The following is a 144,179-nucleotide window of genomic DNA, read 5'->3' as shown; positions in this document are numbered from 1 at the left end:
TGTTGGTTCTCACATAAGCAAGAGTGTTTGTAAACATTGACAGAATTTATTCCTACTGCATGTGTTGGTAGCTCAGTGAAGAACAGCAGTAATAAAGATATCTGTAGGTCAAATCATTTTATGTACAGTTTGAAAAGCAGGGGTTGTACCTGGTCTTTAATAGCATCAGTGCAGCAGGATGACAAATGTAAAGTGGCATTGGCAGAGCTGGCATCTTATCACATTTGCTTCAGAAATAGCATTGCTCTGTAGAGGAACTGCTCAGGAGTGCTCTGTAGAAGAAGGGGGCTAGTAGGGTGACTCTCCTTTCAAAATCTGCAATGTTAAAAGAGCTTCCTTGACCACATCTGCACTGCTGTGACTGCAGAGCTGTTCGAGTGTTTCTTTAATCTTGTTGTCTTCTATTTCTTGTCTCAGATGGCCTGAATGGGAGAGTAAATGCTAACTTAGTGATGTGCCATGGCACAGCCATTCCCAACAACTGTTGCAATATATGTGTTTGGAGTATTTGCTTTTTAAAATGAGCTGCTTTAGCATAGAATTGTTCACTTGGACAGGACATTAAAAAATGATCGAGTCCAAAGGTTAAGGTATGCTATGACTTAGGGCGCATTGTCAAAATGTCTGTTGGACACAGGCTTGGGCCATCAGCCGCCTTGCTAGGAAGTTGTTTGACCACCTTCAGAGGAAGCAGTTTTTTCTTATTAAATATGTTCCTCTCAATGGGTATTTTGTAACCCTTTGAAAGTATTTATTCTTATTTTTAAGAGTTTCACTTCAGTTTCTCTCTTTCAAAGCCTGGTTAAACAGCAGAAAAGTATTTTGAAAATATAGTACAAGCTTCACTTCAGTGTTTTTTTTTTTTTTTTTTTTTTTTTGCCTCTGTACTTTGCTAGCCTATCTATATTGTTAAGACTAGATTCTTACTGTTACAGATAAGTCTGCAGAATGTTAATGGAATGCATCTTTTCAGTTCAGATCTTTTGTGTGAAGGATGCATAGTCACACTGAAAGATGTGGGTACTTAGCCCTGAGCCAATACACGTATGACTACAGGGAAATATGCGTGCATTGCAAAATCCAGCTTGTCTGCCAAATATAGGGCAATGCCAGGACTTCAGAAGCAGCTCATCTTGTGGCAGATCTTTGGCAAAGCACAGCAATTGCTTTCAGTTTCCATAATTTATGCATAAAGACATAGTGAATTGTGGCATGAGATTTTTAGACTCCTGGTTTCAGAATGATTGTTTTAAGCTGACACCATGCTTCCAGGATCAGTCTCATCTTGCTTGGAAGCTTTTTCAGTCTTCCCTGACCAGAGATAGAGAGAAACTGAAATCATATCCTTCATTTGTTTTACTGAAACTTCCTATACATTTAACTGAGTGCTGATATAAAGGTGCTGTTTTATTTCAGCCTCTGGTTTCCCTGCAGTGTTGACAGAATAAAGGTATGTTGAACTGTGGAAGTGATGTGCAGACTCCATCATTCTTTGAAGACCTAAATGTTATGGTATAGGCAGGGGCTGAGACTGCTAGATGCCAGATTGGTGCATGATGAATTTATTCTAAGGCTCTGGTTTTGCTTATTCAGGAATTGATTCTGCCACAAACAGTGGAATAAAGCTTTTCTTATTTTTTTTTTTTAGCTTAACTAATAGCTTAATCAATTTATCATGAAATAAAACCATGAGTGAGATTTTTAGAGATCAATGAAGAATGAGCCTCTTTATCCTTTACTGTTCACTGATTGCAGTATCACAAGAACGGTACGTTTCAGAAACAGCAAATACTTCAATCACAAACATCCATCTTTGCATCACAAGAGTACTTAAAATGAAGTTACCTGAATTAAGAAGACTGCACAGAAGACTCATTGAATTATATTTCACCTCGGCACTCGTATTATCATCTTGTAGAAGTTTGTGTAAGCTTTGTACTAGCTGCGATTCCTTGAAAGATTCTTCAAGGGTTTCTGAAAAATAAGCAATCAGACACCTCAGCTGAAAAGATGATAGAATGTGAAGATGCTAGCATTTTCATAAAAATAAGATTTCTAACTGGCTTTGTTTAAAAGCAGTTACATAAACAAACATGTCTTGAGGACATTCTCAGTAATGGGGAATTAGCGTCTGATCGGTAGAATTTTTTTCCTCTGGCATCATTCTGGAAGATGTTATCCTACAGATGCTATAAGACAACATTAGATATTAAATTGATTCTGAGATACTTGGCGATACACTACGCATTAAGATGGGTTGTCTTGCTTTCCTTGTTGGTATAGAAAATTCTAAATTTAGTTGGCCTTCAGTTTCTTCTCATATATGTAGGTTTGTGGTGGTTGTTTTTGTTGTCACAAACTGAGCCCAATTTTTCAAATATGATCAATCATGCAGGATAAACCTGAGAAGTTACTGTACAATCTCTCTTAAAATTCAGCTTGCTAATAGTTACAGCATTTATAGTTTCGTAATTTTTCATTTTCAGATTATGCAGAGCCTTTTTGTCGGTGCTTTTCCTGTACTCCTACATTCAGATAACTGTCTTGTGAAAACTTTCATCCTTTTATAGATTTCAGTGATCATTCAAGTTCATAACCAGCCCCTGTGTAACTGTCTGCATTTACACCTTTTTTCATCGCTTTCTATATTTTTTTTTTGTAGGGTTTTTAACATGGCATGATACTGAATAAATTGTGCCTGTCCATACAACCTGATTATTTGACTATTTAACTCTACCTTAAACAAAAAAACAGACAAAAAAACCCCAAACATCCAACATCTAAACAATTCCTGAATTCTGTTCTTTGTCATTTTCTAGGTGGATAACCTCCTTTGTCTGAGGAGTTCTATCTAGACAGTCATGCTTTTACTTACAAGTAGAATTTGCAGCTTGGCTGTTGCTTAATAATATGAGGATTCTGCACAGATTAATACTTTCAGGAGAATAATACCTAAATCAATAGCAGATGCTATTGCCAGGGCGTTCAGAGCCTCGTTCTGCATGGCTTCGTGTTTGCTCATGGTCATGGAAACCAGGTGCTTCACTCCTTGTGCTTCCTGCACTGCTTTGACCACTTCCTGTTAGACGAAAGATGAAAGGACATAGATGGAAATGAGAGCTGTGAGTAGAATGGAAAGGGAAGAGATTGCATTCTTCAGTCTCCAGATAGATGGAAATGATTGGCCTGCTGCAGTATGAGCTGATGGTATGAAAATCAATGTATCGTAGGACTGGAGAAGTCTTTGGAACAAGTCGTGCACGTGTGCTTAAGGCTGTTCTAATTTACTTGAAATGTTGGTACATAGAAGTATGTAGAGAAGATGTGTGCATAGGTACCTTTGCATGGTCTCTAAGAGTTTCAGCTTGAATCTATTACAGTTTTTCTTTCAAGCCTTCAGACTAGCAGTGGTTTAGTTTTACACTCAAAGCCTACGCAGATAGTCTCTGCTTTTAATTCCACAGCTTCAGAGTAAAGCATAGTTGGATGTCTGTACATAATACCATGATTTACAAGAAAGAGAAGCTTGTTCTAATTCGCTAGCAGGTACAGCTCACACTGGATTCATCGTTTTCAACAGACAGACAAGTAAGCTGTTTGGAGCTTGTGAAAGATGTGCAGGATACAGCTGGCTTATATTTACCATTTAAAATAGGTATTTGAAACTAATTTATTTATGGAAATAGAAAAGCGTCACTTAACATTGGTCAAGCCTTAATTTGAGCAGGGTAGAAGTTAACAAGTGACAGTCATTACCATGTTGCTTGTTTTTGTGATTTCTATCTGTGCAGTGAATTGCATTTTTTGCTTCTGTCTCTCCAGTTGCTACTGATGCTGGCTAGAGATACTTTTAACAAAATATATATGTATATGTTTTTAAATTATATAATCGTACACACCATTTAACATTTTACCCCTAGCTTATATGGACAAGCTTTAAAAAAAATTTAAGGAGGACGGGTTTAAAACATATGCTCTCATACTTGGGATCTGTTGTGACGCAAGATTGATGCTAGGAGCCGATTTGCTTCTCCACAAACGTCGGTGTCGTCACTGACATCGCACCACTGCACCAGTCTGTTCAGCAGCATGGGGTCTTGGCCCAAAATTTCAGCCGCGTCAGCTGAAGAGAAAAACATCAGCAGCAGACATTTACAATCTCAGTCTTTGTCCCAGAAATATGAATGTAAAATTAGCAAAGGATACTGAGCTCCATCTTGTGGTCTAAGCTGTAAATAAAGCATTGGGCTTGAATGATCTTGGATATCTTTGCCTGTGGAATGTCAGTTGTTTCAGGACACGTCTTGGAGGTAAAAACATAAATCAAGCTGTTCTTGTAAAGCTAAACTTTTCATAGGCTGCTGAAGGCTTAAAATAAACAATTCGGATCTTTGAAAGCAAATCTTACGTTACTGTATTGAAAACTTCATATGTGGCCTATCCCTTTCCCTTTATTTCTTGCATATTTGCCCTTTGAGCCCTGTATGAATGTCGTCATAAGCTCTTTGGAACCTTGCCATTTCTTTGTTCTCAGTAATGGGCATAATTATGGTTGGTATAATGTGAAAAGTCTAAGGCTTAGTACAGATTTGCAGCATGCCTGTAGTTACACTCTTGAGTTGTTAAACTGTCTATTAGATGTAACTAATATTTGTCATAAGTTTGGAGGAACTTGTTTCTTTGCTTTTCCCTGTGCTTCAGCAACCGCATCTCAGGACTTCCCAGAAGCATTAATCGATATTATTGACACTTGGAAAAAACCTACTGGATAAATTCTTGAAATTGATGAAATACTGTGATTTAAGACTTGTGCCAGTAAAGGAAACTAAACCCTAAACTCTTAAAATTCAGTAGCAGAAGAAGCTAGAGTGCTGCAGATGCCATTGCAGTATTGCGTCAGTCTAGTACCGTAGCACTTGAGTCTTGTGTACTTTAATGCACATACTAGTCACAGGACTGATGCTCGCTTTGATTGTGTTCTATTTTCAAGAATACATTGTGGTAATAAATTTTAGCTGAAATTTAAGAGTCTGGTTTTATTCCTTGTGATTGAGGAATTTTATATTTGACTTCATGCTGGTCATTCTGAGCTTTTCCCCATTCCCCATGTGTTTGTTTTGAGTGGCATGTTGTATGATAAACTCCGGTAATGAAAAGGCTTTATTTCTAGGTCAGATGTTACATGTTAGTCTGAGGAGATCATGGTAATCCAGTTTAGTTGAGAAAGCTGACAAAGGTAAGAGGGTGGCAAATGAAACTGGTGTAAGAGGTTTGTTCAAAGAAGGGGTCTTGACCCAGTTTGTCAGGGATTTCCTGATGTCTACCAGTGATAGATCTCTGAGACAAAAACCAATTAGTCAATGTTAACAGGAACAGAAGGACCTCTTGGCTTACAAAATGCCAAGCTTCAATAAATTGTGCATATTACTGACCTTGAATTTGAGCTGCATGTCCTTTGACCATGTAGCGAGGTGCACAAATTCTTTTGCAGCTCTAAAGCAAAGATTATTGCTGTGTTCTTTTTAGTGTAACAAAGCTGACACGTTTCAGTGTGTTTTTCTATAGTTGGAGAGAAACCTGCCTTTTCTAGTCTATTTTATAAGCCTCAGCATGCCCAGTGATTGTCAGTACTTAATTTACCCTAGATAAGGCAATTAACTAATTTAGTGTGGACTTGCTAGTAGATGCGTATTCATAAGAGTCTCAGACTGAGTTAATTAAGGGCAATGTTAGCTCTTGGGTAAACAAAATAGAAAGTAATTAAAGGTGGGAGAAGTGTGTGCTCATAGATGTAAATGGGTAAACACTGAATAATCTTCTATATCTTTTTTTTTCTACTCAACATTATTGTATTGGTACTGTTTCATATTCAGAAGCTTTGTGCCAAATTTTAGTTTCTTATTAGGGCTTGCAAACAACATTAAGTTAAAAACAGTAATAATAAGTAATACAGTATTTAATATTGTAGATCTGCACTATTATTGTGACTCAATTAAAAAAAAATTAAGTCTCCCCTCTCACAGTCAAGATATAACTTCAGAGAAATGACATTTCACTGACTTGCTTCAAAACCTAAGAGGCTGAACTCCTGTATATCTTGCTATGTTGAAATTTAAGTGGAAGCAGGTTTCTAAAAGGGTTGGAATCAGTGCAAACTAATGAGTGCTAGATCTTACCTTGATAACTAAATTGATCAGTGTTCCAGAGCAGCTGCTCAGGTGACTTCAGACCACTGTTGTACTGTTACTATAAAAAGCTGCAGCAACTTGTTTTTATGTATATGTTCTGCTAAGAAACTGAATACATTTAAAAGTTAGGATGTTGTCATAATGTTAACGTAATTGTGAGGTTTTGTGCCTTAATTGTGCACTTTGCATATAGCTAGATTGTGCATAGATTGAAGCATTCAGTGAAGGCTGTTGCCTTTGCAAGCTCATCTCAGTGTAAAGCAAAATGATGTGAAGAGCAAGCAGATAATCCCTTAATTTCAACATTTGAGCCTTACCAAAACTAACCTGTGAAAATATATATGAGAGAGACTACGTTACTGGACTGGTGGTAGCAACTCATTTTTCATAAACCTCAACTCCTTTGTATTGTTTAATTCTTCTGTTTGTTTATTTTTTAGCTATCTGGCATTACAAATCCTTTCCATCATACTCATGCTTTGTTGATGTATTTTCTGTAGAAAACATTTTCCTTTTGGCATTTGGCATTTCTCACTGACTACTACAGGTTGTTTATTTGGTGTGTTCCTCATCTATTGAGGTTGACTGAGAGTGATGTGGGAAGGCTTTTGCAGCCCTGAGCAATGGTCTCTGTGGGAACCTCGCCTGAGGGAGTGGAATTAGGTTAGCGGGATGCTTAGCCTGTCCTCTCCCTGTACGTGCCCTATGGGACACAGGAAGGAGAAGAATTTGTAGTTGACATCAGTAAACGTCAGCAATTCCCTACCTTGGCCATCTGCTAACATTCGTAGTGTTCCAAGAAGTTTAAACTGCGCAGGAGGCATCTCTGACCGTAGAAGTGCCTGAATCCGTTCTGCCACGCCTTCCTCCAGCATTTGAACCTTGTTAACAACTAGAGAATGGAATTGGTGAATAGAAAGGAATTAATGGGAAGTTAAGTCATTACACAAACATCTGAAATTACAGTTATGACTTAATATAATCATTGTTCTGAATCTAGTGTTCTATTATGCTTTTAGCAGAAAGGTCCAACTTAGTAGAAAAGTTGGAGATAAGGTCAGGACAGGCCAACTATTTAGGTCTGTGTTTTGAGCTAAAAGCTTTCAAGAAATTGCTGTTAGAAGACTTCTGGGTCTTTTGATCTCAAGCCTCCCCAGAACACAGTAAAAAACAGGATAAACACAACACTCTTGTTTCTCTTTGTATATCTTGTAATAGATTTCTATTCACTTGCCCACTTGCTTGATCAAGGCTTTTTCTGTTCTTGCTTATCTTAACTGAGCTGAGTGGCAGAAATGACTTGCATAACCGTACTGGTTGCATATGATGTTTCTTTTATTTGAGCTCGCTGGTCCTCTGTTGTTCATGCCTTTGTTTCTTTGCTTTCCTCTCTCAAATCTTGCCTTTGCTCCTTGTTAGTGTAGTAATCCCTGGTAATAATCAGAAGCTTGTCTGGAAACAGTCCTAATGCTGCTTAACTGTGCTACCTAAGCTGCTTCCTCCAGAGCAATTTTCCTCCAATCTTACATGTGCCTTGCAGGATATGTAGGCGACAGTGAAAGGAGTAAGATGTGCCACAGAAATCTTCCTGACTGGGAAGAAACAAAGGTATATCTCAATACAAATGGAAGCCAACTAGCAAGTAGTATGTTGTGGGGCTCTTGTTTATTCAAAGCAGTGACTATATATAGAAATGTTTACTCAACTAAGCATGCTGGCTAGTTGACGTAATAACTCTATGCTTTAATTTTCAGAAAATAATGTTGGTGCCTTGTTCTTATTTGAAGTGCTCTGCAGCAGTGTGAGGACTGTGGTGTGGGGTGCTGTTCTGTTAGGTCTGTAGTAAAATCTTCTTGGTCTGAGTTGTACTTTCACGTGGAAGCTGTAGTTTAGAGATTAGAGGTAACAGAGTTTTCTGGTACATATTAAAGATCGTGAGAGTGGAGTTTTAAAACTCTTACACACGCAACATTTCCAGTAGATATGGGCTTTATAGAAGAATGAATTTATAATGTCTACCGAGTGTGGTGAGATAGCTTATAGTACAAAACATGGGGTGAAGTTATAAGCGTTACGTGTTTTTGTCTTTAACCTCTGTGTGCTTTTAATGTGAAATCACTTCAGCAGCTGACAACGAGATCAGGCTGTATTATATTTAGGTCCCTTGTATATATGGTAAGTCCAGATGGGTTACATAAAGTGCTTCTGTAGGGTGGAAAAAACTCAGTTGTCCTCCAGAATACGGAGGACTGGAATTGGTGACGTGGACATAACTGCACAGATCTCTATTAAATGACCCAGCTTTACAAAGAATCACAGTAAATCTGTCATGTTCAAACTGTACCTGGGACAGCAAGGTTTCGAAGTGCACTGAGTGCTGCATGTTGAACAGAGATGTCTTCACTCTCCACGTGTTTTTCCAAAAGATCCAGAAGCTGATGTATGACTCCCACCTGTACCATTCGTACACAGTTGCCATCTAAGGAAATAGGAGAAACCAAGCAGGTGGGGGAGGTGAGATGAGAATCGCTGGTAGAATTTAAGTAATATGAATTGAGAATTCAGAGAGTCTTTGCTTGGTCTCTTATAACGTTTTGAAAAGATTGAGATGGAAGCTTTTGGCAGTAGTTTTTAGAAGCTTCAAATCTTTAGAGAGAAAAGTGAACATAAGCTGCCTGTGAACTGATGCTGAGATGCATCCTTGAGTAAGACATGGCTTGACAACTCTTTCTAGAGCCATTCACTGTCAGATTAAAAGCCATATCTTTACCAATAAATTTCTTTCTCCAGTACTGCTTTAATTTCCCTTGTATATATGTGATGGAATTCTAGTGGTGTTTCACATTTCTCTGCAGGATAGCTTTAATACTCCAATTTTGCTATTCTACTTGTTTAAGAGACTATTGTGATACTATCTACCTTATCCAGCAGTTGTTAGTCTGATTACTTGTTTTGTACGATGACTCCTCCTTTTATATAGTAAGATTGTTAGATTTTTTTCTTAACTGTTCTGAGAAACGCACTTTGTGAAATAAGTCTTTGTTGCACTCATGAAACTAGAAAAAACTCTAGATTTAGAGAGTTTATATGTGTTCAAACCTGGAGAAAGAGTGGATTTGTGCTTTCCAAAGAACAATGATTTTGGGCAGTATGTGCTCCACGATTCTTTTTGAGTATCTGTATGTCTGTATTGTCTCCCTTTCTTTGAGAACACTCTGCAGGGATGACAACCCTTTCATTATCAGAAGTTCTTTAGCTCCCTTTGATAGGAAATGTGATTGTGTTCTCTTAAAGAGTTGAAGGAAACTGCTACCCTCCAAATCTTTCCTGAACGAAGTGTTTTGAAGATGCCATTTGGCAAATATTTTTCTGTATTTGATTATTCTGTTTAGTTAATCACATTGCAAGCAAAGCATCTTCTTGACACCAGTCAACATTATTTCATTGCTGTGTTCTTACTGTATGAATACTTGTTGATTAAAAGATGGCAAAAAATTGTCAGTGCTACTCAGGAAGATCACATCCTCACGTGGGATAATGAATTACTTATTTAGCTAATACAGTCTTAGTACATATTTGACCAAAAGTAGGTTTAGTTGATTCTTATGCTGCTAGCTGCATGCCTAAAATATACCAAGTTCTAGTTTTTTGTGTATACTGCTTAACTGGCCATATGTAGTAGTTTTTAAGGTTTGTGCTGGTCTGAATGCTATTTCTACTCCAAAGCAGTAGAAACTATTCCCTTTTGAATGTTCCCTTTTGAACCAACAGCACTGCTCTTTTAGTGTTTTTTCTGCTGTTGCATTTCAGTTGGTGGCATGTTTTTCTTCCTAAATTTTTGTGTGTACAATAAGAATGTAAAAGTATTTGAGTGTAAGTAGATATTTTCATGAGTAAACTGTTAGTCAGAGAAGTACTTCAAATTTCATTCGTGCAAAATTTTTTAAATTACAGTTTCGTGTCTGCATTCTGTAAAGAGGATGATTGAAGAACCACAAGTAAAAACATGTTCTCTTGCCTGGCCCTAATCTTTGGACATTAGAGTATAAGAGGAAAGTTGCCTAGCTCTATTAAGGAATAAGTTCTCAGAAAATAGACTGTTTTAGGCTGACAGAATTCTACGGGCAAAAAATGCTTTAACTTCCATACAGGCTAATCTTCACTGAACTTAATTTTTCTACACCCCCAACCTTTCAAACCAAAGAATGGCTAAGCATCTTTTTCCTCTTGTAGTAAAGTACAGGTAGTGGAACCCAGTAGCGACTGCCTTGCTTTGATTGTTCCAGAGTTCCAAATTGGTTCCCTCTCTTATGGATTTTTGCTTGGCTGGTAGCAGAATTTAGCGGCTCATAGTTAAGTTGCTAGGAACAACCACCTCGATGGCTGCAAAAGGTGCCATTTTTCACTGCCTTAGAAGTCAGTTGATGCTGACATGGGGTTTCCATGGGATTTCTTTTCATAGATTAAAGCTATGCATACAGCAGTGGCACAAACTGGGATGTGAAAAGGATTATTCAATTTTTCCCCAAGAAATATCTAATGGGGTTGTGGGAGAGATGGAGGAGGAAGAGGGAGTGACAAAGCAAGCCATTCAGCTGAGTAAATGGAAGATAGCGAGTTGAAAAGCACAGAGGGCTTCATAGTCAGTGACACACAATGGCTGATTAAGAGCTAAGTCAGAGACCACGAATAAAGGAAGTATAAGGAGGATGTAGGGGAGAGGTAGGGAGAAACACATATGGTAGTCACAGCTTTTTTTCTGAAGCTTACTATATTGCTGACCATTCAGAGAGATCTGAGGGAGTCCTTTCTGATAATTAAATTAATGGAGAAAGTCGAGCAGTGTTGAAAAAGCTCTTTTTTGTTTGAACCCAGTTTGATCCCAGTACAACAGCTGTCAGTGGCAGAGGAATGGACAGAAAACGTAGGTTTTCCTCTGACTGATTCAGCACAGTAAGGCTTCCCAGGAATCTCTTCATAAGAGTTTCTCTGTTTCTCTCTGCATCGTATTAAAGCTCAAAGATCTCTAAAATAGGAAAGCATGAAAGATAAAAATGACTTAACTTGAGCTTTTTTGTCTGTGTATTTTGAACAAATGAATTTGCTATGAAACTGTTCCAGAGTCTCATCTCTATTAATATGCGTTTTATGTAAAACAAAGTATGAATGCTTGCATCCCTGATCACCCTATTTTTGACCATTGTTCCTTAGATTATTTCAACATTAGTTTTTGTTACTAAAAAGTATTCAAGTCTTCAGCCTGCAGAAAAGCAAGTTATTAAGAGACGTGCAGCAAATGAAATCTAATAGTGTTGCTTTTCCCTCTACTTATAAACAGTGGCTTTTTAGGTATGATGGGTAGAGAACAATCAACCTTACCATTATTTTTGTAAAGCTGACAATAACCGATCCTCCTGACTCTATATCTGCATGTTTGGATATGAGGCAGGTTCCAGCATTCTGGGAGAGAATGCCACATCCCTTAGACAAAATTTAGCATGTACTTATCTGAGGCATAATAAATGGAAAATGTCAAGTACATCTTACGTCTGTTTGTAGATAGCCACACAGTGAGTTGTTCTATCTGTCTTTGGAGGGATCCAGGGGAAAATCTGAATCGATGACAACTTCAATTATTAACAATGACAACAACCTTTAAAACCTTTGACTGATGTTTCCTTTGGGATTTGGGAGTGGGGTGCAGTGTAAGCATGCAGTTCTTGAAACTTATTTTTTCATTTGCCCAAAATGACAACAGGGATAACAGGGACACCTAAACTTAGGTGCCATTAGAAGTCTTCAGACTTTTTGCAGTGTGTCTCAAATCAGCTTAAAGACTTAGAGAAAACTCTAGGTCAGCTATGTGTATGGTCTGGAATGATGTTTTTTTTCTGCTTCACAGATACACAATCTATATTACAAATAAATTTTTAAGTTTATTGGTTAATCCGAATATTTGAAGTATATACATGGGCTTGAAGCAGTGAATGAGAAAGAAATAAATGGCTCAAGGCCATGTAAATGTTTTAATCTGACAACTGGCTTTAAATTCAAAGCAATCTGTTAGGCCAGTTTTGAAAGTGAAGTGTTAGAAGCTGTATGTGGACTGACCAGCCTTGGGTACAGCTGCAATGGCCTGAAATTCTACCTGCACAGAGGTATTATCTTCTGCCAAGAGGCAGTCATAGTAACATTAGATGGCTTGAACCAGCATACAGGTGACACTTGAATGGAAACATGGGAACGTGAGCATACAACTGCTATAAATAAGGAAAGGATGATGTCTGAGTAATCCATTGGGTTATGAAACAGGTTGCAGATGTGTCTGTCAAGGAAATGGAAGACAATAAGCAAATGGCAACTCCTATTCCAATGGGATTTTGTGATGTTCTTTGTATCTGGAATGTGTGGGTTGTTGGTTTGTTTTACCTCCAAGAAGCAGAGAGACGATGAGATCGGATGTGGCCTTCACAACGCATGTGTCTTCAGCTTGTGAACTGCCCTGGAGCCTCAGCAGGATGTCGGACAGGACCTCTTGCACACCTGCCTCCACCAGCTGAACTTTCAGAGCATCTGCAGGCATCAGAAAAGCACACTAAGAGTTGGGTCATTGGGTTATTTGTGAAGTGTCTGAAGCAAGGAAGCCTTTACTTCAAGCTAGTCTCTCTTCCAGATGTGCTCTTTTTTGTTGATTGTTTTTTGTTTTGTTTTTAACAGACGTCTTGGTGCTTGGATGATACCACAGGCCGAATGAGCAAAGCTTCAGAGCTGATCCTTAAAGTTTGCTGTATTGCCAGTTAAGAGTTTTCAATTTTAAAGTCTTCATCAAGTATCTAGATACCTTTGAATGCTTACCATCATAGAATCACTGAATATTTGGGGGTGGAAGGGTCTTAAAAGCCCACCAAGTTCCAACCTCTCGCTGTGGGCTGGTTGCCATCTGTTAAGGCTGCCCAGCGTCCCATCCAACCAGGCCTTGAACGCCTCCAGGGATGGGGCACCCACAGCTTTTCTGTTCCATTGCCTCACCAACTCTGAGTGGATAATCTCGTAATATCTAATCTAAATCTCTCTTTTAGTCACAAACTGTTCCTCCTTGTCCTATCACTATCAGACTGCGTTAAAGTTTGTCAGTGAAAAGAATTTAGTCTGTTTTTCAGTTGTAAAGTCATGTTCTCCCTCAGTTCGTGCTTTACTGAAATAGAGCGGAAATGACTACTCTCACCTTCCTTTTTTTTTTTTTTTTTTTTTTTAACTTCCAAGTTTTAATCTTGTGGTTTATTTCCACTGAAGGGGTTACTGATTTCCACTAGTAGGATCCCATAGCAAACTCAGGTCTAAAGCTAAGCACCAGTATAATTTTCTCTCCTCCTTCCAAGCCTATAGAAGCCTTACCATTTTCTGCAAGCGCTTGGAGGACCTCAAAGATGATTTCTAACCTCTCATGGTTCTCTGCTCTTCTCAGTTGTTTCACCAGCTGTTCAGCAACCTTTGTCTTGCTCAGAGCTTCCTTAGCTGTATCTGTACATGTGAAAAAGCCACCATTAGAAATTTTTCTATGTTCAATAAAATGTTAAAATTGTCTTCATGTAATCAGAAATGATAGAAGTTAAATGGGTTTTGAAAGGTTTTATTTGTAGATTATGTCACTTCGGACAGCATGGAGAGAGCAAAACTCTGTTATCACTTCTTTACACTTTCTTTTACTTAATGTTGTTTTTGTTTACTTTCTGTAGCTATGTTTTATAATAGCTGTAAAATTAACCCTAACTGTAGCTCTGCTTACCCTTATACATCCATCTATAGTATGATTATTTCATTTATCAAATTGGCTTTTCACACATGCCAGTTTGCTTTAGCAGTGTATTTTCTTCATTGATTAGGTTAAATGGCTTTAATCTTGCTAAGATCTTGAACTTATGCAAGATACGTGTGAACCCCGTTCTTTGCATCTCCCACTGTAGGTAGGAAGCAACAGTTTAAACTGTAGAGTCAGACCATGTAGAAGGTGAGGTAACTTCTGTTTGGTCTTCCTCTTCCATCACTACTTTGTGTAAGGTAGCACAGATTAAGTTGATGTAGATGCCTTTTTCTTGAAAATTGTGTCAATTCAAAGCTAAGCTGTTTCATTAAGGTTTTTATACACTAATTATTAAAAAGTAGTAATTTTTAGAATTTCATATTCCATATATGAATAGTTGAAACGATGTCAATTTACAGTAGGTAAAGTTATGCTATCTATACTTCTTTATGGAGCAAAAAAATATTATTTTGAGATGATCCAGCAGTTGCTGATACTCCAGGACAGAGTAGCTACTTTACTAACATGGATGTTGTGACCAATTCCTGATTATGTACCAGTAGGGGATAACAAAAAAAAAAAAAAAAAAGGCAAACAAAATGCCCAGCAAAAAAAACCCCGGATGTGTGGGCGTTCTGCACATAAAGGGAGAGGTGTGAAGATGGCATTTTCCTGCAAGATATGAAGGCATTTACTTACCAAGGTCTGCAAGATTGCATAAGGCCAATAGGTCAACGTGGACAAGTGGTTCACTCTCTGCGTGATCAGTCAATATTCGGACCAGTGATGGGATGACTCCTACCTTTACCAGCTCTTCCTGAAGATCACCTGGTAATAGCAAGTACAGAAGTTAAGGGTGGTTAAATAGAGACCAATTAATGAAGTAAAGAGGATCCAACTGAGTTGCTCTGTAGCAAGACAATGCAGTTCATTCTTGCAGTGCTAGATTTCACGCAGCTTTGATATCGTGAGTTCAGGCTGGTATGTGTACGTGAAAAATGCTGATTCAGGACAGTTCTGCTAGGCCTCCTGGTTTTACTTGGGCCTGAGTAGTTTAAAAAAAAAAAAAACAAAAAAAAAAAAACCACAAAACAGATTAAGGCAGTTGAATGAGTATACTGATTTGTACAACAGCTTCTAGTATGAGTTCTGATGGACTAGATAGCAACGTGTCTCTTGGTAACTGTCCTAAAATGGAGAGAGGAACATACATTGGCTTATTTCTTTCAGGGAGTAGCAACCTGTGCTGTATTATCCATTGGCTTCCGTCATCCTGAGGGGCAGGGACATACGTGCTCTTTGTTAGTAACAATTATTTTTTGAGGAAGAAAAAGGTTACATTAAAGTATTCTAGGAGAATAATCCTCTTCACTATTTTTTTTTTCCAGTTTTAATTGCTCTGAATCTTGAGATTCAGGAAATGCTTGAGTTCTATCCATCTTCTGTGTTTTCATAGGCTGAGAAAGGTCCTCAGACCAATGCAGATCAGTGTAGCTCGAGGGAAGTCAGTAAAGTACAGTGGATTGAAATTAATTTGTTCCTAGTTCTTGTATACTAATAACAGTTGTTTCTGCTTTGCAGAACTGTTGAGAAAACAGTTTACTGGTTTTGTAGTTTTAATTATGTAGTTATGTAATTATGTAGTTTTATGTAGTTTTAGTTAGAATGAAAAACTAGTCTTTACAGTACTTTTGAGAATGGCATGAACTGAAATACAAAGCTGATCAGGGATTGTTGCTTAACACTGCAATAACATTGCTGTCATGAAAGTGTCTTGCTGAGACCTAGACTGCACTTCAGTTGGCAGCGTGTACGACCAGCACCAGGAAAAGCAGCTGAGTGCTATTGTACAACTTATAATCAGGGAATCACTGGACCAATTTTCAGGAGGGTAGTAGAGTCTGTACCAGATATGTATATGCATATGTATGTGCTTGTATTTCATAGCAGTAGGACAGGATGGTTTTCTAGATAAAGCTACGTGGTTCCCCACTAGAAAGATAAGGGAAATTAGATGGAGAGAAACTGATAATACGTACTGGTTGAGAATCTCCATTATTAGCTCCACTAAGCACTAAGTATTTTGATCGGGGTAGGAATTAAAGATGAAAGAAAAAAATCTAGAGAAATCTATTGGGGCAATTAAGTGAAAATAGTATCAATTTGTAGGTCAGCAGGCTAGCTGGTATTCTGACTGTATGGAAGCCTTTACATCACAGATGTTTTCTGTATTCAAAGAATGTTCTTTAATGAAGAAGCAGTTATGTCATTATTAGTTCTTTTTAGTGTGTTTCTTTTTTTTTTTCTTCTGACACACTTTTAAAGAAATGCTTTGCCTTCTAAACACTTACTGTGTTGGGTGAAGTCAATGACCTTCAGGATTTGGCTTCAAGGCACTTCTACGCAGCTAATTAAGATTCATATGAAGCTCTGCTACTCTTTGAAGATCAGGAGCATTCAGTCTCTGGTCTGACAAATATGTATCACCACACAATCAAAATATATGGGGAAACTTAGAGTTTGAGTTGTTTGGAGTGCATTCAGCCTGGCAATATATGAGCTGTGTGAACTGTATCACAGGAGGTTGAAGAACATTGCATGCTCAGGTCTCAAAGTGTAGCTTGTCATTCAAAATAATTTCTTGCAGATAGCAAAAAATAGGGTTCTCTGAAATAGATACTTACGATTATCATAACAGATGCGACCAATAGCCCTCCCAGCATGAAGCAACATGTCTTGGTCTGTGCTTTCCAGAAAAGGTATCAAGGTCAGAACCAAATCTGCTTCAATACACGGTTTCTTCATTTCATCTGCATTGTTAAAGGAGAGGGACTGTAGTCTTTGCCAATAGAACAATTGCAATTGCAAGACCAGTAACTGGTGAGCATTAAAAGGTGGAAAAACACAGCTAACATGCTATAACGTGCCCTGTAGTAACGTTGTATGTGCTAAAATACAACCTACCATTCTTAGCTATCTCTGAAAGCACCTGGGCTGCTTTTACTGCACATCGTGGATTGCTTTTCAGGATTTTTGCCAAAGATAGGAAGATCCCACTCTCTTGGATTAGGCGGAAGGTTCTCTGCTCTGTAACAATAAGAGTGTTTACAACACTTGCTATAGATTGGGAACTACTTAGGCTTTGCTTGGTTTCCTAGAGTTATGAGAGTGTATCTTTGGATCCAAGGTTTTGGTTTAACAAGGTACTTAGTCTGTCCCAGTCTAAATATATGGGAAAACTCATCTGCTTAAATTGTAGCAAGTGTCTATCCATCTGATTATTCTACTTAGTGCTGAATTGAAGCACAGGTGGCAAAGCAAAGAGGAAAACATTTTCATCTTCTCTGACTATAAAAAGATGCTTATGTAAGACATGGGAAGTCATGGATTAAGATTCTATTCCTGATGCGTGGCCTAGCCATTAATTTTGTAGGTATGCACAATATCTTTTATTAGACCAGCAATTAGAACAGTCAACTCCCTCAGACTTTTTGCATCAAAAGCATGACTAATTGTCCTTAAAGTAGTAAATCACCATTCACCAAGGTATTCAGATAAATTCAGGTTTGTCATCTCTGGAAAGTGTGCAGAGTCCTTAAGATGTTATCCTAAGGAGAGAAAGAACTATTTATTTAATTCTTGTCTGACTGGTGGAGGTCTTAGACCAGACCCTAGACAACAAAAATGAAATGAATGCTGTCCGATGAATGAAACAGTTGATGAACTTTCTTGATATAAGAATTAGAATCTTTCTGATGCTGTAGTTAGCAACCTATCAAAGGATCCCATCTAACATGCTTCTCTTTCAAAGCAGATATTTATTTATTTCCTAGGTCAAACAGACTTTGATTGCTTTAGATATGGGAGAAGTTGTATCATTGTAGAAGGTCTACAGGAAGCAGTAATTAGTTGTATAAAACTGCAGTGCCAGCCATTTCTGTACATCTCATTATTTTGCTTTGACTGCTACACATACACTGTGACTATTATGCAACCCAGACACACTGTTGTAGTTTTGAGATGTAGATCAGTCAATTAATTTGCTTTCAACCAGCTATCCCTGGGAGACAGTTGAATAATGCACCTATTGATTGTCCTGTTTATAAAAGGTAAAGGGTGGTTGAATGAGTTTTTTAGACACATTTTCTTCTTAAGTTGTTACATAAAGGAGTACTATAATATGGAAATGTCTTTGCAATGTCATTCCTTAATAATTTAGTTAAAAGTTAATAAGCTTTCTTAGCAGAGCTAAGTCGTCTTAGGACTTCACACAAATACAGAAAAGGAGGTTGAGGTCTGACTTAGTGTGTGGAAGTTGGCATAACTGTAAATGTCGAGCCATGTTATAGCCATGGTATCTTATTTATTTGTTTGCTAGTAAATCGAGTACTATTCGGTACATGAAGATTTTCTTAACATTTCTAATCTGTTTGTTTGCTGAATTTGGATGCTGTGCTTTTCTTGGCCTGGAACACTGAAGCACATCTGTCTGCGTTAAAAATATGCTGAATAATATTGCAAGCATATGTCATAACTACAAATGTGGTTTCGTACTAATATACAAATAGTTCACGTTTTGGAATAAATCCTCTCTAGTACATAGCAGCCTGTGGATATTGCTGAAGACCTTATAATCTGGACGCAAATAAAAGCATTTAGGAAGTCTGGTTAATGAGGAAAGACCATGACAACCTGTGACAGCCTGTGAGAATTCAGATCTCATCATCCAAAATGCCTCTGAAATATTTAGAGATGCTATTGCTGTATTTATTCTTCAGATTTTTGTAACTTGTTTTCTGTGAGCTGAGAGGTGTTTAGGTGCGCTGTATGAAGCGTGCCGTTGTACCAGTGCGGCCACTGGCGAAATCCCTGTGCTTGGAAAGAGGAAGGACTGCTGCCACGTGAATGCTGACAGGTAAAGCAACCTTCTTCAGGAAGGGGTATAATAAATAGATCTTGGTTAACAAGTCATTACCCCCTTGGCTGTCCTGATTCCTTTCCTCTCAAGTGCTGAATTTGCCTCTGCAAATAAGATGTCTGAAACACTGAAGAGGCTTTTTGGGCTGAGCAGGTTTGTCGCATCTTTTTGTGTAGTTCTGTGCAACAGCATTAGTGAGCTGATGATGTGTATGAATGGAAGGCACGATGAGATCAGAGAAGCATAAAAAGTGGTTGCTACCACTGGTTTTTCATATTGGGGTTCTTAATAAGTGATTGTGAGCGGATTCTTCGGTAAGAATTACAGGACAAAGTTTCCCTGTTGCCTTTGCTGGAGGAAAAAAAAAAAAAAAAAAAGAGAGAGAGAACTCAAATGTAATGTCTGTCCTGCCTATTTTATCTGCAGTGTTTTTTAGTTCTGATTTTCTGGAGCCTTTCTTCTACTTAGAAGTCTGATGTAGAAAAAATGAGACTGGTGTTATTAGGAGGGTGATCAAATAAATAGAATCAAATCTGTTTTATTCTAATTTATGGTATTTTTTGACTGCGTATTTGATTAAATAATCTGTATAATGGTTCGGGAACATCAACCTTTGTGCTTATTCATATGAAAATTACTTCCACAAGTCATTTTTTTGGTCATATACATAATGATTACTGTGCAGCATAACTAGCTATAAAATGAAATATGTTCAGTAACAAATTCACTGCATTTTAAGTCTGTTACATTTTTTTTTTTTTTAATATTACACAGGTTATGGATTTTCTTCTCCAAGATCCATGTTGTAATTTAGAGATAAAATAATTCAAGCAGTTGGAGCAATTTAATATTTTTCTTCCGGATCTGTTACTTATAAATTCATATTGATTACTATATACTCTTTGAAACATGTTCTGGGGGTCAGTATGTTCTGTACCTACATCTGAGCTAAATGTTTCTATTAGGCATATATTCTGATAGGATATCAGTTTTCGTTCTAGGAGAGCTTGTTTTGTATGAAGTTGAACCCTAAATTTGGCATTTCTTTGCATCTTAAAGTATTTTCATGACTTTATTACGTCACAATTCAGAGAGTAGGCTGACAGAAAGGAAAACAACAAAACACGCTGGTGAGATCTATAGTGACAATGTTAATTGCTTGTAATACAGATTATCATTAAGATGAAAAGCTTTAATGAATGCTTTCATATTGAGTAAACAGTTAAAGTGATCTAGAGTGATACTTAGCTATCTTCAGTCAGAGCCTGGAGAATCCCATTTAAACTTTCAGTGATCTGTTCTTCAGCTTTGGTGTCATCTCCACAGAGTTCAAGGTAGTCCAGATGATGACTCAGGGTTTCTAAACAGAGCAGGATAGAAAAGTGCTGAGCCAGCATAAAAAGATATTTTGAGATCATTTCTTTTCAGTTATTATGGATGAGTATAAGCTCCTAAAATAACTCATTTCACCCAAAAGCATGGGGGCAAAGTTCTGGTTCCACTTCTCAGACAACACATAGTTCTCCTGCAGGCATGAGCATGCAGAGATTACATCTGGAAAAATCAATTTATCTATAATAAATGGCACAGTTTGAGGCAGGGGGAGACAGAGACAGAAAACTTAAATCTGTCACTTCAAAATATCTTGTTATAATAGTGATAGCACTTGCAGTTCATCTAGCTAAATATATTTTGGTGGTCAGCAGCAGACATATAAAACAATGCAAGAACTCCATTTGTTACTGGCAACCTTGAGCTTTAAAAAGGATACCTACTATTAATATCAGTGTATTTCACACATTTATGGACTTCCATATAATTATGGAATTTTCTTCTATTAATTATGGCTTTCTATTGTGAAAACAGTCTTCATTCTACCTTTGGGGCTTCACCAGATTGCATCTCACATCCAAAAATGGAAAAGCATTGTTAACAGTATCACCTCTGCTCACCTTCATGCCACCTCCTTAAAAATGTTTAGAGAGGGAAGTTGTTCAACTGTCATACAGTCTGTTTTACTGTATTTGAGTAGTTTTTGTGCTTTACTGTAATTCTACTGTCTCCTTGTGCAGAGATCAGACTTCTGTACTTTGAGTTCCCTCATTCCTTGTGCTTTTCTTTGTGTATTCTTGCTGCTTTCCAGATTCATAATTCTGAAGTTGATTTAAATGGCATTCTGCACATCACAGTTAATGATCTGACAATTCATTTCTTAGTTTCTTATAAATTTCAGGGCACAACATCCAGTCCTAAAAACCTGCTGCTGTTTATTTTATTGATTTGTTCTAGATCAGTCTTCTGCCCTTCTAGACTGAAGTTTTCTCTAAATACTCCCTGGAAATAAAAGGATCTTGATATGTTAAAACTAATATAAGAAAATTACACTGTGAAACTAGCAGCTGCAGCAGTTAACTTATTGTAGAATATAATGTAAAATATTATCAAAACTGTAGTATGTTGGATGCTCCAGAAGTAATGCTTCCTGTATTTTTTTTCCTGTGCAAATTAATATACAAAGAGTGCAGTAACACTATTTGATAAAGCAAATTCTACAAAACACTACTTTGTTTCAACAGACACCACTCTTAACTATGCATTTTCACCAGCTGTGGGCAAGAGCCCTCATCCTGTGCTCATTAAAAAGAGAAGTCTGCACCAGCAGAGGTGACTCTGTGCCACCACTGCTGAAATGCACTACTCCCCTTGCCTCACTGTGCTCACATCCACTGTTTGGTCTCCAGAAATGTTCAGCAAGGGTCTAAATGTTCATAGATGTTATCTTTTCCATGTGGATGAATTTAGTGCCACACCTTTTGCTTCATATAACCCTCCATGTCAGAAGTTGTTTTGTCAGACTACTTTTCTGCTGTCATCTATCACATGGCAACAACATGTAACGTAATTCTGGGAAGAAGATTCAACACCTACTGCCATCCCACCAACATCTACCTTTGGTGTTGTGGGCCAACGTCATAAAATAGGAGACATTGTTTTTAAAGCAGCTTTAATAAAATAGTGATTTGCAAACCATTTCACTGAAAAAGATGAAATGTGAGTCTTGGCTTGGAGGTCCTTCGGTGCATGCATAAGGGGAATAATTCATCTTTTTTTTTTTTTTTAATAGTTCCCTATTTCCTATCTCCTCAAAGTGCCTATTAATTAATGCAAGATTTTTGTTTTGTTTCTAATTAAAATATATGAATTTAAGACAGGCAGGAACTGAACTTATTCTGAGGAACCAGTAGTGTCTTGAGCTGTTGAAAAAATGAGGAATGAAAGGGAAGGAAATTGGAACATGATTAAATGTTGTTGCTATCCTTTGAGAAGTAAAATTTTTTTGGCTTACTTAAAAGTAATTGTTTCTGAACAACAGTTTTAGTTTGCTGTGCTTTGAAGATGCCATCTCCAGAAAAATGACTGCATTCATCAGGTTAAAAATCTGTGTAGGGAAGATATCTCATAATTGTTTTTCTGAGTAAGAAACTGAGGCTGTAGGTATTGATGTCTCTTGGAGAGGTGCTGTATTTGAAAGTAACTATTTGTGTCCTTTCTTGGCTTTTTCAAAGTTGTGTGCAAAAGGGAATATGCCATAAAATTGATAGATCAGTGTTGTAAAGAAAATTAAGTCTTTGGGTTTGTTGCCTTTTTATTGATGAAATGGACTTAAAAACCTAGAATTCATGTCTGTACAACAAGGATAGTTTCTTTTGACCTGCTTGAAAAATTAACATTAATTACAGGTTTTGCTTTTAGTCGGGTTCTGCTACTACAATTTGTTGAATAAAGGCTTTTGTGTGGATCAAGTATGTATAGAAAGCCATTTTCTTACAAAATCAAGTAATACCACCTGGGCAACCTGACAGTTGAGTCAGCTTTCATGTTAAAGTGGGTCTGTTGAGTAGGAGGCTACAACTTGTGGTAGTGCAGCACGAAATAAATTTGGAGCAAATGTGACAGTAAACGATCTACTGAACTGTATGAGTTGCTCCTTATGGTGACACAGAATGTGTTAGCAAGAGGTAAGTAACTTTGAGCACTCATCCAATGAGAGCAATAATGATATTTTCAACTAAATTTTGAGTGGAGTTACGATATTTAGAAATGTGAAAAGTCAACCAAATCTCCTAAGTGAGAGGTTTTTTTACAAATAGCAGGGGATCATCTACGTTACTGGTGGCTCATTAGGTTGGAATAATGGTAATTAGAAATGCAGGTGCTTTGTTATTCCTTCAGAGAACAGATCAATAGAGCAACACCACGCGCATGATGACAGATGAAGTCCTTGAAAAATAACCCATCTGCTTTGTCTCTTGTGTTGTAAAATCAGTACTGTAAGCAGCAGAACCAGCTTGCCTATTAGAAAGCTATTTTTATAGAAGTCTTGCAGGAGGCCATATTGAACCGTTAACAGTCTTAAAGAATAAGCCCTCTCCTCACACGCTCAGAATTTTCTCATGTTACTTATCAAAGCTTGTTTAACCAACACGCTTTTCTCATTGCCTTGAAGGTCATGCTTCTGATTGTGGAATTAGGAGGCAGGTGCTGTAAAACACAGATGTTCTGTGAAGAGGCAATAATAGCAGCATACATGAAGACTGTAACTAGAATTGGCCAGAAAAGGGCATTTCTGTACTGTGGAAAATTTTGGCTTGATGACATTTCATTTCATCCCTTGCTGGAGCAGAATGTTGACACTGTGGAACTTGAGGCAGAAGAGAACAATTTGTTTCAGTTTTACAAATCCTCTTCCCCAGCTGGCAGTGGGCTGGAGGAGGCTGGCTGGGCTGGCGGGCCCTGGGAGCCTGCCCACACTCTATGGGGGGGGGGGGGGGGGTTCAGTAAAATAAACGTATTCTTGAGAAATCACTTCATTCTCTTGAATCAACTTTTTTCATTAAAATGCTGCTGATCAGCCTTAACAGCAGTTGGGTGTATTGGGGGGAAATGCACTTGAGCTCTGATCTGGAAAACACTGATCTTGCTTTATTGCTGATGACCTGTAGGATCTGAATGTTTCTGGAGGCTGAAATACAGAAAGTGTGATTTTTTTTTTTTTTTTTTTATTTTGTTTATTTTTTTCCTCTGAGTTGATGAGCTAGGTAAATTCATGCAGATCAGTGCACAAGCTACTGAGTAGAGGCATAGCATCACACTTTTGCTGTGGGAATTGGCTTTTTGGTCACAGAGCAGAAACAATAATGCAGAAAGCCTACTGCATCCAAGGGTTTTTATCTGGCCTCTGCTGTGGGGTTAGAGCCGTGAGATGTGGTGTGAGCTCTATAGATCCCCAGATAATACTGCAAAGTCAGTCCCAACAAAAGTTCGATTTAGAAAGTCCTTAAGTAGTGAGGTAGTAGTAGGAAGAGGAATCTCTAGGTGGAGATGGATGATTAATGATGTCCTGAAGAGTCTGTCTTGGGGCTGGTGCTCTTCAGCATCTTTGTGTGGGTGATTGTGTGACTGTGGCGGACAGTGGGATTGAGTGCACTGTGAGCAAGTTTGCTGAAGACATCAAGCTTGGTAGCACAGTTGATATGAGGGAAGGGATGCCATCCAGAAGGACTTGGACAGGCTTGAGAATTGGGCCCCTGTGAATCTTAGGAAACTGAGGCCTGTAACTAGCGGTGTTCCCCAGGGGTCAGTGCTGGGTCTGATCTTGTTCAGCATCTTCATCAACGATCTGGGTGAAGCGTTAGAGTCCATCCTCAGCAAGTTTGCCAGTGATATCAAGCTGGGAGGATTGGCTGGTACACCTGAAGGCTGTGCTACCATTCAACAAGGCCTGGATGAATGGGAGAGTTAGGCAGAGAGGAACCTGATGAAGTTTAACAAGAGCAATTGTGAAGTCTTGAATCTGGGGAGGAATAACTGCATGCATCAGTACAGGTTTGAGGATGACCTGCTGGAGAGGAGCTCTTCAGAGAAGGACCTGGGGTCCTGATGGACAACAGGTTTGCTTAAACCAGCGGTGTGCCCTTGTGGCCAAGAATGCCAGTCGTATCCTTGAGTGCATTAAAAAGAGTGTGGCCAGCAGGTCGAGGGAGGTGATCCTCCCCCTCTACTCTGCCCAGGTGAGGCCACATTTAGGCCACTGTATCCAGCTGTGGGCTCCCCAGTTCAAAAAAGACAGGGATCTCCTAGAAGGAGTCCAGCAGAGGGCCACAAAGGTGATGGAGGGCCTGGAGCATCTTCTCCGTGAGGAAAGGCTGAGTAACCTGGGTCTGTTCAGCCTATGGAAAAAAAAGCTGAGAGGGGATCTGGTGACAGAATGGTGTCAGATATGGAAGTACGCATGAAACAAAAGCGTGTCTCTGAATTCCTCCATGTGGAAAAAATGGCACCTACTGGTGTTCATCAACACTTGTTGAACATGTATGGAGACCGAACAAGGCAAGCGAGCACAGTGAGGTGGCGGGTTGTCCATTTCAGTAGTGATGACAATGGGTCACTTTTGCTGATGAAGGTTCAGTATGAGCACAGCATGCAGGCTTTTGTTTGTTGCTGTCAAAAATGCCTAGCTAATGGCAGTGACTGTGTTGAAAAACTGTATTTTCTAGCTGAGAATTTGCTCTATCAAACAGCTTTAATTGTACTTTTCCCATCAGTTGTTTCCATGGAAATAAAGAGGAGGAATTACTTTTGGAGCAACCTATTCATTACAGAAGATTTTTCCACTGAGTTTGATTATTATTCAATGCTGTGAAGTAAGTTACTGGTTTTTTCTGTAACATGAAGGCATTGTAATTTTGTACAGCAGAAGTCCTTTTAACTCAATGTAGTATATCTCTGGTAGTAGATGATTGAAAAAATTCATTAGTGTCTTTACTTTAAACTTACTCGTACTTCTGCTGCTAGAATATAGACCGGTGACGAATTCTACAAAGTAAGTCTGGTTTGAGAGAGATGGAGCTTAACTTTTTTACTCCTGTTTAGATCATCATTTGACCTCTTTTGGTTTTTCTGAAAGTATACTTTATCATTGGTGCAGAGAACACAAGTCTCTATGATTAACTAAAATGATATCTTGTGCAAGAGATAAGAGCTAGGACTACATGTTGATAAACTGCTGGAGTGCTGCAGTGCTGCAGGTCAAGAGCAGCTGAAAGGCACAGGAGAGAAGTCCTGAAGAAATGGAGATTTCAAGTCATAAAGCTAGTAAATAGTAGATGGGTCTTTCTAGCAGTTGAATAATTAAAAATGAAAACATACCTGCTTTCCTAGTTGCCTGCTAAATTATGTAGCTTTAAACCTCCATTTTCTCACAGTGACTTTTTAATATTCTTTCCTGTAACAATTGGACTAATGCCTGGTCTGTAGGAGATGCAGAATCTCCCGTAAATGTGACTGCGTGCCACACAGAGGAAGTAGTAGGCACTGCCATTAACTGGAAATTTAAATCTATCCTTCTGACCACTTCCAATAGCAAGAAGCCCAAATCCTCCTTTGCAGCCTAGATTGAAATCCCTAAAGATACAGTTTTTCTTCATTAAATATGGCTATTTGGGTTAGGCACATGCCTTGATTGTCTGAAAGAAGCTGAATATTTTTCTTAAGTTGACCTTATTTACATGAACATGAATTACATGAACATCTAGCAGTAAAGTGGAAAAAACAAGATAATGAACACAAGTGGGTCGGCATCTTGTTGCAATGTTTGGAGTGTTGGATTTTTAACACCTAAGCACCAATCTCTTAGGCAGGAGAGCATTGAACGGGGCTGAGGGGCAGAGGGAGTTTACTGCGCTGCTGGTGTGTCTACAATATGTGCATCGTCTGGCCTTGAACTATTCCTCACTCTCTCTGAGAGCTGTTGATTACAACCACTCAGCCTTTATTCTGTGGGGTTTGGTTTTGTTTATCTGCTGTTGGGCCTGCAGTCTGTCTGCAGAAAGTGTAGTTCTTGAGGAAAACGTGAGTGTTGAACTTGAAAATGTGTATAGTTAGAGATGTAGGAATGTTGCATGATTTATGTGGCAATGGTCAAAGCACAGAATTTTACAGTGCAGTGTCTGAAGCACAAAGCTGCAAGTGCATGGTAACAAACATGTTGTTGAGGGAAATGACAGCTGATTTTGAAATAGAGATTAACAGGAAAAAATCCAACCCTTCTTTCTGGAGAAAAAAAGGGGATTTTGGATAATTGAATTTGACTGAGGAGGGAATACAGGATGGGTGGGAGGATGGCTCTGAGGCTGGCAAGGGGCAGGTAACCAATGCTAAAGGCTTATGGTTGATGTTGTGCACTGTGGAGCCTTCAGGAAGAATGGCTTCAGAACCCTATCTGAAAACAGCTAAGAGGAAGAGTATGTTTGTTTATCCTAGGATAACCTGAAACAGATCAGTGAGATAAGTCAGAAGAAAGCCAGCCAAGTGCAGTCAGGGAGAACATATGTGCTGGAGGGATGACCCACAGTATGAAAAGCTTCTTAGTTGAAGTCTGCTAAACTTATTCCCGTTTTGAGGGCTGGAAAACAGGAAGAAAATTCACTTTGAATATGAAAGAATAAAAATGTTTGAAGTTTGTGCACAAGGATGGACATTTCTACATTCTTGATAATTTAAGTATGATACAGTGCTGAAGGAGTAGGTCTGTTTGTTACGCTAGCTTTATATGCTGATCTTGAGCCTGAGCTTCCAGGTATCCTGACCCCTTACACAAAGTAGGTATGCAATGCTAGCATGCAGGTTTACTAGTCAGACTTGAAGGAACAGGAGCAAATATGCTATGCTCAAAAGTAAAGAGCAGTACACCTAAAAAGTAGCGTGTGATGCATCTAAAAATATTTCACCTGCATGAACAGCAGTTCGTGTTTGGGTCACATTCTCTGATTTTTCTTTGTAAACAAGGTCAGAAAGCTTGCTGGTTGAAATCAAAATGTGGCTTTTTCCTTAGGGGCTCAGTTCCAGCCGGGGCTGATTTCACCAAATACTGTCAAATGTGAGGTGAGTTGTCAGAGCTGAGAAACGTGCATTTTGACTCCACAGCAGTATGAGCTGAGAAGTAATAGGACAAATGGTGACAGCTGAATATAAATTGACTGATTTCATTTATGGAAATGAATGTAGTTTCGTCTCTATCTCGCTAGCCCCCTGAAACCTCGCTCTCTGAATTGGTTATGAGTGATGTTGGTCTCTAAAGGTACTGTTGGTCACAGTTTCTATAAATCTTAACTGGCTTAACTTTACATTATGGTCTTGCTGTTTGCTTGCATCTGTAGTCTTGCAGCACAAAGTGAATTAAAGGAGCCGTTTCTGTTGGTCACAACGTGTATGGGAAGTAGGCCATAATCTCAGCCAAATAGCATTCAGTCTAATTTCCCTGGCTCACTAAATTTAGCTTGAAGAGCTGTCAGTAGAGGAAAAACCAATTAGACTTCACAGCAGAGAAAACACTAATTTCCTTTGGCTGACAACTCCTGCAAGTTTTTTTTTTTTTTTTTTTTTTTTTTTTTTTCCAGCTGGGTAAAAGAACAGCTGTGAATAAACAAGCCTTTGCACTGATATCAAAGCATCAGCTCAGCCCACAACTATTCCTGCTGAACAGTTTTTCGGGAGTGTAGGTGGAATTAGAGACCACAGATGCGCAACAGTGATGAACATAGTCATTACTGTGCAGACCCCATCATGTGCTGTCATGAGAAAAGATGCTGGCCAGTGCTGGAGGTGACTTTGGAGTGGTAGGCTGAGCATCTCAAAAGGTTTGCTATTCCTGCTATCTGGCTGCCTGCCTGCCTAACTAGTAGAAGAATTTCTTCCTTGGCTTGGCAGTGCACACAGGCCAGGTGTCCACAAGGATGGGTCTCAAAGCCACTTGTTTGGCTGTGGATGTTTTGGTTGGCATATGAGCATTGCTGGATCATGTTGATGTGCAGTGAATACAGCATGGTTACATAGGGTCTGGAAAAGAGATGTTAGCGGGAGCACTGGGGAGCCAGTCGGGAAACTGAATAGCCTGAGAGCTATCTGAGCATATGCTGGGGAACATAGCAAAGGCACGAACCGGGCTTCTCTGCGTGGACTCTACCTAAACAGGCATGGGACAAAAAGATCCCACACTCCATTGCCTGGACCTCATCCTTTATTTGCATCTGGTATGTCTGATTGCCTATGGGCCTCCACCAAGACCTGCAAAATCAAATTGCGAGAGGAGAGGTGTCGGAGTTCCACCTAACATGGCCTACAGTGCAGTTACCATAGTTTCTTATTAGTCTCAGAGGTTCCCAGAATAAAAAAGACTCCAGTGGCAACTTGTGTAAATTCTGGCAGTTTTTTTTCTATGGGCATTATCTGAAGCTTTTGGAGTACTCAGTATTACAGTGTGAACCTGACCCCACTGTACTCTCCATAGGGATGTAAAGGAGACCCTTGGAAGATACACTTGAGGTAGATCATGTGATGGATATGCTAAGAATATTCTTTTTCCAAGTTAGTAGCAGAAGATGGCTTTTTTTTTTTTATGCAGTGTAAGATACCACATAATGAAAAAGGAGCATTCTGAGCTCTAATACATTTTTAAAAATATGGCCTTAGAAGATCTATTTGTGCTTAGTGCAAGTAAGGCATTGCTATAATGCATGCCCTGTATTTTAAGCCTCTCCTCCAAACCCTGAGTTGCTCAGCAGTATCTGCTTATTGATACATCACTTGATTGGTTCCTATCAAGTATTAATTTTGTGCTTGTTACCAGTGCTAGAAGAAGGGTCAGATTTTAAAGGCATGTAGGTAGACATGGCTGTCCTAACTTTTGGAAATTTGATTTGGGTAATTTTTCTTGTTTTAAACTAAAATACGTTTGCCTGCAGTTAACTCTGCTGTATGAATGGTTTGAGCTCTGCTGCACAGAGGGTTGGCATTGCCTGGGCATACAGGATGCTGGCATGTAGCTCCCAAGCTCTGCAGGGAACTTGCTAGCAGGAGCTGCTAGTAGCTGTTCTGGGAGTAATAGAGTGATTATATCAAACAGTGCTGTTTGAAAGGGAGCACGCTCAGGCGTGTTGGCACCTTGAGAAAAAAATGGATGAACTAATGAAAGAAATATAACAGTGTACGCATTTAGTTGTGATGCAGCTTTAGACTTCATGTCTACAACAGCTGCAGCCTATGCTAGGTAACTTGAATCTCTTCTGAGTGCTTATGGCCCTTTAATATTATGCTGTGCTCTATCGGTGTCCCAGAACTACTGAGATTTTGACTTCACTTGAGCAATTACTTAATTGCCTAGGAAGATAGTTCTTATCGAAAGCTGCTCAGTTGTCATACTCCACTTAGAGGCAGATTATTTCACCTTTAAACATGTTGAGTAATACTAAGATTAGTTCCGCTGATGTCATGGGATCTAATTGTGGAGTAAGTTACCATCATGTGAGTGAAGGTGGAAGGCTTTGAACCCTTTGATCCAGTTACCTGAAACTTTTTGATTATCTGGAGAGTAACAAAAACTAAAATCTCAGAGTTGTATTTTAAATCCAGCCTGCATGTCATTAATTTCTTATGGAATGATCATCTTTAAAGGCTTACACTCAGTCTGTATCTAGGTTAAGAGTTGAGTCATAGCAAAGCATTCATAGGCCTGCCTATATAAACGCATCTTCTGTGTTGTCAGTACTGCTTGACAGAGCGGAATAAGAGGCATGTGAGCAGCTTTGCTTTGGTGCACATTGTACTGTCAATAGAGAATGACAAATTTTAATTCCCCTCAAAATACTTACATTCATAAGAAGTCATCATTTTCCAGTGCCTTCTTCAGTTTTCATTACCCTCCTGATTTTCTGGTGTAATTTAAACAAACCTTAGTTTTCATGTGACTTCAAGTGTAAAGCATTGTTTGAAATAGAACACAAGATTTCAGGTCACCTACAGCGCTGCATTTATTGTCGAGCTGCACTTCTATATTTAAATGACCCTAAATTTGTTTCCTATTTCTAGCACATATATTTGCAGTTCCTGTATGAGAGAGAAAATTAATCGTGTCTTAGAGATCGTATCTATCTATAGTTAACAAGAGTTTTACTTACCCATAAAAGCTGCAGCTCTCCAGGGTGGGGACAATAGAGAATAGTTGGTCTGTGCTGTGAGTCTTTGTCCTTTACAACCAGCAAGCTGTGAATAAGGGTGATATTTTATAGCTTTCCTGCTGATGAGCAGCCCGCAGCACGCTTCACTCTTTTCTCCTTCTCTTTTCTGTGACCCTGCTTTTCAAATGCATCTAATACTCCATAATTACTTAATCCTCCACCACCGCTTGTGTTTCCAGTTCTTAGATGTCATTAACAGAAATGGAAACACAGCAATTATCATGCTGGGAAAGAACCTTTCAGGTTTTCAGTGTAATTTATAGTGAATTTCTCTTTGCTGTCATTCAGTAAAAGTGATTTTTTAATCTAGTAAGGGACAGATTTTCAAGACAGTCCAGATGCCTTATTGGCATCTAAGTACACTGGCCATTTTAAGAAGTGTTTGGTTCCCTGAAGCACTTTCTGAAGTCCAGCCAAGTTGTATCGACACATGAAACTCACCTGGTGGGAGCCGAGCACTTGAAAAAGTCTGATCCAAACTTGTTTTGTTATAACTTCTGCTTTGCACTCTCCTTTCAAGCTTGTGTGACAGAAGCATATGGAAGTATTCTTTTATCTTTCGTAACGATAACGTTAGAACCTGAAGTTGCCATTTCTGGCTCACTGTTTTTGATCAAGTGGGATGTGTTTAAAATGTTTTGCATTTGGGGGGGAGTAGTTGTTATGGAAAGAGAACATAATATATTTTAAGCAATAGTTAAAAAAAAATACGTTGTTTCTGTTGCCTTTTTTCAGCCCTCTTTATTCTATTTGAGAGTTGGGCTTCTAACATACAAGCCAGTTACAGGATGGCTCTCCTCAGGATCCTGTACAACCCCTGGCGTTGCTGTAGCATGGGTTTGAAGAAATGCTGTCTGCCTGCTAATGCTATTTAAAGATTGCTCCAACAAGCAGATTGAGCTTCCCAGTGTGGCACGATGTATTGCGGCGGGTTTAGCATTGGTCTCTCAGTCTTTAGTGCTGTAAAACTTAACTGCACTGTGGTGCTGTGATGACTGTGGTGGTTATAACGCTGGAGTTGAAATCGCTGGCTGCTACAGATGGAAGGCAATCTGATAATGAATTTGGAGCCTGAGGATCCTGTTAAGGAGGTTGGGACTTTTTCCTGACTCTCTTCCTAGGTAATTAAAAAGCTGGTTTGTTTGGCTGTGAGGGGGAGGGTAAACAGAATGCATTTTTTGCCCCCCCAGGCATAATGGGGTATCTTGCAAAGCTGCAAATGGAAAATTAAAATCCTAAGGTAAAGATATCTACGTTAAATTTAACAGGGGAAACTGGTTGTGTACGTATCAGTTGTTTGCATTGTCACAGTTGGGAAAAGTGTGTTCCACAGAGAATGGAGAAATACAGCACAGAATCACTGAATTGTAGGGGTTGGAAGGAACTTTCAGAAATCATTGAGTCCAACTCCCCTGCTGAGGCAGGCTCCCTTCAGCAGGTCACATGAGTGAGCATCCACACGGGTTTCCAATATCTGCGGAGAAGGAGACTCCACCACCTCTATGGGCAGCCTGTTCCAATGCTCCGTCACTCTAACAGTAAAGAATTTCTCTAAGCACATGTGTTTGGTGATTGTTTTAGAAGGACCAAGATCACTCATGGAGTAAGCTGTTTGTTCCAACCCAGTGAGACTTTCTGCCTGCTCAGGGATTTACAAGATGAACTGGTTCATGACCAGTTTTGGCTATCTTTCAGGTACTGCTGTTGTGTTTGGGGTCACAAGCTATCAGTGTGGGCAGAGACTATGATCTTTCTGAAAGGCAAGGGAGGAGGGTAACTGCTTGCGTTGTGTGGGCAGGCATGTTAAAGGGGGAAGCCCTTAAGGAAGTAAAATACAAAGCACTACAGGGAGAAGTAGGTGGTGATGCTGCTGTGGCATTACATATGCCAGAAGCATTCAGCCTGCATAGCGGCCGGTTCCAGTGCCTTCTGAAGTTAATGGGAAACTTTAAAACATTTCAGGTAACGTATCACACTCATGGATAGATATAAAACAGTCGTAATAGGGGGAAAAATAACACCTGTCCTTTGTAAAAACTGAAGGAAACAAAATGAGGTGCACAGTAAGTTGATGAAAACAAGAAATCACATCAGATAAACTCATCTACAGTGTTATTCATCAACTTGTTGCAGAGAATGCTAATGGGAAAACAGGTTCATAATACTGCACAAAGCACTGACAAGCAGCCAGATATGGAAATCCTGTCCAAACGAACTATGATTTTTATATGCAAAATAATCAGTTACATAGATTACAGCAAAATAAGACAGGTGGTAATCTAGATTTGTGGAACAGCACTCTGAAAGTTAAAATATTCACAAAGGTAAAAGGAATGATCTAGAATAAATATGAGTGTTCTTCTTGATGAATGGATTGTATCTTCAGGAGAGAGTCAGCAACATATACCTGTGTTGGTCATTACACCAGGATGCCAGCAGACTTGCTGAGAAGGTCTCTTTACGCAGGGAATACCGTGTTTTCAGGTATGATATCATTTTTCTTCTCTGCCTTTGAATACAAATGAAAGGATATTTTAGTCTGGTTCACAGGTCTAGTAGATGCAGTTATTTTGGGAAAATCAAGACTTTTAGTAGAGGAGTTGTCATTGGCTTACTCACTTAACACGATGTTATTTCTGTAACTATGATGAAAATAAACCAAAGGAAACAGAAGGGAAAGCAGAGGAGTTAGAGTGGAGGATGAGAACATCAGAGGACAGAGCTGGAGCCTGTGGTCATGCTTCAGCAAACTATGTGGAAAGGATTGGAAATAAGGTGATCTAGAACTTCCCTTTGAGACCCCTCCCCAGCAAACCTCTCATTCTCTGTGGGTGGGGCCAGATCCTGACCTTACAGGGCACAGGAGTAGTGGAGGTGCATATTGTCAGGCTGCTCAAGTGGCACATTCAGGGCTGTTCTTGATGTTGCTTGTGTGGAAAAATGCTTTTCTTCTCAGCCTTTAGTGTGCCCATCCTTATAACAAGGATAAGACTTTTCCTCGCGCCCTGAAACACTGAGGCTGAACTGACTAGGCAGAAAATTAACTGGCTCATAGTGAATTAGAAATCTAATTGTGAATCACAGGAAGGGAGTTAAAACCTATGCAATCTTAATGTGCTCTGCTCACTGGCACACGAGCTGTGCATCTGTGTGACCAAAGAAAGTGCAGTTAATAACTTGAGCAGCCTCCTTTGCCTGGGAATCCCTTACTGTTGTGAATGTGATACTGATTTCCATTCCTTGATTCTACGACTATAATATACTGCATAGATGAAATTCTGTGTTGTCACTGACTGAGCGTGATATAGTTTCTTCAAACAAACAAACAAGAAATAAGTGTGCATTCAATTTTCCCTGCGTTTCCTAGCTATTTCTGAAACTGGGAAATGTCATATTGGCAATGATCTGGGGGCTTATTGAGCAAATCTCTTATCTACTCTGCATTCGCAAGATGTTTTATGTGTTTTGTGTACCTAGCAAATTTTAAATTAGCTATAGATTTTTTCATTCATCTTGCCTGGTTCAGGAAGAAAATTATTTGCCTCATAACATGAGTTACAGTAGCAGCTGCCAACACACCACCACTTTGGTTTCAGATATTTTGTTGAGGTTTTGACATCTCTTTTTCTTATCTACTGGGAAGATTTTGGTGTATTTTGGTTTCCACGAAAATAATCTTTCACTGTGGTGACATCTCTGGAATGGAAACCCTGGGATTTCAATTAGAAGACCATGTACACGTATACAGCTATGCGGGTAAAGCTGGTGTGGAAATGGGCAGATTCTATTCAGATTGATATCCGTTGAGAGTAGGGATTGAATGAAAATTCATCCAGGTACCTCAAAGACTTAAATAATATGGCCAGTGCAATGAATGTCTGACGTATGTATTTAGACCTGTACTAGAAATGCTAAATCATGGCCTGAAGCAGTGATGGAGCACCTGCTGAGAAGGCAGGGCCAGCCCAGGTGCACACAATGCAGCTGAGAGACTGGAAGGGCTGGAGCCAGGATCCACCCCTTCCCAGAAGGGTTGGCAGGGGGAGGGGAGCGTATCTCTTGCTGGAGATCCTTGCTTACCTGAGGCCTTCCAAACGTAAGCAGCTCTTTTTTCTTCATTTCTGAATATCTGGCTGCTGCATTAGGGTTCCTTCTTATTTGCTGTAGCCAAAGACTTTGCTGCCTTGCTATTACTGTGGTACTTTGCATCCCATTGTAGCATTACAGACCTAACCCCAATTATCTTTTCTTTATGATACCTGTTGATAAATCCGAAATATTTAGGTTTTCGTAGGACTTGATTTAGGAAAAATTGTTCTGATCAGCTGTAATTATGTCCATCTAAGCAGCAGCATATGCAGCACAAAAGGAAAGACTGATTATACTTTCTACATAAGTACATTTCTCACTCAGGTTATTTCACCTGTTATGCTCAGTGAAACCGCATCTTTGATTTCATAACTTGAGCCAGATAGCAGAAATTAATGCTAGTGAGATATTCAACGCCTTATACGTCACTTTTCAACTACCTAAAATTATATAAATTCTATTGTTCATTTTATGATGGAGATCAGAGGGATTTCTTCTCTGCTAAGACTAATTTTTAGCATCACTTGTTTTCTTCAGTCCTCAGAGAATAAAGTTTCACTTCCTTTAATATTCACTAATAGCTGCTTATTTAGACCAGTTCTCCCTCAGTTTCGAGAGCTAAGGCTCAAGAGGCAGATTCAGTGCCAGCTGAGCAATTCTGACTAGAGGTGCTCCCAGATCCTTGCTTCATGAGAGTGTGAATATTCTAACATTAAGGGAAGGAAGCAAACCATACAGCTCAACCATGTAAGAACTGACTGTAGTTCTTGCTAGGGATGTTGGAGGATTGAGCTGCTGGATTTAGCAGAAATCTAGAAGTTAAAGTGAACCCAGCCTTGGTTGTTTTTTTTTTGTGGTGTTTCATGGATTCCTGATGAAATACTCTTCTGAATAGTTTCACGTATGGATTGCCTGTTCTTGAACAGATATCTGATTAGTAATAAAGCTATTTGGTAGCTGCTTTCTTTGGAGGAAAGGGCTTGCATATTATGCTGATGGTACTGAAAACCTCCTTGAAAACTAAGAATTTGCATTAGGAGTCAGTGCAGTTTTTTAAAAGAGGGCATGTGGCATGACTGAAACTGCAGGAATGTCTGACTTTGTAAGATACAGGGTAGCCTGTAAGATGCATTGTAAATCCACAAGAAAGATTTATTCCTTTATTCCTGGTGCACATGAACTCAGGAAAAGAAATGTCAAGAAGAGAATATGTGCAAGTGTTTATGTTACTCAGAACTGCCTGTGTTCTTCTGAGGTTGCTGTGGACTTTCTTCATCTCGTTCCACTTCAGTGATGACAACATATTTTTAGATATAAAAAGTTTGTGATGATAAGTTTTCTTTTTTTATAGTGGAGTTGCTTGTATGTATATATATTGATTTACAATGCTTATATGATAAAGGAGTATATAAAGATGGAAACATACTCTAGTATATGGCGCTTTATTAAACGTTAACCAAAGACCATGAAATGTCTGCTTACAAGATCAGGTGCCATTAATGGTGTGAGCTACTTCGACATAAATCTGGAAATTTCATCAATTTCTGGAAGGCCCTCATCATTAAATCTGCCCATGGTTTCAACTCCAGTTTCAGAGTTTCTACCTTACCAGCACGTCATCCTTTAGCCACAAATGAATCCCTTTAGCAGAAGATTTTCTATGTTGCTTTTCCAGACTATTGTTTGTATATGGTAAAACATGAGATTTCACCTTACTAATCCAGGATACCTTATTTTTCCTTAATTTTATTTTCAGTTATTAATACTGTTAGCTCTTCCTTTCTCCCTCTGTTTTTAATGCAGCTCTGACTTTAAAATGACTTCCTGTATCAAACATCTGCATCATCCTGCATACATATGCTGGATGTTGTGTTGAGGGACATGGTTTAGTGGGAGCTATTGGGAATAGGTGAACGGTTGGACTGGATGATCTTTTAGGTCTTTTCCAACCTTGGTGATTCTATGATTCTATCCTGCAGCTTGTTTTCTCCTGAATAGCCTGTTAAGTTCTGTTCCATGTGATGAATGTTTGTAGTATCGCTTGTAAAGAATGCAAATATTGTCCATGTTTCTCCATGATGTATTTTATTTTCTGAAAATTAAAAGTTCTAATGCAGCATTTTGGTAACAATGATAAAAGCTAAAGAAATACAGCCTCAGAACATGTTTGGAATCAAAACGAGAGGAAGTTGAAGTAAATAAAGTAAAATAAATAAAGGATATTTGACAATATCTAGGTCTTCAAGTCTTCAGCTCCTTGTGTAGAGTTTTGTAGGAAAGGTCTGAAGCGAAGTTGGGACAGTTCAAGTAGCTGTGTAACATAGGGAAGCCTCAAGTTTGCTTTAGTGCTCTACTTGCTAATCGTGGCCTCAAGAGACCTGGATATATGAATATCTTTGCCTAAGAAGCCACCTGTTTACAGCATCCTGTTGATGTCTTGGATCTCAGCCTTGAGCCGATCTGTTTATTGATTATTTTTTTTTATATACTTATGAAGATTTTATAGAGACTATGGAGTGACACAGCTTGTGGGACAGAGAGCCTCCTGGAAGTTTGCTATGCTGGCTATACGCTCCCTGCGGCTTCTGACAACATATATGCTTATTTTTCCTAAGCTTTTCATCAAAGAGTAGTGTCTGATGGCAATTCTTCAGTGACCTACAAAGCTGGTTAATATTGCACACTTTAGCTAATTCCATTGATTTTAGTAGTGTTGCCTTTACTGTATCAAGTTAAGTGCTTGCTTCTGTCTGTATTTTCATTAACAGCTGGGCCAACAAAGGAAGGACTCTGCTGGTGACAAAGCTGCCAGCAAATCCAATAAATCCTGGAGAGGGATAGAAGGCTGCTTTGTTTTCATTTCTCTAATGGTTATTATGATTATAAGGATTATTACTTTATATGATCAAAGTAAAGACTGAATAGAATTATCAGTCCATGTACTGCATTACTCTGGTGCCTTCTGGCAGCTATCATGTTTAAGTCGTTCTTTGTGCTATTCGGTGACAACTCCATTTGGGAACAGTCCGTCTGACTCCTGGGTGAGTATATAGATTCATAGCAAATAAGTCAGAAGGCACTGTTAGATCATCTTGATCGTCACAGACCATTAAAAAAATCACCCAGTTATCCGTGCAACATTTGTTCCCAAGGCTAGAAATAACAGTTCTATGACTTCTTTGAATTCCATAGGAGAAAATGGACTGACTACTGGAACTACTGGAGCACTCTAGCACTCAGGTATCGTGCTTAATTTGGTTTGCAAAGAGCTGGTTGTGGAGTCAGTGGAGAAAAATGAAAAACTGGCTGATAAGTTGGGCTTTAGCTTTATGAGTAATCTCACTAGGAGACTGATAATCATCAGGATAATGTATTCAAAGTTGCTGCTTGTATCAGTAAGATATAACTTATTGGATGGCTCAGTTCAAACTCAACAGTATTAATGTTAAAATCACATGGCATCAAATGGGAGGGACCAGATCTACCTTGATATTTCAGACTGGGAGCCAGATGGCTGTTTATGCTAACGATTTTGAGACTTTGGGAATGACTGAGTACTCTGATGCCTCCCCTTCCATCAACTAATTTGATCTACTTGTGTGCTCTCATGAGGAGCAAATGAGCTCTTCTGCCTCATAGTTTTAGCTGAAAGGTAGAAGTGCTCTCAAGGGTGGTGTAAGACCATTTTCTATGGGAGGGCCAGCATTGTGAATACACAGTGAGCTACAGAGAAAATGGTCATAAGATTGTGTGCCATCCTGACCAGGATTTTGGAGATATTAGAATAAATTGAAAGAAAGGTAAGGGTAAAAAGATAAGTTTCTTTGTAGTTTAGAACAGAAGAGTTAGTTAGTGAAGGTGTCGTGGATGGAGGAGATCTCTGAGCAATTCAGTTGTGCAGCTCTGGTAAGAGGCCTTTGGAAGAGAAGACAGGATTGAGTAGGATGGCAACTACTGATAGTGTGTAAAATTTGTTATGAGCCATTGGGTTCCTGAAAACAGGAGCCAAACCAGTCGTGCTAAAAGGCATCATGGAGTTCCACTCATTCCATCTGTAGTGGGATTGTGCCTGCAGGCAGCTGTGTGCGACTGGGAGCTGGAGGCTGTAGCCATTACAGCCAGAAGAGAGCTCTGAAGAACAGAATATGCTAACGATAGCAGCAAATTCTTATAACTGAAGTGCGGCAGCTAACCTGCTAACTGTCCTGCAGATCTCTGAGGTTGGCTGACAGCAGCTTCTGTCAGTCTGTACTTGACAGAAAATGAAAGAGATTTGAACTGCTGAGGAGCCATATAGGTAGCAGAGAGAGAGGAGAGAAATGTGGAACAGTAATAGTGTATTATCTCCTTCCTGGGTGGCATACTTACTGCCCAACGATAAGCTACATAGGTACTTAAAGAATTTTAAGATGAACACACGGAAATAATCTTGTTTGGCAATTGGATATAATCTTATTTTGGGGAATCCCAGGATATCCTCTTCAGATGTGTAGGTGGCTTAATATGGCTTAGTGAAAGGAGAGAAGGGACCTGGACCACTAGGCATCGCCTGTTTGAATCCATTCTCACTCAAGAATGGCTAGAGAATTTGGACAGCATTGTCCCTTCATGGGAACTAACTTGTGTAGAACAGCGACAGTTTTTTCCAGGCAAGAATTTCTGTAGCAAAAACTTCCTCAGTCATGTGAGTAGGTTAGTCATTTTGCACTTGTGCTGTACAATATATGTTATGTAACACAGTGTATAACCTATGCATCTCTGAGTCACAGGGAATGTAGACGAAGCTCACCCCTCTGTTGAGTTAGAGTCAAAGTGAGATGCCAGAGGGATAGCACAAACCTCTTCTGCAGTGAGAAGTTCTGGGGGAATTTCCATGAGCTGGTCCTCTTTCTCTGAAGGAAGCTGTCAAAAGTGGCTGGAGGCTTAGCACAGAAAGCAGCAGTGGGGAACCCAGTGCAGAAGTTTGGAAGAAAGGAAAAAATAAGAGTGTGAAGAACCGCGTTGAGTGACACTGCTGGAAAAAGCTGAGGAGTTAACTGTTGTTACTGAGAGTATGCTGAGGGAAAAGAGGATGAGGAGAAATGTATATATATGTATATATATATTTTTTTACCTTACATGTATATCATAAGAGACTGATGGGGCACACCCCCATTGTGAAACTTGGATCTGTCTTAATTTTGCTAAGAGCTTTGAAGCGTGTGTTTTCTCAGCCAAGCGAATGGAATACAGGCAGGAATGCCAGAGCTGCTCAATCTTGTATTGTGAAAATGATTCAGCAGGCTTAATCCAGGTTTTGTAGCTTGAAACTGCGGAGATGATTGAAGTCCAAAAAAAAAAAAAAAAAAAGGAAGAAAGGTCCCAACAATGTTGAGCTGTTCTTTGTCCTACAGTCCATGACAAGAATGGAGAAGGTTTTAAAAAGGATACAAAGTAAAAGAGAGCAATGTTCAGTTAAATTTGGTTCTGGTCTTTTAAACCTTTTGCCCTTTTGCCCAGCACCCAAGTGTCAAAACATGGAAAAGGCTGAATATGACCTGCAGCAGAAAGCTAGGGATCTTGTAGCAGAGGATTTTCTTTCTTATGGGATGGGCAGCAAGTGAAGCTGAAAATCACACAGCCTTTTAAAGAATAATACAATGAAAAAGTGCTTGTGGCTATATTTGACATCTGAAAACAAGAAGTAGACTGACTTTTTATGTTGAAATATGTATTAAAAAAAAATTACAAAAGCAACAAACAGAAATAATCACAAATGGCAGCTAGCTTGTGCTATCAGAAATATTGATCAAGTCCTGCAAGCAAAAGTCCCGTGGTTATAAGAAATCCTGTCCAGATTGCCCTTGTGTAAGTCTGTAGGATCTTATTGCCTGCAAAGATGACAAGAATAAGAAGTGGCTTAAATTATCAAAATGCCACGTCCTGCAGGAAAATCACTCGCATGATGCCACTAAGGCAAGAAAATACATATGTAAAGCTGATGAGTCATTTAAATGATTAAAAATTCTCCTACCAGTGGCCTTCAATTATACCGGTAATCAATTTAGCTGCCATAATGCAGTGTCTAATATGATGAGAAGTTGATATGATATGACTGCTGCATTATACATAATGCGGATAAATTGTACCAGGGAGTATATTAAAGAAAATTAGGCCTCACATGATACATTTTGATGCATTTACAGTTAGATAGAAAAAGGTGAATTTAGCAAACATCTTCAAAAGTTAATATATATCTGAGAGAAGAAACTCACATCATTTAGAATGTGGTATCTCTTGGGTAGCTTATTGTAATGGATTTCATTGAAAATGTACCAAACTCTGGAATAATTTAATATTGTAATTGGGTCATGGTATTCAAAGGTCTCTTGGGCTTTGCAGATACACAAAGTGAATAATTCATGTGAAGGAGAATACCAAATTCTTTCTTAAAGAAATGTATCCTGTTGTTGTGCAGCCAGGTGTGTGCCGAGGGGTAGGGAAGAGAAGAGCTGACAAAACCAGTATTTTTAGGAGGCTGTCTGTACTTAAAGTCCCACCTTGGTTTAACAGTTCATTACAAAGACTGTAGAGAGGTGATTAAGTAACAAGAGAAAAAGAAAAGATGTGCAGGGTCTTGGGAAAAGCCTATCAATCCTGAGTTGAAAGGCAACCTATTCTGCTTTGAAGAGCCACGGATGGCCTCCCTCAGCTACAGAGACTTCTGCTGAGAAACAGATGGACTGACGCATTTTGTACTTAAGTAGCACGAAGCTGAACTGCATCATGCAGGGGAAGCACATGCTGCATCTAATACAGTGTGGTGTGACATCGGAGTCTGACATAAGCAAGAAAGTGTAAAGAGGAGAGCAAGGGGCATCGTGTTCTGCATATATTTTTAACTAAGATGTTCCTTGGAGACAGTTGCCCTTGGGCCTTTTAGTCTACTTAAGGCCAGAGCAGATCCCCGCAGACACTTACCGAGCTCTAATTGCTTCCTGAGCAGGACCTGCTGTCTGCCAACCAAGTACACCCTGCTCAGAGCTGAGGGGCTGACCTGAAAAACTTAGTTACTGTTTTGTAAATGAGATATAACTGCAACTGAATTAGACAGCACAGTGCAAGTGAGAGGACAGTGGTGCACTGAGAGCTCTGATTGGGTTCACTGCAGTGCAAGTGTTTTCCCTTCCTCTTTAGCCCCTACCCTGTGAGTTAAATTTTTCCACTGCTAGGCTTATGGGATGGGAGCTTTGTTGCTGCAAGCCAGCAGACCTTAGGGTGACTCTCTCAAAGAACCTTGACTTTTTTCTGTTTGGTATACCTTATTAACTTTCACTCAGAATAACTTTGGTGGGAATTTTTCATTCTCCAGTTGGAAAACTGTGATGGGACTTAACAGGTCTTTCATACATCTTGCTGTTGTGAGTGTATTAATAGCATAAACACGCCATGTTCTATATTGGGTTATAGTTAAAACAAGTCTAAGCTTAAGAAAGTTGACAAACTCGTGTTAACCTCTGACATTGGTGACATAGGTCAGAATTTCATATATCAACTATCAATTTGAAAAAAAAAATTGGAGTGCTGCCCTTTCTACCCAGCTTCTCAAATCTGATAAATTGTGCTGAACCACGGAGGCATTTTGGGCTCCAGTGTAATTGTGCATACAACAGCTATAGCACAGAACACAAAAGGATAGGCCTGAGGTAATCTTGCTTGGTAGAATTGCTATGCTGCTAGGCAAAAATCACTGATGTGATGACTTCTGAAGGCCAAGTGGTGTCGCAGAGTGCAGAATTAACCCTAGGGAAGTGGTACAATGACAGATCACTTTATAGACTGTATCTATGGACTGCTTTCTCTGGATTAGTTTCCGTCCCTCTTCTTTCCCTATTGGCAGTGCTATCTATCTTTGGGATTGTCTATTTTTTGTGCAGAAGATGGAGTTTTAGGGGGGCTGTGGCATTGCTCCATAGAAATACCAGTCTTGAACCAGTGAAGAGGTGGTAAGCATACAGAGTAAGTTCATAGTCTAAAAAAACCATTGCTAGCTCAATCTGGAGAAGGAAGGCCTGGAAAACATTCACTCATCCTTATTCTATGTGATGCTTTGTAATGGAATAGCAGCTTCGGGGAATGATCTGCTGAACATTCTGATCCCGCTGCAGATTGTGCTGTAGGCTTCCAGCCGGCTTTATGAGTTTGTCCTGAGTCCCAGCTTGTTTTAGCCCTTAGAGGGAGCCACAGACTTGAATATGGAACTGGAGAAGAAAGGCACGTTTTGTTACATCCTATCTCTGATGGAGGAGGTGGGGAAGGGATAATTCTCAATTGCTTATTTCTAGTTTTTAATTGGCAGCAATGTGCATACCAAATGCAAGACCTGTTTGTTGTGGTGAGTGCTCTAATGTACTTAATTTCCTAGTGGCAGGTTTGTTCGTGTTTAGAAGGCCTCAGAAAAATATTAATTTTACCTTTCCTGTGTCACAGTCAGCTCCTTCCTGCACTATTCAGTTCCAGCTTCTTTTCTTCTCATTTTGATGCTGGCACAGTGGGACTTGAAAAGTACAGATACTGTGCACTGCTTCGTCTTGGACAGGGAGGAGGGGGGGAAGAAAAATGTGTTAAAGGTACAAAACACACATGAAGATTAAGACTACAGAGTTCAGCACATTTTCATTGCCACATTTTTTTTCTTTATGCTTTCTTTCACAATTTCATTCCTTTCTTTATGGGTAGAGGTGTATTACTCCTGCATCTCTCCTCGTAGTATGTAGGTTATAGCTGAATATTTTTATGTAAATGACATGGCTAAAGTAGGTTAGGTAGCTGTGTTATAAAATCTGAAAGAAAATGCTCTTCTGCTGGTTCAGCATTCATCAGCATTGCAGTGAGCTGTTCAGCCCAGGGAATAGAGGATGCATGTGCTTAGAAGAAAATGGAGGAAGAGATGAAAAAGCCTTGGCCAATTAAATACCTTTTTCTTCAAAATAGGGCTAAAACATCTTTCTGTGCTTCCTCTTCTTCCTTACTTCCCCAGCAGGTGAGTTCTAGTGACAGTGCTGAGCATTGTTTAGCCAGAAAGATGTTATACCAGAGGCTGTGTGTCTAGTCCCACAAGATGCTGTTAAAGATTAAAGGAATCTCCAGTCTTAAATTTTAAACAGCTCTGAGCTCCTTTCTGGGCTAGTACTAATTAGAGCATCAAGGTATATGGAAGTTATAGTAGGGTAAGAACTGCCAGCAAGGAACTGCACTGATAGTTATCTTCTATTTTGTTCATAGGTTCTTGAGATATAATCCTTGTGTAATTATTTTAGCTTAGTTTGTAGTGTTGTGGTAGGGGTGACCAAGGTGAAAGGGTAATGGAGAAATCATTGTCCATATAAACTTCTCAGAAAGGCTGGGGCGATGAAGAATGCCCACAGTCAGTCATTCTTTCTTCAGTTCTCCCTGCTCTTGCCAGTCATTAATTCATCTATATCGTAATCAGGTCTGAGAAAGGACGGAAAGAAAAATTTTGTTTGTCAGTAGGAAGTTTAATTTCATGTTTTCTCTCAATAGCTGTCTTCTTCCTTTGAATTGTCTGAATCTGCTGAGTCAAGCTATTTCTAACTGTGAACTAATCCTGGAAAAAGGAAAAGTTTTTAATATCAGATTTGGTGTCTCCTCAAGGTTGCCTTTTGAGTTTCAGACCTTGTAAGGTTTCTACATTTTCTCAGAAATCAGAAGAAAAGGTTGAGGGGACTGGGCTTGTTTAGTTTGGAGGAGAGATGCCTCTGGGGAGACCTCATTGTGGCCTTCCAATACTCAAAGGGAGCGTATAAACAGGAGGGGGAATGGCTGTTTACGAGGGTGGATAGGGATAGGACAAGGGGGAATGGTTTTAAACTGAGACGGGGGAGGTTTAGGTTGGATCTTAGGAGGAAGTTTTTCACCCAGAGGGTGGTGAGGCACTGGAACAGGTTGCCCAAGAAGGCTGTGGATGCCCCATCCCTGGAGGCATTCAAGGCCAGGCTGGATGTGGCTCTGGGCAGCCTGGTCTGCTGGTTGGCGACCCTGCACATAACAGGAGGTTGGAATCAGGTGGTCATTGTGGTCCTTTTCAACCCAGGCCATTCTATGATAAGAATACATGGTGATTTCTTAATGACAATTGAGACTTAGTTTACCAATTTGGATTATTTAAGGTCTGTTAAACTATATAACAAGATCAGTATGTAGTAGGTTAAAAATTCAATTTTAGGTTTCCTAGATGAATGTCTCGTATACTGCCAACAGGTTCACTGAGGTAGTCAAGAGAGAAGCAGCCCTTGCATCACTTGAATAGAGTCAGACATCTCTTTTAGATGTTGTTGTTGAGTAGTCTGTGAAAAAGTCTACTTTTAATGATCATTAAAGGCTTAATGTGAGGAGAACATTAATGTCTAAAATGATTCCAATGGAGGAAGAGAATTTCTGGAAAGATTATTGCTTAAAAATGTTCTCTACAGGACATTCTACTAAGAATGTCAGGATGATCAGCAAGACACAGGCAACAAGGCAGCTTTGCATCATCTTCACCCTCTTACCTAGGGCAATAGAAGTCAGATTAAACTAGAGGAAGTCTAGTGGTTTAATTTCTGTACTTATATCACTTGCACATGTGAACTTAAAAAAAAAAATTAAAAAGAAAACAAAACAACACAATAAACTAATTCTACTCTTATTTGATTAGTGTGTTAGTGTTCTCATATGTTTTGAGTTAGTAATTTTCAGATAGTGGGTTATTCATGAAGTAGTTATTTCATCTCCTTGTTTTTGCTGTTTTTGTTGTGTGATTGATCATTAAACATTACCAGTAGCTGCAGAAAATTTGTTTGTATGCTGTTTTGCATCTCGAAATCTCCATCCTGAGCTACTTCTGTAGCTGAATGCTGTTCAGAAACAGCTCTTGCTTCTTATCATGTACGTAGTCCTTGATGAAGAGTTTGTTCTTTGCACTGTGATAGCTTGTGATCACAATTTGATTTTTGTTCTGCAAAGTCAAGTAAAATAAAATTGGAAAGATGACAAATGGTTAGAACAGCAAAACTGCTTGCCCTGAAGCCTTTACAAAGGCGAGTCTTTTTCAATTAGTGCCAAAATGTGAAGCCACAGTTTCAGTATAATTGAATAAAAGCAGAGAAAGGAAGGCCAAATCCCTCAGGCTCTCCTCTTTCTATACCTGACCAAGAAAAATAGAACAAATAGAAGCAAAGTGTTTCTTTCTCTAGGTATTTTCTTGCCAAATTCTATTTCTTTAAGGAAAACAAAAATGTACGAACAAACAAAAGCCAAATAAAATTGAAGCATTTTGTTTTACGAGACTAAACCTGCACATAAGAGAGAACCTGAAGTGCAGAGTGAACTGGACTCTGTACAGAGCAAACAGCTGAAGGTGTTGTTCAAGGAGAATCTTTAGATTTGTGCTTCCACACAATACAGTCTCTTTACTTGAAATTTAATTTAAATCAGAAGTATTTTCTGCTTAAATTGTGATACTTTGTTTACTTCAAAAGAGCTTAACATGAGTAAACACAATAACAGTGTAAGTTTTTGAATACAAGGACCATGAAAGCCATGTAAGAGCTCAAGACATCTATAAAGTTATTTTCTTCGTGAGGAAGAATGTAACGTATCTTGCAGTTAAAGGACAATGTTGTTAAAGGCAAATGGAGCTGGTACACAGTTTTTTTCTAAGTGAACTCAGAATTTTTTGAGTGTTTGTTTTGACTTTGTGTGACTGCATATGAATGTCACTGAAATAAGTGATGCTCCACTCAGCAGCATAAACAGCTGCCCCTGTAATTGGGAATTACCTGCATTAACAGGGGAAGAGAGGTCAGTGACTGAATACAGGTGGTTAGTAAGTTGTGTTGAGACTGATGAGTTTGTGTCCTTGCCTTCTAATACTTCCACGTATTTCCTGGAGCGAGGAAAACAGGGAAGAACTCTGAGGAGTAGGGGAAGGAGGAAACAGACTCCAATTTTGCGTCCTCTCTGCTCAGGAATCGGTGCCAGGGGCCAGAGGCAACTCTCCAGGGAGGCACCTGCATGTGAATTTCCCTGGTTTGTTTCTCTGTGCAGGAGGAAAGCATCATTCTGTGGTGTCTCTGCCCTGAGTCTTTGTACCATCATTGTGAGAAGATCTTAATCTTTAGAACTTTTCATTTCTGGTTTGACTGAGGGCAAGCACCAGAAATAATTAGTAACTCAATACTCATTCATTAAGTGAGCAGGCATCTTCTTGTCACTTGTTGTGCATGCCAGTAAGGAACCATTGCAGGTGAGGGATGGGGTTAAGCATATTAGCAATAAGTGATAGTATCTAATTTGAAAAACGATACAGGTGAATGGTGGATGGATCATCTGTGTTCCTCTTCCCTTGCTATCTAGTACTACTGCAAATTGGATATCTTGCTTCTGAAAATTGTTAATGACAAGGAGTGGAAAAGTGCGATGACTGCTCTGCAGTTCTGCTCCATGGCAGTTCCACTGCCCTGTTCTGAATGCCACGGGAGTGGCTCTCCTATCCCTCTGGCAGTAGTGTGGGTCTTCCCTGTACAGTCTACCTTCTAGTGGTAGACCCTAAAAGAGAGATGTTGTGCAAGTATCACGAAATGGGATGCTACAGCCTGAGGTGTGTTCTTCATTTTGTTAAAACTCAGGATGGCCCCATCTTTTCTCTTCTTGGACAGTTTCCCCTCCTCATGGCGTGCTGCTGCTCCTTGGAGGAGTACCCAGGGAAAGCTGGATGTGGAATTCAGCATTTACTTTTCTCGTCTAATTTAGTGGCTCTTGGCCCTGCTGCTGAAACATTATTTTCCAGACTGTGGTAAAAACTCTGTTGAATAGCATAAGGTCACAATTTGCTTGAAGAGCAGCATTATATCTTTCTGCAGTCACAAAGCAGAAAGTGAATTGCCAGCAGGATGTGCGTGTTCTACATGAACTGCTGAGAACTACCTCTTGTTTAATTAATATTAATTTACTATTTATAAAGTGATAACAAGATTCTTGCGGCTTTTATTACATCTGCTTTTAATTTTAAAGACATTTTAATCACTTTGCATGACCATATTTGTCAGCACCAGGTAAATATGAGATGATGTGACCTACCCTATTGAGACCAGTTAACAGGTTACACTGGGAAATAATATGCAAACTCATTTCTCCTCTCTTATCAGAAGAGATCAGTTCCCGAAGTGACATAGATATTGTTGGTGTAGGTGATACGTTAAACCATGACATCACTTTAAACCCCCAGGGCAACATTAACACCCTTGGGAGTGCATTATCGCTTCAGCCGAAAGTCTCAGACTTTCATTATATTGAATTTCCTTCTACTCAAGGGAGCAAAAATGATGGGTGCAGTCAAGAATCCCTTATTTTTACCTGTTTGCAGTCAGGAACACTGAAGGGTCTTATTTCTTTTGGTCTTTTCATTTATTTCATCATCATTCTCCTTTCCTCCCCCCTCATTTCACTCGACACCTGTCACTACCTTTGTGGATGAGATAAGCAGAGAACTCTGTCAGTGTAAGAGAAGAGGAGCAGAATATGCCTGCAAGAAGAGGGACAGAGGAAGAAGAATCGAGCCTGTGCTGGGCTGGCAGATGAGGGAGAATTCCTTTGCTGCAGGTTGCTTTCTGGAGTGCTGTAGGTGGGATCTCCTCGTTGTACTGAAGGTAGTTGGGAGCAAGTTTCTCTCTTTGCTTTTGGAGTAGTCATGCTGCAGCAAATTTTGCGTGATATGTATATCGACCCTGAGCTCCTGGCAGAGCTGAATGAAGAGCAAAAGCAAATCTTGTTCTACAAGATGAGAGAAGAGCAGCTGAGGCGCTGGAAGGAGAGGGAAGAGAAAGCACGAATGGAGGAGGCTATGCTGACAAAAACAGCAAGGCGCAAACAAAGTAAGCTTGTAACCTCCTCCTATGCTTGTTCTGGAGCTGGGGAGATGGGCATGCAACTGGCTGTGATACAGCATTTCTGAAACAGATTACAAGGAAGCTTGCCAGCTGTCCCCATAGGCAAAACAGGCTTGGGCAGCAAAAACACAGTTTCTGCTCTTTGTCTCTCAAGGCTAATTCTTTCTCCAGGGAGTAGTTTAGTGTGGGAGCAAGGGGAATTGTTTCAAAGTGACTCTTTCAGACAGAAATCACCTCTCCCATTTTTTCAGTGGTAACTGGAGATTACCAGGTCTCCCACTACTGAGGCTTTTTTCTTTGCCTGCTATCCCTTTACTTGCTCCTCAGTCAAGCGGAAGGCAGGCTTACCTGTACTGTTGAGGTTTCTTAACTTGGCGCTAATTGTTTACGTGTGACTGGGTCAGAAGATAGGTTTGTGAATTGGAGCTGCTTGGGAAGGGTTGACTATGAATAAGATGTAATGTAAGAACAGCCACACCATGTGAGTTTAGATGTCCAGCTATACAGTTTTGAATAGATGATTGAAAATAGCACAAAAAAAGAGAAATTGTGGGAAAAAAGCCATGAAGATGTGTTTTCATGGGATATTTAGTGAAGCTGCAGAGCTCCATCCTCAGTCTGTTATGTGTGCTGAATGTGTTGGCTGAGAAAGCAAGTGAAACTGTGGGGAATAAAAGAAAAAAAATTTTCCACTTGGTCATTACCGAGTGTTTGATCTTGGGTTCAACTGGTTTAGAATAAATAGAAATATTTCCTTGTTTCTTTTGTGTAAGTGGCTTCCAACTCTTTCCTCATCTAGAGGATGCATGATAGAAAACTATTTTCTCATGAAAATGTGGTTGCAGCCATTCCTCACTCAGCAAGGAGGTGTCACAGAGATGTGTCAAACACTCCCTGTGAAATGCTAAAGATCTCATCCAATCTTTAAATCGATTTAAGTCTGAACATTCGAAATCACTAATAATCCTGGGTAGCTGATTACAGCTGCAGTCACTATGTAAAGTGTTGCTCCTGTTAACTCTTTGCCATAGCAGAAGGCTTTGCTTTGAGCACCTCAATGCAGATACATTATTGGATTCAGTTGTCAGACTTCTTAAGAAGTTTAGAGCAGCTGAACCTTACAAAGTACTGGGTATATCCAGTCAGATACTTGGCAATTCAAACACTATGACTAAAGAAATTTCAAAGCAAAATTAGTTTTCAAGACTCACTTGAAGCTAGGGCCTTTGTAAAATGACTCCAGGGTAGGTAACAACGGTAGCCTAGAAATGAGGGGGGGAACATTAAGAACAGTCTATTTAGTAGTGAGTTTGAAGTGTCCCCTGACAGATGACAAGGTAGAAGTTGGGAAACCAAGTTGTGTCTAATTTCTGTTTTCTTCATCTTAGTGTTCTTACAGTGAATATCTCTCCTCTAAGAAAGATGGCATCAGGATCTCTTCTCTCATACAGCACAATAACTTTGTTCATCTCGATTGATTTGTAGCTGGAAAAAAATATTAAAAATGTCTTTCAGATCCTTAAACCAAAACAGCTGTTTATCATCCAGATAATCTGCATTATGCTCATTCTTTGGGAAAGATGGATGCAGCAAACTCTAGCTGCAAAAATATTTATGTGATGATTTGTCACAGTGTTGACATCTAAATTTCCATATATAAACTATGCATTAAACCTGTTCAGCTTCCTACTACAGGAGACTATTTTCTGGGTAATTAATTTTCTGATTTATAAAGAATTAGAGGAGGAGGAGAGGAGCAACACAGTAACTTTTAGACTGCGTTTGTACTGACAAAAATGTTCACATTTGCCTAGAGTAAAATGTCACATCAACTTTCTATTTTACGTATTACCAAGACTGCTCTGAAAGTAGTGCCTTGTATTTTACTATGTTGTCCCACAATGTCAGAGGCAGATGCTCATAATATGGCATTAGGGCCACCGATACCCATTACATGTTGTTGCCATGAGACAGATGGCAGCAGAGGGGCAGTCTGACAGAATGGTGTCTGACATGGAAGGGCACACGTAGCAAAGATGTGTCATTGAATTCCTCTGTGTGGAAAAAAATTCCAGTTTTGACATCAGTTGTCACCTGTTGAACACTTATGGAGACCAAACAATGGATGTGAGCACAGCGAGGCAGTGGGTTGTGCTTTTCAGCAGTGATGTGAAAGACGAGCCACATATCATACACAGCTGTCACACCACTAAATGAAGAGCATCTTGATCAGCTCATCCATGTGAATTGATAGATTATGACAAGGGAACAATGGATGGAGCAGAATCTTGGCTTCAAAGCATTGGAAACCATGGTGGCAATACACAGGACGAGAAAGAGCACCATATGGTATCTGTGAGGACCTCTTGAACTAATAGGAAGTTGCAGATGATAGCTGCCTGAATTATGTCATAAGAAATGATTAAATGTGGTGTTGCTACTATAAGCCACTGTCAAAACTGCAGTACGTGGGGTGGCTACATGGGTTCCCTGCTGAAGAAGTTCAAGACACAGCCCTCAGTGAGTAAAGTTATGTGTACAGTTTGGGATAGAAAAGGGGTGATTCCTCTGGATTCCCTGAAACCCACACAAACCACCAACTCTGACTGCTACACTGTGACCCTGACTAAGCTGAAGGCTTCAACTTCCAGAATGTGGCAAGAATAGAGGATGACCTTTCTCTTGCAACGTGATAATGCCAGGCCCTATACTGCTTTGAAGACTGTGGAGCACACTGCCAATCATGGCTGAACTGTACTACCATGCCTGCCATGTTGTCAGGATTTGGTGCCTTCGTGAGTTCAATCTGTCTGGGCTGATGAAAGATGGACTGCATGGGCAATGTTTTCTGAGCAACAATGCCATAAAAACAGCTGTGAAACAGAGGGTCATTTTGCTGGTGTGGATTTTTACAAGTGTGACATATGGGCTCTTGTTAATTGCTGGTGAAAATGCGTAACTAGTGATGGTGACTGTTGAAAAATAGTGCTGTGTAGCTGGGAATGTGCTCTCTCAAACACTGTTATTCTGCTCTGTGTATCTGTTGTAGTTTCCATGGAAATGAATAGGAGGCATTACTTTTGGAGTGACCTACGTACCTTCTTAAATTAACAATATGAATTATCCTTTCGGTTTGACTGAAGATAAAAGCATACCACATCCAAAAGAACTGTACTGGAGAGCTGATCTTACAGAAGCTTTTGAGAGAGAACTATTGAAATTAAAAGTTGAGGAAGTCAGGCATTTGGTTCCACTGAAAATATATCTTAACTTTCATGATCTAATGTTTCTAATCAAATGGCTCTTCCATTTTTCTCATAGATAAAATATTTACTTACGAAACCCATACCCTGCCTCTTTGGGAGGGAGTAGGGTGAGGCAGTGCAAAAGGAATTGGTAATAATAAACATTTCTTCAGAAGTGTTCCAGAAGGTGCATGGGCTTGAGCTGCAGTCCTATGCAACAACTGGTACAATTCTCCTCCGGTTCAAGAGCTCACCTTTTATTACTCTGCAAAACAAACAGCAAATCAAAAGGGGTGCATTTCTCAAAATTTTGCAATGACGGTGAATGCAATTTTGATTATTTGGCATTACCTTAATGTCTCTGCCAGGAAGGTCAGCTCCATAATCTTCTCAGGCATGGAGCTGAGGCTCACCAGCCTGTAGTTCCTCGGTTCTTCCTTTCTCTCTTTTTTTAAAATGGAAGTGATGGTACCAGGGACTGCGCTCAGCAGCCACAACTTTTCAAATAGGACAAGATATCAGTGAAAATGAGAGTGCTGATGTGAGGTGAAGAGTGGTTACACAAAGAAGGTAAAACACTAAGAAGGTTTCTGGTCTCTAAGAGCAGGACTCTAAACTTGCTGGAGAAGGGCTTAGAGGAGATGCCTTGTCTGCTGCAGGCTGCTGTAGCCATTCCACTCTGATCTTCTTGAGTGTCATCCACGTCAGCTCTTTCCTGGAAGTCCTGGTTTGAAGTACAGCAAGCTGCACTGTGTAACTGACTTGCCATACAAGGCAAGATATGTTGTCTTGCAGAAACCACGAGCCCAGAGTAGGGGAAGAAAAGGGTGGCACTCATAGGTCAAATAAAAAGATTATTTATGTTCTTGAGTTAAAACCACCCACAGGTTTAGGGGATGTTGCTCAGTGTGATAACTTTTCAATTGTTGTGGAAACTAACTAGCCAAGTCCCAAGGCCTACAGTGATTTTTTATTTTTTTTTATGGGGACACCAAAGAACAGAGATTGTCTTAGTTGTCCTGTTAAATGCTATGAAGCTTGATGTAAATTGTTGAGAGAGTTTAGCAATAAAAACAGTATAGCATTCTACATGAAATCAGCCTCAGTCTTTGTGTCTGAAGAAAATAATATTAGCCTTCATCAGTAACAGCTAAATCATACCTGCTTTTACGTTTGAGTTGGTTGGTTTGTGTGTCTTGAGGAAAAGGTCACAATTGAGATTTATATCAGACTGAGCCAATGTTAAAGATAGTATTTTATTTTGAGCGTGAATGAAATGTTTTCATGGTCTTCAACAGCTTAAAATTCCTCCCTTTCTAAAATATAAATCAAGGTGTTAGAGGAATACTATAAAGGAGTCATTTCTCTGGGATGAAGTATTTCCTTTAGCTGACAGTGAATTGCTCTCATGCTTTTACTGTTTCTACCAAGCCTGTGTTTGTACTTTCCCTAGAATGTATTGGTAGAATTTGAGCATTGCTTCGGGATCCTCCCAAAACAACATTATTTAATGAATTTATTCTAAGTTCAAGCAGGTATTTTGAAGCTTTTATTATGACTGATGGCTTTTTCTGAAAGAGCTTGAAAAAGGAATAGTTAGTGGAATTTAGAGGTTGTCCTCTATTTATAAATAATTCCTTTGCTGATCTTTCAGGGATATTTCTTCATTGTAAGAAAAACAGGTTGCCTTTTCTCGTTGTGCTAATACCTCTAAGGGAAGCCTCTTCAAAAATTCAGGATTCCTTTGGGATTTTCTCAGCGGACTGACAGGCAGCTTTGCAATTTGCAATGAAGTGCATTTATGTCATTACGTAGAAGCCCTTTAACTATTATAGTGGAGTTGGGACTAAGCGAAGAACTCTGCCAGTTTGGATTTTGACTCTTGTGCTATCCAAAGCTGTCAGAATACCTAAAATGAGATTTCAAAGCCTATTGAGCTCTAGGAAGCTGAAGAGCAGCCATGTGGGAGGTAAGACAATGTGGGACTGCTGCTACTTATGCTGACATTTACTCATTGTGAACTGCAGCTCAGGATGTTCAGACAGGAGCTATTTGTAAACTCTGTTATTTACCTGTCTTTAACAAGCATAGCTGGGAGAAAATTAGGTAGGTTTATCACAGCATGGCTAGAAAATAATTTCTCCGTCTAAATGACATTTGTGTTGGAAAATCATTGGAGAATAGATGAAGCAATTTGAAAGCAAGTATTTCAAATGTCACAAATGGATAGTTGGAGGATAGATCACTGTTGCAGGTGAAGACCAGCGAGTACATGTTTCACTGTTTGCATTTAAGGGTGCGTGGATGTACACAGTGACATTCCTCTACATTTCTGAACTCAGGAATGTATTCCTCATTTGTAGTAAATCTCCTCTACATCCTGGTAATGCTTAGCTAAGGCTTGGCTAACACTACAGAGGCATGCTCCTGGCAGCATTCATTGTCTTGTTCCCTGTATCACTGGATCTAACCAAAACTATCAGACTTGAGTATTTCCAAAGTTTCTGGCTGTATGTGGTCTTGAATTCTGTCAAGTCTCATATTTGTTTTGAATTCAGAGAGGACTGAAAATGTAATGAAAACATTCGAATAATTTTTATTAGGGATTTGAGCCAACTAATTTGAAATTGTTGGAAAAGCTTTGATGTAGCATTCACAACATATATATAGTAGCCTGTGATGCGATGCATTGTTGTTAGTACTAGATACCTTGGGGCTCAGATACCTCAGCTGCTCAGGGTTCATGCCGAATGTGGCTCTGTACTGAGCTGTGCTTAAACAGTGGCTTCTAAATGTTTCTAGCCCCAGCTTGAGAAAAGTAAACATCTCTGACCCAGATATGTACCAGATGGAACAAATCCAGAGGGACTTCTCTGCCCTCTTTGGATTAGCCCTTAAGTCTGTGCTTTTTAGTCTCATCCTCTGCCCTGCAGCTGACTTCGCTGTTTTGCAGAAACGTAAGAGCAGAATATTGCTAGCTACGTAGGTCTTATTTCAGCCAAGGTTTCTTTTGCATCTGTGTTCTGAGAGGCTACTGGGTTAATCGAGTCACTGGCAGGGAGACAATTGCTGTGTTCCTTTGCTGATGGTTCTGCTGAGCCCGCCAGGACACAGAGGTGGTAGACAGGCTTTCTTGTACATAGTTGTGCTCTGGTAATGATATGAGGTTGTGACTGGTTGCAAGCTCATGAATACTTCATATGGAAATACAGCAGCACTGCAACCAAGGGGAGAGTGAGGTTTCCCCAAGCTAATTCCGTATATTCTTGCAATTTGTCCCTGTTTTCAATAGAAGCACTGGGTTTTGAAGGAAGGATTTGGAAAAGATAGGAAAACTTGATGAGTTCAAGTGAGTGATGGGTTTATTCAGACACTGATGATGGTTCGTTAACCTCCCACAGAATAACTTCTGTGCTGTGACGATGGAAAATCTCGCTGTGGTGGGATACCAATGATTTTCCATCAGCCCTTGAAGTAGCCATGCAGACTTGCTTTAATTTATTCTGTAGTAGCAGGTAAACTTGGATGCTTTGTGATAGCTCTTAGTGAGAAATAAGCTTTGCATATAACTTTTACTGTGTATAAAAAATAATTGGGATTGGGAATCAGAAATTATAGTGCTTTTTCCTTTCTTTTTTTCAATGAACGGAAAATAAATGAATGCTATTGATGTAAATGAGTTCATAAGCTTCCTCTCTGATCTCATATGCATCTGCACTCTTACACCATTTCCAATGAAAGGGACATAAAAATGGAGTGACTTGAGCTTGCTGCTAAACTGTAATTCATAGAGTTACAGCAACGTCTTTAAGCTCTGAATGTTAATTCCCAGTTGAAAGTGGGCAAAGCATAAAATTAATAGGCATTAGCGTGCTTTGCCCAAGGAGCCAAGAAAATATTTGGGGCATACTGGAAAGAGATCAATTAAGTGCTATTTTATTTTTCATTTGTTCACAGTATTCAAACCTCTGATATTTCAAACCCATTTTACCTTTGAGTGTTATGCATGGATATTTTTGCCACATTTGTTAATTACCGGAGTCTGATTTGGGTAACTGTCTCCTCGCTTTATGTTTGCTCTCTTGCAGTCACTCTTCCTTTATTTAATCCTGCAGGAGTATATTGCAGCATAATTATTTCCATGGCAACAGGCTGTAATTCCATAAACATAAGATTGGGTTTGTTATATGATCAGAAAGCAGCTGGAGAGCCATGAAGACTCATTTTTCAGTGGTGCTGAGATCCTGCAACCCTTGCTGATAAATTAATGTAAACCAGCTGAATTCTCTTGCTCCCCATGCAAATCCTCCTTCAAATAGGAAGGCACACAACTCAGTGTTGGAATTGGACAGCATATAAAATAAAATGCTGGGGGGCTACTTGAGCAGTTTAGAGTTTTTCCCCATTTTCTTACTGTCTCAAAGATTAGTTTGAAGCAACGGAGCTCTCAGAATGTATTCTTGGAAGAGATGGGTTCGTGGCCCTATGACTACTAGCAGGGGTGGACTACATAATTAACTGTAGTATACCTGCAGTTTATTGTGGGATTATGTTACTTTCATTGCTTTCATCATTAACACCTGTAGTGGAAATGCTAAATCATGGCCTGAAGCAGTGATGGAGCACCTGGTGGGAAGGCAGGGCCAAGCCAGGGGAGCTCAGGTGCACGCAATGCAGCTGAGTAACAGGAAGGGCTGGAGCCAGGATCCACCCCTTACAAGACCTCATTTGGCAGTGGAGGTGAGGGTTTTTTTGTTGGAGATCTCTGCCTACCCGAGATCTTCTGAAAGTAAGCATTTCTTTCTGACAGCCTGTAGTTGTTGTGTTTGAACAAATTTTTGCTTGCTGCAGCCTGGGACCTTGCTTTCTTGCTGTGCTTTTCATTGTGTTATGCCACTTAGTTATTCCGTGTGTATTTTTATGGATCTACAGATGTTAGTATTCAGGAAAGTGCATTCTGTCATTTTATGTCTTTCAGAAGCATTCACAGAAACATGGATTGTCTTTTCTCCTTAAAAAGAAGGGAAATGGTGAGTGGCTAAGCTCAGGAAACTGATAGCTTAATATCCTCACCATCATCTTTATCAATGTGTTTCTACTATATGTCTGGTACCTTATAAAACTGAGCACAACCTCATGTACTCTGCTGACTATGAAAATGCAAGCCTCTACCTTAAAGATGTAACAGTTGTTTTTTCAGAAAGCTAAGACTAAAATCTTATATGAAACACATAGTGCTCAGACTAGAGTATGCCACGTATCTGTGTTCCCAAAGAACAATAACAGCGTAAGTAACCCCACAAACTGCATTTATCTCTGACCAACAAAGGCAGATCAGACCGATCAGTTTGATGTCAGCAGTGAATGCTCATGCAGCCTATTTCAAATGCAGAATAAAGTTCAGGAGCATTTTTCTAGTGCAGAGCAAGAGAAGGAATGCTTTTAAAGAGTGGGTCAAAAGATATTTATCTGACTACAAAGCTTTTCAGCTAGTGAGGAAATCAAATAATTTGCTATTGCAGAGATCTGTAGCTTCCAAGTGGGAGAGCTGTGGTGGGAAACCAAACCTCAGAGAAACAAGGCTGTTCATTGAAATAGCAGGCTGTTTTGACAAAGTGACTTTTTAGCAGACTTTGAAAGCCCTTCTGTGCTTCTCAAATTGCACTTGACAGAGCTTGTAATATTCCTTGTGCTACAAAGGCAAGGGGGATTACTGGTGCTCCTCCCTGTTTGGCAGGGCTGAGTGGGCAGGTGCAGGAAAGTAACAGCACAGCTGGGACGCCTGACACCATGGGCCTTCGAACTCCTCCCCTGAAAACCAGGGAGGTGGATCACAAGTAGGAATTGTCAAGGGTGTTGTAGCTGTTAAAACAATAATGAGTGAGCTCAGAGGATGGAACCGATTCCAACGATATCCTGTTTGCTCTGATTATTGCTATTTTTAAAGCCCTTTAATTGCAAGCGTATTTGAAAATGAAGCTAGATAAAACCGAACTCATTAAAAAACCAACTGTGATTCTCCTCCTCCATCCTGATCAGCAGAAGCGATGAAAGATGGGGAGACTTGTGCAGTTCCATTTACTTTAAGCCTCAATCTCAGCATGGAAGCCTGAACTAATGCAAGCTGATCCCTCGTTTAGTATAAGTGTTGCCTGCAGCGGGATCCTCCTCACAGGCCCCTTCCCCTGATGGCTTTCACTCTTGTCTAATGTTGCTAATGTTCACGTTCTCTGGCAGTGCTCGGCCGTGGCAGTAACGATATCCTGCATACACTGAGGATTTCTTAAGGCAAGCTCAAAGGGCATCCTGTTGTGATGTACAGCCCAGCCCATGGTTGAGCTCCAGCTCAGTGTGTGAGGTTGGCATTATTGCTGGTAGAGAGAGACTAGCAGTGCTTGCAGGTGAGACACTTGGCTTGCTCTCTAGGGTGTTGTTTTATACTTACATAGCTTCTATGCCGTTTACTGAATAAACACAAATAAATAGAAAGATGACTTGGTCATCTTTGATCAGTTTTGATTGTGTGTATGCATTTGTGTTTATAAGTGCAATTTTATGTTGCTGTTGCTTCAGGTTGTAGGTCTCAAAGTTTGCACTGTTATCTCTTTGTGCTGCAAATTTAGCACGCTTGATTTTGCATTTGCCTAGTGTAAGTGGTAATATGGAAAAACCTATTTACTGGTCTTATAGCAATATAGCTATAGCTTCGGGAGACCTCAGTAAGAGGTGCTCCTCCATTGACAGGTTAAGAGAATTGCAAGAAGTAAAGTTGATTTGTTGAGTTACTACAGAGTTGATGTAGCCAAAAAACATGATAATATTCTGTACCTTTATAAATTGTTGGTCTGAGCAGTAGAGCTAGAAAAAAATCTTGGTGAATTATTCAGTACATTTTCCTGATAAGGTAATTCTTGCTTCTGAAATGCTTGTTTGTTTTTTTTCTGGCTTTCTCTTCTGGACTAATCTTGATGTCCAGTACTTCCTAATGCTAACTATTCACAGCCTGCCACAATCTGCAGGAAAAGAGAAGTATTTCTGTAATCCAGCACCAGGCTGGGACTCAAGAGATGATTTTATTTCCTGATTTTGTATTAGGTTTTGTTCCTGGGCTCAGATGTCTCTGTTTCTGAAGAAGAGAAATGAGATTCCCTTGTTGCTTTCTCACTTAGACTTCTAATTTATTTAGTTAGGACCTGTCTTTTCTTTTTAGACTTATTTGAGTTTCTCTATTTCAAATTTGTTGCATTTAGAAATAAATTATATGAATAGGATATGTATATTCTGAAAAATGTAACACTTTAGAAGTGTCTCAAAGTATAAATTATTTTAGTATAATCAGCCCTCAAAGGTAGTAATTCTGCACTAGTAAGGCAGACAATGCTAGTTTCCTGAAAATATTGAGGAAAAGAGTTTTCTGTGCTCTCAGCTCATATCTTGGAGTTGGTACTACAGTTTGAAAATGCAAGCTCAGTATTGTTGGCCCAAAAGGCCTGACAATGACCACTGTGAACTTGATCTTGAGACTGCAAATGCCTCTTATATGGCAGGAATTCCATTTTCACAATGTCAGATCTTCTCCCTGAGTTATTTCTTTTCCTGACCACTCATATTTTTTGGTTGTTATTTTGTGCTAAGAAAGTGCAAGGTTTTATGATCAGATTGTGCAGTAAAGCCAATCTCCAATTTTATAGGGAATAAAGCTCGAGTAGATTTAAGGTATGATTCGCATGGGAGTCATTTCTTGATGTAAAATGGAGAATAGTTGAATTTGAAAGTTTTTCTCATGCTCTAAAGAAAAAGGTGAATATAAGTTTATGTGCTGAAGTTCAAACATAATAAATTTGTATGTGTAGAAATCTACCTGTTTAACACTGGAACTTCAAATTGCCGGATTTTTGATAGCTCTTATCTTCCAACTTGAACTATGTCTGTTAATATAGCAGTATACAGTACTGCAGTATAGTACTTAACCTACAGTATATTGCACCCATGTTTTTCAAAATGCTTTGTGTATCTATTGTCTGTAGACTTACAAGACAGATCTATTGTTTTAAAAGGAAGAGAGAGAACAATATCTCAGTATGGGTCTACAAATCAATTACTTGTTTTAAGTGGCTCGGTAATTATGGTTAAATTGTGTGTCTGAGAAACATATTAGAATCACAGAATAATTTGGGTTTGAAGGGACCATAAAATCATGAGCCACCTTTTACTAGATGTGGTTGTTTGAAGCCCCCCACACTAGCCTTGAGCACCTCCAGGAATGGCGCATCCACAACTTCTCTGCACAACCTGTTCCAGTGTCTTGCCTCTCTCATAGTGAAGATATTTTTTTCCTATTTCTAATCTGAATCTTCCTTCTTTTATTTTAAAGCCCTTAACCCTTTTCCTATCACAGCATGCTCCTTTAAAAGTCCTTCTTCAGCTCTCTTGTAAGCCCCCTTTAGGTACTGGGAGTCAGCCATCTCTTCTCCTGAGAGAAAAGGTTCCCTGAGCCTTTCTTCACAGGAGAGAGGTCCTCCTGCCCTCTGAGCATCCTCATGACTCTCCTCTGGACTTGCTCCAACAACTCCATATTTTTTTGGGCGGGGGTAGAGGGGGGAGGAGCACAGTAGTGCAGGTGAGGCCTCATGAAGGTGGGGCAGAGGGGGATTATCACCTTCCTGATTAGCTGGCCATGCTGTTTTTCATGCCCAGGACTCAAATGGCCTTCTGGACTGCAAGCGTTGCTTTCTCATGCTGAGAAAGTACCTGACACAAGTGCAGGATCTTGCACTTAGGCCTTGTTGAACTTCAGGAGATTTCCGTGACCCTACTTCTTGAGTTTGTCGTGGTCTGTCTGAATGGCATCTTTCCCTTCAGCATGTTGACCGCACAGTTCAATTTGGTGTTGTCACAAACTTGCTGAAAGTACTCAATCCCACTGTCTGATGACAACAAAGATAAAATTAGTGCTTGTCCCAGTCCTGATCACTGATGTCCACCTGGATGCTGAGCCATTGACTGCAAACACTGTGAATGCTACCATCCAGCCAATTCCTTACCCATCAAGTGGACCAGCTGTAAAATCCACATCTTCCAGATGTAGAGCCAATATTCCTAGGAAATCATTCTGTACTTCTCAGGATGTAAAATGCGTGAAATGCAGTAGATGACAGCCTTAGGGACGCATACTGATATGACCAATCTGTTCTTGGTAGATGGTTTTCAAATGTTGTGTAGAAAAAAATACAGTGCTAACAGAACACAATAGAACCACAGTAGAATACATTCACATTTGTATCCTGAGACATAATCTGATAGACTGTGAAAGGACAAAGCATTTGGGGGTTATTGAAGGGAAACGTTACTTGCTTAAATTTTTCTACTCAATGAAGTTAGCACCATTACACCAACAGAGGGAATTCTTACAAATCACTTTTCAAATTTGATGTAGAATATCAGCTTTCATTGAGAGATTTGATATGTTTGTTGCCTTCAGTTTGCATTGTAAACATTTATGAGAGAGGCTTGGCACTGGCGTGACCTGCTGCTTACAGCCCTGCTTCCTTCTCTTCTGCAGTTTTCTCTCTTCAGTTTTTGAGATCTCAAAAATACTTTTGATTATACATTGGGAAACCTTAATCTGGTTAAGTGGATATTTGCCTTCTTGTAGAACAGCAGGTAGTTAAAGATGGTAGGAGTAGCAAAGCTAATGAAGTGGAGAAAGTTGTAAAACAAACAAACAAACAAAAAAGGTAAAACAAAAAACTGCAAGTGAAGGTTCAGATAGGACCAAATTTATTTTAACTCCTACAAGATTGATCAGAAAAAAACTAGCTAGGAAAATGTGGGCTGTCCAATTCTTCATGTCTTGAAATGAGGCAGAAGACTTCTGGAGGGTAATAAGTGGCCACCGAGAATTTACTGGTCTCGATATGAAGGCAAGAGGATAAAATCTAGTGGAATGTATGAGGTCTGCTCTGAAAATAATGCCTTTTATTTTATTACATTGGCCCACAATCTCAGAAGTGGGTGTTGGTGGTACAGCAGTAGAGGCTGAACCTTCACACCAGTATTCCATTACGTTTTCTTGCTGTGTCACAGATGATAGCAGAGGGGCACTCTGACAGAATGTCATGGGAGTGTATATGAAGTTAACATGTGTCATAGAATTCTTCTGTGTGGAAAAATCCATTAACAGTCATTGATGTTTGCTGAATGTTTACAGAGGCCAAACAATGGATGTGAGCACAGTGAGGCAGTGGGTGGTGTGTTTGGTTACTTCTGTTGATGCATATTTGTACAAGCATGGCATGCAGGAGGCTCTTGTTCATCACTGGTGAAAATGCATAGGTAATGGTGGTGACTATGTTGAGAAATAGTGTTTGTTAGCTGAGATTTGCTCTAGAAAACAGTATTATTGTTCTTTTTATCCATTGTCCTTTCCATGGAAATAAATAGGAGGCATTACTTGTGGAACAACCTGCTTAGTGTAGAGCAAATGAGATTAATTGCTAATCCCTTGTGGCCTTTTAGTCTGTATTTTTTTTTAAATGATTTTCATTATCTATCTTGGCTGTAGTGTTTGTGATGGAATGTCCTTTTGTGAAGGACAATTTCAATAAATCAGCAAGAAGTAAAAAATGGATGCAAAGGGTGTTTCCACTTATTCCTTCTTATGAATTTCTAAAATGTATGAATTAAATGTACAAGAGTGAGGTGGTGTATATGACTTAAAGTTTAGTCACATCGCATCTAATCAAGTACCCTTTGTACTCAGCAGGAAGCCTTTCACAGATGTTTTGGAAATGAATGCTTGCCAAACATTTGTATTGTCAAGAGTGCACAAGCTGTGTTGGTGAAATCTCTCTGCCAACACAGCAGCCGTAGATTTTTGCATAGTATCTTTCGTGAAAACTGATCCCTGTGAATTGCCTACTGGAACAGAAACGCTTCTACTGTTGAGTGGTGTGCTCTAATGTATAGGCTTTCTGTAACTTCTTCATACAGTGGAAGCAGGGAATTCCTCAAATTCTGTGAAGGTTCAGCTTGGGTCTCTGCATGCCTGACGCTCAGAATTCTCTGTGGGCTAAAGCATTTCTAGTTGTATAATGCTACTTGTTGTTTCTATCTCTCCATCTCTTTTTCTCTTCCCTTTGTTCATCCTTTGCTGAATTAAGCAAGACAATATAGTTTTGCAATTAATAAAGGGATCGTAGTCCCTAAGTTCTGGAGAATACAACAGATTTTTTTTTTAATTATTATTTTTGGTAGAGCAATGAGTCTTTGAAGATTATATGCTTTGAATTGTACAAACACCGTCTTCCCCACTTGTAGCATGGTGGATGGGTCAAATCTGTAGATTTCATCAAGCCTGATGTATCTTATTCTGAGTAGTAAATTGCTTCCCAATTATGGTTTTCTGGTCTTTTCTTCGATATTAATGTAAGAATTTGAGCCTGCACTTACGTGTTTGCTTTTTCCTTTTTTTTCTTTATTTCTGCTGTTGGCTGTTGCAGGTAATGGCAAACATGTGCAGTGGCTGCGTGGGAAGGATGGTGAGGTCTGGGTCTGGGTTATGGGAGAAGCCCCAGGTGACAAGCCGTATGAACAGATATCAGAGGAGCTAATAGCTGAACGCGCCAGGCAACAAGCACAGAAGGAGGCAGAAGAGCTATGGTGAGGATTTAAGAATCTGAATTCAGGGTCCACTTGGCATTATGGGACACATGGCCTTGTAGAAAGGTGTGAGGTAATGGTGGGTAAAAAATGGTAAGTATGTTTTGTCAACATTTGCTTTCATTTGTTTTTGGTGATTTTTCAATCTATGAAAAAATAAATTTTATTTTAATATTTAAAAAACAGAAATCTTCTTGCACAAAAAACTGTAGTGAATATTTTTCTTTTTGGGAATTTTGCTAAACTGTTGTCCAGTTTGTAAGTAAATAAAAAATAGGGAACTGGCAGAGGAGATTGCCAAGTTGCTCTCTGCTGACTTCGAAAGGTGATGGAGAATGGGAGAGATGCCTGAGAACTGGAGGAAAGCCAATGTATATCACTTTTCAGAAAGGAAAGGAGGGAGGACTCACCTGCATCCCTGGGAATGTGATTTTTTTTTAATGTCATCTCCAAGCAATGTCATTTCCAAGCAGGTGAATGAGAAGCAGGTTATCTGGTGCGTAAACATGGATTCACCAGGGGAAAGTCGTGTTTGATGAGTCTGGTAGTCTTCTATGATGTCATGATTTGCTGAGTAGATGTGGGAAGAGCAGCAGATGTTGCGAACCTTGACTTAAGCAAGGCTTTTTACACTGTCTTCCATAATATCATCGTAAGTAAGCATAGGAAGTGTGGGATAGATGAGCAGACAGTGAGGTGGATTGAGAACTGGCTGACTGTCAGAGCTGAGGGTTGTGATCAGTGGCACAGAATCTATCTGGAGGCCTGTAGCTAGCAGTGTTCCGCAGGGGCCAGTGCTGGATCCCATCTTCAACATCTGCATTGGTGATGTGGATGAAGGGATAGAGTCCACCCTCAGCATGTTTGCCAATGATACAAAGCTGGGAGGAGTAACAGACACACCAGAAGGATGTGCTACTTTTCAGTGAGACCTGGTCAGACTGGAGAGGAGGATGGAGAGGAACCTTCAACAAGGGCAATTGTATAGTACTAAAATGAAAGAGGAATAACCATGCACATTGGTATGGGATAGAAGCTAACCTGCTGGAGAGGAGCTCTGCAGAGAAGTACCTGGGTGTCCTGGTGGACAACAGGTTGGCCATGAGATAGCAGCATAGATAGCCCTTGTCGCTGAGAAGGCCAACAGTAGCCTGAAGTACATAAAAAGAGTGCGACCAGCAGGTTGAGGGGATTTATTCTCCCACCCTAATCTGCGCTGTTGAGGCCACACTTGGAGTACTGTGTCCAGTTCTGTGCTCCCCGGTTGAAGAAAGACAGGGGACTACCGGAGGCAATCCAGTGGAGGGCCCCAGAATGACTGGGGAACTGGAGCATCTCCCCAGCAATGAAGGGCTGAGTGACCTGGGGCTGTTCAGTCTGGAGAAGATAAGACTGAGGGTGGGTCTTACCAATGCTTATAAATATTTAAAGTGTAGTAGTCAAGTGGATGGGGCAGGTTCTTTACACTGGTGCCCAGTGACAGAACAAGGGACAGTGGATGCAGGCTGGAACACAGAAAGTTTTACCTGAACACAGGGAAGCACTTCTTTACTGTGACAGAACACTGGAAACAAAGTTTGCCCTGGCTCAGTTTTCACTGCAGCCCCTGCCTGTCCCGTGATTCTGTGTTTTGAGATGGTGAAATCAGAAAATATTTGTTGCATCTATGCCCACAACAGAGATTTTGTATGTGTAATGCTTTTTTTTATTATTATTATTTTCCAATTGGCTTAATGTGCATGCTGCTTGTGTTAGTTCTTAACCCAGCAGTTCAGAAGCTGATTACTACAAGTGCTGGTGTTTCCAGTAGGGCTGATTCCAGCTTTCGTAAAGATTGAAAAGTCTTTTGATGCTTGATGTTGTGATGTTGTTGGGACGTAGGCCACCTGCTTCCTGCACTTAGTTTTGCAGTTCAGTGCACAGAAGTAACACATTAAATATTGGATTATTCTGTATTATTGCTTTTCATATCAGATTCTTCTTGCTTATAATGATTGCAGATTTAAGCAGGGATTAAAACTTCACTGTGTGCTCTGTGCTCTTTTTAGGCTGTCACAATTAATAAATGCTCTACTGTTAAAGTTTTGCAGACATTTTCGCTGGTTTCACTATTTGAGAGAAAATAAATTCCCATGGTTTGCTAGATGGATAGGAAAAATCTGTTTTCAGCCAAGGAAAATAGGACATGACTGGAAAATAATAATAAAAAAAAAAATTGATCTCATTTAGAAGATGTTATATTAATGGGACATTTACTGGAAATTGAAAAAGTTTCTTGTCCAGATGGTTATCTGAAATCCATTCCTCAGAGGTTTCTTGTTAAGTGTGTTTTCTTTTGTATTTCCATGACGTTTAATTCTAATTATTTGTTGCAAACAAGGATCTACTACTGACTAGAATTTGATCTTCAATTTAAAAAAACCCTCAAGAACCATGCCTTGAATTATCTTCAATCATTTTTATTTTCAAATTCTTTTCTGAAGGAGACAAAAAGAAGCTGAAATTACAAAGAAATTCCGGGATGCTATGGCTCAAGAAAAAGCCAGAATAGTAGCAGAAAAGTGGAAAATAGAAATGGAAGATCGAAAAGCAGCAAAATTGGAGGAGGAAAAGATTCAGGAGGATCTGAAGGTTTGCACAATTGTATTTAGGCTTTAAGTGTTCTTACAGAGATTCAAAATTCTTCTCAGCTTTGGTGCATGTTTATTAATAAGTTTTAAGAACCAAAGTTGTGTTTTTTCATCCTGGAATATGCAAATAGCTACATGGTGCTCACCGGCACAGCTGGGTGAGTGATGGGGGAAAAAATTACATATCTCATTCGAAAGTGTCAGGACAATCATATGGGTTATTCAGCTCACACACTGATGGAATTGTTTAGTCAGCTCTACTGAGTGAATCATACTGGGGGAAAAATGTTCAATTGTGGAACGTATCTTTTTAAGCTAGTCTTTTTGAACATATTTGATGCATTTTGTGTGCATTGCTCATACATTTGACTTAAAAATTCTCTCTCCACATTCATTAAGGTAATGAACAGTGGATCTTTCTCCTACTCAACGTATGGGAAAAAGCTTTGTTTCATGAGGTTCATTTACCTGATTTTTATTGACACCATTGTGAATTATCCATAAACTCGGTTACAGTGTTTTAATGTTGGTTTGAAATACTTTTTTAAGATTCTCTTGTCAAAGATAATTTGAAGACAAGACAGGAAATGCAGATCTCTGTTTCTTTCAATTTATTTTGTAATGATAAAAACAGGAAAATACAATTGTCTCAGTATGCAGAGAAATTATCATGACTTCTGAGCCTGAGATGTGTGCTGTGGGACTGCACAAGATTGATGCAGCTGGGTTTCCATGGAGAAAACCTGTAGCAAAGCATGACTCCTAGGAGATCTACATGCAGCCATTTCCATCTACACCCTGCTCACTTTACCCAGTTGACAGTTGACTACTTGTCATTTTTCTCTTCTTGGGATGGTGATTAAATGCATGGAAACTGTGGATGGAATCCTCACCTTGTCCCTCTGTAACAGGACAAATTTTGAAAATCTCAGTGTTTATTTATATGGTTTGATTCCCAACTACAGTCAGCAAGTTACTTGTCTATCTATAAACAGTGGGGTTGGGATTTGAGGATGGCTATATAGCAAAAAGCCTCTGCAGCACAAAGTTGCTGATTTACCTTTGCACAATTAATTTGAACTCATAGGGGAGAACAAGGCTTTTGAAAATTGATGTCAATGAGTAATGAAACTATACCTTTCAAGTAGCTTTATTAATGTGTGAATAATGAGCAGAGCAACTAATTAAATTGCTTTCCTTCCTCTACTTTCCAGAAAGCAAAGCGCTATTGATCTAAGACTGCTGCAGGCCTGTTCACTTGTGGCTCTGTGTTTGTTTCACAATGCATTTGATGGTCTAAATGTCCACAAGCTCACTGTTCTTTTGTTTCAAAGAGATTTTTTCAAAAATCTGAATGAGCAATTTATGAAAATTCAGTGGCCACCAGTCGCATTTTTTTTCTTTTAAGGAAAACTAGCCTTCCACAATTTGAAAAGAGTGGCACCAAATTCTGCTCATTGTACTTAGCTTGATGAGAAGGTCATGGGTCATGTCCTAGCAGCAGCAGCTTCTCTGTCCACCAATTTATTTAATCTCTCTTGGTTCCTTGTTGGGAAAAAGATGAATTAATCAGTTTCATTATGTATGACTGCAATCATTGAAATCAGAAAAAAATGCACCTTTCATGAATGATTCAGAGAGTGGAATCAAATGCAGATCAGCTAGCCCACTTTAGCAGGTTTAAGATATTTAATGTGTTGGTACTCATCCTTCTGTGATAACAACCAGTATGTAGTTAAAGAAGTCCCCAAACTAGGGTATGAAAACATCAGTGTCTATTAAGGCTTTGTCCTCTTGAAGAATTTTGACTTGAGAGATTGGAGCTCTGTCTGTTCTGATATGCTGATATGTTTAATTTCTGACCACGCTGTATCACAAACTCTCCTTTTTAAAACACTTTTATATTCTTGACTTATCATGGGACTTTAAGGCTGCCTGCGCTAGATAAATGATATCTCACATATCAAACTGATGATTCCTGTCTTATTTTTTAACACTATTGAAAAAATATTGCATTCCTTGGTGTTTCTTAAACAGAAATGCCTTTAATTTATGATGCTAGAATATAAATGTTCAATGCTCTATTTTTGCAGTTCAAGAACTGCTATTCTTTTATGCATCTATTGCAAAGGACAAATAAGAGAGCCAATTACTATCATTAATCTTTTTCCAAATTCACAAAGGCTATGAGATCATAGACATCATTTCCTGCTTTTATCTGTCATTAAGAGTCTTGAACAATGTACAGAGCTAAGATAAATTAAAGATGTGATCTTCAGTGAGCCAGAAGAGGGTAATATCCTTTAGCTACGTTTAGGAATGAGAGATACTGTCTCAGTTCTTTGTGGTCTCTGTAAAGCAAGAAAATATTAATAGTAAAGTGCTATCTGTATGACAACAACAGATACCTGTCAAATGTAATTATATAAGCAGAACTGACAATAAAGCTAGATTGTCTCTTGCAAAAATCCATAGGTATTAATCAAAAATTATGTATTGGGTTTAATTGACACTGTGTGTCTTCATGTATAAAAAGATATTTAGTGGGACTTATAATGACATTGGCACTTTGGGAGAAATAATGCTTATTTTTATCATAGGCAATAAGAGAGGAATAGCATTACAATTTCCTGCCATTATTTTGATTTTTATTGTTATTCAAGTGTTTATGACTAATTCCCATTGGGACTGTGTTGAGTGAAGGGGGAGTTTCTGTGTCCTGGCTGTTTTCATTGCCATGAAAGAAGGCAGGTTTATAAACAACCTTCTGAGAAGAAAAAGAGTAACTAGTGCTCTAGTTCAGGAAAGTAATAAGGACGACTTGTGCTTAGTAGACAGAGTACACTTCTGTCCCGCTGGCTTGGATGGGCTTTCAACACGTGCTTTGTGAGTGCTTTCCTGTGCTAGGAATGCTGTGGACCTGTTTTTTTTCCAGTGGTTGCTGCCAGATATACAGATTAGGAATGCAGTAAAATGTCACAGTTACCACTTAGAGTACTTTTGCACTTCTTACAATCTAGCAATGAGCATTCTGTCCTACTTTAAAAAAAAAAAAAAAAAAAAAAAAAAAAAAGTTGTTTCCAAGTGAATATCAGGTAATTAAGTGGGCCTGTTGTTATGTTTAAGTGCAAATAAGCTGTAATTTCAGCTATGTGCTCTATGCCAAGAAAACACTGAACTCTTTCCCAAGGATAGTGTATTCAGAATACAAGAATAAGACAACAGCTTCTTGACCAGATTGTGCATCTAACTCATTCTGAAAATCCTTTCAGTACATTCAATACCAACTACAATATTTTGGTAATGCTTCATTTCTGTACTTTTTTGACACCACAGTTAAGATTTTATTTTTTATTTTTCTATGCAGATGTTTCTTTAGTGATACTGTAATGAGGCTGGTTTTCGTCTTCAGCTGGGAAACAGATCTTCAAAGTTTTCCTATCCTATGTGCAATGAATTGTGACATGAACTTTAAAGAAAAACCCTTTCCCTACTAATGTGGGTACTGATTATGCTGCTGAAGCTGATGTCCTTATTCTAGACGCAGCATAAATATGACCTTTCCCATGGGTAAATGAGAACATATGAACCACTGATGGGGATAGTTGATATACCAGGGATTTGAATTGTGAAAAAGAAACAAGCCATTAGGAGATTGTGCTCAAGAATGGTCTGCTCCAGCTCATGTAATAAATCTCAGATCCTTCCTAATTGGAATGAGTCCTCACCTTTGTTTTGTACTTCATCTAAAACATGGTCTTTGCAAAGCAGATGTGATGTTGGCACGTGCCTGTATGAGATGTATGTGAATAGCATGTCCTGGGGCTCATCTGTTAGTGAAATGTGAATTTTACAGAAAGCGTAACTGCACTGATGGTATTTGTCTTCATGCAAATGCGTGCATGGACTAGTGAAATGATGCAAACCTGTTCCTCTTGAGACACTGATAGTAGAGAAAATATGTTTCTGCAAATGTTTTTCTTTCTGAGGCAAGTGGGAGGATTTTCTCAGAAAAACGTTGGGAAGTGGTTGGATGTATTTCTGCTGATGCATGCACACAGCTCTTCTGGAAACTGCCAGGTGGATTTGTGGAGAATGCTGGTCTCTGAAGTCAGTCCTGGTGTAACAGTGCTGCTGACAGCACACTGTGCTGGAGCCGAGGACCCTGTTTTTTTCAGAATCTCTTACTGAGGGCTGGGAGACCTAAGGCCTCAGATGTGAAGATGAGCTGTGCTCGCAGTACTCTGGCAGGTGGCCTGGACATCTGCCCTAGCACAAGGCTTTGACTGCAGGGAGTCCAAGTAAATGCATAGCAGCTGTGCTGCAGCAGGCTGCCTTCGGCTCTCAAGGCTGCCAGGAATGTTTCCTGACAGCCTTATGTGTGGAGGGAATCCAAGTACCCTTCGTCTCAGAGAGGGCTGCTGTAACAAACCCTCTGTGTGGGTTTTGCCCCAAGCAGAACGGCAGTCGTTCAGCTGCCCTGCATCCTTCCTCCGGAGAGAAGCCCCAAGAGCCTCAGCAGCCAGAAACTCCATTTTCCATTGGAAAACAATGAGGTGATGTTTGTCTTGTCTCAGGGCATTTTAAAAATCATTCTGCAGCAGAAACTGAATACTGACCTAATCTTCTCTCATTCGTGTTGGACTGAAATACCTCAAGCTAACCCTGGCTAGGATTAAATATTATTTAGAGCTGTCTGAGGTAGCACTATCAAACACTGTGTGATGCACATTTACAGTAACAAGTTTGTGGTAAATGCTCAAATGCCAGGGGCTAGATAAGATCATTTAGCATGTTCACATTCTTCAGTGGAGTTTAAGCTGTAGAGGATTACTCCTGCCTATTGAATTGCCAGCATGATTTGTTGCAGCAGGTTGGTATTTGTTGGCAACTTGCAACCATGCACAGAATTGTCACCTTCCTAATTATTCTGGAAGACATGAAAGAATCACTGCACACAGTGCAGTCTCTCCCAGCTGTGAGGCAGGAGGTGATGGTTGGAGATTATTACAGCTCTTTTCTTTCAGCTCTATGTGAAGGATTGGGTTCGCAGGGAGAAGAAGATAAACGTGCTGTTCTTTTTCCATTGGTGTAAGTGTGAAAAGTCCAATTGTTCATTTTCAATAAAAATTCACACTTTTTATTCATACTTATCCAAATGCTTATTCATCTGTCCTGTGTTGTGCTATGAATTGTCATTTCTCCTCACAGGCAGTTGTTCCCAAATATACTTACACATTAGTGCATTCAGGCACTAATTTGAGTAAATGCTATTTAAAATCAAACTTGCTCAAAAATATAAAATGGTGCAAAACAAGTTTTGTCAATTCAGAGTCAAGTGCTAGTGTTGAATGTTTTTGTTATTATTTCTTCTTTGACCTAAAGATCCTTATTCCCACTAAAGAAAAAAAGCTACGCTTTTCTTAATAGCCACTGCTGCTTTCCATAGAGAACTGAATTGGGTTCTTTTTTTGTTAGGGATTTTCATCTTTATACTACAAATTCTTGAACAACAGCTGTATTGAAACCAAACTTCTGACAAATCCCTTGTGTGATTCAGGGAAATTGCTGAGGTGGATTCTTGTGGGGTTTGTTCTGGTAGTTTTTGTTTCATTTGTTGGTTGGTTTTGTATTTAAGATGTTGAATAGAAACATTTTGATAATTGAGGATTACCTCTATGATGATCTGCCTTCCTGAAAGGATAGCCTCCATGTGGTGGAATTTTTTTCGAAGCAGTGCAATTGGGTGGATAACATTCACCTCGTAAGAATAAAGCACAGCTCATGGGATGCTTTTTCCAAGAAGGAATTAAAAATGTTTGCTAGCGACTGAAATAAGAAAAGTCTTGTTCTGCAGGAGATGTAAAAGGGATTTTTTTTCTTCTGAAGAAGCTTCTGGGCTTTGAAATCAGTGCTTCATAAAAGCATTGACATTTCAGAAATAATGAAGTGTCCACTCAACTAATCTTCTTAAGACTCGGGAGATAACAGTGCGAGGACAATGTTAGAAATAATCAGAGAGTCTGGCATTAATATATGAAAAACTGAGTGAAGAACAAAACCGGGCTTTTCTTTCTCAGAAACAGTAAGATCAGCCTAATTTATTGTTCATCATGTATGCTATAAAACCCCTATTCACTACCAATAAGTTTTTCAGGTCTTTTGATTTAGTTTAGTAGAATCAAAGGGACCTCCTCTGCTTACTAGCGGTGCTCAGCTGAGCTAAATGGAGAAATGTTGTTTTCATTTACTTGAGGAAATGGAAAAATTGCGGAATTCTAGCAAGGGCATAGATTTGCATTTGTTCCATTTTCCCATTTAAAATGTTGATTGTTGCTGCTAAATTGCTTACTACTTCTCAGTCTTTTTTAATTGTCAATGGACAAAAGCATTACAGAGCTGTGTCAGCTGTCTGACTGTTCAAAAATCAAAGCACCCTGGTGAAACTCAAGGCATCTGTCCTTGTTTATGCACTGTTATTTCCACATTCATACAACTACAAGATGTTATTTTTCTTAAACATGGCATTGTGTCATTCCTAACTGGAACAACCAAACAGTATTGATTCTTTTTGGGTCTTCATTAAGCTTCTATGAGTCACAAATGGTGAATAACAATATTATTTGCTTTGAAAAGCTGTCTTCAGAAAAGAAGTTGAATCATGCTCCTTTAATTCCGGTTTTCAGTTAACAAAAAATTACGTATGCAGTGCTGGAGAGAATTAAAAAAGCAAACACGCAAACAAACAACAACCCTTGCCATGGTGGATAAAATTTTTCTTGATTCTCAGATGAGTATTCCAGATGTATTTCATCACTGGAAAAACACAGATGATGGTTACTCTTAAATGTGTTAAAAAGCAATGTTGTTTGGTAACATCTTCCAACAGGAAGAACCAAAATGTGGAAAATTAGATGACTTTTTGCAGGAATAACAGCTTGGTTATGCTTTTCCTGATGCAGCCTGTGAGTTTAGAGTGTATTCAAAGTCAGGTGTTTCATCCATCTCACCACTCAAATTTGTAATTCTTATTGAGATAGACCACATATTGTGTTGGTCGTGCTGTGAATCCTGCTGTGCTGAAAATTATGAAGATACCTGTTTTCAGACTGTAAAGTATGGCCTTCAAAAAAGTTCACAGTGCACAAACAGGGTGTGAAGGAAGCAAAATATATCTGATTCCCCTTTGAAAGAAGGAGCAGTCTCATCTGAACTTAATTTCAGACTGTGTCTTAAAGAAGAAAAAGAAATAACTCATGCAAAGCCCCATAGTTAAGACCTGCTTGCTGAAATATATGAGCTCTGAAAATTGATCAGTCATGTTGTTGCATTTGAGAAAGTTGTTTTCTGGTTTAATCCTATTTTTTTCTTTCTCTGTGCTGATCTACTGCCTGTCTCATTGTAATTAAACATTAAAATCCCACCCAAAAGAAGTTAGTAAACTTCTGGCCTTTCACAAACCAAAAAAATCCCACACACAACTGTTTAAGGAAGACAGAAGTATCTCTCCCAAGTCCCTAATGTAAAAGCAGTTTCACCACAGTTTATTCAGCTGGATCAGTTGCTTCATGCTAGACATTTGATAACAATTTACAATAACTGACAATCTACCTGGGCTTCATTTCTAGTTTGGGTTGAGTTTAGCTGAGTTTTTAATTGGGGGTGGATGAATACTCAGAGACTACTAATGAAACTATTCTGCATAAGTTTCTTATTGTTGTGGTTATAATGGTTTTTCCATTATTCATTCAAGACCTCTGTTCTTAATGAGGTAATTATTTACACAGCACAAACTTCTTAGTTTGTAGTAGCAGTCTTCTTAGTTCAACAAAATAAATTCACTTCTCTTCCTAAGGTAATAGTGAAAAATACAGAAAAACAGATGTGGATCCCTATTCCTGCACTAATTAGGTACCTTGGTTATTGATAGTATGTAGAAGGGCATCCATAACATTACTCTATGAGGTTTCCATCTCTTTGATAGTCTTCTTGCACAGGATATTTTTGTGTGTTTAAGTTACATCTTGCAAAGTGTTTAGCATATGCTGGAGGATCTGACTTTCCTCCTGGAACATAATGGTCTTGATATTTGAAGAACATTGTTCTCTGTATTGGTTATGAAGACACATGGTGACAGTTGCTCAAGTAAGAACGCTAGTAAATCTGATTCAGAGTAGTACAGATCTTAGAAAAGATGTTATAGCAGAAATGGTAAGTCAGGGGTTGAACCAGTGACTGAGCACCTAGTGGGAAGGCAGGCCAAGCCAGGGAAGCTCAAGTGCATGCCATACAGTTGAGATTGGAAGGGCTGGAGCCAGGATCCACCCCTTCTTAGCTCTCACTGAAGTGTTAGCAGTAGATGTGAGGCTACCTCTCTGGAGATCCCTGCCTAGCTGAGATCTTCCAAAGCTCTTTTCCTTCATTTCTGTTTCTGTGGTTCCTGCATTTGTATTTGTTCTTATTTGCTGTAGCTGAAGACTCTGCCACCTTGCTATTATCATCCCATTATATCATTACAGATGTATATAAAGCTAGAGTGGGAGCGATGCCTCCAGTATAAGTCCATGTATACTGAAAACAAGAGTGCTACTTCTGAATTATAGAATAGCGCAAGTTCAGGTGCCATGTGATGAGGTGTTTTCCTTATATATTTTAGATCTTTGGTCCTTTGAAGTTCCTTATTGCTGTGTTTTCTATTGTATTATATGGGATAAAACTCTTAAGTTAAAAGAAAACTTTTTTCAAGATACCATAGTTACTTTGGTCAGAAACAACTGAAGCAGTATCTGTACAATCAATGAGTATACAGATTATATAGTATGTCCAGGAGTTTGGCTAATGTAGCTATTATATTAGAGTAGGAAAGAAGAACAATCACCCTATCTTGGGCTTCTGTGGTAAACTCCAGTGGAGCAAATCTCCAGAAGAGATCCATCCCCACTGGCGGTCAGCTCTTAAATGGGTCTACGAGAGGTGGAGTCAGGATCCACCCCTTCCTGCAGCACAGGTGAATTGCCTTCACCTGTGCTCCCGTGGCTGACTTACTGCTCACCTCAGGTGATCAATCAGAGGTTCAGGCTGTGATTTAGCAGCCCCGTAAAAGTGTCCTAACTTGGCATATTCTTCTGCTTCAGTCGTTTCTGTTTTGCTTCGTTTTGCCTAGAAAAGAGAAGAAGAGGAAAGACAAAAGGGTGAAGAACAAATAAGGCAGCAGGAAGAAATCCGAGCAAAAGAGCTGTATTTGAGTCTCAAGCAAGCTCAGCAGCACAGTCAGCACAGCGATGATGACCAGGAGTGGGAAGAACAGTGTGAGTAAAACCATCTTCCCAAGATTTATGTGTTTCTGGAAGACTCCTATGTGCTTCTAGAATGAAAAGAAGTGTTGCAAAAAAATCTCTTGTGCCTAGAGCAATGCAAAATGCTGTATTATTTTTCAGGAAATCACAAACTTATTTTAGAAGTGAATGCTTCCATGAGTTTACCGAATATGTTTCTGAATAACAGTCTATGTCAATGACTTAAAAAAATGTATCAACTGGAATGGATGGACACACTTATTCAGATGCCTTGTTCTCTGCTATCTCTGAAGAGGTAGAATCTGTCTTTATCTGTGTTTTAATTCCCTCTATATGTTAATGGGATTGAGATATGATTTCAGCTCTTCAGTTTGAGGGATTACAGTAAATAATACTTACATTGTTTCCCCGAAAAAAAAGCTCATGGAGATGCTCTCCCTGTATGAAGACAATTTCTTTTTAGCCACTCTGAAATCATTTACTGTCATATTTGTGGTTAATTCATAAATACAATTTTCTTTTTTTTTTTTTTAAAGACAGTAAAGAACAGGGCAAGCGTGTGACTCAATGTATAGACATATATTGTAGATATAACCTTAATAGGTTGTTGTGAACAAAATGTAGGTCTACTTGATCTAGAGTCTACTGTAAAACTAACTGTAGAAGTGGGAAATATGCATTTTCTTGGAGGAAGAATATTATTATTTCTTGCAGCAATACTTGTTTGATTACTTTTCAGAAAATGTGATGTTTGTAATGTTACAGCTCACATGGGTGTATTCTATTAATTATGTGCAGTGCAAAGTTTAATCCACTAATACTGAGAATAGAGCTTTATGGAAATGACAAATAGCATGTGCATTATGTGAAATACCTCATGAAGTAGGAGAAAATATTGCTTTACTGTTTCAGAATATGCTAAGAGGTTTTTTTTGTAGCGTTGGTAATCACTTCAGCAGTTCCTGAAGACTAGTTACTGAAGTCCTATTACTTGAGATTGATGTGACAGAGAATTGTGCTAACAAAGTGAATTAAGATTATATAAGATACACTGGTGCCATTTTCCAAGGTGGTAGCAGGCTAGGCTTATTTTTGATCAATAAAACCTCTGCATGTTACACTGTCAATAAAGAAAAGGTAATGATTCCTAAATCACCTAAATCTAGGTGTATGTGTTTATTCTGAAAGGAAAACTGTAGCTTTCTGTGTTTGGACTAAATTAGGTCAGAAATGGTCTTTAGTTTTGTCGAAAATTAGATGTTGTCAATTACTACCAGCTACCAACATAGCATAGAGGATGGGATTATGTACTTCCATGGTAGATAAGGAAAGAAAATACTCCTGTAACCATGTTACAAAGAAAAGTGCAGCATATTTTTATACTGAGAGTGGCAACAAAAAATATTCTAAAAATTACTAATAAAAGATATAATTTTTTTATTACTGCAATTATTTTACTTTGATGCATTGAAGAGAGAAGTGAAGGTTTTGAAATCGTTTCAGTTTTCTCAAGGAATCCTAGTTGTACAGGGACAGATATCAGAAATGCAACAAAGGAATTATGAGAAGAGGCAGAGGGAAAAGAAACAAGCTGTGAGAGACTTGGACCATTTCTTTAATAGCATTCGGTGTCAGTCCAAAGAAGATTTCAAGTACATCATATGTTGACTGACATAATGGTTATTTTTTCTTATGTAACCTTTGGTTGGAGTGTTTTATGTGTTTATGTGAACTCTAAATTACTGGTCCATCCCTTGTCACCCTCACTCTATATACTTTGCTACCTGTATGGATGTATCTTTGTGCTCAGAAGAGTGACTGACTGCAGCTCAGATAATTTGAGATACCAAGTGTTATCACCAGTAACAGTGCTGCTGTGGCAAAACAAAAGGTCAGCAAGGTCTGGTTGGCTGCACCATAGTTAATGTTTGAAGCCTGCTCTAAATTCTGTGCTCTCAGAGTTTATGCTGTTATCAGGAATTGATTTAGCATTAAACTAACTGCAGGGTAATGACTGGAGTGTATCATATCTTTGTTTATCCTCTTATGCTTATCTCATTGTCTCAATTTATCCCAGTTGATTTGAGGGCTTAGAACTGTGTTCCATTAGCAAATAGCTGTGACAGTTTAAGATATGAAGAGGTAGTGTTTAGTGCCTTGGTTGAAACCAGTTCCTGGGCTGGTTTAAACTCTGCCATCCGACCGCAGTTTCCTGAGGAATGTTCATATCTTTCATTCCCTTAACTTTGCCAAAACATAAGAACCTTCAGCAAACAGACAGCAACAAATATTTGGAAGAGGAAACGTGTTAAACTGCTAGGGAATGAGCTAGTGTTCAGGTTCACCAGACTTCTCAGCTTTAAGTTCAAATGACATCGTTTTTCCCCCTTTTCATGGCAATCCTTTCATTGTATCTTCATGTATTTCTTCAGCACACTGAGAGGAGATTTAGTCAAGGTGGGCAAAGTTGTCCATTTGTCATCTTTCCTAAGCAAGAAATAAATGCATGAATGTGTGAGAAAGGACTAAGCAGACATAATATTAACATGTTTTGTCTCCTGCCCACCTGCAATGGAGACCTTATTGCCCAGTAGGAGCAAGGTTAAGCTCCTTTGTGTCTTGTGTCCTTGTAGTTAGTCCTTCATATTCAACAGTACTGGGGTCAGTACCGAAGAGGAACAGAAGTGCCTAGTGCAGCTATTGTGGAGAGCAAATGTAGCAATGATATTGATGACAGTAGTAATTTATTTAGCAGATGAAATTTAGAATGTGATGAGAATTCATCTCTCCTCGTCGCATTATCCCCTCGGTTTACTGCCAACGTGATAAGCAAAGTGCTGCTAATATTAGTTTCTGTTGTTCTGTTCAGTTTGCTTCTGTGGTTTGCTTGAATGTGCCAAATAACAAAAAAAAAAATCCCATAGAACTGCTTTGTTAATTGAAATAGCTAATTTCAGTGCTTTTTAATATAATAAATGACAAATGTGGAAAAGCCTGAAAAAGCTCCACTTTATGTGCATAATTGCTACTAAATCATTTTTTCCTTCGTATGTGTTGGGGTACTATAGAGGGCAGTTGCAAGTTAATATGTGGAGTATTTAGGTTGGCAGATGGGAAGATGAATAGTATAAAGGAATTATTCAGATAGTCCACTTTCCCAAGCTCTTATTCTCAGAAGTGAGAACTGAAGCTAAGCTTGGATGGAAGAGAATGTATTCTGATTGGTTTTGAATTTTTCTACAGGCTGGTCTATTTTGTATGTTTCTAGAGTTTTCAGGAAACGATACTCTATGCTATGCTCTCTTAGTGTGACTCTGTTGTGTGAGACCAGAAATGAGGGTTTTACATAGCATAATATGAAAACTTGTAGCTTAAACATTCCTCTGCTTGAATAGTGCAAAAGGCATTCCGTCAGTACATTGCCAACTTCCTGCAAACTGCACCAAGGAAAGAAATGCCTGGATACTGTCTGACCAACCGTACCCCTCTCCAGACAGTTAATAAGCCTGAAAAGATGCAAATAGATTTGACTGACTTGCTCTGTTCATATTTTTACATCTTTTCTGAAGCACCCACCTTTGGTCTCTGTTGGAAATGGGATATCAGGCTGATCTGGTAGAACCTCTTCTATAATTTTGTGTTTTACCACAAGGTATGCCTATGAACTTGTTGAGGTTCAAAGGATTTTATGTTCTTCTGGTACTTCCACAGAAATTCAAGTGGAGGAATTTACTGGCAGGAACATTTGATAAAACGCTGATTTTAAAGGCAAACAGCTCCCATTTCAGCTATGCATTAAATAAGCAAATGCTCAACCTTAAGTATGTGCTCATAGAACTTCAATAGATCTCAGAGCACATTGCTGAATAGGGATGGAATTATTGACATACTTTCAGATCAAAAGATTGCTGAAGTCAAGCCCTGTTGCAGAATATTTGTGGGAAGTTATTTCCCAATTGTGGAAGAGAAAACGCCATGTGATTTTTGGGTTTGCACTCAGAAAATCTGCGAGTTGAATTTTATTTATCAAGCACTCATTTTGAATTACTCATGAACAAGCTTTCAAGAATAATTAACAAGGGTAAAACTTAAGAAAAATCTCTTAAAAACAAACAAACAAACAAACACGTCTGTTGCTTTTTTTTTATTTCCACATATCTCCATTTATAACTCACAGCTCTTCAAAATCATAACATGTATTGTAGAAAATGGAGAGTTCCTAATCTTACAATTGACGTGCTTCACTGACCACGCATAGCACAAATTAATCCTAATCTGAGTTAAAAGATTTGTTAATACAACTTTTCCAGGGCTAGATAAGCTTATATAATATAAATAAGGATTCCCCAGCCCGAACTCAAAATATGAAAGATGATGCTGCATTTTGACTCAGAAGATTGTTTAGACTGGCAGAGAGAAATTATAGATTCTCAAAAAGCGTCCAAGATGGAGCAAACTCAAGTTAGGACCACATAGAAACAGGTCTGCATTTCTACACAAGGTACAGTGTAGAGCACAAGGTACATCAGGGGAAAAGTATGCTTAATTTCACCCGAGCTGGAGGAGGATGTAACTGTTCTTGTTCTTTGTTCTTAACCAACATCTGAAGAAGAAACCTGATGGTGGAGGTGGACGTATGGGCTTGGCTGAATGGTAAATTTTGTGCGTAAACTTGAAAAATCAATCAAAATCCTCCTTTTCCAGTATTGAAATTATTCTGAAGTTATTCTGGGATATAAATTTGTAGTAATTCTTGATGCTAGATAGATACCTACAGTGATGATTCAGATATTTTTGAGGACAGGAGATATTTAAATATCTAGTCTTTTTACAGAAAATACCGATTATTAAATGTTGTGCTTTGCATAGGGGTCATGCCAAATGTACACTTACTGTAAAAGCGTCTTCTGTCAGCAAGTCAATAATTTAAATAATCAATTAAGAGACCTTGTACACCCCCATGTTCAGTGATGCAGTTCTTGAGACACTTTATCTGGAGAATTTTAATGAAAATTCTTCATCATGGGAAAGAGATGATTGTATATATGTGTGTTTATGTATATATATACTTTTACATATATATATATACACACAGATATGTAGACTTGCATATGAATAACTATACGTAGATATCTGACTACAGTTTTCTCTATTCCTACACATTTATAAATGTATATGCATATGTATATGCGTTTACATACATGAACACAAGCATGTGTATCCATATGTATAGGGATGGGCAAGGCTGCACGTCAGATATCCATTCTGAAATTTTTTGGAATGTTAATGATTGCCAGTTGAAAAATATGTTCTTTCTTCCCATTATTTTGCCATAAGAAACATTTGTATTTGATACTGCTTGGGAAAACATAGTTCAGGTCTCAGGCATCTGATGATATAGATTTATTAGCTAGCAAAAAGACAGTAGGAATGTCTGTTGAAAAATCTATTGCTGAGGAAACTTGAGCATGAATACACCTTGTTGTTTTTCCTTTGCCAGTCAGTCTGTACATCAGTAGAAAGGAATTCTGAAAAGCTCCATGCAATCTGCCCTCAATCTGTTTGTAAGGAACAATGACTGGTTTCTAAATGTCCTACCCAGATGCACTGTACTCATCTTCCTTGCTCTCTCTCATATTGCTGCTAACACAAAGTCCACATTTAAAGCAATCGCTGCTCGCTGGCTTTGCAAAGGATAAATCATAGAAATTTTGTATCTAGTACACTTGACGTACTGAAGTAGCATATTTAGATAAGATTATCTACCCTTAAAAAGAAGGACCTGTAAGATAAATAGTGGAACACAGTACTCAATTTTTTGTACTGTATGGCTGTTACTGCATTTAGCTAAAATGACAATGTGTGTATTTAAGTGAAAATACATTGAATTTGTGCGCACAGGAAGTAATGATGACTCATTTATTATTCTGTCTTGATTAGTTTTAAGTCGTATATATCTTTCTACCTATAATAATACTTCATAACTAAACTTAGAGGTCTTCTCTCATTCCTTCATTTGCCTAGAGTGTCTTATTTTGTTTTCTGTTAAGCACTTTTATTTTTTTATTCCATTAAACCTTTTCATAATTCAGATAAATCTATTATAGCCCGTGCTTGCTGTAAATCAGGAGCATAAACCAGAGGCATGCAGCCTAATGAAATGCAGCTGTCTGGTATTATATCATGCATTCCAAGTCACAGGTACAATCACAGCAGAGTAGGAAATAGCATGTGCACTTCATGAATTGGGTATGATCTGACCCAGGATAGTCATGGCAGGATTGATAATTGCTGCTGGAGGCAATAGCGTGCTGCTTTAATATTTGCTTCACTGAATGTTAAAGGTTTGTTTTGCACTGGAATAATTTTCCTGCCTGAAGTTATTTATGTCTGAAAAAATCATCAAAATGGAGCTTGAAGCACCGGGAAAGAGCAGATAGATGACAAATATTTGCATATTCTTAGTGCATTTAAGTCACACCAGTTTGACAAGGAGATTGTTTATACACTGTTTTTAAAGTAAAGAAGCTTTAGTGAAAGATGTGTGATCTGCGATGGCCAGAGCTGCAGGTCCATCATTTCAGGCTATGGAAATTAGTTTGCTTTACTTAGGTATTCCTGGTCAGTGCCACTGATACATGTGTATTAGAATGATAAAATATCCTGAGATGGGATATTCCCATAAGGATCATCGTGTCAATCGAATGTGCCAGACCAGACTCTGGGTCTTTATATATAATTTCAGAGACTGAAATAGGAAACGATAACACCATCTGTAGCATCAGAATACCCTTTACACTGACTATTCATTTTCTCTGCTGTTCCTGAAACAATTTTTTGACTGGAGTTTTTAAGATGGAGATGTTTATGATTTTAAATATCGTAATGATGATAGCATCCACTTTTAGAAAGAGAGCCACGTTAACAAATACAGCAATCTAAATACCAACACAATTGTATGTTTTGGGAAAACCTCCTGCAGTTCTAGTTATGTGCATAGCTGCTCAAGCAATAATTAATATTCTCTCTTGAAATGTATAACTTGATCAACCACTAGTGGAAAAGATGTCCTGCAGCAGAATTTCTCTTATTACATCCAGTGCAAGCATCAGATGTAATCACAGTCTGTGGAGGCTCAGTTTTTGCCTGTAGTGATCAAGCCATTGATAGCACAAATTTGGCACACTTCCTCTGCTGTTGGGCCTGTATTTGAAGCATCAGGGAGGTTATCTGCTTAGTTTTCTCACTGATAGCTCATTGTAATTGGTGTGTTCTTAAAATCAGGTAACGTGAGTAATAATGACATAAATAAGGGCAAATGTTAGTATTTCATGTATTTCAAAAGCTTCTCCTCCTGACCCCTCTCCTTTGTTGACTCAGTGCGCCGCTCCAAAGCTGCGGATGAGGAAAGGAGCCACAAAGCACGCAGAGCACGGGACGAGTACCGGCGGCAATCCTTGCGGGCCATCCAGAAGGGCAGAGTGGCTGATCTGAGTAATTTGTTCCAGGGAACCAGACTGAATAACGATCAGGAGGCAAAACTGAACAGCAACAGTGCGAGTCCTTTGCTGTCTCGTGTTGTGACATCCAGGTTAGTTTGTGCAAGCGTAACTTGAAAATGCATATTCTGTTGAACTGTTCCCTTTCCAATTACTACCTGTCTCAACAAGTTCAGTGTTTTTTTTTATGTTCTCACTGTCTTGTTCTTTCACTACGACCAGAGCAAGAGTGTTTTTAGGGTGGAAACAACTGAATACTTAATGCCAACTAAATTATTTTTCAGGCAGATTTGTGAGAGCCCATACTGAGAGATGGGCCCATCAGAAATCATGATCAGGTTAGTATGCAAGGCTCTGATGTAGAGAAAATCAAATGGACAAATTCTTAGGTGAGTCTTAACCCTCAAGCCTGAAACTCTCTACTTCTCAATGGATCATAGAATCACAGAATGGCTTGGGTTGAAATAATGATCATCTAGTTTCAACACCCCTGCTATGTGCAGGGTTGCCAACCACCAGACCAGGCTGCCCAGATCTTTGAAAACACGTTATGGATAGTTGTCATACTCCTAAATTTCAAAGAGTTTTCTCTTGGCAAACTCAAATGTTTTTGGTGTTTTCTGTTTATTAATCTTTCATCCAACCATTCAGGGAGTACTGTGTAAAGAATTCAGCATATAAGTGCTAGAATGTTTATTAGTCACTGTTTTCCTGAATACATCTTCTGTCATTAATTTGGCTTCCTGCAATGATAATGACAATGTGAATTCTGTCAGAACAGTAGCATTAAATGCTGAAAGTGACAGTAGATCAAACTTTGCTTTACCAATTTCTGTTGCACCAGTGAGGAGTCCCCTCTTGTGTGGAAATCTGTTCTGCTCTGACAAATAAGTTCTTTTCTGTGTTATGTTGAATCAGAAGACCTCTGACAGTAATAGCAAAAGCAGCTTGAGATGGAATCAAAATATCATTGGCTGAGAGATAGCAGAATATTTAAAATTGCCATCAAATCAACTTGTCAGAGGTGTTATATTTTTCTGAGCTACTTAAATAAAAGTCTTCTTTGAACTGGAGTACTATAAACACTAATGAAAATGATGTATTTTAAAACAGATGATCTGTAACTTGTAAGAAGTTCTGTTCTTCTGAAGCGAGGATACTGTCATTAAAATTTGCCCAGGGAGGTTGTGGATGCCTTGTCCTTAGATGCGTTCAAGGCCAGGCTGGATGTGGCTCTGGGTAGCCTGGTCTGGTGGTTGGTGACCCTGCACACAGCAGGGGGGTTGAAATTAGATGATCCCCAAGGTCCTTTTCAACCTAGGCCATTCTGTGAATTTGGTAGTACCAGACATGAATGTTTTGAAAAAGGGGTTGAAAAAATACTGAGGTATGTTCTGATGGTTATACAGCTAATGTTCAATACTGCTTATCTATTATAAGCTATGCTTTAAACATGTATTGTGATTCAGCATATATGTAAATGTATATAGGTCAACTTCCTACACTTAATACAAGTACGGTGAAGAAAGAATGTAGGTATCTAAAATTTTCCTTCTCTTGTGAGGTGGGAATTCAAGGGGGAGATGTACAGTATGTGGTTATTTATAGCTGGTCTGAGGCAGACCTTCAGCCTTAGGGAATGCAGGTTTAGTGTCATATCTCTGGTTTTTTCTATGTGACGCACAACCCCTGTAGTTTTACCTTCTCCTGTCTGTTTATTCAGCTTTTTCCTTTTGTTCCTTTTGCATACTGTGCTTACATTTTACTTGTACTTTTGTGGAGGTATTTTTCTCTTCTGTCATGTATGAACATGTTTGACAACACTAATGCTATAGAAAATGATAGTGATTTTGAGATTTGTCTTTGGGCAAAAATAAATAAATTTCACAAGCCTTTCGCGGTTAAATAGTAGAAGTAGAGCAAAATAAGTTAAAAAATGGAAATGGGTTGAAGGGCTTTGGAACTCAAATGGCTTCCTGTTTCTTTATCGAGGAAAGCTATTAAAAAAAACAGAAATAAGAAACATACATAGGATTTTTGTTTATTTCATTAAGTGCATATCTGCGTCTGAATCTTCACTTTCTCCACTCACTCGTATGTTTACATCTTAAAATTTGGTTATGAATATTGGTCAGATCTACCCACGTGTTGGTGAAATTTAGCAGTTACTGTTACTTTGGGCTTCATCACTCAATATTAACAAACTCAATCACTATTTTTATTAACTTTCATATCATCAAACAGACATCATCTATCTTTTTTCTCTTATTCATTTCTAAAGATAAATTTACTGACATGAGTTACTGAACATCACATGTCAGTTTCATGTTTGGTGCCTTCTGAGTTGACGTTTTATTACTAGTTCTTCCATTACGTTGTCTGGAAATACCTGATGTTAAATAGCAGCTTCGTGGCAGGTGGGCTCAGAAAGCAAGAAATAGGTAGCTGGCCACTGTACTGCTCCCTGTGAAGAGTATGTCTGTCTTGCCAAATGAAAGTGACGTTATACTACAAGTGGACATACCTGCACCAGCTTGAAGATTTGATAACTTTCGTTAACAATTTGAGCACACAGAATTCCACGGGATTTCAAACAGAAATCCATAGTAAAACCTCCCTTCTATTTGTGTTACCAGGGTAAATGAGACTGTGTGCTTGACTGGAACACAATCACGCTTCGTTTTGATACTATAGAGCTACCTTCAGTCCTTATGTAGGATTGCTGGATGTGTTTCCCATATATTTGACCTGACTTGCCTTTTACTAGCTAATATAATCTAAAATACTTATAACGTTGTAAGGGAAGCTGGCAAATCGAGAGTGCCAAGGCAACATAAGGGCTTAAACCAAACATTTCCTCTCTCATGCTCGGTGATTTAGGTAAAGGAAATATTATAGGTGATTCTGGATTAGAATTTCTTGCCAGGGCAAAGGAGTATATTCTAAGCAGGAAAAAAAACTACTTGTGAAAGTTAGGTGGAATACAAAGGCTGCCTGAAATGCCCCTTGCATCTTTCGTGATAAATTGTTTTTTCAGTTGTAGTTCTTTGCTTAAGAAATTACTTAGAATTCTGTTAAATTCTGAAAATGTTTTTGTTTTAAATAAGAACCCAAAAGAATTTGAACAAATAAAAAAGAACATAAAAATTGTTCAGTGATCTATGCTGAACAGCAATTACACTGAATGTGCTGTACTTTTAGGTGTGTGTTGTAAAATACATACAAAAGAGATTTTGAATTGTACTGACCCTTGCTTTCTTACACTGCTGATTCCCTATGTGACCACCTTCTTGCCTTTTGACATAGTAAAATCTGGGAACGTCCTTCTAGACCCTTTTCAAGAGAAGTCATCATTCGCTGGTTCAAAGAAGAGCAGGTCCCTCGACGTGCTGGGTTTGAGAGGAACACCAACAGGATTGCTCAGTGGTTTCATGGTAATATCCTGATCTTTACTTTCCCATCTTGTAGAGCTGTAAGCGTACCTTCAGGAAGTAAATCTTACCGACCTTTCCTTTCAGAAAGGAATGTTTACTGACAATGTGGCACCTGGTGCATGTTTCGTATTTTTTTTGCATCATTCCTTTTTCTTAGCATGTGCTTTTCCTATTTTCTTTTTCTGATTAAGTAGATTTGTGACTCAAATCACTGATGTTTTTCATGAGTATTTTGATTAAAAAAAATAATAAAAAATGCTTTCTGTAATATGGCAAGCCAAGCAGGAAGAACACTAAGATGGGATGAGGGGGATTTAAAATGAAGTGGCAAATACTATAGTGGTATGTTATGTGAATGTCTCACATTAAATCTTTTCTTTCCCTGATTGGCAAACAAGATTTGAACTTATGTGTCTAACACCTGTTGCGCTTTGCATACCATGGTATCTTTTATTTTCTCTTTGTTTTGCAAAGAAGAAATATTAAGATGTCTTAATTTTTTTCTGAATGTCCTGGAGAATACAGGAGAATGTGTCTGTCTTGCATAAGGATATGGCAATACAAATGAAAGTCATTCTGCAAAGCCAGAATTATGGCTAACTACTTGAGCCAAATAAACAATAATGTAATAATCATTTGGATAGGTGGGTGTTTCTATGGAAAGGACTACCACCTAGTATTTAATATGGTTAATATTGTGATTAACAATGGCTTTTCAAAACCTCTATAAAAACATCATTGAAGAACTTCTGTATTTTCTTCTATCCCAGTTTTGGACCGTAAAATGGGAGGATACTGTTCTGCTCACATTAAGATCTTTTTGAATGCAGTGCATTAAGATATCTATTACAGCATTATTAAAGAAGTGCATTAGTTAGGTACAGAATTACATGGTTTTGCTGAGGTCAGCAGGCCCTTGCTTATCAGATTCGACTGGCAAGTCCTTCAGCTTTTTTTTTTTTTTTTTTTTTTTTCAAGATTAAGCACTAGCTTATTTGCTGTCTTCAAATTGTACTATAAATGTCTGGTATTTTCTACTCATATAGAGATGAAGGCTTTGGGTTGTTGTTAGGCTATATTTAAAAAAGACAAGTAATAAAAGAAAATGTAGTTGCTGTTATATCTTTATCTTGGGTTATATTAATATGATAAGGTGCTGATCTCTTCTCTCTATTGACCAGTGATAGGATCCGAGGGAATGGTATTCAGCTGCATCAGGAGAGGATCAGGTTGGGTGTTAGGAAAAAGTTATTCATGGAGAGGGTGGTCAGGCCCTGGAACAAGCTCTGAGGGAAGAACTCCAAGCTGCTGGAGTACAAGGGGAATGCTCTCTGACATAGGGTTTGATCTCTGTGTGGAGCCAGGGGTTGGATTCAGTGATCCTTGTGGGTTTCTTCCAACTCAGGATATTCTGTGATACTATAATTTGCTTCCTCTGTTTTCCCTTGTCCTTTAGCCTTTCTCTTCTGCTTGAAATCTGCTTAATCGTGTTATTTTTTTTTTTTCCTTTTCCAATTGGTTTGCCAGCCGTTATGTTCAGAAGAAACTTCAAAAATGTAGGACATTGAGCCATCACATATTCTGTTCAGCATTTGGTTATTTTTCATTCAGAACATACAAGAGAGTTAGTTCCCTTCTTGTCTGGGGAGTGGTTGATTTCTAAATATTTCCCCAGCTGTAGTTGATTCTAATGTCTTACTACTGTTGATTTTATTTATCCACTTTTTCCACATTATTTATCCATTTTATTTATCTGAGAGAGTGGGATCTCTCAGAAGTATGCTGAGTGTAACGTGAGATGACTAAATGAGGAATTTGCGAATTGCCTGTCTGTTATGTGGCTTCATGTATGTTTGCTAAGCGCTTTATGCAGCATTGTGTCAACTCTGCTTGCCTTGAGGTTGAAAGAATAGTTCAAAGGCTGCAGTTCAGAATATCAGAGAATCACAGAATGGCCAGGGTTGGAAGGGACCTCAAGGATCATGAATCACCAACCCCCCTGCCACAGGCAGGGCCACCAACCTCCCCATTTAATATCAGACCAGGCTGCCCAGGACCCCATCCAGCCTGGCCTTCAACAGTTCCAGGGATGGACAGGGCATCCACAACCTCTCTGGGCAGCCTGTTCCAGCACCTCACCACTCTCATAGTAAAGAACTTCCCCCTGACATCCAACCTAAATCTTCCCTCCCTCTTAAACTTAAAACTGTTTCCCCTTGTCCTGATGTTATCTACTCTTTCAAAGAGTTGATTCCCCTCTGTTTGTAGGCTGCCTTTAGGTACTGAAAGGCTGCAATGAGGTCACCTCACAGCCTTCTTTTCTTCAGGAAAAGAATATCTGTAAATTTCATGGCTTGTGAGTGCTGGGGGAAGGTACCAGGTGAACACAAGCTGATGGTTATTGCCGTCTGGTAGAAGGAATGCACAGGTTGCCTTTAGTCATCGTTCCTATTCCACATAGATATTACCACAAATGTTTTTAGGACTTGCTGTCACCTTTTCTGGAAGTCTTACCAAGAGCAGATCTGGAACAAGTTTGGTCACCAAATTATGTTCTCACTGTATAACTTTACATCAGAGAATAGATAGAGGCATACTGTTAGGCATGAGTAGAAAGGTATACATTTCTGTCATCCATACTGACCCTATTCTGTGCGTACACAGAGCACATTAGTCTCCAAGGCTGTTAGTCTCATGCTTTTCATCACTGCTGAATTCACGCACAGAGATGAAAGATGTTCATATGCCAGCTGTTATGCAGGATGAAGAAGAGCCCTCTGTTGGATAATATGGAGCTCATTACACGCTGAATGAGGCAAGTCAGGCTGGAAAATCTGTCTAGCATTTGAAGGTCTGATGACAGGGTCACTCCGGTTTTGCACCATAGCCTGTAGATAATAGCCATACTGTAGTTTTAATTTATTTTAAATAATTATTAAGTAGTACTGTTTATAACCTCCATGTATAGGTTTTATGTTTTGGAATGCTATGCAAGAAGAAGATTGTCCTTGCAGGGCTCTACATATTCTCTATATGGGTGGATTTAAACATAGCTATTAGAATCATGTTTACGTATTCATTTTTTGGGAGATGGAATGATGTTTTTTATATTCCCAGAATGGTTCACTATCAAACATTTACTGCATTTCTAATAGTGCTTTTCTGAGACAGAATTTGGAGTTGTGTTTAGATCCTGCAATAGGTTCCTGCATGTGATTATGGATGTTATGAGTAAAGTCAGATACATAAATTGTGATCCAAATCCTTCATCAGCTCTAGTTCAGTTCTCAGCTTCTTCCTTAGGAAATAATAGATGTTTTGCTGTTTCTGAGAACTAAGATGATCCTTCATATACCACGTCACTCTACTTAGTTCATAATGATTGTTTTAGTGTGTTGATTCTTTTGAAGGTTTTGGAGTTGTATTTCTAGTGCCATTATAGTTCCAAAGTGTCTACACAGGCAGGTTATTAGCAAACAAAATAAATGTTTTAGACTTGTGGCTCCGCTTGGAAGGGAGCAAAGTATCACGGTGAGGTAATGTGAGCTGTAGCGTGTGGCAAGGAGAAAGGAAGCTCAAAAGAGCAGCAGGGAAATTGTAGAATGAGGTAAATGAATAATTAATGTGAATAGGCTAATTGCTGGTGTGGAATTGTTTTCTTATTCTTCTACAATACATTGTCCTTCTTGACTGCTTGTTAACTGGAAGCTATGTTCTAAAGATGTAGATGAGATAGAGAAAGGCAATTTCACTAAGGAGATACTGTAGGCACTAAAAATGTGAGACTATAAATAACAGGTGACTACAGGAGTAGAAACAAGTTTATAGTGTTAACGGTTTCATTAATACAAAATGATCAGGAGCCATGCCTGATCAAAGATTAAAAAATATGGTGGTTTTTTTTCCAATTATGTGCTTTCGAGTTTAAGCTAGTGCCAGAAAGTTCTTTGAATCTTTTTCATAGAGCTTACTTCTGTGTGAGCTTATTAATCGCTTAATGGAAAAATATTTTGCTATTAAAAATGAAATTGATTTACATTCTGGAGACTTGTTGCCTCCTCTATTTAAAACACTTTTAAAGATTTTCATCTCTGTGTGCTTCTATTACAACATGAGCACTTATGATTTCATTTAGTAGGCCACAGTGATGGCTTAGTGTATTTGCCTGTAATTTTAAATTAGTGCTCTGTGTTGTGTCGCCTTAGTGAATTGGGCTGTAGATGGTTAGTTTTTCTCAATTACTATAGCTATTTCATTCAGACTGTATGTAACATCACATTACATAAAGTAAAAAGGAGAGATAGTATAATCATAGAACCGTAGAGTTAGAAGAGACCTTTAAAGGTCATCTAGTCCAAATTCCCTGCAATGAACAGGAACATGCACAGCTAGATCAGGTTGTCCAGGGCTTGATCCAGCCTTGCCTTGTAAGTCTTCAGGGATGGGGCATCAACCACATCTCTGAGCAACCTGTTCTTCCGTCTTCCCACCCTCAGTGTAAAAGACCTTTTCCTTGAACCCAATCTAAATCTACCTTCTTTGAGCTTGTATCCATTTCCCCTTGTTTTGTCACAACAGATCCTGCTAAAGAGTCTATCTGCTTCTTTCCTGTAGCTTCCCTTTAGATATTGAAAGGCCACTATCAGGTCACCTCGCAGCCTTCTCTTCTCCAGGCTGAACAGCCCCAGCTCTGTCAGCCTGTCCTCGTAGGAGAGGTGTTCCATCATTTTTGTGGCTCTCCTCTAGACGCACTCCATGAGGTCCATGTCTCTTTTGTACTGAGGACTCCACATTTGGATGCAGTACTCCAGGTAAGCCCTCACCTGCACAGAATAGAGGAGCAGGATCGCCTCCATCAACCTGCTGGTCACGCATCTTTTGATGCAGCCCACTATACATTTGGCTTTCTGTGCTGCAAGGTCACGCTGCTCTCTCATGTTCAGCTTCCCATCTGCCAGTATCCCCAGGTCTTTTTTGACTGGGCTGTACTCAATCCTTTCATCCCTCAGCTTGTATTGGTAATGAGGGTTGCCTCAACCCATGTGCCATGTCTTGCATTTGGATTTGTTGAACATCATGAGGTTCATCTGGGCCCACTGTTCAAGCCTGTCATGTCCCTCTGAAAGCATTCTGTCCCTCTGCTGTGTCAACTACACACCACAGTTTGGTGTTATCAGTGAACTTGCTGAGGGTGCCCTCGACCCTGCTGTCAGTGTCACTGATGAAGATATTGAAGAGTATCATTCACAGCACTGACCCTTGAGGGACGCCACTCACCACTGATCTCCATTCGGACATGGATCCATTGACCACCACTCTCTGGAATTGATCCTGCAGCCAGTTCTTTGTCCATTGAACATTCCACCAGTCAAATCCGTACCTTTCCAGTTGGGAGGGAAGGATGTTGTGGGGTACTGTCAAAGGCCTTGCTAAGTCTAGATAGATGATATCAGTGGCTCTTCCCCTGTCCATTGATGCAGGATGTTCCTGAGCTGAAAGCTCTGCTGTTCATCTATGGAAATGAAAGAAATATCTATGTAAAAAAACTCAAACAAGTGAGAGCATAGATTATTTGGAAAAAAAAAAATAATAAAAAAACATATATAAGGACCTAAAACTTATGCATTTTAAAGAAAATAAGGCGAATATGTTCAAGTACCATGTCCTTCTACCTACAAAGGTTGTGTATTCTATGACTGGGGGAAAATGATGCTGATCACGTATTATGATAAAAGTGAATGCAGAAAGCCTTGTTTGCCTGACCAACTCCATGAATCTGAGCTGTGCTTCCCTTTTACATATACTGTAGTGTGTTCCCTAGACAATGGATCATGTTTTTTCCTTTCCGTGTCAGTCATGTGTTTTCATTAGTTATTTCATCTGCACACAAAGTGCACTTAGATGTCAGCCATTGCCAGCATAAGGTATTCAGCTCATACTACATATCTTTAAATACTGGATCTGGATATTTCTCCTTTTCTAGCGTAGCACGTGTGTTCTGGATAGAACCTTGTTAGTGTTGGACAAACTACTGATATCCTACCTATTACTAATCCATATCTGATTGTCATGTGTGCCTGCAGCCCTTCTTTCTTTGCCTGCAGCGTTATGCTAACATACATTCTAATTTACAGGCATCCACTTGGCCGCTTCAGCTTACGCTAGAGTAAGTCACATTTATTATTTTACCTGCAGTATTTTCTCTGTGAAGTACAACAAATATCTTTAGGCTCAAGGTCAGAAAATTTTCCTGGTCGCTCAGCAGATGGCCGCCTTTCTGATCCTTCTGTCTTACTACTCAAAGTACCGAAACCATGACGCTATTGATCCAGCCTGTAGGCAAAGGATGACAAGTTATCAGTTGGATAGTTCTTTTGAAACCATGCTGTTTTCCTGCTAAGCAAACCTACCTCTCTCAAACAGGGTATCAGCAGGTATGTTGTGTAGTCATGTGGGGGGGAAAGCATGCACCTGCACAAAATTACGTTGCTGGTTAGTCTTAAGTATAGATCAGCCAGTTAGAAACAGATTGTGACACTTAAAGTGCTCTCACCACGGGAGATAAACAGTAGGAGATAATATGAAACAAAGCGAAGAGATTTCTGTGAGTCTGTTGGCAGCTAAACCTTTATGAGCAGCTTCTCAATATGATTCTGGATGAAGGCAGAATGAGTTGCAGAGTGGGAAACACAAATTCACTCTTTTCCTGCAAGGGAATGACAACTCCTTCTCTCTTGAATTTCAGAAAAGTCAGTTCTTCTTTCTACTTCCTTGTCTTTCAGTGAATGGGACTGTCACATCACCATCTTGTGAAACTTTCTGAGGTAAAATTCCAAAAGAGCTTGACAGAATAACACACTGTATTGTAACTTACTTCCGCATCCAGGATGAGTACCTGTAGTATAACACATAATAGACCTTAATCCATTATATGAAAGATTAAATTATATAGAATTCCACAGAACATTCTGCCATTGCTATTAATGCTGTCACTGTTGTATTTCTGGGGAGCACGTGGATTTTTGTAAATCCATTCCACTGTGCTTGATGGAAAAAATGTTTTGGATTTGTAGTGAGATGCAAATATTTACAGATGTTTCTGTGCAAGGTATCAGAGAATTAATTAACCATGGGACAGAACTTCTGTTTTCATTCTTAACCATGCTGTTGTTTTTGGAGTAAGCTTTGAGATCATAGGGTGCCAGTTGCAGTAAGGGATTCTGCATACTCTCAACCTGTGTCCAGATCCTCTTATGTAAGTAAAATTATTTGATTGATGAAAATCAGATAAAGCAGAAGGTTCAAGTTCAGACTTGAGATAAGAAATTAAGAAAACATTTATGTTTTCATCTTGTGAGTGTGAGTCTAGCTGCTAGCTCATTTACCTTAATTCTAGTTTTAGGGAATGGTTACCGTTTTTAATGGCTTAACAGAGAACTGGGGTGGACTCCAAAGGATGTCCAGATCTGGATCATTGCAAGAGCTGCATATGGTTATTATCATGCCATTCTTTGGGCATTAAGTTTTTCCTATCCAAATATTATTCTCATTTTACTTCCAGCTGTTTTTCAATGTTTGATTGACTAAATCAAAACATGAGAATGTTGCAAGCAGCTAGAAAGGACTGTAATTAACAAGATAGCTTAAAGTTCTGAAATCTAGTCAATTGTGTGACAAGAAAAGTAACTTATTATTCTCCCTGACTTGTTTTTCTTTGAGTTAGAAAAAGAAGTGCAGTTTCTTAAGTACTTACAGAAAATACCATGATCAAATTGCTTTATAGAAATCTGGAACAATTATTTTAGTATGAATACAGAAAATGTTCTAAATGTAGCATGATTTAGATTTTATTCCTAAATCAATACTAATTTTTTAATGACTGCTTAGTTAAAAACAAACAAACAAACAAACAAAAAAAAACACGTAGAAAGTCCAGTAATGTGATTGTGAGAACAAATGTAAATAGACTTCAGATTTGACTACTACTAAAAAAAAAAAAAATGGATTCTTAAACCTTGTATATATTCAGTATACTCTCAGGCAAAAACATTTTCCTTCACCAGTGAAAAAGCTTTGAAAGCGAAGAACTCAGTATATTTTCTGCTTAGTTTCCTGCTATAAGATATATTGTAAAATCTCATTTGTAGGTCTGCGTGTTATCTGTGACTTTTTCTCCTTATATTGAGTGAGCTCTTCTGTTATTGTGGTTTGCTGTTACAGTTGTCACTGAGATTTCCAAAAAAAGTCTTAACAGCTTCTTCAACATCTATGAAATGTTCTATGTACATTGTGAAATGTGTTTTTGAAGACCATCATTGACATATTTGGTAGTAAATATGATGTGATAGGCACGTGGCTATTTGTACACATATAAAAAAAAAAATCCTTAAATTTTCCTATTTTTTGGATCTGTTCATTTCATTATAGAAAGTAGATGGCTTGATTGATTATTTTTTAGTGGTGGATGTATTTTTGTCAACAACCAGATGCCTTTTTGTGTTCAACTGCCTTTCTTCTGTGTCTAATTCACAATGAAGAACATTATCACTAGAAGCTCTGGGAAGTTTTTATTTACCTGATATTGTTAAGTAGTTTTGGTGATCACAGAGAAAATTGAACTGTATAATTGTCATTACAACTGATAACATCTTCAGTGTGTTTGTGTTAGTGTGACTGGCTACAAACGGGGGGCCAAATTTGTAGCACTACTCTCTCTAGGTTCTTTCTGAAGTTAGTTGTTTCATGCTAGGTTCATACAGCAACTGTCTACCTATGTTGTAAGGTTCAAGGAAACTTACCATGGGAAGGGAGAAGCTGGATATTTCTGCAGCTTGTTGACAATGCCTTTCTGGACCCTACCTGATTGAGCCCTGGCTGACTTCCCAGGGCTGCTGTATGACAGACTCAGAATGAAAAAGTCAGCTCTTGTTTATAGGTCAAACTGGAACTTTAATGACTCTTGTTGGATGCAGTGAAGAATCTAAACTTTCATAGACTCAGATAAAAAGCAAATTAAAATTAAAATGACATAGGTATATCAATACAAATTGGTATCAGTGTAAAAGGCCAGTGGAAAATATTAGCAGCTCTAGTAAATTAGAAGTTTGTTCAAGGCTGTAATGTGATATTCTGTTTACTACCATGTTACTCAATTAACTTCTAGACATTTCAGTGTCTATTCATTGGGCAAATGCTCCTACAGTGAGACTGTTAAATTAATGAAATCGTATTCATAATGCATTCTCATTGTGCTGAATGACAGATCAATATCTGCATAAAATAAAGCCAGTTAATGTAGCAGGATACCGGGAAGACTGTAAGAAGGCTCTGAACACAATCAACCTGGATGTCACCTCTCCATAGTTAACTGGTAAAATTTAAAAAACAAACAAACAAACAAAACAAAAAAAACCCCAACACTTTCCATACATCTGCACACTTTATATTACACCATTCAGGATGTTTGTTTACAGAAAATGTTGAAGCTTGCCTATTTACAGATAGATTTGCTTTTCATTTAACTCATGAGCACATTTTCTATATCTAGTGTTCCTTACTTATGTTGAAATCTTACTGTTCTGTTTCACAGTAGTGACTGTGAAGCTTCATGTTTGCTTTAGGTAGGGCTACAAATTAATTGCCATTCTGTGAAGCACTACCGCTAAGTATTTGTAAATATTATTTCTACAGATACAAAATAGAAACAAAGTACTTGGGCCCATAGAACTATAAATCATGTTTCCTAATCTAAAGCTCATCCAGACTTCTTCCTTTTATACTCTATACATATTTCTTAATCTTTTAACTAACAATTATGAAATTATATGCTATGTGAAGTATTCCAGAATCCAGTCAGTAATACTTATTTTGGAAAATGTGTGCTGTTTTAAAGGACTGTGCAGTTTATCCTTCTAGATAGATGTTCTGTCTTTGACTCGTGTTTCTTGTTCAGATGAAACACTTGTTAATTTGCAAATATAAGTGTTTCTTCTGACCCTGTTTGGTTTTTTTTGTTTGGTTTTTTTTTTTTTTAGAAGAATTTCTTGTTAAATGTACGTTTATAGTTGAGTGAAGTGAGATTAGGGAAGCTGATAAAATCCAATTCATGCCAAAATTGAGAGAAGTAATCTGAAAAAAACTAAAGCAGTAAAATTAAATGACAGAGATTGTACTATGCAACTTAATTACTCTCGAGATATTTTCTGACAGCTTCACGCAAAGCATAGTGAGGACAAGATGTTACCTTTACTGAGATGATAAAACACTGTTAACAAAGGGATCCAGATATTTCAGGTTAACAGTTGTCTTCACATCTGAAAAGGAGAAATAAAATGAAGCCCATCTTTGGTGGTTTACTTTATGTATTGCTCTGAACATATTAAGGAATGACTCTTTTGTAAAGCACTTAATCCCCTAAATTAGATAGATTTAGGATGTACTGGATTTATGCTCAGTGCAGGGAAGGCTTTGTTCATGTTACTATTTCTCTTAAACCCTTTTTTTCCTTCTTCTCTATTGCCACATTGGGACTCAACATCTATTTCTTCTTAGTAAAAACTTCTGAGCAGCAACTTGTGTAGAAGCAGCACAAGTACTGTTTCTGTCCCAGTAGAATGTGCTTGGGAGGATACTCTGCTCCTTTCCACACTCTTTTACTCTCTTGCTTTCATAATGTATTTCAGATTTATATTTGTATGAGCAAACTCACTTCTGTTTTAAACATCTGTTTTTCTAACATTAGTCAAGATGCAATATCATCTGTTTTAAGAGCACAATAAACCTTTCAGATACTTAAATTCATTTCTTCAGATTCCCAGGTACCTGATCCTATTTATGATGGTGCAGATGTTAGTGATTTTTTTTTTTTTTTTTTCCTTTTAAAGAGCATAACATGATGCTAAACATTGACGTTAACAAGCATTCTTCTTATTGGTTAGGTACATATGTCATCCAAATGAAGAGGAGAAGCTCCATTTAACCAAAATTTAAAAGCCTAAATATTCTGATGGAGTGTTATCCAGAAAAGTGCAACCCACCTGCATGTCTGTGTTTGCATATAGGTATAAAATATTTTTAACCAGCTGTAAGTAATTTTGTGGTATAGGTAGATTTCAAAACATAACAATTGAAATTTAATTGATATTATTATTTGTTTAGTTTGTTTCTTCCTTCTCTGTACTATGTTGTACAGAAATGCCATTTACATGATGCGGTCATCCAATAATACTTGTATTGAATCTGAATCCTAATTGTTCTTCTTGTGCTTCAGAAAGAGGACAGGGTTTAATTCGGTTTGTGCCACTTTAACAAGTGATTGAACCAAACTGTCAAGCACTTTTAGAAGTGACAGTGCATGAATATATCAGTAAAAGCAAAAATGTATAATAGAGTTACCAAATGCACTTGGACAACTTTTGGTGTAGTGTTTTCTTGCCTGTGGATATGATATATTAGAAACGTTGTAAACATAACAATTATTGTGGCTTTGAGCACAACAGTAGCAGTGTTGGTTCTTGGAAATATAAAATTTAGGGATATAAAGAAGAATCATTCTCAGAAGCAATTTATCCATTTAAGAATCTCTCACTATGGCTTATTAGGACATAAATTCTAAAACAACTTTCTGCAGGGGCATTGTTCACTTAAGTTAGGAACTTCAGTACTTGCCATGAACAACTCATAAATCCTACGCCCCCCTCTGCTTTTATCTTGCTCTTTCATCTACCTACAGTAGATCTACATTAAGATCTACTGTAGTCAATATGTCTGCATATTTAAATGATTAAAGCTTACTTGTGTCAAAATTAATAAAGTCTCTTTTCTGGGTTAGATTTATTTGCAGGTTTTCTTGTGGAACACTTGAAATTTGGAAATAATCGTTGAAATGAGAACTGTTAATTAGAAATTGTTAGTGGCTTTTATTTTGTGGTGAATCTTTTGACTTGGAAATATCATAGAAGTATTAGAAGTAATGTTGTCAGTTTTTGTACAAAAGCCATTCCTTCTGAACAGAAAACCTTTGCTTTGAAATTTCAATTAATTTATAGATTTAAAAGTTGAAAAAAAAATGCAATAGTATTTAAAAATATTATGAAACTGGAATATTCGTACTAACTAGCTCCAAAATATTTATGGATCATCAATTTGACTATTTCTTTTTCCTGACATTAATGATTTACAGCAAATTTTGCTGGGGTAAAACCAATGAATTTCCCCATCTGCCAGGTGATGAGATGCCCATTCATTTTTTGTCTATTGTTGAAGTCTTGCTCTGAACAAAGATCTTAAACTAAAATCTGGTTTCTCCAGTAGTAAGTCTGTTCTCATTTACAAACCTTTTGTTTGCAATTGTTCAGACTTGTTGTCTTCCACTTACAGAAAGTAGTAATATACACATACTAAGAGAGCAGATGCCTTGAGTTCTAGGTTCCAAATGCAGCTTAGTGCCACATAAGAGAACTTGCACAAAATTCTGATTCTAATGCTTTCAACTTTCAAAATTTCCTGTAATGGATAATGTTGACTTGCAAATGGTTTCCACTTTTTATATTACTTTTTCTGAGTTGTTTTTAAAATGAACTTTTTATCCAAAGAATAATTTCCCCCAGCCTCACATACTTCTCTATATGTTGTACGTGTTCAGAACCATACCTCCCAGCTTAATTATCTTATTGTAAACATCTCTGTGTGGATGTCATCCTGGCCAACTCTATTTAATAGTAGCAATATTCTGTGCACCACTCTTGTTTATTTTCTACCTCTGGAGTATAATCTGACAATGTTGCTTCAAAATTGGTTGTATGAAGCCAGGAAGGAGCTGTGTAAAAAGAGACTATTTTTAAAATTAATTCTTCAACTTTGTCTTTTTACAGAAAACTTGATCAAAAGAGTCTCATCAAGAAGTTCATTTGTGTAATTGGCTTGACAAAAGCTTGATCTTCTATATTTTCTTGTGTCTGTGCTGCCCTCAGAAGTAGTCAGGAGGGGCAAGGATTTATGATGGCTGGAGTTATGAGAACATAAGCAGATCCTTGGAGGGCTTTTGATCTCTTATCCTCTCCTTTTGCAGACCAGCTTTCTTATCTTTTCCCTTGATGTAGATTTCATTTGCATATTGGAAGATTTTCTCTATCCTTTTTGAATTCAGAAATTCAAATTCAGTAAATCAAAGTATGAGGATTTAAATGGGAGATTACAAGATGAGTAACTGATCTGGTTAAGAAGAATCGCTCGTGAATGAGAATCGCTCGCCCACAAGCTAGAATTTCTTTTTCTTTTTCCTCTGTTATTTGTGTGATCAGGACCAAACGAATGCAACTATTTTGCCTACCTGGAGAAAGTATGGTGAGTTTTGTCCAGCTTTCTAAGAAACTGCCAACTGTTTCAGTGTTCGTGCACAACACTTTATCAGTACTGTTGTACTAGAGCAGAGCTATTTCTCTTCTATTACTCGGCCAGGATCAAAGCTTAAATCGGCTTCTTTCCTTCAGATATTTTTTTTTGTGTGCGCTACACCATCCTATAGTTTCTAGCCTAGTCAGGCTGCTCAAGTGAGCTATTCCTGTGAGTGCTTTACTGTTTTTACAAATGCTAGTATTTCAAGAGGTACAGTAAGGTTTTAACGTCTACTTTGCAGTAGTCACATCATACCTCTATCAAAAAAGTTTATTGATAGTTTGTTTAGTGGGTTTTTTCACACTGAACAGGAATAAAAATACACTTCCATTTATATGATAAAGAGGTGAGTGTATCCTACAGGAGTAATATTTGTAATAAAGTTCCCTATTTGGATTAGCATATTGATATTCTTTCAAAGACTGCTTGTTTCTTATCTTCAGACTTCTCCATGAATATGCTTATTTCCATGCTATAAAGGCTGGTCTGACAGTCCTTGAATTATAGAATCATAGAATCATGGAGTGGTTTGGGTTAGAAGGGACCTCAAAGATCTTTTAGTTAAAAGCCCCATGCGATGGGCATGGTTGCCACCTGCTAGAACAGTATCCACTGGGCACCATCCAACCTGGTCTTGAAAACCTCTAGGGATGGGACATGTGCAGCCTTGCTGAGCAGAGTGTTTGATCATATCACCTCCCTCTCTGTGAAAAATTTCACCCTGGAATGTATTCTAAATCTCCCATCCATTAGTTGCCCTGTCCTGTTACTATTTAGTCATATAAAAAGTTACTTTCAGAGTGACCTGTGTATTTTTTTAAAAATGTTAACTAAGTACAGTGGTGTCTAGGTTGCTTGTACAGGACGGATGTGGTTTTTTTTTCCTTTTGTTTGCTTTTTTTTTTTTTTTTTTAACTTTCAAAAAACTTTTATAAAGCTTTTATTTTCTATTTTCATCCCAACAGAAAAAACACAATTATGAAGAATATTTGCATTGTTTATGAAGGGCATTCCCTGGTGTCAGTCTTACCTTGACTTTACCAGAACGTAGAAGCTTCCAATTTAAGTCAGTGTGAGCATTATAACATAAAATATTCTTGCCTCTATTTTTTTATTAAGTTATTGATACTAAGTAGGTAAATTACACTCATGGAATATGGTTGAAGAAGACATTGAGAATATAAAGGTAAATTGCTCCAATTTTTGTATGACCTACTTTTCAAAAACTGTATAGATGAGAAAAACTAAGGGATAATAGCAGAGGTTTAATGCAGGACAGCCCATCCCTAAAGAAAAGTTCAAATGTATACATATAGATGAGGTAAAATTAGAAACAGAAAAGATTAAATCCCTTTATTGTACAATCTTTTCTTTTATGATAGGCAACAATAATGTACAAAGAAGAGTTTGAAATCTGTTTTTCTTCTGGCTAATGCATTCTATATGCTGATCTGAAAGTAAGGAAAGAAAGAAACCAGCACTGTGCTTTGAGGAGACATTAACAGACAAATTTATAGCTCTATTATACCAGTGGTGTATTCAGGCAAGTAATGCAAACGCCTATCTTTTATGTGCTGCACTGCTTGTTAGTGAATGTGGTGTAAATATTTTGACAGTGAGTATAAAAGGCTTTTTACAGTATTTGATAGTCTGGATGTAGAATGAACTTTAAAGGAGACAATTAATGAGTATGTTTTCAGCAAAGTGCATAGGGAATTAACTCTGAGCCACACTGGCGACAATGAATGTAGCGCATCTGATTTTCTGTAGATCTGAAGGAAAATACCCATTATAATTGTATTACTCATTTAGATAGAATTTTCAGAGATCCCTGGGAGTGGAAGGCACTCATTTCTTTCTGAATTTTAGTAGCTTTTTAATTGCTGTAAGGAATCTTTACTTCAGAGAATTAAGGAAGCTTCTGAGATCTGAGCTTTCCTTCTTTTATGAGCTGATCCTGATAGAACAGAGAGATGAATCTGTATTATAAAACAAAACAAAACATCAGTAGTGTGTATTTATTCGTATGACACTTTGTCTTGGTGAATTTCTCCTGTAAGTAGAGGCAAAGGGTAGTTCTGTTCACCTTATGTCTTCAAGGAGAGCTTGTTCAAAAGCATAGTGTGTCATTAATATTCCTCATCCTTGCCTGAAGGGATCTCAAGCCATCAGAAGCACATTATTCCTCTGAGCCTTCATTTTCTATATGTCTCTGTTTGTAGCCCAGAACATGCTGTCCATGCTGAGCAAGGCTTACAGGGGAGGTAGCTGAAATTCACTGAAGTGTTGTTTCCCAGTGCTGTTTGTATCTTCCATCTACCAGGATGGTTAAAAAGAAGAACAATCAAGAAGAATGGGTAGTGAACTCCTGCTTACTTTTCCATAGTGCAGATTAATCTCTATTTCAGGCATGCTACTTGATACATTGCTGCTGAGCTTGCACAGTATGAAAGGTGGTGAATCTGGAATAAAAAAAGCTGTCTGTAGAGGCTTCCTAACCAATGTTTGTTCACTTTGCCTCTGTAACTCAGAGAAGTCTGGCTCTTTCCTGACAGCTGAGTACCAGAAAACTGTCTGTGAAATGTCCAGTGTACTTCAAACTTACATTCAATCAGTTGCGTCCTAACCACATCCTGGCTTTCCTTCCCATTTTTCTTCTTAACATACAGGAAGGTTTTAATTTCAATTAAACCTGTATTTTAGGTTTTGCTTTATGTGACCTATTGTCAGTCTTTCTTTCTTATCAGCACAAAGACCTAGGGACCCTTGTTTCATCACTGTTATGGGCACTGTACTATTTACTGGGACTTAAATCAGATTACCAATGCGAAGAAAAACAATAAATATCAGCATTATCATCCCTGTAAGTAGGAAGAGCATTTCATAGGAATGCTGCAATCCTGGACTTTTTCGGTTCTTGTAACACTTGTGGTCAGATTTTGGAAAACAAACACAAACAAGTAAAAACCTCAACTGTTAATATGATGGTGTGTGGCATTTTATTTTATCTATTATTTTAAAACCTGGGCATTTATTTTGATGCTTAAATGGGAGTAGAACTCTTTTGAAGGTCTAGTCCCATGTGAGTTTATTCTGCATTAACAGCAGATGGTGAATGGTTTCAGCAGCTTTGTTTCTATTACCAGCAGGCTTTGATTTACTCCTTTGCTTTGCTTTTTTGTCTTTATTGCTTCTATTCTGAAACAGCAGAGATAAAGCTATTGTTATGTCTCAGCCATAGCTTTTCTCACACAATACTATTGATTTCTTCTTTGACTGTTTGTTTTTTGTACCATATTTAAAAAAACAGATTTGCTTTGAAAGGGAAAAAGGAAAATAAACCTTTTAGTTAGTTGGTACACAGCAAGATCCCACTGCTGAAAATACTTGTACGTATACTAAATGGTGTATGTTAATTCTGCTGTAAATGCCTGAGATTTGACCTACAAGGTCTATTCTGAGAATAATCCCTCCCATTTTATGATGTTGGTCCACAACATCGGAGGTGGATGTTGGTAGTATGGCAGTAGAGGTTGAACCTTCTTGCCAATATTCTTTTAAGTTTGGTTGCCAGGTGACAGACAGCAGCCGAGGGGCGCTCTATCAAAGTGGTGTCTGACATGGAAATGTATCTGGAGCAAAGGTGTGACATTGAATTCCTCACTGTAGAATAAATATCACCCACTGACATTCACTGATGCTTGCTCACATTTATGTGGACCAAATTGTGGATGTGACTGCAGTGAGGCAGTGGGTGGTGTGTTTCAGAAGTGGTGGCAACAGCAGTGGGTCACCTCTACTGGCACAGATTTTTAAGAGCGTGGCATGAAGGCTGTTGTTTGTTGCTGCTGAAAATACATAGATAATGGTGGTGACTGTGTTAAAAACCAGTTTTTTTCAGGCAACATTTTATCAAATAGTGTTAACATGCTCTTTTTAGCTTCTGTAGTTTTTATGGAAATAAATAGGAGGTATTACTTCTTGAGTGACGTACACGCATTCTGTTCTGTACTATTTCAGCTACAGATCAGACCATAAGCCACTGTAACTGGTAACAGAGTTCTTTAAATTCCATGTGACATTGGTAGTCTCAAGGATAACATAAAGAACTCATTCTAGACTTCATAGTTTTTTTGATGAATTGTGCCCTTCCCAACGAACACCAGTAATGTGTTCAGTTAACTTCAGAGTTCACACAGAGAATTGCACCCGTGGGAGAGAATTGAAAACTGCTACCTGAGGAAACTTGCTTTGAGTGATATAGAGGCTGCTTTTCTTAAGAGTATGAACTATAGCTTCAGTTCTTGCACTGAGGGAAGCAATCACTTCACCTTTCCTGCTTTTATTCTTTTTGTACTTCTGAGTGACTGAAAGATTTGTATGTTTGACTTTTTCCTAGGCCAGAGCTAGTAGCTACTGTCATGCATTTGAACATTTATTTTAAGCCTTTTCTGTTCCACCTTATTAGGTAATATTTATTAAGCGTACAAAGAAGAAAATAGCGAGCTATATTCTAGTCCTTATTTCCCCAGCTTCAGTTTTCTTCTTAGCTACTGTTTGTTACTTGTGCATATCTTCATTTGTTGTGGTCTCCAGAATCCATGACCCTCCTCTTCAGTTAGTTTCATGACATACTATCCTTACTAGCTGTTCTTGTTCTTCCTTACAGTGGTTTATATACTACTGCTGGTATGCTACCACTGCCTGTCAGACTGCTCTACCCGGTTGGAATTCTTATGCAGAAGGAGCAAGAGATTTTTCTGAAGAACTTGTAGCACTGGTTCAGCATAGGCTCAAAATAAAAAAAAATAAAAATAAAAAAATTTAAAAAAAGAAAAAGTGAGGTTTGTAACGGTTTCAGTTGTAGATGATCTTTTTTTGCCCTGTGTACGTGCAGAGTACACATACTGAACTTATTCTACCACTATCAGGAAGGAGGTGACGTTGCTACAGCCTTTATGTCCTTTTAAAATCCCTACGTTTTGTGGTGTCGTTACTGCAGGAACAGATTTAAGTGCTTTTACACTGGTACAATCACAGTTCACTTTATGATTTTGTACTGCTTTTTAATACATATCTTAGCTCAGGTACTGAATGTTTTCCTTTTATTGTTACATTTTAAAACACAAGAGTGTTGTTGTTGTTGTTTTTTTTATGGTATTCTCCATGTTAAATAATGCAATTTGAAACAGTTATTTGCTTTATAATTTTTAGTTTTATGAGATGAATGGGTGTATTGTTTTTTATTTTTTTTTCCTTTGAATATTCACAATAAACAGATTTCACACTTTTTTTTAGCTTTTGTTGTACCTTCCTCGCTAGAAGGACACCTTTACATCTCTTTGTGGATCATAGCAGTTACCTGTCACAAGTGCTTTCTAAAATAATCCGGGACTCTCAAATTAACATGGAAGGCATCTATTGAAATTCTTTAGGTGAGCTGTGTATGTAATAATTTCAAATAAAGAAATACAAATTCACCTCTACGAGATATTTGTCAATACTGATCTTCCGCTTTTTTTTCCTCTGTATTTTCTTCACACTTGTGGTCTGTAAGCATTTGTGACAAAGTTTCTTCTTCTTGTATTCAAAATTTAAATGAGTCTATCTTTGAAAACAGCTTTCTATGATGGATCTGTGGGCTATTTACAAGACAAGACCAAGTAGGAAGCGCGTTAAACCATGTGGGGCTAATATAAAAGCAAGATATTGCTGATAGATATATTTATAAGAAGTATAAGAGGTGATAATTCTGTTTTTTTTTTTTTTTTTTGTAGAAGTACCTTTCAAACTTGTATTTTGATTTTTATCCACCCTGCTATTTCAGTAAACATTAGGAACAAACAAACCCATGTAGGCTCATCTAAAACCATCCCAGATGCAGTAGGATCTGTTTGAAATTTTAGCTCACTTTTCTTATGATTTCTTTCAAAAGTAATTGCCTTTAGTCATAAAGTTCTGAGTAGGTTGGCTATTTATATCCAACTATATGTTTTTATCTTTGGGATCACGTAGGCAGAAAAAGCTATAGAAATTTCCTCAAATCACAACTTTTTCAATTAATAACTTTTTTATTCCAAATATTGTGTCTGTCCAGCTGACTTATTCAGTTCCAGAAAAGGGAAGATTAGCTTAGAAAATTCTTTTCTAATTCAATTATTCTCTCTCAAAGTACAGTTTAGACCTGCCCATATAATTGAACAACCACAGTCCTTTATATTATTCTGCTAACTTCTTATGTTTCCTTGTGTTTGCTCATTTGTCATATATACTTTCTCAAAGTGCTGTGTCCATATGAACTTTATCATGTGAATTATTCATGCGATGGTAGCCAAGTAATATTTAAGTTCGTGTGAGTTTTGATCTAATTCTGCCGAAGACAAAGGAAATAATAGCATTGGCTTGTCTGTGTTTTGGATCTTCCTTCCTAATTTTGACTGTAGAGATAGATCACATACTTCCCCAGTTATATGTCTTAAGTTGCATAAACAGGATATTATGTTTTATCTGCAAATGCTCATGATTGTTCAACAAATCAATTTTTTCATGAAATAGAATGCTTTTCATAATGGTAATGAAAGCACTTTTGGCATGAATGCTCTCACAATTATTTACTTAAGCTTGCATTTGTGTTGCTTTTGCAACACAAAAAAACCTTTCGCACTGAAGTGAATTCAAACTGAGGAAAAAGTCAATGTAAAGCGAGAATGCATCAGGTAAATGCATAGTTTCTGTTGCAAGGGGGGAGGTGAGCATTTCTGGGCTGTTTATAACTTTTGTCCCTCTAATCTCAGTCAACCTCTGATTTAAATCAGTGCATATGAGTGTGTTAAAGATGTCTTGATCATTAGGGGCAAGTTATGTTTCTGTACTGACATTTATATTACACATGGTAGCAGGGCAATCTCAAAAGTAATGTCTCCTATTATGTTGGCCCACAATGCCAGCATGTGGAAGTCTGTATGAAGCAAATTAAATTCCTCCATAAAGAAACAATGGCACCCACTGACATTCATCAATTCTTGCTGAAAATTTATCAAGACCAAACAACAGATTTGAGCACAGTGAGGTGTTTCAGTAGTGCAAACAGTGATGTGTGAGAGAAGCCTTGTGACGGATGGCAGTACAGATTATTATGACTGGCATGCAGGCTTTTGCTCATCAATTCTGAAAACACACAGCTAATGGTGGTGACTATCTTGAAAATTGTGTTTTGTAGCTCTGAATTTGCTCTCTCAAATAGTGTCATCATTCTCTTTGTTTCTGCTGTAGTTTCCATAGAAATAAAGAGGAGACATTAGTTTTGGAGTTACCAATGTGTTAGGTCACTGCTAGATCACATGGACGTGTTCACAGTCAATGGACATGACTTTAATTGAATCATCAAAAAATAATTCTAGACTAGTAGATTTTCTTGCCTTCTTGACAAATTTTATCAGCTTTTTTAGTTTGGGTTCATTCTTGTTACGGCATTGTCTTAACAAATGTTTATGTACTTCTCCTGAGTTTCAATCAAAGATGTGTGTAGGATAATGCTGAGAGAAGAGCGGGAAGCTGAAGTATCGTTGCATAATATTTCAGAATAGTATTTTCTTGTTAATGAGTGTAGTGCAAACCTGAAGGCAGCGCCAGAACTTCTCGGCTGTGCCCACTGAACTCATAATGGAATCTGCAGTTGTAGTATGATCTTATTATGCTCTAAATAACAGGATGTTCTTTTTCCTTTTCTGGATGATTGGTGGCATTAAATATATATGTATATATATATATATATATATATAATGTTTACAACAGAATTGTTAAGATTTGCATATCGTCTACAAATGGTCGTGATGTGATCTATATATAAAAAGAAAGCCAGTAATTGGGAACAGATCAGTTGATGATTAATAAGTTTCTGTTCTATGATTTGAAAAATCTGTCCTTCAAAAAATTAAAATGCCTGTTCCACAGCATTGCAATTAGAATGTTTTAAGTGGGCATGTAGATTTGTATAATATGATGGGTGCATGCATTGTATGTAAGAGGGACTAAAATCAAGCCAGATGCTAGGATTTATGTTTTCAAGAGGAGTTACACCTTTGATCCTCTCCCAGTCAAAACTCTATTGCTCTTCTGCAGTTTGCTGTAGACAGCAGGTAGCACATATTCTCTGAGGTAAATTATTTGAAATGACAGAGGGAACATATAAGGCAGCACTGAAATGAGTTTCAGTGGGGTAGCAACTTCTATTCAAACACACTGGTACGTGTTGGGGCACTCAAAGTTAAAATGCTGATACTGATGTTTGTGAATAATTTTTTTTGCTGTCTATTTTAGAAACTTGTGCATAGAGTACTGATTTTGCTACTTTGGGCCAAATATTCAGCTGGCATACATAAATGTAACTCTTTTAATGTTATTTACAAAAGTTTGAAGTACACCAACAATGCATTACTTTTTTTTTTTTTTTTTTTTTTTTTTAAGAGACTGGCAAGGATTAGAAAGAAAAAAAATCCCTTTCAAATCACCAGTGATTTCCTTTTCCAGAGACCGTTTAATATCCTAACTAGCACAAAGAAGAGCATTGGTGATTCTAATCCTCTTACCAGAGCCTTGGGAAACCAAAGTTTCTTGACTTCAGTTCAAGCTATGTTAAATAGCTTGTGAAGGAAGTGAAGGAAGACTTTCAGTGCTGCGATCACCACCCAATGTACAATTGACCCAAAGAACAATAAAGTAATTGGAAGATTAGAGAGAGAAGGGTGTGGGGAAGAAACTGCACTATTTGAGAGTCAGGCGAAAAAGAGAGGAAAGTATCTGGCTGACAGTTTATTGCACTATCTTTAATAGAAAAGAGAATAAAGCAAAAAGAATTTGGTTGTGAGCAATGTAGCTTTTCTCACCAACTCAATGACAAAAAGTGGCCAGACCAAAAATACACTCTGGCAAGGAAGATAACATCATGTGGAAGCCTGCAATGTTTTAGCTCTACTGGTGGGATCTGACAGCAGGTGAGCAGATTCTTTAGTATTAAACTAACTGATGCTAAAAGAATGTGATTTTATATACCTGATAGTATCCTGAGACTACTGTTCACCATATAATGCAAGCCATTTTTTGTTTTGATTTTATTTTTTGATTTTATACAATTTTTTGTAGCTGCCGAATTGCCTAGGCCAACTCATTCCTCACCAGAGCTGTGTAATCATTCAGATCCTGGTTAGGCTTAGATAGGGGTAATTGTAACATCACCCACTTCCTATCCCCAAAGTTAGCAGTGTGTTTTTAACCTAGAATTACTGTATGAACATTGACTATTGGAGCTAATATGTTATTTGTTGCTGATGGAGCTGATGGTTCTTTCCTGCGCCATCGAGTGCTGTGAACTCATTATGGTTTATCTAAATTTGTTTCTAGGAAGGATTTTTCATGGAAGTAGGCATTGTAATATTAATAGAAATCTTTCTTAGTGCATTTAAATTCAGTTAGTTTAAAGGCTGGATGTTTGCCTTAACGAAGAATTGGATTTCTTGGTGTGTGTCACCTGGTATATGGCTCTGCATAATATGCTGTATTGTATGGATTCATACTTCTATTGTCTTTTCATCTGAGCAGAGTTTGAGAGTTACTTTTAATGATTCATCTTGGATTTCTCCAAGTAACTCCGTTTTTAGTATTGCAAAGTGTAGCAATTGACACTGATAATGGAGCAGTTGCATGCTGTTTCTAAACAAGTATGTATGTTTGCATGTTTACTGCTTATTTTGTGTGGCAGGTGTAAAGATTTTTACCTTATTCAGCAGAGCATGTATGTATATTTTTGTCCTCAGTCCGATGATATTTCATTAGGGACCTCTGAGTCCCTCTGGGTCTGAGCCTTTGTCATCATTGTCAGCATTGCAGCAAGTAAAACTGTAAAAGAAAATCATTGCCTTAAGGTAGACAAAAATGGAATGAGGAAGAACTTTCCTATCTTTCTTAACTTTCTTAACATTGCTTGCTATTAGGATCGAAATCTCGTCAGTCCCTTCCCACACCTCCCAGAGTGATCATTTTCTGCATGGGCTTAATTAGAGCATCCCATGGTTTGGTCTTTGAGGTAGGCTCTGCTTTGTACTGACTGTCAGTTCCTGGGATATGCTTATTAATGCACTAAAAAACAGTGTGGTTTTCAGCACTTGAACTCCATGGAATGTTCACTGGGACGTGTGCAGAGTTATATAATGACAACCAGTTCCCTTAAATATAATATAATATAATATAATAATGTGGCTGTCAGGTGAGGTCCCGGATGACTGGAGGAAGGGTCACGTCACTCCCATATACAAGAAGGGGAGCAGGGAGGACCCGGGGAACTACAGGCCGGTGAGTCTCACCTCCGTGCCTGGGAAGATCATGGAACGGATCCTCCTGGACAACATGCTCGATCACATAAAGAATGAGCATGTGATCCGAGACAGCCAGCACGGCTTCACCAAAGGAAGGTCATGCCTAACTAATCTTGTGGCCTTCTATGATGGAGTGACGGCATTGGTGGACGAAGGGAAGGCGACTGATGTCATTTACCTGGACCTGAGCAAGGCCTTTGACATGGTCCCCCACCACATCCTCATCTCCAAATTGGAGGGAAGTGGATTTGATGGGTGGACGACCCGATGGGTAAGAAACTGGTTGAAAGGCCGCAGACAGAGGGTGGTGGTCAATGGCTCTATGTCCAGGTGGAGGCCGGTAACAAGTGGTGTCCCCCAAGGGTCTGTCTTGGGACCGGTGCTCTTTAACATCTTTATTAATGACATCGATGAGGGAATTGAGTGCACCCTCAGCAAGTTTGCTGACGACACCAAGCTGAGTGGTGCGGTTGATACGGTGGAAGGAAGGGATGCCATTCAGAGGGACCTCGACAGGCTGGAGGGCTGGGCTCGGGTGAACCTAATGAGGTTCAACACGGCAAAGTGCAAGGTTTTGCATTTGGGCCGGAAGAACCCCAGGCACCCGTACAGGCTGGGAGGAGTGGTCCTTGAGAGCAGCTCGGCAGAGAAGGACCTGGGGGTCCTGATGGACGAGAGACTGAACATGAGCCAGCAGTGCGCTCTGGCAGCTCGAAAGGCAAATGGGATCCTGGGCTCCATCAGGAGAGGGGTGGTCAGCAGGGACAGGGAGGTGATTGTCCCTCTCTACTCGGCTCTTGTGAGGCCCCATCTGGAGTACTGTGTCCAGGTGTGGAGCCCTCAGTACAAGAAAGACATTGAGATTTTGGAAAGGGTCCAGAGGAGGGCGACTAAGATGATCAGGGGGCTGGAGCACCTCCCCTATGAGGACAGGCTGAGGGAGTTGGGCTTGTTCAGCCTGGAGAAGAGAAGGCTGCGGGGTGACCTCATTGCAGCCTATCAATACCTGAAGGGAACCTACACCCACGAGGGGAGTAAACTCTTCAAAAGGGCTGACAACAGCAGGACTAGGGGAAATGGATCCAAGTTGAAGGAGGGAAGATTTAGGTTGGATGTTAGGGGGAAGTTCTATACAAGGAGAGTGGTTAGGCCCTGGAACGGGCTGCCCAGGGAGGTTGTGGATGCCCCGTCCTTGGATGTGTTTAAGGCCAGGTTGGACAGGGTCCTGGGCAACCTGATTTGAATGTGTGTGTTTGGTGGCCCTGCTAGGCAGGGGGGTTGGAACTACATGATCCTTGAGGTCCCTTCCAACCCGGGTGATTCTGTGATTCTGTGATTCTGTGTGTAATATGTATTGTAATATTTATGTATTTAGCTTCACAGAGATTAACTTTGGAACATGTATATATATTATTTATTGACATTTATGCCCTTCTTGCATCCAGGATGGCCTAACTCAATATCTGTTCTTGATTAAAGTGAGCATCTGGTATTTTACAGATAATTATGAGACATGAGCTTATTGTCCTCTAGGCCTATCAGACAAATTGGAACCGAACTCTCCATGTGGACAGTGAGATATGTTTCAGATCACACCTTTTGCGTTGTACTTCAGGGTTTATCTGTTGTACCCTGTTTGCCAGCAAAAGTACCAGCAACATCAGTGCTATATCCTAGGACCAGAAAGGAAAGAAGTGATGAGGATGTATCCAGCACAGAAGAATAAAATGGGAAAGTTGAAAGCTCTGCTGTTGTTAAACTTTCTCCTTTGTTTACTAATCTGAATTTGTAATCCTTCTTAATTCCTGAGAAATAGGTTTGTCGTACAGCAAAGGAATGAATTCAGGGAGGGGGAATGTAAAAAGCAAGTAGTTAGTGATCAGGATGTTGAGAGTTTTTTCCCTGACACGTTTTCTAGAAAGTTAGGTTAGCTCAGGAGGAAAAATAGCATAAAACCACAGGATGACAGGTATGTACTGCAAGAAGCCTCACAAAATTTTGTCCTCTCTTGTTCTAAAGCAAGGTGCGTAACTCATTGTTCATTATGAGCCATAAACACTAGCTCAACTGTGATTAACATATCCAATATCCACTTATTTGTGTACCCTAGTTCATGGCTACACATGTATTAATTAAAGGAGGTTATTACTCTGAACTTAAGCCTAAAAGAAGAGGATTGCAATCTTTGTTTCTTGGTCTCCTCTCTAACAGCATTTCCTAGAAGAGCAAGCCTGTGACCAGATAACCTAATATGTTTATCTCTGTTAACAGTTCTGATAGCTGCAGGATTTGGTTTCATATAATCATGGAATCATACAATGGCCTGCATTGAAAAGGACCTCAGAGCTCATCTGGTTTGAACCCCGCTGCTGCAAGCAGGGTTGCCAACCACTAGGCCAGGCTGCCCAGAGCCAGTTTATTTTTGCTTTTGGTTATCTGCATGCATTTGAAAGAAGTTGTTGGGTCAAGGGAACCCCAGCAAAATGCTTTTTCTTCAGGCACTTCAGGCACTTGCGTAGTTTTCATTCCTTAGAATCTGTTAAAACACTTGTTTGAAGCCATACGTAGTCTCCGTAGCTGTAACTCCTCCTACAATCATTTGAATATTTAGTAGCTAAGCAAGTTTAGTTTTACTTATACTTTGCACTCGTGTCATTGGTTCTGCTAAGTTCTGCCAATCTGTTGTCATCTTAACTGCAGCTTTTTTCTTTGCCAGGTATTATTAGCCGCCAGGAGGCAGAAGAGCTGCTGATGAATAAATCTGAAGGAACATTCCTGGTGCGAGTCAGTGAGAAAATCTGGGGCTACGCATTGTCTTATCGCCAACAAAGTGGGTTCAAACACTTCTTGGTTGATGCTTCGGGGGATTTCTACAGCTTCTTGGGGGTAGATCCAAACCGACATGCAACACTGACAGACCTTATTGATTTTCACAAGGTAACACTCACTAGGTAGAGATCAATAGTTGAGTGGAGGTGATTAATAATTTAAAGAGTAGCCATGTAATTTGAAACCACACTAGAGAGAAGTAAGGATAGCAAGGAAAGGAATATATCTGTGTATATATTCTAGAGTAAGCTTTGCTTTAACATTTATAGTTGGTATCTTTTGTTGCAGTGCATCGGAAAGCTGTTCCCCTTTCTCTGTAGACATCTCGTTTGTGTTTTCCTTTAAGCAGTCTCAGGCAATGTATACTTTCATAGGCTAAAACCAGACTAATAAGGGTTGAGAGAATTAACACTTTTTGAGCCTCTATGCTTTACAGAATTGCATGGGAAATACCACAGAAAAGGTCTTTGAATGAAGTTTCAGCATTTTTAGAGCCTTTGATGTGAGGGCTGTAATGTGCGAAAGCAGAGCAGTGGAGCAGAAAAGAAAGGAATATAGAGGTTTTCTGTTGTAGAGAGGTGCTAAGAGTTGTTCCTTATCATCCAAAACAACTTTATGAGAGTAACTTAACTGAGGTCTTTGCCGAGTTTAGATGGGTTTGAATTACTTTGTCTCTAACTCGTGTTTCCTGTTTAGCAAAAGGAGACAAAACAGAAGCACTGTTTCTGGTAGCATAGGCTGTTTTCATCACCTCAAATCTTTCTCCAAATTCAAACTAATTCTATTATTTTTTTTTGTTCTTTCATACAGTATTTAATTTTTCCAATATTCAGTCTCACAGTCACTAAGCAGAGATGATTTTTCTTCTAATCTCCCCTTCTGAATCTTTGGTATTTCACTTAGTTTGCAACTTCTCCTCAGTCAGACCTGCAGCTGTAATCTTTAAATTACAACTGTTATTACCAGTACAGCATACTGTAAATCAATTCTTTTGGATTTGATTGGTTTAACAAAATGAACCTGAGTTTCTCAGAATTTGCATGTTATGAAGGAAGAGGAATTATAGCGTGACATTCTTCATAGAAACACAGATGGTCATCAAGGGCAAAAAATCCCAAACTCATTCAGGTTGACTGAAAACAATTTATTTGTTCTGGTTTTGTTATGACTTTTCTCATCCTAGGCAATCGCTGTACTAGAAATCTATTTACAGACAGCAGTAGAGTACTTCTCAGAAGCTGAATAGCTTTTAGTTCGCGCTGTCTAAATTTTTTTAGATATTTCTTGATAATAGGTATTAGTTCCCCCTGTATTAAGCCTATCAGAGTAGCTCCTTCACCTTTAATGTCACCACACAGTTCTCTTTTAAGTGTCTAGCGTAACAGCTACATTAAAATTGTTCCCTTTGACAACCAGCTCTGTAGGCTTCTTTATCCTCTCTCTCATACGGTTTTCTCAGAAGCTTCTCTGCCTGCCTATTCTGGTGATGTACATTGTCAAGTGCCCTACAGCCTTTTGGTAACTGGCTATGCAATTTTGATTTCTCCAAATCATAAACCTTTCTCTTGCAGCTATTGCAATATTATTTGGAGCAATTGCTGCTTCCTCATTACTGTTTTTGCCGAGAGTACAGCTTCCTAATGCAAAAGATGCCAAAATTCCTTGAAGGTTCCTTTTCACTTCCAATCAAAATGAGCAAGGCTGGCATAACTAGTCCTGCAGTTATTAGCGCTTATTCATTTACAACTGCTTCATTTCAATTACAAAAAGTTAATACAAAGAAATCAATCCACTGATTGTTAATGGGAAGAACAAATATCTTGCAGAAAGAATGTAAATTTCCATTTTCTTTGCACCTATGTACTGTGCAGCAGGCAGCAGTAATACAACCATGATATTGCTAAATCCTTGCATTTGCTTTCTCATAACTTTCTCAAAAGCAGTTAACTTGAGTATTAAATTTTCTGAACTTAGCTTGATGAGTGACTGAGGTGGAACCACATCTTGGACTCTGTGTGTGTTCTGAGGAAATTAGGCACCAAATTTCCACTGCATTTTAGTAGAAACTGGATGCCTTTTGAAAAATGTAGGCCTAAAACTTGGATCAAATTTTATGCCATTGCAGTCAGTAACAATGCATGTGTAAATCTCCAACTTATGCAATAACAAAAATGAATTATTATTACTCTAGAAGTAATGCAAAGACCACGTTCTCTACTGTTTTAGTGAGTTCTTTACTATTATTATTCATCTTAGTGATAAATTACTAGAATTACAGGTTTGTCATGCGAGTATCTAATTAATGAAAAGAGGTGCTATTTTTAAAGATTATTTTTGCCTTAGCAAGATTACTATCTTCAGCTTCTCAGCCAGAAAGCTGTTACGCTGTTGTGTGTGAGCACTCAGCATTGCACTCTTGCTCAGTCTTCTTGGGAAAGTTTCCAGCATCGCAAAGGCTGTGGGAGTAGCACAGTAGGACTGCTATGTCTGTTAAAAATTAATCATTCAGAACACTTTTTACAGGCATTTATAGCTGTTTGTCTTAGCATAGCAACTTAGAGGTGAGTCAAATCACAGCATTTTTTGTGCATCAGCTATTTGATACCACTATTTGATACTGGCACAATTTACACAATTTACCACTGACATAAATACCAAATAAAGCAAGAAGAAAATACATAGTTGATAGGATCCCTTAGCTGATCTTATTTTTATCAAGTATGCTTTGTAGCTGATTACCAACAAGTGATATATTTTTAATGTTATCAGCTTTTAGAATTCAGGGAAAGACTTAGAAGTCTATGAATGATACTCTAATTTGTTTTACCTTTCTAGGAAGAAATCATCACATCCTCAGGTGGGGAGCTGCTACTGGAGCCATGCGGACAGCAGAAGAATCCACCAGACTACAGCCCTTTATTTGAGTAACCAGGACTCATTGGAATGTGTTCTGGGTAGCTGCAGTAACAATAGATAGCCACAAAAGTAAATACCAAAAAGTAATTAACAGACTTTATAAGCCACTGGTCTTGTGGCCAAAGAGTGTCCTCATTAGAAGACCCCAAATGTGTCTGGTTCACATGTGATTTATCAAGATTATTCATATTGCAAGCTTTTTTAAAGATGAAAAACTACTGACAGATTACAGATGAGGACTATTTCCAGAAATTTTTAAAAGGTTGTGGCCAATTGTAGTGAAAGCTAAGTTGCTGTCCTAATTTTCCTGACATTTAAGATTGAAAATGCAAAATCATATACTTCTAACAGATTGAAGTATGGTTGGGAACTATTCGTTGAGCCTTATGTAATGCACCAGTATTGCTGATCAAGCTCTTTTTTCCAAAGCAAAATTGTCAGGTTCTATGGATGATCTGTTTACTCAGTTGTGCACTTTCGGAAGCAAGCAATGCAGTCTTAAAATGTCCTTTTCCAGTTTGTGATTGCTCAAATGACTAGATATAGCTGGAGTCTTTGTATCCTGCTTTTCAATACAGACTGGCAAAGTTCACTGCAGCAGAGACAATCGGGGCAGTCATTCTCACTCTGTTTACAGTTACATGCAGTTGAGCTGCCCCAGAAGGAATTCTCCAGTACAAAAAAATGGTCAGTTCGAATAAACTTGTTATTCTGGTAACCACTGTTTGATCTGTAGTAGGAACAACAACTCATACTGACCTTGTCATGTTTAGGTTTTTTCTGATGTACAAGATACGTGCTGGAGATTCCTACTTTTACTTTGCTATAGTACTAGATATCTTCCTTGGTAGTACTAGTTATCTTTCTTGGCTGAGCTGTAAGTGGTACTGTAACATCTCATAACAAATCAATTCAGGAAATGCAGTAAATAAGCAATGCTTATTAGCTGGAGTTGCTCTTAGCATACAGTTCCCAGATAAGACATCTGGGCTTCTCACAGCAACTGAGTTTTCTGAGATAGGACATTATTTAGCTGCAGCTGATAACTTGAGATACCAAGTGTCTTGGAAACTAAATAAAGAGCCAAGATACCCAAGGAGTCTTGGATTTTTTTAAAAAGTATGCTCCTCTGCAGATCACCATAGTCTGGATCCTCAAAATGGAATATAGCTCTGCAATTCTGCATGTAGACTTAATTAACTCCTCTAGTACAATTTCTGGTCTCTGTTAAAGGGGAAGCCTGGTGTGGTATGTCTGATCTGGGACCACAGTGCTCCAGACCATGGAGCTCAGCACAATGGTGATTCTCTGTGCATTTCAAATATGGACACTGTAAAAGCCATAAGTAAGCTGCTTTCCCCTCTGCCCTCAATAGAATGTTCAGCAAGAGCTATCTAAACCCTCCAAGGAGCTCCCATATCTACTACCTGCTTTCTTACCTTCCAGAGGTATGTACCCATACATACCTCTGAGGCCAGAATGCTGAAGAAAGGAATTCACATTCACAGAGACTGTTGAGAATAGTTCTATTCATTTCTAATTAAAAAGTTCTCAGCATGTTCCCTTTATTTATTTATTTATTTACTTACTTACTTATTTATTTTAGGGGTAAGAAGGCCTGGGCATATAGCTTTCTATCCTATGATGTAGTCAACATCATAACAGCATCATCATTTTCACTTTGGACTACATTTCCTATGTTTCCTTAGTTTTGTTAATTTTTCTGCTGATTCCATCCACTTCTCGTTCTATGTTTTACCTAGCTTTAAAATAAATTTCTTTTAAGTTCCTCTGCAAATGAAATTGCTGTCTGGAAAACTGCAATTTCATCTGAGAAATTTATTATGCTAATAAATGTCAGAATTCTCAAATAAAGGAATTGCTTTTTTTTCCATAGCTTCACAGAAACAATGAAAAACAACCAGCCGATTCATAGAGTATCAGCAAAGAAAAACTCAACAATATATAACCAGAAGCAGCAGCAGCAGTGAAATAGAGTGCAACTTGACTTAAGATAAATTTTGAAAGAAACAAAGATCATAGCAAGGAGAAACTAAGAACAGGAACTTCTTGGTAGAGATGTGTGGTTGCTCCCTGCACGGATAAAAAAAAAATGGGGAAAATATACACTGATAAATAATAGGGGGAAATGTGCTTATCCCATAGTTTTGGAAGCATTTTGGCAGTCTGCTGCCCTTGGAGGAAGAGTAGGAACTGCTGCCTCTTCTTTAAAGGTTGCCTTTTTTTCTGCTGGCCTTAGAGCTTTCAGCAGTAAGGTGAGTTTGAGCTCAGTGTACCTCTACATTTGCTGTTTTCTGAAGCTGTTCATCTCCGTGTACTAAATTTTTTCCTCTGCTGCAGTTTCACTGTCTAGAATGGGCAGTTTTATTCTTTTTTGCAGTGACCTTTAAGCCTTGCTTTCTGATCTGTTTTTCTATCAGTAGCTATTATTGGGTCATAAGAGGTAGGTGTTATGGATTTTCATTATAAAATTTCCAGGCTGTTTTTTTTTTTTTTTTTTTTTTTTTTTTTTTTTTTTTTTTTTTTGTCAATGAGACCACTGGGAATATGATAAGAGACCTACTACAATAATCCCTGTTTCACAGGGAAAGATGTTACAGCAATAAGGAAAACTTTTAAACACTTCCCTTTATGTCTGTTTCATAGCAATAAAAAAAGTGGCATGCAAGTTCCCATGCTTATTGGCACACATCTTTGAAAAAGCAGCTCCTGAGGGTTATTCTTACTTTTTCTTGCATTTGTTCTTTCTAGTTTTGTTTTAATCTGTTGTATGTGCATACATAGATATTTCCTATTTGCTATTGATGTCACCTCTAAGGAAGGGCAAAAAATCAAGCAAAGGAATTGACAGTAGTCATGGATGAGATTTTCAATGCTCCTCAAAGAATGTAGGTGGCAGCCTATTATTTCCTTTAATTACTGTAATAAAGTAACTATCTAGAATGAGTGTATTTACATATTACTACTTGTATAAAAGCATAATCCAAACTAGCTATTAAGTTCTGAATCCTTTTTGTGCTGATGAGGTATTGAACAAAAGATAGCTCCTGCCTCAACACATATCTATGTAAAAATGCTAGCTGAAGTGGAGATTAGTTTCAGACTTACTGAGTAGAAACTGTTCATAAACACCATGAATTCAGAGAGAGAATTTCCACTAGATTTCAATGGCTTTGAATCAAATCCGTAAAACACATTTCTCTGCTGAAGTGAACCAGGGTTAACTCACTGACGACAGTAAAACAATTCAGTTTTCAGAACTAGAGATCTGCTTCAGTTCATTCTCTTAAGTCCCTGCAAGCCTGGCTGCAGAGCATTAATGGAGTTACACTGCATTTCTCTGCAGTCTGAATTCTTCTCTTAATGCAATAAAACAAACTTGATCTCAAGTAAAAAAGGGCTGTTTACAATGAGAGAAAATTTTTTCTTCTTTTCTGTTAGTGAATTTATTTGCATCATTTACTAATTTGAGTCTATTTTTCAATGACTTTCAAGGACTGACTTTCTTTTGTCTTATTCTGCCTTTGCTTTAGAATTTCTTTTTCTATTCTTGAGAGAATGGGTTTAGTGACCTCTGTGAAGTAATAATGTGTCCCTGGCTGGGCTATCAGTTGCAGAATGATGTGTTTGCACTTGACCAGATGTTTGATTTGTGTTTCCTGAGATAAATCTTTTGACATACTGTCTGATGATAATGATACTTAATTGATTTTTTATAGCTAGTTTCTTGCCGCGCAAGTGCTGCATGAAACCTCTTCAAATATTTGTTTACTGCTAGCAATTAGTCCTGTAGCTTGTACACTTACATTATGAGCCGTAGCTAATGCAAATTTTCTACTAGGCTGGAGCCTTCAGTGAATTTTGTTTCTACTCTCTTGGACTTTCTTCCAGTAGTTTTAAATTAAGGTAACAATTTTATAGTTTCTTTATTAAATGTTGATATTTGATTTTTCTTATGGAGAATAAATCAGTTTAAAAGAGGTTGGACATTAGTTTGGTCTTAATTGTGTCCTTTTGATGTGTGTGTGAAGGAAACACTTAGCATGTTAATGTCTCCTTTAAAGTTCTGCTGCCATTTCTACCCTGTTCTCAGTTTTAATGAGAATTCTGTGTGGAAGAAGGTCATGCACTCGTGAACAATTGAGAGAATAGGAAAGAAAAGGAGCTCAGATTGTCTTTATTTCACAGAGTTTTACGTATAACAGTTGGCCAAGTCTTGTATTTAATATTTCATAAGACACGGTGTTTTACCTGCTTAGCATTCGGGGGATCTAGGGTGAGACTTACTGACATTGCTTTTGTACAACAGCAACAGGAAGATACTCATACAGCATGTAACTCCCAAATGGAGTTGAATGAGTAACATTAGGAATAACATTAGGTACTCCGAGAGTGGTACAAAAGTAGTGTATAGAAAGAGTAAGTGAAAATTTAGATCAAGAATACAGTAAAGACAATTTGTATATAGCTATGTAGAGCTAGGAGTGTTTACATATCCTTATTTGGTAGAATTTCCTTTTGTCATTAATGCTCAATCCATGTGAATACATGAGCAATATTAATTCTATTATTCCAAAAATTCCGGGGATGTAGATTGCCTGAAAGGGAGATCAGAAACAGTTCTCGCAGACAAATTATTATGCATTACTATGTGGTATTTGGGGCAGAGAATTTTTAGATTTATTGTACATAACTGCTGGGATGTGAGAATGTAGGAGATAAACACTGCTCACCACATAAACCATAATGAAATTTTGTCATTTTTATAGCACTTGAAATTCAACAAGGAATAAAGCTGTCCCAGGTTATACTCCTCTCTTGTAGGAAATGCTGTCCGTGCCATAAAAAAAACAGAAACTTATCTAGGAGATTAAACTTAATAATGGACTTAAATACTACAGGAAATCATTTCAGAGGCCTACGTTAAACACAGCACCACTCTTAGTAAGATAACCTATTGTGCTTTCTTCTTAGTTCTCGAACCCCTCTTGTTTGTGATAGCAATCCAACTTCATGGAGGATGTATTACAGTATGTAAGAAGTTATCATTTTTACCATTAACTTTTTATTTCAGAGTACTGGGGGGAAAAAAAAGTCAGAGAGCAATGACTAAATGCACACAGTTCTGGTCTGTTAGACAGTATTTTGTTACACCTTCAGTGCTGCATTTGCAGTATGCTGGTTGATCAGTTTTGAATTTTGGTCTGCTATGTGCTCCATAGCAACCTACTCACACTTAAAAAAAACCCACAAGACAACAAGCTACTAAGTGCTATGCATGTGAGTGAACTGTTGTGTGGGTCAAAAATCTTCACCCAGTTCCAGTGCTGAGCAACCACAACGTCCACTGGAACCCATGTGGCAATTCTTACAATCGCCCTTCATTTTTCCCAGAAAGAAATGGAGTTTTAAAACCTTGCATTGACATTTTCAAAAGTAGGACTGTCCTATTTTCCAAATATTCAAAGCTTTTCTAAGCGTAGCCATGTTTTATAATTAAATAGCTTCAAAGTATGTACAGGCATTTTTTACTGAAGAAAATATGAGAAGTATGCAAAAGTTTATCTCAAGCTATTTCTATACTTTAATAAGTTTTCAAAAATGCATTGCGTTAGGCACCCAAGTTAATACAGATATTCAGTGATTTTGAAATTTGAGTAGGTATCCATTTGCTCCTTATTTTCCTTTCAAGGAGGAATGGAAACCCAGTGAATAGATATTCAGAGCTTCAAACCCATTAAATAATGTGAGTTGACAACTGGAGTGTATATCTGAAGGCTTAAATAAGATCCCAGGTAGTGTTTTCTTCAGAAAAAAATTAAGCTAACAAGTTAGGTGATTCAGGAAAAAATATACAATATCCATCACAATTTTGAATAATTTGTGTTAAATACTTGGATCTTTTTGGTATGATTTCAATTTATGCTCTTAGTTTTGAGTGCTGAAAAATCATTAAGAGAAATGAGAAGTAATACACTGGAAATTAAAAATACTATTCCAATTTCTTAGAAAGTGGACAACACTTTCTACGCTGTAGTTATGTAAAAAGCTAAGCCTATTAATTAACTTTCTGTTGGAGAAAAGATATAATTTTCTAAGTGACTAATCACAACAGCACTCTCCTCGTGGATGAAGGATTCTGATCAGAGAAATATAAAGTTCTGACTACACAGCCAAATGTTTGATGAAACATTTGCAGTGAACCTGTTGCATGCAAATAATAAGTATTTAAAAAGAAAGAAAAATTAACAAAATCCACCTAAATGAGAAATTTTTACATACAGGGTACATTGGAATTTCTTAACTGAGATTCTGCATGTAATTTTTATTTATAGACGTGCTATGTATGGATGCGCATCCTACAGAATAGTCATCATTATATAGGAAAAAAGAATAGCTTGACCTTCAGTCAAGCTAGAAACTTTGATTTCAGAGTTCCAGATCAGGCTGGCATTGGTTACTTGAGGATATGTGGGGTTATCAGAGAATGAAAACAAATTTGAAATCTTGAAATGTTTTCCTGATAGGAGAAAAAAGATTTTCCCCTCCCTGCTTTACATAAAACCAGTTTGCAGTATGAAACTGCTGCAGCCATCTTTTTCCTATTGGTGAGCAGAGATTTGAACAATTTGTTGAAGTCTGTGAGAAACAAATGGGTAATAAGGATTTCACAGCCAGGTCATTTTTTATTTATTCTGTTCTACAGTGCCGCATACAGAGTCGTGAAGTGCTAACCTAGCTGTTCTTAGAAGTTGTTCAAAATCCAATGGGCTAAAAATATTCCGTCTGCCAAGCACTCAGGGTGATTTGAAAAGGCTTGGATGCTTTTTACTTCGGGCCACAGGCTGCAGATAAATTAAGAGGCGTCAGGGTTTGTTTTTTTTTTTTTAATTTAAATCTCTATCTTCTCCTGCAGCCCTATTAATAATAAACTAAATTCACAACAGTGAAGGAGAAGCCTGCTTGCTGGCTAACACTCTGTTTGTAAAATGGTGCCTGCATCTCCCCACAGTGCTAAAATTCATTTCAAGTTACACTTTAGTAATTGATGATAACTTGCCATATCCCCTTACAAAGCTTTTTTATCAGTGTCTTTGGTGGTTTGTTTTATATCAGCAGCAAATCAATGAAATTTTAATGGAACAGAGCTCCTACTGGAGGCTGAATTAACATTGCTTTACCTATTTCATTATCAAGTGAAGTTCTCAAAGTCTGAAAGGATAACTTTCTCTGACAACTGCAGACTAACAGAATGCAGCTGGTGAAATATAAGTAGGAAATGCACAAGAGCACACTGAATTATCTTGGTTTGTGGGTCTCCATCCTCTGAGGAGGACTTGCCCAGTTTGGACTGTAGAAATGGGGAGGACCGTAAGGAAGCACGCTGCCATGCTGCCTCAAGCTGAAGGAAGGAGCCCATTCTCCAGCAACATTTGGACTGGGAAGTGAGGTTTGCGTTTTGTTTTTACTCTTGACTTAGCTTTCCACCATTGCCAAGGTAACTGTGCTGGTGTTTAGGATACATATTGCATGGTGTCTGAAACAAGAATACCCACATGTTGCGTGTTTGTTGGTTTTAACTGCTTGGTGGGAATTTGTTGAAGGCAGAACTTTAGCTTATTCGTAGAATCATGGGAGATTGGAAAAGACCTTTAAGATCATCAGATCCAACCGTTCACCCGTCACTACCATGCCATCTAAACCGTGTCTGTATGTGCCACATCTGTGGCATCTGTGGGTTTTCTCTTTCCTTAAGCAACGCTGATTGCAAGCTGCTCCAAAAGCTGCTTCTGGAGAGTGATGGAAGCACCTTCAAAAGTCAGCTTGCCCATTTTTTGGTGAAAATCCTGGAGAATTTTGCCTTTCTTTAAGCTCAGTGCTTTGTAGTGACTGCTGTTGCATCTGATAAAACACAGTGCTATAATTTCTGTAACAGTTATAGGTACAACTGAGGAAGTGTTAGAAGAGATATTAGAAAAAAAAGTCAATTTCAAACCAAAGGAAGTAAGGAAAGAATTTGTCACTGCTGACAACAGGAAAATGAATAAATGTTGCAATAGATACATATCTACTCAATGAATTTATATTAGTATCAGAGAGATGTCCTGTCTCAGGAAGGCTGGTAGACTGATGTTATTAACTTCCTTGATGGAGATCTTTCATTTTAGGCTGTGAATTTGTGTTGTGACATCATCATTATCTTCTTTGTAGTTTTGCTTGTAGTCTTCTACTTCCTAAAGAAGTATGCAAATTATTGGATTTTAAAATACTAAATGGTTGTAATTTTCATATTTGCTTGTTCTGAGCTGGGCTTCTGAGTTCACCTTTTGGCACCAACATAAAAGTGGCTAAGCTGAGAAGTCTTCAATATTCTATGTGACTTAAGGCGTACAGTAGATATCTGTCATTTTGGAAAAGTTAAGGTACGATGGAGTTGCAAAGACTTGGTAAATGTGGAGTGTATGTTGAGTCACATAAAGCTTTGGCATTTGTTGTTAATTTATTTCTATTTATTTCTGCTTCAGGGTCCTTGTTCAATTCTTTTTCAGTTTCCTGACAGCAGGGTCCTCTGCTTCTCTTCAAAGACCTTTATCATCCCTTTCTTGATTCTCCTGCTTTTTTTTTTTTTTTTTCTTATCTCTTTTCCCCCACAGCTTAGAAAGCAGAAGTGTTTGCTAGTAAGTTGTAGTCACTTGAGTGTACCTTTAACGTGTGCTTGAAACCTCTGGCAACCATGCCAGAGTTGTTCAGAACTCTTTATTGTAGAAAAAGTAGAGAAGAAAAACAATTTGAAAGACAAACAATTTGATTAAGCAAAGGAAAGCAATTTCAGGGAAGCTGAATTCTTTGTTTTTATCCCGAATAGTACTGAACTTTTGAAATATAGGAATACCTCTGTGTCTCCTCTTCTGCTGTCCTTTGAGGTTCTCACAAGCTCTTGGTTCTTACTGGTTTTGAACTGAGTGCTATAATAATGCTCTTCCAGTGCCCACCTGACTCAAAACTCCTGGAAATCTGTGCATATCTGCTTTTAATCTTAATTTTCCAATGTATTAAGTGTCTGATAGAAGGAGATACATCAAGGATGAGAAACAAGATATTTCTGTGAATAAATCTGATGAACCCCAGACTTGAATTCCTTGAAAAAATTTCAGAGGAGTATCTGAACCTTTGTGCTTTGTATAAGATCTTAGGAACATTCTGAGAACAGCCAATCTGTAATGATATTGTCCTTCTGTATTTTCTAATCTGTCCTGCTACTTTGGATATAAGTCCTCTAATAACTCTTTGGAGTGCATCAAAATGTCATTTTGTGCAGAGTGCCTGCTCTTTTCCCTCTAGATCCTAGCTTAAAAATGAACACTGTATCATAGGAGATCATTTTGGATTACAGAACAACTTCTCAAAATGTCAGCAGTAAACAGTCAGCAAATCCCTCATTATCAATAAAACAGCATTGATATTCAGTAAAAAGCCATTTGTAATACTTTCCAGTCCGTATCCTAACAAACCTTTTAGCTAGTAGCAATTCCCCAGTATCACTCAGGTTCAATGCAAGAGAGATCTGTTTTTTTTTCCCTAAAGAACTCAACTGAAGGTTTTATAAACTCCTGTTGGATAAGGGGCTTGCATTTTAATACTGTTTTAAATGAAACCATTTAGAGATGTTTTTAATTCCTCATCTTTACCCTTTTTAAGAAATAATTTTAAAAAAATCCATTATCTGCTCAGAAACCATTTTTTTAAAAGTAAAAGTACATTACTGTTTACAAAATTATTTTTGTGCACTGAATACTGACTTGAATGCCACTAAATCTTGTTGAGAGCGTTAGTCTCTGACTTGTGTTAATTTCCTTATTCTACACTTTTCTTAACAGCTTGCTTTCTTGTATGAAGTAAAAGAGTCAGCGTTCTTGTGTTACTTGTTGTAATGTTACTTGAAACTGTAATGCAATAGCTATAAAGCTATTATTTTTTCCATGCATATCAACTTCAAAATTCTCACTGATTGCATTGGTAGAGAGTTAGGTCTATATGAGGAGCAGAGAAGAAAGGTCAGTGGAAAAAAAAACCAAAACGTGAAGTCTTATACCTTCAGAAAAAATGTGCTGACGTTCGAGACAATGAACATGGTGATAAGCATTGGTATTGGGTTGAAGATTAAAAAAAAATTCTGCATTGCTGGGCTTCCAGCACCATGTTACTGTACATTTTAACTTGTTTATGAAGATTTTAAGGCGTGGAGAATGAATTTGACTGTTTTTGACTTACCTGCGGAGATTTTCTGACAGGATTAGATAGCTGCGCACTGGGAACCCTGTTAATATAAAACAGTTCATCTTACATTAACTTCTGTAAGCCATTAGCCTGTACTGAGCTGTCCTTGAACAAACGACTCACAAGGGTTGGTTTAGATATCTGATTGCCAGCTGCTAGCCAGTCAATCATACATGAAACATTAGGAGAGCTTGTAAAACATAGTTCACAAAAAATTAATCTCACTGAGAGATAAGTGGATCTGTACATTTCTTTTTAAAAGAATAACAGTGAAAATTATCTTGAAAAAGCATCTGTTTCACGTTAGGTATCACTGCTGACAAGCATTCTTCTAGTAGCATGCAGCGCTAGACCTTCAAATAAAGATGTTTTTGAAAGGAAAAAGCTATTTATTTAAATCAAACTTGGCTAGCTTTGATTTGCAGAAATGATTCAGTAAAACATACTGTCACAAATATATGTCAAAAGTCATTGTCAAATACCAAACTATTTTAAAACCAGATTGATGAATAGTAGTAGCTAAGCTTCAAACACGTTTGTTTTTTTTTTTTTATAGTGTTATTAGTCATGTGCTTGAGACCTCTAGTTAACTTCACTAGAGCCTGGAATGCCTGCACAGATTTTCTTTGTCATATTTTCGGTTCTCCAGTGTATTTTATGAGCCTTCCTTTATCTTCTTTCTCCTTCTACACTGCTTGTCATGGGCTATTATTGAGCTATTGGGACATTGACAGCTAGGGGACTGTGACTGGGCAGCTGTCACTGCAGCAGGAGTTGTGTGCACAGCACAGTTGAATCTTGAAGCACTTTTTAGCAGGAGTACAGATTGTGATGGTACATACTGCAGTGGTATGCCTCGTTTAACACCTGAGAAGAATTGCAAGCAGCTGGAGCTGTGTTTTCTTGAACAGCTCCATCCAAAAGGGAGACAGAGAATATGAGCTCCAGAGAATAATCTAGAGAAACTTCAAAATGCATAAGCAGGATGTTGATATATATTAAAAAAAAATAATGGGGTTGTAGGGTTAGATGGTCACAACAGCCTCTGTAAAGTAAAAGACTATTAATGTACATCAAACCCTTTCATATTCTTGCCTTGTGTATCATGATTCTGAGTAATGTAATCCTTAGCTTCAATTCATCTGTGACAGAGGAATTAAGACAATTTTTTTTTCCTTTGACATTCTCTTTCCCTCTTGTTCCACCAAAGAAAAGTTCAGTCCTATTCAGAGGACCAGGATGCAGCTAGCACAATTTTGAAACAGTACAGTTTCAAAACTCCTGAGTGCTGCAGAAGAGGGCTTAATATACTGTGGAAATTGTGTTTTCACAACCCATGGAAGAATACATTTGCACGAGGACTGCAATAAAAGTTAAAATAATAATAATAATAAATATATGTTCACTTCATGATGGACTGCATTCCGGTGAAGGTCAACCGCAGCCATAAGTTAATGATGGAATAACTTCAAGCCAAACAGTAAATAATGTAATACAAACTGTTAGGTGACAATAGTTTGCCTTACAGTCATGTTACACAGATAGCACAGCATGTTTGTGATAATGTACGTGCTGCCCAAGGAAGAGAAAATGTCATGAGAACAGATGTAAAAAGAAGGGCTTTAAAAAACTAACTCCATCAGAAGTTATCTAACTTCCTTTGGAACCTGGTATACACATTCTGAAAATAAGACTGTAGTCTGAACAGTTTTATTTATACAGATGTGAATGACTTCTTGTGCTCCAAGTATTCATGCAGCAAGCAGATGGGAATGTATTTGTGCTGTACTCAGAGACCTGAAGGCAGCAAGGAAAATGCCGAGTCAGACATATAAATCCTGAAACAAGTGAGTAAATGTTAACTCAGATCTGACCCTGTGCAAATCATCAAGAAAAGCTCATTATTTTGGATGCTTAGTGTGATGATTGCTTGTAATTCTAGCACCAGCAAACTGCTAATGGGCCAAATGTCTGTGAAGGAAGAAAGAGGAAAGAGACCTTGCCAGAGTACTTCGATTTTATTATCATCATTTTCTCCTTTAATGTGCATTAATATGCTACTTGGTTTTGTTCAACTTGCAGAATTCAACAGTGATACTTATTCTCAAAACTCTGTCACCTCATTTCTCGTAAGCTTTAGCCTTCTTCTGAAAAATGGTTGCCTGACAATATTTATTCACTTGAATAAATATTCAAGAGTTTTACTCACTAGGACAAGGTTCTTCAGTTTGGATTGTCCTGCTCACTCAGTCCCAGTACTTTGGTAAGCTGCTGCTTCTACATTGGTATTTTATTGAAGCCGACTGATGGGTGAACTTTTTCCCCACTTGTTCATGGTATAAATAGATCATCCAGCAACTATAGCATCCAAGACCCCTTGCAACTGGCTTTATTTTGTGATCTTACAAGATAGGAATCCCCTGCTGCCATATGCTGTCAAAATTTGTCAAGTGTGCATAACTCAATATGTAATTAAAGTAGTTTTGACAAATATAAATCAGGTAGGTTGCATTCTGATTTTGTGTGGACATTTGCAATTGAACCCCTGTCAGAGTTTGGCAGACAAATAGCTGAAAATATTTTGGACGGTGTTGAAGCTGGAGCCGGGCACAGAAAGTTCCCTTTAGCTGGTGTGTTACTGAGAAAAGTCTGAGTACTGAAATGTCAGTGAATTCATTTTCTTTTTTCTTTTCTGCAATGGGAGACAAGTAGCTAGCATTATTTCAAAATAAATATTTTAATAGTGTTTTGTACTTTGTTGTGTATGCGGTGTTCTGTGTTTGAAATTAAAGCCTGAGAATAATAGAAAAATTGACTTGTTTTGTAGGTGCAGCATCCTTTTATGAGCTAGAATGATTACATTCCCTTCCAAGAAGTGTAAGAACAGAGAGGGATGATCTTGGCAGAAAGCGTTCTGTAGTTCGTATCATTTGTATCTAAAGTGCCAATTTCAAAAGCAGCCTTTTGTCGGGAGCATACCACAGCCCAACTTTTCAAATGTGATGAGTTGTTTTGCATTGTCTTGTACTGTTAGTTGGAGGCATTTTGTAAGGTTTTATATTTGCTAGTGTTTTGTTGAACAAATTCTTTCAAAGGAACTCAGGTGAAAAATTGAGGTATCTAAAATAATTAGTTGCTTTTAAACAATTTTTCTTTCCTTGTTATTTGATCAAATGCTTCTCAGAAATTCCTGATTAGAGCTTCTATGGGAAATTAAGATCCAGAATATGGCTATCAACAAGAATGCTCAGCTGACAGTCTCAATTTTGATTGATAATTTTAATGTAAATATGGCAGACAAATGAAAATGCATTGGCCAGCTTAATCAAATAGATGATTTTTGAGAGAGCCTGGCTCCTGTCTGGCTCACCACCATCTTTTTGAGAAGGTGTAGGGATGTGCTGCCAGAACAGTAAATTCTGCTCCTGGTCCAACGATGCATATAGAAGAGGCTGTTTATGCAGGATCGGAGATGCATTTGCCAACAAAATAAATAAATGCTAAGAAATGTATCAGCCCTTCTTGCTGACTTACCCTCAACTGGCTGTGAAACTACTGGAAAATAATGCTGCCTAGAGAGTTGGTCTGCAGGTGAGAGGGATGATGAGCACTGATTTTGCCCCACCACCTCATTAGTATATCTATTGGCAATATTTACTCCCTTTAGTCTGGGAATTCCATAGGAATCACTGGTGCAATGTAGAGAGACTTGCAGACTGAGATGAAGTGGAAAGAAAATCAATCCCTGCTAGGAAATCACTAGGTGGTAATTCATCCAGGAGTCAGGCTAAAGTTCCTGTCTGCTTTTCATGATTTGCTGCTTCTGCTTCTCCTCTCCTATGTTATCACTGAAAAGAGGTCTTCTTTCAAGGTCTTCAGAGAAGTTTTATTAGGAAAACTTTTTTTTTTTTTTTTTGTGAAGTCCAAGAGGGACAGACAACATTATTTATTTTAATATTGCAGATTCACATCACCCTTTGAATATTTCACTAAAAATTTGGAAGAGAAAGAGTTTCATAATTCTGACTATTGAAAATAATCGTGAAGACCATTGAGATGAGTGACCAGCAAGGCAAGGGAGGTGGTTGTCCCCATTTTCCTCTGCACTTATGAGTCCCCATCCAGAGTATTGCATCCAGGCCTGGGACCGACAGCACAAAATGGTTGTGGAGCTGTTGAGCTGGGTCCAGAGGAGAGCTACAAAGACGATCAATGGGCTGGAGTGCTCTTGTACAAAGAAAGATTACTTGAAGCTGGAATTGTTTAGCTTGGAGAAGAGACTTAATTGTGGCCTTCCAGTACTTGAAGGGAGCTTAAAAACTGGAGAGGGACTGATTTTTTACATGGTCTGATAGCAATAGGACGAGGTGTGATGGCTTTAAACTAAAAGAGGGGAGACTGAGGTTAGATATAAGGAAGAAATTTTTACTTAGAGGGTGGTGAGGCACTGGTGTAGGCTGCCCATAGATTTTGTGGGTGTCCCATCCCCGGAGGTGTTTGAGGATGGTGCCCTGGGCACCTGATCTGGCGGGTGGCAATCCTGCTCACAGCAGCGGGCTGGAACTAGATGATCCTTCCAACCTAAGCTATCTATGGCTCTATGATTCCGTGAGAGCTGCCTTAATACTTGAATTTCAAGCTCTGTTATCAAGTTGCTCCTTTAACAATTAGCAGGCTTTTGAATATTTGTGATAAAAGCTTTTCTTCCTTCCCTCTCTTCCATTTCTTTACTTCTGTATACAGACAAGCTGAATATATGTAATCTAACTTATTGCTTTCTGGCTGAGATATTAACAGTAGATGAAGAAAACAAATAGATTTGTTGTTTGTGTTTCTGTGTTGGCTTTTTTTTTTTCCCTTGATGTATTTTGACCTTTTCTTCCACAACTTTGAGGAAGAGATTCCTAACTGAGAAAGACTGGCTTCATTAACTTAATCAAGGAGCAACCTGGAGGATGGTTAGCAACAGAGGGAGAAGAAAGTGCATCTATCTTGTATTATAAAGATTTATCATGTGATCAGAAGGCAGTTGTATATGTTTGTATGATTGCTTACATATCTCAAGTGAGTAACTACAGGGATAGGAAAAACACAAAGCAGTCTTAAATTTGGGGAATGTATTCTTGTGATACAGCACAGCACTGCCAAGGCTAAATTACAAACCTAATAATTTAAATAGTATAGTCTTATTAGTCACATTCACCAAATGATAAGATGGCACTGTGGTTCCCCAAATACCACTGGAGACAAATTATTGACAGTACTGACATTTCCACACAAAATCGACATTGAAAAGTGTTTTGTTCTGTTTTTCCTTTGGTAAGTAATTAAAGATGGGCAAACCCTCAGCAGCACTTGATTTCATGGCTCTCAGACATATGATATGAATGTACACTGTGAATCAGCGCTTTGAAAAAGTTGCCTAATGAATACTTCTGTGGTTGTTTTGTTTGCTTACTACAAACTTTGCTGAGGGTAAGTCAGCAAAACACGGCACAGATTTGAGCTATTAATTTTGACCAGCAGAAAATGGTTGAGTTGTTCTTCAAACTCTTTAAATGACTAAGAAAAAAAGCTTTTTTTTTTTTTTTTTTTAAAAAAAGGAAGTCAATAAGCTTCTAATGGGCAGAATTTTTATTCAGTAGTGACTTATCTATTAATCAAAGATTACTGATACCTATCATTCTCCCTGTAAAACTGTATAAATGGCTACAATCTTCACAGATTAAAGGTACAAGAGAATGTAGACTTCATGCAGAAAGGAGATGATTAATACAACTGAAGAACTTTAGGGACTATCTGGGCTTTTTATTGACTGCAAAACTGCAAATACCAATGTTTTCCTGTACTTTTTTTCATAAAAGATGCACAGCTATGCATGTAAGTAATAGAAATGTAACATTAGAGAAACCTCTTTACCTAGCTCATGTCCTTGCAATGAGATAGGCTTCCTAGCAGGTGTTCATCCTTCATTTTCTAAGCATTTTCTGGGCAGCCTGGTCTGATGGTTGGTGACTCTGCACATAGCGGGGTGTTCAAACTAGATGATCATTGTGGTACTTTTCAACCCAGGCTATTCTATTGTTTTCTAACAACTTCCCTTCTGTTCTGATGACGAACAAAGGGTGCTTCTGAATTAGATATTTGTTTATTATTTGTCACCAGAGTATTTTTAGCAACCTTGATGTTAAGAGAGCTGCTGTCATTGTTACCTGTAGGATTTCTCTGTTCTAGACTAACCCTAATGAATTCCTGCAGCTTTTCCTTTTAGGTCATATTTTTAAAACCTATTATTACAGGCTTTCTTTTTTATGTTCTCTTTAGGACTCTGTAATTCACTTTTGTCTGCTTTAAGCAAACTGGCCAGTCAGTGTTCTGGCTGAACTCTTACCAGGAACACACAAAGCAAACCAATTTGCTTCGTTTCAGATTTACAATATTCCTGCTAGTACAGTTCTTAATAATTTTCCTGTATTGTTGACACTTTCTTGGGTTTAATCTTGACAGCCAGATTCTTTCCTGATATACACTGATTGTTTGTTTCCCTTTGAATTATGCTCTTTATTTCTCTTCCTTATGAATACGTTTGTAAGATTGGAATGTCTTAGGGACATTTCTCCTCCTTATGCCCTGGTCTTAAATGAATGGATTTTCAGATTAGTTCCTCTCATCCAAAATGCATAATAAATCTCCCAGTATGATGCTTTGATTGCATTATTTATTTCATTTGTCAAAAAATTTACAGAGATTATGATTAAAACAGTTTAAACAGTTAAAAAAAAAAAAAAAAAAAAGGAAATAACAATTTCAGATCAGACCTCTGGAAGACATCACTTAGAGTCTCTTACTCTGATAGTAAACAGTTAATTTTAGAAATTTTGACTGCAATTCTGCAAGTGCTTTCAGTTTATTGCACTTCTACAATCCCAAATGCCTCACTAAGGCCAAAGTTTGTCATCAGAGCATTCAGGGGATATCTTGTAGGCAAGCAGGTGTGCTGATCATGCTACTAGCTGTTAAGTCAGCTAGAAGGGTTGCTGTAGTCAGATATTTATGATAAAACAGGGCATTAGGAAGGGTTTGATGTTAAGGGTTCTTATTTTCACAACACTTAGCAACTCATCAGGTTTTGAATAAGACTGAGTGGTCTGTGATTCTCAGGTATTCCTTTAACCTCTTAAAAATTGATACTGTTTTCTTCTTTTTCATTTACAAACCAGGTGAAAGTGTTCTCTAAAAATTAGGGTCAGTTTTTGACTTGAGCTACAAGTATGTACACCTGTGTTTCTGGGGGAGTTCCTTCCAGCTGTAGTTTTATTCACCATACAGGCTCACTGAATTTCTCATCTATCTGTGACTAGTTAGATTTGCGTGCATTCAGTCTCTTGCAGAAGCCTTTGTATGAAAAAACTGACTTGAGAAAAATCAGGAGAGAGTCCAAAGAGTGATATAAAATTCAAAAATATCTGCCACAGTATCATTTCTCGAAGCATATTTCTAAAGAATTGTTACTGGAGATGGAAATTTTGTTATACTCTGTCAAATGGGTGGTTTACTTGCTATGGTTCTATATATAACATTCCTATACATGGATGGAAGTGAATATGAAAGGTATGGAATGTAGGATAATTATTTTCTTACTTTCTACACCCTAAAATTACTCAGGAAGTGAACAGAAGCTTTCTCAAACAAAAACAAAAATAAAAACAAAAAAACCAACAAAACATGAGCTATGATTACCAGATTCCAAGTGATGCTTTCCAAGACGAGAGTGTGCAGAAAATTTTGGAAGCCCTTTCTGCATGCAAGCCACAGTCACGGCCTGAATTATCTGATCTGGTCATTTTCACTGAATCCGTGCAAGCACATGAAGTGATAGCAAAGGCAGAATCACAGAAGAAAATGTTCAGGTCAACCCAAATTCCAATTGAAAGCAGGAAATATCTTATGCATGCAAAAATTATGAGTAATGCCAGGTCATATTTTTACTTTATAAAAGTGGGAAAGTATGCACTTAAACTCGTGGTAAGAGATGCATGGCTTGACTATTGCAGGTGAAATAATTCAGCTACTAACAAATGGAGCAGACCTCTCTCAAAGGTCTTTCCCCTGCCCTGCCACCACTCCTGCCTGCCCTAAGATAATTCTGAGCACTGCCTTACTTCTAGTGAGAATCCTTATGTCAGGCTGAGGCTGATACAAGGTTAGACAGAAGATTCTAAAGTCAGAATTGATTTTGAAATAAGTAATTTGAATGACTTCTTAGGTAATTAATATACAGCTCGGAGCAAGACATCTAGAAGTAGCCAATATTCTCTTCCACATCAAGAATTCAGCTGGAATCTTGCAAGGCAGTTTTGCAGATTCTCATAATGAGAAGTCAGACCTTCAGTGCAAGTTGCCTGACTCCTCTAGAATAAGTTGAATTGTTATCAGTGTGCATCAGCAGAAGATTTCTACTGTGGTGTAGTTGAAATGCTATGTCACGGCCTGAAGCAGTCATGGAGCACCTGGTGGGAAGGCATAGCCAACCCAGGGGAATTCAGGTGCACGCAGTGCTGCTGAGCGATGGGAAGGGCTGGAGCCAGGATCCACACCTTACAAACCTCATTTAAGGGCTGGCAGTTGAAGTGAGGGAATCTTTAGTTGGAGATTTGTCTACCTGAGGTCTTCTGAAGGTGAGTAGCTTTTTTTTTTTTTTTTTTCTTTTTTCCTTCGCCCCCACCCCCTTCATTTCTGTGTCCATAGCTGCTGCACTTGGGCTTGTCCGCAGTTGTTGCAGCCAGAGACTTAGCCATGCTGATGTTTTTACTGTAGTTTCTATCACATTGTAGCATTATAAGTGGCATGGTCAATAAAACATGAAAACTGGTTTGCTGGGTTTTCTTTTTGGGAGCTACAGTTTACCTTGGAATTAAGCTTTAGCATTTCATAGGGAAAAATGTTTTAAATATGTAAACAATTAATGAAAATTAAATGTAAAAGTAGGTGGTCTTACATTTCACTGGTGTTCAGACATAATGTGTTTTTTTTTTTTTTTTTTGCACTATACAGTCAAATAGAATAAAAAAGAGAAGTAAGAAAATAACAGCCTCCTATTTTAGTGGTACATACTGATTTTTACATTAAAGGCTCAATTTCTGATTTCCGTACTAAACAGAGAATGTTTCAATGATTTTTTTTTTCTTTTCTTTTTTTTTTTTTTTTTTTTTACCCCCAAGCCTGGCTAAGTTTTTTGAACTCCAGAATCTCCAGATTGATTCTGTCCTCCCAATATGTGGTCTTTCATCACACTCTCGACTTTGAAAAGATTCTTTCCAACATTTCAGAAATTCTCTAATAGTACAAATGGCTGTGGTTACAGTAAATGTCTCACCTAGCTCAGGGGGATTCTTGCTTCTGGTAACTGAGGAAGAAACATTCTCTGATAACTGAGGAATGTTTCTGTAAGTTGAAAGAGAAGAATGACACATTCAAGCTGTGGTATATTTTATTGTCTCAGGCTTCATCGTGTTCATTAGGCCTTGAAATTAAATTTTCTTGTGAAACTGAATATGCTGCTGTTAAGATTTCCCTGGATGGATGCAAGAACGTAGTTATAATGAAGACAAAATGAGTGGTTTTTTTTTTGTTTTTTTTTTTAAACATATGGAAAATTAGAAAGCATGTATGTTCAATTTTTAGGTTATGTCAAAATGTAAATATTGGTGGTAGATCAATATTGTTGTATTTGCTGTTACTTTTTTTTTTTTTTTAAACTTATATTTGTTTTTTTGGTAATATGTGGTTATTTATCAGTCCTTAAGTGGACATAACTTCTATGTCTTCTTATGGCTATATGATGCTTCCCGAAGCTTTTGATTCATATAATAATATTAACAGTAAAAACGTTTTTGACATCTCAAAAGTATATGGGATGGAGAGGAGGTAAAAAAGAGAGATTCTAAAAATAAGCTATATCCAACTTTCTATCTTCTAGCCAAGTTTATACAAACTTTCCATGACTGCAAACTACCATTCCTCTTGCTGTAGTTTTGAATTGTTTCTACTCTCAAGTAGTAGTTTTAAAGGTATAGCATTGTGATTAGTGTGGACCATACTAAGATTATCAGTAGTTAGCTAAATCAAGATCCTTTCTAATTCCCAATGATTTGATAGAACATCAATGTTTTTTGCTTCCACCCTCACTTTCCGCTTTCTAGATTTATAGAGTTGCATACTTGCACTGCACGTGTATAAGTGTATATAATCTGTTGTGGTGAGTGTTGGAGATGAGAGGAACTGATAACTGTTCTAAGTCTGAATTCTGTCCTTCTGTAAGAGGAAGGCACGTTATCTAAGCTTCACTGTGAAACTCTTGTTCCAAAAATCAGGTAGGGGACTGTGCTGAACATGGAGAATGGTGTTAATGGTGAAAAAAGACAAGGAAGTAACATATGTACAACAGTCCCATAGTTAATGTAAAGATAAGATTTTCATACATTTAGAATAGTCTAACTTCGTATTTATTATTACTTTAACCTTGTGAAATATTTATTTATTATGAGCCAAATGAGTCATCATTGAGAATAATAGCTTTAGATGAAAACATGTCCATTTATCTGTTGATACTTGAATTAAGTGTACTGCATGTGTAGTGTATGGGTACTGGAAAACCCATTTGCTTGGAAGGCATATTTTATAAAGTTCATACTGCAGTGCCACAGTCCCCACACAGTGAGAGAGCTTCATGATGATTTTGCTGGGACTAGAACTTGAACAGAGTAATCTAAATGTTTTTAGTCCATTTCATCTAGCTCTGATCCCCATAGTTAAGGGTCAAGTCTCTTCATCAGTTCTCTGAGAGTCCTGTGTATCTGATTTCATGATTACTTGAGCCCTTCTATAGAGAATTCTTGCAATCTTGCACTTACTGCTATTGCTATCAAGAATTTCTGTGGGCACCCAGAAAAATGAGGTCAATGGAATTGAAAGCAAGCCAGGAAAAAATCTGTGCATTTCAGGTAATTGCTGTTGTACTTCAGTGGACATCTTGTGGGCACACAGAAGAATCAATGTGAATAGTGGTGCTGTTTATTTTAGTAGATTAACAAGACTCAATGAAAAACAAACAAAAAATCCCTTCATTAGTTTGACTTCATGTTTGGGAAGAAAAAACTTTCACTAAGAACTCTGGGAAACTGAGAGAAGTCTGTCGTGAGATCAAGAATGGAGAATTCAAAACTAGGGAAGAAATCCCAGGTGATGCAGTCAGTGATAGTTGCAATATCTCAGGGACGTGCAGTCCAGGGTTTCTGTCTGCAACTTTTCTTGCATAATGTTACATGAGAGATAATGTATTCTGTACTGTGGAATGTTCATCTTTGCATTGCTGCTTGTAATTGTAGTTTCAGTTTCTAGTTCCTTTCTAGTATTTGCAGGAGCACTGTGATTTTTTTGGGTTGGTGTAGTATAGCACGATAACGCTCGTGAAGTAAAGTCCTCTTCTACACAGTACCAAAGTAGCTGTACTGGAAAGGTGCTGAGCATACCTGTTGGTGTTTTTGCGCAGTTTACATGTCTGTCAAAATAAAAGATTATATGTCTGTGAAAATTGTGGAACTGCTGCTGACTGATAATCATATTACAACAGAAGTGTTGAATGGGGCAGGGAGGAGGAGCATGTTGTATGTTAAATGTATGTGAAATTCCTAATTAGTGAATGACCCTGATCACGTTCCTCAGAAGTCTGTGACCTAGAAGAACTTATCAAGTAGAAAATCACTTGTTGATTTTCTGTTTCCTTAGCATGAGACAGTAAAGAAAAACAGTGACTCTTCACAACTACAGATCATGTTGCTCATTCAGTTCCTACATCCAATGATATTCTTCTTTGCTATTTTATGTACGTGTTCCTTGGCACAGAAGGATGAAGGATCCTTGATGAATTCTGGCTACTTCCCAGCGAGTATTCGTTTCACTTACTCAGCAAGGTTTTAAGATCTATATTCTGGCCTAATATTGTTCAACACATTTGAATACGAGGGAGTCTGGCAGCTTTCATTGCGATGGAAATCTGTTGTTCTTGGCTTTCTTCGGTTTTGGCTGTGAAATTATTGATAAAATTAAATCGAGTCCTTGCTGAAGCCAATTGCAAACTCCCGAAGACTGAAGTAAGGCCAATATATTTGTGGCTTAAGATAAAATTTATTGGGATGTCTTAAAATCATACAGAATTTTATGTTTCAATTAAAATTGTGAGGACTGGTCAAATAACATATAGTTAAAATCCTGTTCTCTATTATTTTCTACGGTGAAACCTCATATTAGAAGAACTCTTATAGCAAGAAGATTAATTTTCTTTAGTGATCTTTGAAGGGCTGCTCACTCATCTTTGCAAAGGGTGATTTTGCTTATCAGAGAGTATTTAGTCCATATGTGTTTTCCAGTCTGGGGAAATGGAACTTCAATGACTTTTCTAAAAAGCTTTGTGTTGGACCTGGTTATTTTTGTAAAGAATGTATGAATTTACACGTATGCCAGAATAGGCTTGACTAGCTGTTGTTTGTCATAGACTTGGATAGCTTTGGTCCCTCCAGCTTTCGTTATTAAAATATAAAAGCATTTTATTGTCATTCCTGAAATTGCTCTCTGATCAGAAACAGATCAGACCGAAGTTTTACAGGTGAATATTAAAAAAAGGTTCTATCTGAAACTGGTTGAAGCCTTGCTACCACGATTTGTATCTTGATTTCATTTGGGTTAATAATGAAGGTCTGCAGTCCAAAATAACCTTTTGTGAATACTTAATTTCATAATTGCATTGTGCCAAGAACACGAAGCGGGGATTAGCCAACCCGTGGTAGATGGTAGGGAGGTTTTCTGAAAGAAGTTAGTGCATAGTTTTCTCAGAAAGTCTATCTTTGCCCATATCCAACTGACTCTAGGTGATGTAATTTGACCAGAGTATAATTGAGTTAGCCTCTGCTTGAATGATGATGTAAGGCTTGATTCCTCTGCCAGCTCACTCAGGTTATATGGCTTTGTTCTGTATGCTAAGAGGTAGCTGTTAGCACCTGGGCAGGTAGCTGCTGATACTGAGAGCCTCTCTGGATGCCCACCTAGGGCAAGGCAAGGTCCTGGTGTTCTGTTCCATCAGTACTTCTGCTGTATTACAGCATATGTCTGTATTTCATGGCATTTGGTGTATGCTTTTATTTTGTTTGTTTCCTCTTGGAAAACTTAGTGGAAGCTTTTCGTAAGAGCAGATGCTTCTGTGACTCTGTTCATTGGCTTTTTCTCATACCCCATCAAAACAGATACAGAAAATTGTGCGGAGAGAAGCTTTTTATTCTTTCTGTCAGCACCATACAGAGGCAAAAGAGTTATCCTGAAAAATGAATGCGCTATTTCTTTGCAAGATTTCATGTGAGTTCCTATCAGGAGAAAAAAAGTGCAGAAAGTAAAGGTTGAAAACATGCATTCTGCCACTATTTTGCCAATTAATGAGGCATTAAGTTTAAATGAAGTTGAACTCAAAATGAGCTAGTAGTGTTATCTCTGGAAGTATAAGAAAAAACAAAGTACTGAATAAAAAAGATGACAGAAAATAGTTTCTATGACTATGTTTTTGAAATGATTCTGTCTACCATTGTCATTTTAGATAGAATTACTTTTTTCTGGTCTCAATTTCTAGCTTAAAAGAACAATGCAACTTTGAAGAGAAAGTGCAGAAAAAATGTGAGCTCTGGTAAACTAGTGAGATGGCAGTTGTCATCAGTTGACTTACAGAAGGTGCCTAAATAACTTGAAGAAAACAAACACTGTTTTGAAACTTAATGAGTTTATTATTTTTTTTGTTTTAAAATAGGACTTCAGTACAGACCATCTCATTTAGTGATAGGACCAGGGAGAATGGCTTCAAGCTACGGCAGGGGAGATTCAGGCTGGACATGAGGAAGTATTACTTTTCAGAAAGGGTGGTCAGGCACTGGAACGGACTGCCCAGGGAGGTGGTGGAGTCACCGACCCTGGGGGTGTTCAAGGAAAGACTGGATGTTGTGTTGAGGGACATGGTTTAGTAGGAGCTATTGGGAATAGGTGAACGCTTGGACTGGGTGATCTTTTAGGTCTTTTCCAACCTTGGTGATTCTATGATTCTATGATTTATATTAATATCAGAGGAATGTCCTACCTTTAATTCTTCGTGTGATCTATAGGATATGGAATTCACTACTTTGCTCTGGCTGCCCCTGCTGTGAAACTAAATAAGCACTTTGGTTGATAATTTAAGGTAACATATCATAGAAATCAATCCACAAAAAATAGTGCTGTTGTGCCTCGCTTGAAGTGCCTTGGTAACTTCAATGCATGTATTCCAGATTAATTTACGCATTCACGTTTGCATGTGCAAACTTGAAGTCAGGTGACAGCATCATCCTGCTGATAATTATAACAAAATTTCCTCATCATATGAAATTGAAGTGGAAATTATATTTTGACAGAGTACTCATCAAGACAGAATTAGTACAGACTGAAATATGTCTGGAAAAATTAAGTGCATGTGCCTGACAAATAGATTCATCTTTCTCCAAAATGGTATTGTATTTATATGCATGTGATAAAACAAGTAAGGAGTAGCATGGGGGAGAAAAAAAGTAACTTTTTCTCCTTTGGAATAAATTAAGCAAAAGATGCTTTATGTGGCATTGTAGAAAAAACAAAATTCAGTGTGTTTATTAAAACAGTTCTGCACATCACATTTGAAAGCTTTCAAACACAGTGCATTCCTGTGCGTACTTCTAAATGTTCATGTCAGGGTTACACAAAATTGGGAGGGAGGCTGGGATAATGCTGTGAAGCTCAATGACAGTCTGCCCGTAACTCAATCTGCTTAATGCATTCTTGGGATCTGCTATTCAGAGTGTAATTCATTCTTCATCTTTGGAATATGCTCTGTATTATTTTTTTTCTTTCCAGATAATTGTTATAAGTGAATGGACAGACAAACCTAGTGTGCTCTCATATGCATCATCCATGTATGTGGAACACAAATGTTCATGGGAAAAATATACTGCAGAGTAGAAAAAGCAAGATTGTGCTCTGTATGTCAGTGTAAGATCTTATTCTGTTAACATCAGTGTCTCAAAGCTTGCTGGGGACACAGATGGACTTGTTCAAGTCCATGCAAATCCTGGGCAAAGGTTGTGAAATCCTTTGTCTGAAGTACACAGATGGACAAGGCCAGGGGCAAGAGAGATGAGCTGCAACTGAAGAGCTGTCAAGTGCTCTTTTGTGTGGACATATCTCATGATGATGGTCATCTTGGGGTTGGGGGGGTACTCACATGACCCTCGCTCAAGGCCCATCCATGTCACACAGGCAGGAGGAAAAGGAGAATGAAAAAGGAACTGAAAACCATGAGGGTAGGTTTTCTGGCAACAGATTCCTCACGAAGTGATGCCTGCATGCTGAAGTAGAAGAAGAGGTGTCTGACATCAGGTTCCTCACACTAGGAATTCCTGTATGCTGACGGACTCTCCTGGGCCTGCTGCCTGAGTCCTGCTGCTTCCTCCCGGATTGGCTCTGCGACTGCCTCCTGCTACCTGCTTGTTGCCCAAGTCTGGCCACACTGCTGCCCCCCTCCAACGCCCCCCCCCCGCTGCTTCTGCCTCGGACCTTCAAACGTCATGCCATGGGACGCTGCTGGATCCTGGTGGTGACTATCCCCGCTTTATGCAATTCTTGCTTCTTTCTTATCTTTTCTATCTCCCTCCTTCCCTTCCACATCTCCCTGTTTAGGATTTGTAATAAACTGCTTGGGCTAACATGTGAACCGTTGTTTCTTAATCTCATGCCAGATACACAGATATTAAAAGAACCTCATCTCCCTCCTATGAATTGGAGCGAGACAGGCAGGAGTAATGCTACAGATATCCATATGGAGTTCCTGCTTACTTTCTACAACCAGCAGTCCATGTCTGCTGGAAATAGGCAGGATTTCTGATGTTTGGATTCCTTTCAGTACTTGAAAACATCTTTCCCTGGTTCTGAGCGAGCATGGTGCCATGACGAAATAAGTTCATCCTGAAACAGGATTTAGGTCTTTAGCTGTGCATTTGCCCTTTGCCAGTGCACAACCTTGACTGTAAGGGCTGTGTTTTGAGGTTTAACAGGAAAGCTCTGTTGACTGATGTAGAAGCTGAACTGTGTTTTAAAGACTGAGATCTTCTGATGTCGAAACGGAAAGACCTCAGAAAGAGGTCTTTGGTTCAATCTGTACTGTGGTCTCTTTAGTTTTATGAGCTTGACGGTGTAAACTGTGCTTCGTGTCTGCCTGCCTTCCACTCCTTACCTCTGTGCTCGCTTTGTACCTTTCTTTGCAATAACTTGACTCTATGAGCTGTGAGAAAGGAAAAGAGAGTGTATTAGGTGAGCAGCCAACATCTACAGGGTGATAGAAGCTTGATTAAGCAAACAAAGGATGTCATATTAAGAATAAATAATACTAAGAATAAATAATGATTTGAAGATATATTACAATGGCAGTTTTGAGGAATCTAAGGGAGAGACAGATAAATTACCACCTTGTAAACTCATAGCTCATCTGCACCTCAGCTGACACTGATTTCTGGGCGACTGCCAGATAGATGCCGTCCTTGCACGTGTTTGTATTCCTCCAGAGGAGGAAGAGAACTTGGCTGTGTGTGTTAGGCACAGCGGGACTGTGAAAAGATTCGGTCGTGAGCGGAGCAGGCGGTGTAAAACGGGACTGTCGGTGCGAGCCTCTGGCCGCGGAGGTACAAGAGCATTGAACTCAGGCTCAGCAGGTGGCACTATTGAGCTTGTCATTTTAGCAAGGCCGCTTCCTCGCCGCGGTACCCCTCCTGCACATTTGTTTTTTAATAATGAAATTATTTTAATATCACGGTGATGCTGCGTGAGTCTCAAAATGCAAGTCATGGCAGGGTATTCTTGTACTACTGTAAGAGTCGACAAAGTGCAAGAGTGAGGTTTCTTACTTTGATCGTTCCAGAAGTACATTGCTTTCTGCTGCAGAAATAAAAACTGTTATTGCATGAAATCCGTTTGTAGGAGTTCTATTTTCTAATAACTAATCTTATTCCTTCCTTACTTGAAAGAAAATTATGCATTGAGGTGGAATGCATAATGGCACAGCAAAAAGTTGTGGAAGGCTGAAGTCCTCCAACTTACCCTGTGCTCCAATCGTATGAGAGGTCCCACAATGGGAACCTGCATTGTCTTTATGAATGTTTGCCTCATCCTTGTAAGTAGCTGCCTCCATGGCAACCAGCTTTCAGTGACGCTTTGCGAAAGTATTAATGAATGCAATACTTCTTTGTTAAGGACTGTCATGGTTACTCTGGCTAATGCTTTTCATTTCCTCCTATATATCAAAATGGTTTCCAATGGTTGAATGCTCACATATCACCCCTGCTGGTTCACAACCAAGAGATGTTAGATGTCTTTGATGTAAACCTGAACATAACAAGGCTCTAATCTTCTTCTTATATTGATTTGTCACAGCAGAGTTTGAGTTTAAAAGAGCTAACTGTTCCTGAGTCATTCTTGAATGTCTGCTGTCTGAATTAACTTCTATTTGTAAAG

General features: G+C 38.4%; 2 protein-coding genes across 2 annotated transcripts; one reads left to right on the top strand and one right to left on the bottom strand.

The window, feature by feature from the left end:
* Positions 1–288: 288 nt before the first annotated feature.
* Positions 289–16,794, bottom strand: LOC122160380 (rap1 GTPase-GDP dissociation stimulator 1-like). Its single transcript, XM_042818848.1, has 10 exons — positions 16,674–16,794; positions 14,689–14,817; positions 13,584–13,709; positions 12,618–12,761; positions 8,533–8,667; positions 6,955–7,080; positions 3,984–4,123; positions 2,953–3,079; positions 1,846–1,974; positions 289–422 (listed from the first exon to the last, which is right to left on the bottom strand). Exons 1-10 carry the CDS (start codon positions 16,792–16,794, stop codon positions 289–291), a joined length of 1,311 nt encoding a protein of 436 aa, XP_042674782.1.
* Positions 16,795–48,799: 32,005 nt separating this feature from the next.
* On the top strand, positions 48,800–116,285 carry SH2D4B (SH2 domain containing 4B). Its single transcript, XM_042818678.1, has 8 exons — positions 48,800–48,983; positions 63,745–63,904; positions 66,388–66,535; positions 75,698–75,842; positions 83,211–83,421; positions 86,636–86,763; positions 113,245–113,465; positions 116,193–116,285. The coding sequence occupies exons 1-8, from the start codon at positions 48,800–48,802 to the stop codon at positions 116,283–116,285; spliced, it is 1,290 nt and encodes a 429-aa protein (XP_042674612.1).
* The last annotated feature ends 27,894 nt before the right edge of the window (positions 116,286–144,179 follow it).

Source organism: Centrocercus urophasianus, unplaced genomic scaffold (genome assembly GCF_019232065.1).
Source record: "Centrocercus urophasianus isolate 14NV4802_14NV808 unplaced genomic scaffold, USGS_Curo_1.0 seq_17, whole genome shotgun sequence".
Lineage (NCBI taxonomy): Eukaryota > Metazoa > Chordata > Aves > Galliformes > Phasianidae > Centrocercus > Centrocercus urophasianus.
This window is presented reverse-complemented; position numbering and strand designations above follow the sequence as displayed.

Bases quoted from the DNA above. Each gene is read 5' to 3' on its own strand.
- LOC122160380 (XM_042818848.1), bottom strand. From the start codon at position 16,794: ATGAAGAAACCGTGTATTGAAGCAGATTTGGTTCTGACCTTGATACCT. The intron at 14,818-16,673 runs GTAAGTATCTAT...TGCTATTACCAG, and splicing joins TCGCATCTGTTATGATAATC to GTGATCTTCAGGAAGAGCTG. The intron at 4,124-6,954 runs GTAGGGAATTGC...TTTTCTCTTCAG, and splicing joins AATGTTAGCAGATGGCCAAG to CTGACGCGGCTGAAATTTTG.
- SH2D4B (XM_042818678.1), top strand. From the start codon at position 48,800: ATGCTGCAGCAAATTTTGCGTGATATGTATATCGACCCTGAGCTCCTG. The intron at 75,843-83,210 runs GTGAGTAAAACC...TTGTTGACTCAG, and splicing joins CCAGGAGTGGGAAGAACAGT to TGCGCCGCTCCAAAGCTGCG. The intron at 83,422-86,635 runs GTTAGTTTGTGC...CTTTTGACATAG, and splicing joins TCTCGTGTTGTGACATCCAG to TAAAATCTGGGAACGTCCTT.